The 144,179-nt window shown below is 45.6% G+C and overlaps 1 protein-coding gene across 1 annotated transcript; it reads right to left on the bottom strand.

Moving 5' to 3' along the window:
* Positions 1-66,845: 66,845 nt before the first annotated feature.
* On the bottom strand, positions 66,846-142,558 carry lta4h (leukotriene A4 hydrolase). The gene is made up of 19 exons (XM_068058768.1): positions 142,328-142,558; positions 135,754-135,884; positions 128,019-128,139; positions 114,557-114,625; positions 111,848-111,952; positions 110,283-110,335; positions 107,103-107,175; positions 102,228-102,368; positions 101,928-101,951; positions 95,574-95,644; positions 83,138-83,249; positions 80,366-80,510; positions 80,149-80,252; positions 77,837-77,907; positions 76,174-76,228; positions 73,817-73,912; positions 72,939-73,021; positions 69,058-69,162; positions 66,846-67,199 (listed from the first exon to the last, which is right to left on the bottom strand). The coding sequence occupies exons 1-19, from the start codon at positions 142,481-142,483 to the stop codon at positions 67,082-67,084; spliced, it is 1,833 nt and encodes a 610-aa protein (XP_067914869.1). The 5' UTR covers positions 142,484-142,558; the 3' UTR covers positions 66,846-67,081.
* Positions 142,559-144,179: the final 1,621 nt, after the last annotated feature.

The raw sequence follows: 144,179 nt of genomic DNA, 5'->3' as shown, positions 1-144,179 counted from the left end.
CCACTCACTGAATCTGCCTCCACCACACTCTCAGGTAGTGCATTCCCAATCCGAACCACTCACTGAATCTGCCTCCTCCACACTCTCAGACAGTGCATTCACAATCCGAACCACTCACTGAATCTGCCTCCACCACACTCTCGGGCATTGCATTCCCGATCCGAACCACTCACTGAATCTGCCTCCACCACACTCTCAGGCAGTGCATTCACAATCCGAACCACTCACTAAATCTGCCTCCACCACACTCTCGGGCATTGCATTCCCGATCCGAACCACTCACTGAATCTGCCTCCACCACACTCTCAGGCAGTGCATTCACAATCCGAACCACTCACTAAATCTGCCTCCACCACACTCTCGGGCATTGCATTCCCGATCCGAACCACTCACTAAATCTGCCTCCACCACACTCTCGGGCATTGCATTCCCAATCCGAACCACTCACTGAATCTGCCTCCACCACACTCTCAGGTAGTGCATTCCCAATCCGAACCACTCACTGAATCTGCCTCCTCCACACTCTCAGACAGTGCATTCACAATCCGAACCACTCACTGAATCTGCCTCCACCACACTCTCGGGCATTGCATTCCCGATCCGAACCACTCACTGAATCTGCCTCCACCACACTCTCAGGCAGTGCATTCACAATCCGAACCACTCACTAAATCTGCCTCCACCACACTCTCGGGCATTGCATTCCCGATCCGAACCACTCACTGAATCTGCCTCCACCACACTCTCAGACAGTGCATTCCCGATCCGAACCACTCACTGAATCTGCCTCCACCACACTCTCGGGCATTGCATTCCCGATCCGAACCACTCACTAAATCTGCCTCCACCACACTCTCAGACAGTGTATTCCAAATCCGAACCACTCACTGAATCTGCCTCCACCACACTCTCGGGCATTGCATTCCCGATCCGAACCACTCACTGAACCTGCCTCCACCACACTCTCAGACAGTGTATTCCCGATCCGAAGCACTCACTGAATCTGCCTCCACCACACTCTCAGACAGTGCATTCCCGATCCGAACCACACACTGAACCTGCCTCCACCACACTCTCAGACAGTGCATTCCCGATCCGAACCAATCACTGAACCTGCCTCCACCACACTCTCAGACAGTGCATTCCCGATCCGAACCACACACTGAACCTGCCTCCACCACACTCTCAGGTAGTGCATTCCCAATCCGAACCACTCGCTGAATCTTCCAACCACCACACTCTCAGGCAGTGCATTCCCGATCCGAACCACTCACTGAATCTGCCTCCACCACACTCTCAGGTAGTGCATTCCCAATCCGAACCACTCACTGAATCTGCCTCCTCCACACTCTCAGACAGTGCATTCCCGATCCGAACCACTCACTGAATCTGCCTCCACCACACTCTCAGGCAGTGCATTCACAATCCGAACCACTCACTAAATCTGCCTCCACCACACTCTCGGGCATTGCATTCCCGATCCGAACCACTCACTGAATCTGCCTCCACCACACTCTCAGACAGTGTATTCCCAATCCGAACCACTCACTGAATCTGCCTCCACCACACTCTCAGGCAGTGCATTCCCGATCCGAACCACTCGCTGAATCTTCCAACCACCACACTCTCAGGCAGTGCATTCCCGATCCGAACCACTCACAGAATCTGCCTCCACCACACTCTCAGGCAGTGCATTCCCAATCCGAACCACTCACTGAATCTGCCTCCACCACACTCTCAGGCAGTGCATTCCCGATCCGAACCACTTGCTGCATCTTCCAACACCACACTCTCAGGCAGTGCATTCCCGATCCGAACCACTCACAGAATCTGCCTCCACCACACTCTCAGGCAGTGCATTCCCGATCCGAACCACTCACTGAACCTGCCTCCACCACACTCTCAGACAGTTTATTCCCGATCCGAACCACTCGCTGAATCTTCCAACCACCACACTCTCAGGCAGTGCATTCCCGATCCGAACCACTCACTGAATCTGCCTCCTCCACACTCTCAGGTAGTGCATTCCCAATCCGAACCACTCACTGAATCTGCCTCCTCCACACTCTCAGACAGTGCATTCCCGATCCGAACCACTCACTGAATCTGCCTCCACCACACTCTCAGGCAGTGCATTCACAATCCGAACCACTCACTAAATCTGCCTCCACCACACTCTCGGGCATTGCATTCCCGATCCGAACCACTCACTGAATCTGCCTCCACCACACTCTCAGACAGTGTATTCCCAATCCGAACCACTCACTGAATCTGCCTCCACCACACTCTCAGGCAGTGCATTCCCGATCCGAACCACTCGCTGAATCTTCCAACCACCACACTCTCAGGCAGTGCATTCCCGATCCGAACCACTCACAGAATCTGCCTCCACCACACTCTCAGGCAGTGCATTCCCAATCCGAACCACTCACTGAATCTGCCTCCACCACACTCTCAGGCAGTGCATTCCCGATCCGAACCACTTGCTGCATCTTCCAACACCACACTCTCAGGCAGTGCATTCCCGATCCGAACCACTCACAGAATCTGCCTCCACCACACTCTCAGGCAGTGCATTCCCGATCCGAACCACTCACAGAATCTGCCTCCACCACACTCTCAGGCAGTGCATTCCCGATCCGAACCACTCACTGAATCTGCCTCCACCACACTCTCAGGCAGTGCATTCCCGATCCGAACCACTCACTGAATCTGCCACCACCACATTCTCAGGTCGTGCATTCCCGATCCGAACCACTCACTGAATCTTCCAACACCACACTCTCAGAAAGTGTATTCCCAATCCGAACCGCTCACTGAATCTGCCTCCACCACACTCTCAGACAGTGCATTCCCGATCCGAACCACTCACTGAACCTGCCTCCACCACACTCTCAGACAGTGTATTCCCAATCCGAACCACTCACTGAATCTGCCTCCACCACACTCTCAGACAGTGCATTCCCGATCCGAACCACTCACTGAACCTGCCTCCACCACATTCTCAGGCAGTGCATTCCTGATCCTAAACACTCACTGAATCTGCCTCCACCACACTCTCAGACAGTGCATTCCCGATCCGAACCACTCACTGAATCTGCCTCCACCACATGCTCAGGTCGTGCATTCCCGATCCGAACCACTCACTGAATCTGCCTCCACCACACTCTCAGGCAGAGCATTCCCGATCCGAACCACTCACTGAATCTGCCTCCAACACACTCTCAGGCAGAGCATTCCCGATCCGAACCACTCACTGAATCTGCCTCCACCACACTCTCGGGCAGTGCATTCCCGATCCGAACCACTCAATGAATCTGCCTCCACCACATGCTCAGGTCGTGCATTCCCGATCCGAACCACTCACTGAATCTGCCTCCACCACACTCTCAGGCAGAGCATTCCCGATCCGAACCACTCACTGAATCTGCCTCCACCACACTCTCAGGCAGTGCATTCCCGATCCGAACCACTCAATGAATCTGCCTCCACCACACTCTCAGGCAGAGCATTCCCGATCCGAACCACTCACTGAATCTGCCTCCACCACACTCTCAGGCAGTGCATTCCCGATCCGAACCACTCAATGAATCTGCCTCCACCACACTCTCAGGCAGAGCATTCCCGATCCGAACCACTCAATGAATCTGCCTCCACCACACTCTCAGGCAGAGCATTCCCGATCCGAACCACTCAATGAATCTGCCTCCACCACACTCTCAGGCAGAGCATTCCCGATCCGAACCACTCACTGAATCTGCCTCCACCACACTCTCAGGCAGAGCATTCCCGATCCGAACCACTCACTGAATCTGCCTCCACCACACTCTCAGGCAGTGCATTCCCGATCCGAAACACTCACTGAATCAGCCTCCACCACACTCTCAGGCAGTGCATTCCCGATCCGAACCACTCAATGAATCTGCCTCCACCACACTCTCAGAAAGTGCATTCCCGATCCGAACCACTCACTGAATCTGCCTCCACCACACTCTCAGGCAGTGCATTCCCGATCCGAACCACTGACTGAATCTGCCTCCACCACACTCTCAGGCAGTGCATTCCCGATCCGAACCACTCGCTGAATCTGCCTCCACCACACTCTCAGGCAGTGCTTTCCCGATCCGAACCACTCGCTGAATCTGCCTCCAGCACACTCTCAGGCAGTGCATTCCCGATCCGAACTACTCACAGAATCTGCCTCCACCACACTCTGAGGCAGTGCATTCCCGATCCGAACCACTCGTTGAATCTGCCTCCACCACACTCTCAGACAGCGCATTCCCGATCCGAACCACTCACTGAACCTGCCTCCACCACACTCTCAGACAGTGCATTCCCAATCCGAAGCACTCACTGAATCTGCCTCCACCACACTCTCAGACAGTGCATTCCCGATCCGAACCACTCACTGAACCTGCCTCCACCACACTCTCAGACAGTTCATTCCCGATCCGAACCACTCACTGAACCTGCCTCCACCACACTCTCAGACAGTGTATTCCCAATCCGAACCACTCACTGAATCTGCCTCCACCACACTCTCAGGCAGTGCATTCCTGATCCTAAACACTCACTGAATCTGCCTCCACCACACTCTCAGGCAGTGCATTCCCGATCCGAACCACTCACTGAATCTGCCTCCACCACACTCTCAGGCAGAGCATTCCCGATCCGAACCACTCACTGAATCTGCCTCCACCACACTCTCAGGCAGTGCATTCCCGATCCGAACCACTCACTGAATCTGCCTCCACCACACTCTCAGGCAGAGCATTCCCGATCCGAACCACTCACTGAATCTGCCTCCACCACACTCTCAGACAGTACATTCCCGATCCGAACCACTCACTGAATCTGCCTCCACCACACTCTCAGGTAGTGCATTCCCAATCCGAACCACTCACTGACTCTGCCTCCTCCACACTCTCAGACAGTGTATTCCCGATCCGAACCACTCGCTGAATCTTCCAACCACCACACTCTCAGGCAGTGCATTCCCGATCCGAACCACTCACTGAATCTGCCTCCACGACACTCTCAGGCAGTGCATTCCCAATCCAAACCACTCACTGAATCTACCTCCGCCACACTCACTTGCAGTGCATTCCCGATCCGAACCACTTGCTGCATCTTCCAACACCACACTCTCAGGCAATGCATTCCCGATCCGAACCACTCTGAATCTGCCTCCACCACACTCTCAGACAGTGCATTCCCGATCCGAACCACTCACTGAATCTGCCTCCACCACACTCTCAGACAGTACATTCCCGATCCGAACCACTCACTGAACCTGCCTCCACCACACTCTCAGACAGTGTATTCCCGATCCGAAGCACTCACTGAATCTGCCTCCACCACACTCTCAGACAGTGCATTCCCGATTCGAACCACTCACTGAATCTGCCTCCACCACACTCTCAGGCAGTGTATTCCCATTCCGAACCACTCACTGAATCTGCCTCCACCACACTCTCGGGCATTGCATTCCCGATCCGAACCACTCACTGAATCTGCCTCCACCACACTCTCAGACAGTGCATTCCCGATCCGAACCACTCACTGAATCTGCCTCCACCACACTCTCAGGTAGTGCATTCCCAATCCGAACCACTCGCTGAATCTTCCAACCACCACACTCTCAGGCAGTGCATTCCCGATCCGAACCACTCACTGAATCTGCCTCCACCACACTCTCAGGCAGTGCATTCCCAATCCGAACCACTCACTGAATCTGCCTCCACCACACTCTCAGGCAGTGCATTCCCAATCCGAACCACTCACTGAATCTGCCTCCGCCACACTCACTTGCAGTGCATTCCCGATCCGAACCACTTGCTGCATCTTCCAACACCACACTCTCAGGCAGTGCATTCCCGATCCGAACCACTCTGAATCTGCCTCCACCACACTCTCAGACAGTGCACTCCCGATCCGAACCACTCACTGAATCTGCCTCCACCACACTCTCAGACAGTGCATTCCCGATCCGAACCTCACACGGAATCTGCCTCCACCACACTCTCAGACAGTACATTCCCGATCCGAACCACTCACTGAACCTGCCTCCACCACACTCTCAGACAGTGTATTCCCGATCCGAACCACTCACTGAATCTGCCTCCACCACACTCTCAGACAGTGTATTCCCAATCCGAACCACTCACTGAATCTGCCTCCACCACACTCTCGGGCATTGCATTCCCGATCCGAACCACTCACTGAATCTGCCTCCACCATACTCTCAGACAGTGCATTCCCGATCCGAACCACTCGCTGAATCTTCCAACCACCACACTCTCAGGCAGTGCATTCCCGATCCGAACCACTCACTGAATCTGCCTCCACCACACTCTCAGGTAGTGCATTCCCAATCCGAACCACTCTGAATCTGCCTCCACCACACTCTCAGGCAGTGCATTCCCAATCCGAACCACTCACTGAATCTGCCTCCGCCACACTCACTAGCAGTGCATTCCCGATCCGAACCACTTGCTGCATCGTCCAACACCACACTCTCAGGCAGTGCATTTCCGATCCGAACCACTCTGAATCTGCCTCCACCACACTCTCAGACAGTGCACTCCCGATCCGAATCACTCACTGAATCTGCCTCCACCACACTCTCAGGCAGTGCATTCCCGATCCGAACCACTCACTGAATCTGCCTCCACCACACTCTCAGACAGTGTATTCCCGATCCGAAGCACTCACTGAATCTGCCTCCACCACACTCTCAGACAGTGCATTCCCGATCCGAAACACACACTGAACCTGCCTCCACCACACTCTCAGACAGTGCATTCCCGATCCGAACCACTCACTGAATCTGCCTCCACCACACTCTCGGGCATTGCATTCCCGATCCGAACCACTCACTGAATCTGCCTCCACCACACTCTCAGACAGTGCATTCCCGATCCGAACACTCACTGAATCTGCCTCCACCACACTCTCAGGTAGTGCATTCCCAATCCGAACCACTCGCTGAATCTTCCAACCACCACACTCTCAGACAGTGCATTCCCGATCCGAACCACTCGCTGAATCTTCCAACCACCACACTCTCAGGCAGTGCATTCCCGATCCGAACCACTCACTGAATCTGCCTCCACCACACTCTCAGACAGTGCATTCCCAATCCGAACCACTCACTGAATCTGCCTCCAACACACTCTCAGGCAGTGCATTCCCAATCCGAACCACTCACTGAATCTGCCTCCGCCACACTCACTTGCAGTGCATTCCCGATCCGAACCACTTGCTGCATCTTCCAACACCACACTCTCAGGCAGTGCATTCCCGATCCGAACCACTCTGAATCTGCCTCCACCACACTCTCAGACAGTGCGCTCCCGATCCGAACCACTCACTGAATCTGCCTCCACCACACTCTCAGACAGTGCATTCCCGATCCGAACCACACACTGAATCTGCCTCCACCACACTCTCAGACAGTACATTCCCGATCCGAACCACTCACTGAACCTGCCTCCACCACACTCTCAGACAGTGTATTCCCGATCCGAACCACTCACTGAATCTGCCTCCACCACACTCTCAGACAGTGAATTCCCAATCCGAACCACTCACTGAGTCTGCCTCCACCACACTCTCGGGCATTGCATTCCCGATCCGAACCACTCACTGAATCTGCCTCCACCACACTCTCAGACAGTGCATTCCCGATCCGAACCACTCGCTGAATCTTCCAACCACCACACTCTCAGGCAGTGCATTCCCGATCCGAACCACTCACTGAATCTGCCTCCACCACACTCTCAGGTAGTGCATTCCCAATCCGAACCACTCACTGAATCTGCCTCCTCCACACTCTCAGACAGTGCATTCCCGATCCGAACCACTCGCAGAATCTTCCAACCACCACCCTCTCAGGCAGTGCATTCCCGATCCGAACCACTCACTGAATCTGCCTCCACCACACTCTCAGGCAGTGCATTCCCAATCCGAACCACTCACTGAATCTGCCTCCACCACACTCTCAGGCAGTGCATTCCCAATCCGAACCACTCACTGAATCTGCCTCCGCCACACTCACTTGCAGTGCATTCCCGATCCGAACCACTTGCTACATCTTCCTACACCACACTCTCAGGCAGTGCATTCCCGATCCGAACCACTCACTGAATCTGCCTCCACCACACTCTCAGACAGTGCATTCCCGATCCGAACCACTCACTGAATCTGCCTCCACCACACTCTCAGACAGTGCATTCCCGATCCGAACCACTCACTGAATCTGCCTCCACCACACTCTCAGACAGTGCATTCCCGATCCGAACCACACACTGAATCTGCCTCCACCACACTCTCAGACAGTGCATTCCCGATCCGAACCACACACTGAATCTGCCACTACCACACTCTCAGACAGTGCATTCCCAATCCGAAGCACTCACTGAATCTGCCTCCACCACACTCTCAGACAGTGTATTCCCGATCCGAACCACTCACTGAACCTGCCTCCACCACATTCTCAGGCAGTGCATTCCTGATCCTAAACACTCACTTAATCTGCCTCCACCACACTCTCAGGCAGTGCATTCCCGATCCGAACCACTCACTGAATCTGCCACCACCACACTCTCAGACAGTGCATTCCCAATCCGAAGCACTCACTGAATCTGCCTCCACCACACTCTCAGACAGTGTATTCGCGATCCGAACCACTCACTGAACCTGCCTCCACCACATTCTCAGGCAGTGCATTTCTGATCCTAAACACTCACTTAATCTGCCTCCACCACACTCTCAGGCAGTGCATTCCCGATCCGAACCACTCACTGAATCTTCCAACACCACACTCTCAAGCAGTGCATTCCCGATCCGAACCATTCACTGAATCTGCCTCCACCACACTCTCAGACAGTGCATTCCCGATCCGAACCACTCACTGAATCTGCCTCCAGCACACTCTCAGACAGTTCATTCCCGATCCGAACCACTCTCTGAATCTTCCTCCACCACACTCTCAGACAATGCATTCCCGATCCGAACCACTCACAGAATCTGCCTCCACCACACTCTCAGACAGTACATTCCCGATCCGAACCACTCACTGAATCTGCCTCCACCACATTCTCAGGTAGTGCATTCCCGATCCGACTCACTCGCTGAATCTGCCTCCACCACATTCTCAGGTCGTGCATTCCCGATCCGAACCACTCACAGAATCTGCCTCCACCACACTCTCAGACAGTACATTCCCGATCCGAACCACTCACTGAACCTGCCTCCACCACACTCTCAGACAGTATATTCCCGATCCGAACCACACACTGAACCTGCCTCCACCACACTCTCAGACAGTGTATTCCCGATCCGAACCACTCACTGAACCTGCCTCCACCACACTCTCAGACAGTGTATTCCAGATCCGAACCACTCACTGAACCTGCCTCCACCACACTCTCAGACAGTGTATTCCCGATCCGAAGCACTCACTGAATCTGCCTCCACCACACTCTCAGACAGTGCATTCCCGATCCGAACCACACACTGAACCTGCCTCCACCACACTCTCAGACAGTGCATTCCCGATCCGAACCAATCACTGAACCTGCCTCCACCACACTCTCAGACAGTGCATTCCCGATCCGAACCACACACTGAACCTGCCTCCACCACACTCTCAGGCAGTGTATTCCCAATCCGAACCACTCACTGAATCTGCCTCCTCCACACTCTCAGGTAGTGCATTCCCAATCCGAACCACTCGCTGAATCTTCCAACCACCACACTCTCAGGCAGTGCATTCCCAATCCGAACCACTCACTGAATCTGCCTCCACCACACTCTCAGGTAGTGCATTCCCAATCCGAACCACTCGCTGAATCTTCCAACCACCACACTCTCAGGCAGTGCATTCCCAATCCGAACCACTCACTGAATCTGCCTCCACCACACTCTCAGGTAGTGCATTCCCAATCCGAACCACTCACTGAATCTGCCTCCTCCACACTCTCAGACAGTGCATTCCCGATCCGAACCACTCACTGAATCTGCCTCCACCACACTCTCAGGCAGTGCATTCACAATCCGAACCACTCACTGAATCTGCCTCCACCACACTCTCAGGCAGTGCATTCCCGATCCGAACCACTCACTGAATCTGCCTCCACCACACTCTCAGGCAGTGCATTCACAATCCGAACCACTCACTGAATCTGCCTCCACCACACTCTCAGACAGTGTATTCCCGATCCGAACCACTCACTGAATCTGCCTCCACCACACTCTCAGGCAGTGCATTCACAATCCGAACCACTCACTAAATCTGCCTCCACCACACTCTCGGGCATTGCATTCCCGATCCGAACCACTCACTGAATCTGCCTCCACCACACTCTCAGACAGTGCATTCCCGATCCGAACCACTCACTGAATCTGCCTCCACCACACTCTCGGGCATTGCATTCCCGATCCGAACCACTCACTAAATCTGCCTCCACCACACTCTCAGACAGTGTATTCCCAATCCGAACCACTCACTGAATCTGCCTCCACCACACTCTCAGACAGTGCATTCCCGATCCGAACCACTCACTGAATCTGCCTCCACCACACTCTCAGACAGTGTATTCCCAATCCGAACCACTCACTGAATCTGCCTCCACCACACTCTCAGACAGTGCATTCCCGATCCGAACCACTCACTGAATCTGCCTCCACCACACTCTCAGACAGTGCATTCCCAATCCGAACCACTCATTGAATCTGCCTCCACCACACTCTCAGACAGTGCATTCCCGATCCGAACCACTCACTGAATCTGCCTCCACCACACTCTCAGACAGTGCATTCCCAATCCGAACCACTCACTGAATCTGCCTCCACCACACTCTCAGACAGTGTATTCCCAATCCGAACCACTCACTGAATCTGCCTCCACCACACTCTCAGACAGTGCATTCCCGATCCGAACCACTCACTGAATCTGCCTCCACCACACTCTCAGACAGTGCATTCCCGATCCGAACCACTCACTGAATCTGCCTCCACCACACTCTCAGACAGTGCATTCCCGATCCGAACCACTCGCTGAATCTTCCAACCACCACACTCTCAGACAGTGCATTCCCGATCCGAACCACTCACTGAATCTGCCTCCACCACACTCTCAGACAGTGCATTCCCGATCCGAACCACTCGCTGAATCTGCCTCCACCACACTCTCAGGCAGTGCATTCCCGATCCGAACCACTCACTGAATCTGCCTCCACCACACTCTCAGACAGTGCATTCCCGATCCGAACCTCTCACTGAATCTGCCTCCACCACACTCTCAGACAGTGTATTCCCAATCCGAACCACTCACTGAATCTGCCTCCACCACACTCTCAGACAGTGCATTCCCGATCCGAACCACTCACTGAATCTGCCTCCACCACACTCTCAGGCAGTGCATTCCCGATCCGAACCACTCACAGAATCTGCCTCCACCACACTCTCAGGCAGTGCATTCCCAATCCGAACCACTCACTGAATCTGCCTCCACCACACTCTCAGGCAGTGCATTCCCGATCCGAACCACTCACAGAATCTGCCTCCACCACACTCTCAGGCAGTGCATTCCCAATCCGAACCACTCACTGAATCTGCCTCCACCACACTCTCAGGCAGTGCATTCCCGATCCGAACCACTTGCTGCATCTTCCAACACCACACTCTCAGGCAGTGCATTCCCGATCCGAACCACTCTGAATCTGCCTCCACCACACTCACAGACAGTGCATTCCCGATCCGAACCACTCACTGAATCTGCCTCCACCACACTCTCAGAAAGTGTATTCCCAATCCGAACCACTCACTGAATCTGCCTCCACCACACTCTCAGACAGTGCATTCCCAATCCGAACCACTCACTGAATCTGCCAACCACCACACTCTCAGACAGTGCATTCCAGATCCGAACCACACACTGAACCTGCCTCCACCACACTCTCAGACAGTGCATTCCCGATCCGAACCACTCACTGAATCTGCCTCCACCACACTCTCAGACAGTGCATTCCCGATCCGAACCACACACTGAACCTGCCTCCACCACACTCTCAGACAGTGCATTCCCGATCCGAACCACTCACTGAATCTGCCTCCACCACACTCTCAGACAGTGTATTCCCGATCCGAACCACTCACTGAACCTGCCTCCACCACATTCTCAGGCAGTGCATTCCTGATCCTAAACACTCACTTAATCTGCCTCCACCACACTCTCAGGCAGTGCATTCCCGATCCGAACCACTCACTGAATCTGCCTCCACCACATTCTCAGGTCGTGCATTCCCGATCCGAACCACTCACTGAATCTTCCAACACCACACTCTCAGGCAGTGCATTCCCGATCCGAACCACTCACTGAACCTGCCTCCACCACATTCTCAGGCAGTGCATTCCTGATCCTAAACACTCACTTAATCTGCCTCCACCACACTCTCAGGCAGTGCATTCCCGATCCGAACCACTCACTGAATCTGCCTCCACCACATTCTCAGGTCGTGCATTCCCGATCCGAACCACTCACTGAATCTTCCAACACCACACTCTCAAGCAGTGCATTCCCGATCCGAACCATTCACTGAATCTGCCTCCACCACACTCTCAGACAGTGCATTCCCGATCCGAACCACTCACTGAATCTGCCTCCAGCACACTCTCAGACAGTGCATTCCCGATCCGAACCACACACTGAATCTGCCTCCACCACACTCTCAGACAGTGCATTCCCGATCCGAACCACTCACAGAATCTGCCTCCACCACACTCTCAGACAGTACATTCCCGATCCGAACCACTCACTGAATCTGCCTCCACCACATTCTCAGGTAGTGCATTCCCGATCCGACTCACTCGCTGAATCTGCCTCCACCACATTCTCAGGTCGTGCATTCCCGATCCGAACCACTCACAGAATCTGCCTCCACCACACTCTCAGACAGTACATTCCCGATCCGAACCACTCACTGAACCTGCCTCCACCACACTCTCAGACAGTGTATTCCCGATCCGAAGCACTCACTGAATCTGCCTCCACCACACTCTCAGACAGTGCATTCCCGATCCGAACCACACACTGAACCTGCCTCCACCACACTCTCAGACAGTGCATTCCCGATCCGAACCAATCACTGAATCTGCCTCCACCACACTCTCGGGCATTGCATTCCCGATCCGAACAACTCACTGAATCTGCCTCCACCACACTCTCAGACAGTGCATTCCCGATCCGAACCACTCACTGAATCTGCCTCCACCACACTCTCAGGTAGTGCATTCCCAATCCGAACCACTCGCTGAATCTTCCAACCACCACACTCTCAGGCAGTGCATTCCCGATCCGAACCACTCACTGAATCTGCCTCCACCACACTCTCAGGCAGTGCATTCCCAATCCGAACCACTCACTGAATCTGCCTCCTCCACACTCTCAGACAGTGCATTCCCGATCCGAACCACTCGCTGAATCTTCCAACCACCACACTCTCAGGCAGTGCATTCCCGATCCGAACCCCTCACTGAATCTGCCTCCACCACACTCTCAGGCAGTGCATTCCCGATCCGAACCACTCACTGAATCTGCCTCCGCCACACTCACTTGCAGTGCATTCCCGATCCGAACCACTTGCTGCATCTTCCAACACCACACTCTCAGGCAGCGCATTCCCGATCCGAACCACTCTGAATCTGCCTCCACCACACTCTCAGACAGTGCACTCCCGATCCGAACCACTCACTGAATCTGCCTCCACCACACTCTCAGACAGTGCATTCCCGATCCGAACCACACACTGAATCTGCCTCCACCACACTCTCAGACAGTGTATTCCCAATCCGAACCACTCACTGAATCTGCCTCCACCACACTCTCGGGCATTGCATTCCCGATCCGAACCACTCACTGAATCTGCCTCCACCACACTCTCAGACAGTGCATTCCCGATCCGAATCACTCGCTGAATCTTCAAACCACCACACTCTCAGGCAGTGCATTCCCGATCCGAACCACTCACTGAATCTGCCTCCACCACACTCTCAGGTAGTGCATTCCCAATCCGAACCACTCACTGAATCTGCCTCCTCCACACTCTCAGACAGTGCATTCCCGATCCGAACCACTCGCTGAATCTTCCAACCACCACACTCTCAGGCAGTGCATTCCCGATCCGAACCACTCACAGAATCTGCCTCCACCACACTCTCAGGCAGTGCATTCCCAATCCGAACCACTCACTGAATCTGCCTCCACCACACTCTCAGACAGTTCATTCCCGATCCGAACCACTCACTGAATCTGCCTCCACCACACTCTCAGGCAGTGCATTCCCGATCCGAACCACTTGCTGCATCTTCCAACACCACACTCTCAGGCAGTGCATTCCCGATCCGAACCACTCACTGAATCTGCCTCCACCACACTCTCAGAAAGTGTATTCCCAATCCGAACCACTCACTGAACCTGCCTCCACCACACTCTCAGACAGTGCATTCCCGATCCGAACCACTCACTGAATCTGCCTCCACCACACTCTCAGACAGTGCATTCCCGATCCGAACCACTCACTGAATCTGCCTCCACCACACTCTCAGACAGTGCATTCCCGATCCGAACCACTCACTGAATCTGCCTCCACCACACTCTCAGACAGTGTATTCCCGATCCGAACCACTCACTGAATCTGCCTCCTCCACACTCTCAGACAGTGTATTCCCGATCCGAACCACTCACTGAATCTGCCTCCGCCACACTCACTTGCAGTGCATTCCCGATCCGAACCACTTGCTGCATCTTCCAACACCACACTCTCAGGCAGTGCATTCCCGATCCGAACCACTCTGAATCTGCCTCCACCACACTCACAGACAGTGCATTCCCGATCCGAACCACACACTGAATCTGCCTCCACCACACTCTCAGGCAGTGCATTCCCGATCCGAACCACTCTGAATCTGCCTCCACCACACTCTCGGGCATTGCATTCCCGATCCGAACCACTCACTGAATCTGCCTCCACCACACTCTCAGGCAGTGCATTCCCGATCCGAACCACTCTGAATCTGCCTCCACCACACTCTCAGACAGTGCATTCCCGATCCGAACCACTCGCTGAATCTTCCAACCACCACACTCTCAGGCAGTGCATTCCCGATCCGAACCACTCACTGAATCTGCCTCCACCACACTCTCAGGCAGTGCATTCCCGATCCGAACCACTCACTGAATCTGCCTCCTCCACACTCTCAGACAGTGCATTCCCGATCCGAACCACTCGCTGAATCTTCCAACCACCACACTCTCAGGCAGTGCATTCCCGATCCGAACCACTCACTGAATCTGCCTCCACCACACTCTCAGGCAGTGCATTCACAATCCGAACCACTCACTGAATCTGCCTCCGCCACACTCACTTGCAGTGCATTCCCGATCCGAACCACTTGCTGCATCTTCCAACACCACACTCTCAGGCAGTGCATTCCCGATCCGAACCACTCTGAATCTGCCTCCACCACACTCTCAGACAGTGCACTCCCGATCCGAACCACTCACTGAATCTGCCTCCACCACACTCTCAGACAGTGCATTCCCGATCCGAACCACACACTGAATCTGCCTCCACCACACTCTCAGACAGTACATTCCCGATCCGAAGCACTCACTGAATCTGCCTCCACCACACTCTCAGACAGTGTATTCCCAATCCGAACCACTCACTGAATCTGCCTCCACCACACTCTCAGGCAGTGCATTCCCGATCCGAACCACTCACTGAATCTGCCTCCACCACACTCTCAGGCAGTGCATTCCCGATCCGAACCACTCTGAATCTGCCTCCACCACACTCACAGACAGTGCATTCCCGATCCGAACCACTCACTGAATCTGCCTCCACCACACTCTCAGACAGTGCATTCCCGATCCGAACCACACACTGAATCTGCCTCCACCACACTCTCAGGCAGTGCATTCCCGATCCGACTCACTCGCTGAATCTGCCTCCACCACATTCTCAGGTCGTGCATTCCCGATCCGAACCACTCACTGAATCTGCCTCCACCACACTCTCAGACAGTGCATTCCCGATCCGAACCACTCACTGAATCTTCCAACCACCACACTCTCAGGCAGTGCATTCCCGATCCGAACCACTCACTGAATCTGCCTCCACCACACTCTCAGACAGTGCATTCCCGATCCGAACCACTCGCTGAATCTTCCAACCACCACACTCTCAGGCAGTGCATTCCCGATCCGAACCACTCACTGAATCTGCCTCCACCACACTCTCAGGTAGTGCATTCCCAATCCGAACCACTCACTGAATCTGCCTCCACCACACTCTCAGGCAGTGCATTCCCGATCCGAACCACTCACTGAATCTGCCTCCACCACACTCTCAGGCAGTGCATTCCCAATCCGAACCACTCACTGAATCTGCCTCCACCACACTCTCAGGCAGTGCATTCCCAATCCGAACCACTCACTGAATCTGCCTCCGCCACACTCACTTGCAGTGCATTCCCGATCCGAACCACTTGCTGCATCTTCCAACACCACACTCTCAGGCAGTGCATTCCCGATCCGAACCACTCTGAATCTGCCTCCACCACACTCACAGACAGTGCATTCCCGATCCGAACCACACACTGAATCTGCCTCCACCACACTCTCAGACAGTGCATTCCCGATCCGAACCACTCACTGAATCTGCCTCCACCTCACTCTCAGACAGTGCATTCCCGATCCGAAGCACTCACTGAATCTGCCTCCACCACACTCTCAGGCAGTGCATTCCCGATCCGAACCACTCACTGAATCTGCCTCCACCACACTCTCAGGCAGTGCATTCCCAATCCGAACCACTCACTGAATCTGCCTCCACCACACTCTCAGGCAGTGCATTCCCGATCCGAACCACTTGCTGCATCTTCCAACACCACACTCTCAGGCAGTGCATTCCCGATCCGAACCACTCTGAATCTGCCTCCACCACACTCACAGACAGTGCATTCCCGATCCGAACCACTCACTGAATCTGCCTCCACCACACTCTCAGAAAGTGTATTCCCAATCCGAACCACTCACTGAATCTGCCTCCACCACACTCTCAGACAGTGCATTCCCGATCCGAACCACTCACTGAATCTGCCTCCACCACACTCTCAGACAGTGCATTCCCGATCCGAACCACTCAGTGAATCTGCCTACCCCACACTCTCAGACAGTGCATTCCCGATCCGAACCACTCACTGAATCTGCCTCCACCACACTCTCAGACAGTGCATTCCCGATCCGAACCACTCATTGAACCTGCCTCCACCACATTCTCAGGCAGTGCATTCCTGATCCTAAACACTCACTTAATCTGCCTCCACCACACTCTCAGGCAGTGCATTCCCGATCCGAACCACTCACTGAATCTGCCTCCACCACACTCTCAGACAGTGCATTCCCGATCCGAACCACTCACTGAATCTTCCAACACCACACTCTCAGGCAGTGCATTCCCGATCCGAACCACTCACTGAATCTGCCTCCACCACACTCTCAGACAGTGCATTCCCGATCCGAACCACACACTGAATCTGCCTCCACCACACTCTCAGACAGTGCATTCCCGATCCGAACCACTCACAGAATCTGCCTCCACCACACTCTCAGACAGTGCATTCCCGATCCGAACCACACACTGAATCTGCCTCCACCACATTCTCAGGTAGTGCATTCCCGATCCGACTCACTCGCTGAATCTGCCTCCACCACATTCTCAGGTCGTGCATTCCCGATCCGAACCACTCACTGAATCTGCCTCCACCACACTCTCAGACAGTGCATTCCCGATCCGAACCACTCACTGAATCTTCCAACCACCACACTCTCAGGCAGTGCATTCCCGATCCGAACCACTCACTGAATCTGCCTCCACCACACTCTCAGGTAGTGCATTCCCAATCCGAACCACTCACTGAATCTGCCTCCACCACACTCTCAGGCAGTGCATTCCCGATCCGAACCACTCACTGAATCTGCCTCCACCACACTCTCAGGCAGTGCATTCCCAATCCGAACCACTCACTGAATCTGCCTCCGCCACACTCACTTGCAGTGCATTCCCGATCCGAACCACTTGCTGCATCTTCCAACACCACACTCTCAGGCAGTGCATTCCCGATCCGAACCACTCTGAATCTGCCTCCACCACACTCTCAGACAGTGCATTCCCGATCCGAACCACTCACTGAATCTTCCAACCACCACACTCTCAGGCAGTGCATTCCCGATCCGAACCACTCACTGAATCTGCCTCCACCACACTCTCAGACAGTGTATTCCCGATCCGAACCACTCACTGAATCTGCCTCCACCACACTCTCAGACAGTGTATTCCCCATCCGAACCACTCACTGAATCTGCCTCCACCACACTCTCAGACAGTGCATTCCCGATCCGAACCACTCACTGAATCTGCCTCCACCACACTCTCAGACAGTGCATTCCCGATCCGAACCACTCACTGAATCTGCCTCCACCACACTCTCAGACAGTGCATTCCCGATCCGAACCACTCACTGAATCTGCCTCCACCACACTCTCAGACAGTGCATTCCCGATCCGAACCACTCACTGAATCTGCCTCCACCACATTCTCAGGCAGTGCATTCCTGATCCTAAACACTCACTTAATCTGCCTCCACCACACTCTCAGACAGTGCATTCCCGATCCGAACCACTCACTGAATCTGCCTCCACCACACTCTCAGACAGTGCATTCCCGATCCGAACCACTCACTGAATCTGCCTCCACCACACTCTCAGACAGTGCATTCCCGATCCGAACCACTCACAGAATCTGCCTCCACCACACTCTCAGACAGTACATTCCCGATCCGAACCACTCCCTGAATCTGCCTCCACCACATTCTCAGGTCGTGCATTCCCGATCCGAACCACTCACAGAATCTGCCTCCACCACACTCTCAGACAGAACATTCCCGATCCGAACCACTCACTGAATCTGCCTCCACCACACTCTCAGACAGTGCATTCCCGATCCGAACCACTCGCTGAATCTTCCAACCACCACACTCTCAGGCAGTGCATTCCCGATCCGAACCACTCACTGAATCTGCCTCGACCACACTCTCAGGTAGTGCATTCCCAATCCGAACCACTCACTGAATCTGCCTCCACCACACTCTCAGGCAGTGCATTCCCGATCCGAACCACTCACTGAATCTGCCTCCACCACACTCTCAGGCAGTGCATTCCCAATCCGAACCACTCACTGAATCTGCCTCCACCACACTCTCAGGCAGTGCATTCCCAATCCGAACCACTCACTGAATTTGCCTCCGCCACACTCACTTGCAGTGCATTCCCGATCCGAACCACTTGCTGCATCTTCCAACACCACACTCTCAGGCAGTGCATTCCCGATCCGAACCACTCTGAATCTGCCTCCACCACACTCTCAGGCAGTGCATTCCCGATCCGAACCACTCACTGAATCTGCCTCCACCACACTCTCAGACAGTGCATTCCCGATCCGAACCACTCACTGAATCTGCCTCCACCACACTCTCAGACAGTGTATTCCCGATCCGAACCACTCACTGAATCTGCCTCCACCACACTCTCAGACAGTTCATTCCCAATCCGAACCACTCACTGAATCTGCCTCCACCACACTCTCAGACAGTGCATTCCCGATCCGAACCACTCACTGAATCTGCCTCCACCACACTCTCAGACAGTGCATTCCCGATCCGAACCACTCACTGAATCTGCCTCCACCACACTCTCAGGCAGTGCATTCCCAATCCGAACCACTCACTGAATCTGCCTCCACCACACTCTCAGACAGTGCATTCCCGATCCGAACCACTCACTGAATCTGCCTCCACCACACTCTCAGACAGTGCATTCCCAATCCGAACCACACACTGAATCTGCCTCCAACACACTCTCAGGCAGTGCATTCCAGATCCGAACCACTCACTGAATCTGCCTCCACCTCACTCTCAGACAGTGCATTCCCGATCCGAACCACTCACTGAATCTGCCTCCACCACACTCTCAGACAGTGTATTCCCGATCCGAACCACTCACTGAATCTGCCTCCACCACACTCTCAGACAGTGCATTCCCGATCCGAACCACTCTCTGAATCTGCCTCCACCACACTCTCAGACAGTACATTCCCAATCCGAACCACTCACTGAACCTGCCTCCACCACACTCTCAGACAGTGCATTCCCGATCCGAACCACTCAGTGAATCTGCCTCCACCACACTCTCAGACAGTGTATTCCCGATCCGAACCACTCACTGAATCTGCCTCCACCACACTCTCAGACAGTGCATTCCCGATCCGAACCACTCACTGAATCTGCCACCACCACACTCTCAGACAGTGCATTCCCGATCCGAACCACTCACTGAATCTGCCTCCACCACACTCTCAGACAGTGCATTCCCGATCCGAACCACTCACTGAATCTGCCACCACCACACTCTCAGACAGTGCATTCCCGATCCGAACCACTCACTGAATCTGCCTCCACCACACTCTCAGGCAGTGCATTCCCGATCCGAACCACTCAGTGAATCTGCCTCCACCACACTCTCAGACAGTGTATTCCCAATCCGAACCACTCACTGAACCTGCCTCCACCACACTCTCAGACAGTGCATTCCAGATCCGAACCACTCACTGAATCTGCCTCCACCACACTCTCAGACAGTGTATTCCCAATCCGAACCACTCACTGAACCTGCCTCCACCACACTCTCAGACAGTGTATTCCCAATCCGAACCACTCACTGAACCTGCCTCCACCACACTCTCAGACAGTGCATTCCAGATCCGAACCACTCACTGAACCTGCCTCCACCACACTCTCAGACAGTGCATTCCCGATCCGAACCACTCACTGAATCTGCCTCCACCACACTCTCAGACAGTGTATTCCCGATCCGAACCACTCACTGAATCTGCCACCACCACACTCTCAGACAGTGCATTCCCGATCCGAACCACTCACTGAATCTGCCTCCACCACACTCTGAGGCAGTGCATTCCCGATCCGAACCACTCACTGAATCTGCCTCCACCACACTCTCAGACAGTGCATTCCCGATCCGAACCACTCACTGAATCTGCCTCCACCACACTCTCAGACAGTGCATTCCTGATCCTAAACACTCACTTAATCTGCCTCCACCACACTCTCAGGCAGTACATTCCCGATCCGAACCACTCACTGAATCTGCCTCCACCACATTCTCAGGTCGTGCATTTCCGATCCGAACCACTCACTGAATCTGCCTCCACCACATTCTCAGGCAGTGCATTCCCGATCCGAACCACTCACTGAATCTGCCTCCACCACACTCTCAGACAGTGCATTCCCGATCCGAACCACTCACAGAATCTGCCTCCACCACACTCTCAGACAGTACATTCCCGATCCGAACCACTCCCTGAATCTGCCTCCACCACGTTCTCAGGTAGTGCATTCCCGATCCGACTCACTCGCTGAATCTGCCTCCACCACATTCTCAGGTCGTGCATTCCCGATCCGAACCACTCACTGAATCTGCCTCCACCACACTCTCAGACAGTGCATTCCCGATCCGAACCACTCACTGAATCTTCCAACCACCACACTCTCAGGCAGTGCATTCCCGATCCGAACCACTCACTGAATCTGCCTCCACCACACTCTCAGGCAGTGCATTCCCGATCCGAACCACTCGCTGAATCTGCCTCCACCACACTCTCAGGCAGTGCATTCCCAATCCGAACCACTCACTGAATCTGCCTCCACCACACTCTCAGGCAGTGCATTCCCAATCCGAACCACTCACTGAATCTGCCTCCGCCACACTCACTTGCAGTGCATTCCCGATCCGAACCACTTGCTGCATCTTCCAACACCACACTCTCAGGCAGTGCATTCCCGATCCGAACCACTCTGAATCTGCCTCCACCACACTCTCAGGCAGTGCATTCCCGATCCGAACCACTCACTGAATCTGCCTCCACCACACTCTCAGACAGTGCATTCCCGATCCGAACCACTCACTGAATCTGCCTCCACCTCACTCTCAGACAGTGCATTCCCGATCCGAACCACTCACTGAATCTGCCTCCACCACACTCTCAGGCAGTGCATTCCCGATCCGAACCACTCACTGAATCTGCCTCCACCACACTCTCAGACAGTGCATTCCCGATCCGAACCACTCACTGAATCTGCCTCCACCACACTCTCAGACAGTGCATTCCCGATCCGAACCACTCACTGAATCTGCCTCCACCACACTCTCAGACAGTTCATTCCCAATCCGAACCACTCACTGAATCTGCCTCCACCACACTCTCAGACAGTGTATTCCCGATCCGAACCACTCACTGAATCTGCCTCCACCACACTCTCAGACAGTTCATTCCCAATCCGAACCACTCACTGAATCTGCCTCCACCACACTCTCAGACAGTGTATTCCCGATCCGAACCACTCACTGAATCTGCCTCCACCACACTCTCAGACAGTGCATTCCCGATCCGAACCACTCACTGAATCTGCCTCCACCACACTCTCAGACAATGTATTCCCGATCCGAACCGCTCAGTGAATCTGCCTCCAACACACTCTCAGACAGTGCATTCCCGATCCGAACCACACACTGAATCTGCCTCCACCACACTCTCAGACAATGTATTCCCGATCCGAACCACTCACTGAATCTGCCTCCACCACACTCTCAGACAGTGCATTTCCGATCTGAACCACTCACTGAACCTGCCTCCACCACACTCTCAGACAGTGTATTCCCGATCCGAACCACTCACTGAATCTGCCTCCACCACACTCTCAGACAGTGTATTCCCAATCCGAACCACTCACTGAATCTGCCTCCACCACATTCTCAGGTCGTGCATTCCCGATCCGAACCACTCACTGAATCTTCCAACACCACACTCTCAGGCAGTGCATTCCCGATCCGAACCACTCACTGAATCTGCCTCCACCACACTCTCAGACAGTGCATTCCCGATCCGAACCACTCACTGAATCTGCCTCCACCACACTCTCAGACAGTGCATTCCCGATCCGAACCACACACTGAATCTGCCTCCACCACACTCTCAGACAGTACATTCCCGATCCGAACCACTCCCTGAATCTGCCTCCACAACATTCTCAGGTAGTGCATTCCCGATCCGAACCACTCACTGAATCTGCCTCCACCACACTCTCAGGCAGTGCATTCCCGATCCGAACCACTCACTGAAACTGCCTCCACCACACTCTCAGGTAGTGCATTCCCAATCCGAACCACTCACTGAATCTGTCTCCACCACACTCTCTGGTAGTGCATTCCCAATCCGAACCACTCACTGAATCTGCCTCCGCCACACTCACTTGCAGTGCATTCCCGATCCGAACCACTTGCTGCATCTTCCAACACCACACTCTCAGGCAGTGCATTCCCGATCCGAACCACTCTGAATCTGCCTCCACCACACTCTCAGACAGTGCATTCCCGATCCGAACCACTCACTGAATCTGCCTCCACCACACTCTCAGGCAGTGCATTCCCGATCCGAACCACTCTGAATCTGCCTCCACCACACTCTCAGACAGTGCATTCCCGATCCGAACCACTCACTGAATCTGCCTCCACCACACTCTCAGACAGTGCATTCCCGATCCGAACCACTCACTGAATCTGCCTCCACCACACTCTCAGACAGTGCATTCCCGATCCGAACCACACACTGAATCTGCCTCCACCACACTCTCAGACAGTACATCCCAGATCCGAACCACACACTGAATCTGCCTCCACCACACTCTCAGACAGTACATCCCAGATCTGAACCACTCACTGAATCTGCCTCCGACACATTCTCAGGTCATGCATTCCCAATCCGAACCACTCGCTAAATCTTCCAACCACCACATCTCAGGCAGTGCATTCCTGATCCTAAACACTCACTGAATCTGCCTCCACCACACTCTCAGGCAGTGCATTCCCGATCCGAACCACTCACTGAATCTGCCTCCGCCACACTCACAGGCAGTGCATTCCCGATCCGAACCACTCGCTGAATCTTCCAACACCACACTCTCAGGCAGTGCATTCCCGATCCGAACCACTCACTGAATCTGCCTCCACCACACTCTCTGGCAGTGCATTCCCGATCCGAACCACTCACTGAATCTGCCTCCACCACACTCTCAGACAGTGCATTCCCGATCCGAACCACTCACTGAATCTGCCTCCACCACACTCTCTGGCAGTGCATTCCCGATCCGAACCACTCACTGAATCTGCCTCCACCACACTCTCAGGCAGTGCATTCCCGATCCGAACCACTCACTGATTCCGCCTCCACCACACTCTCAGGTAGTGCATTCCCAATCTGAACCACTCACTGAACCTGCCTCCACCACACTCTCAGACAGTGTATTCCCGATCCGAACCACTCACTGAATCTGCCTCCACCACACTCTCAGACAGTGTATTCCCGATCCGAACCACTCACTGAATCTGCCTCCACCACACTCTCAGACAGTGTATTCCCAATCCGAACCACTCACTGAATCTGCCTCCAACACACTCTCAGGCAGTGCATTCCCGATCCGAACCACTCAATGAATCTGCCTCCACCACACTCTCAGACAATGTATTCCCGATCCGAACCACTCACTGAACCTGCCTCCACCACACTCTCAGACAGTGCATTCCCAATCCGAAACACTCACTGAATCTGCCTCCACCACCCTCTCAGGCAGTGCATTCCCGATCCGAACCACACACTGAATCTGCCTCCACCACACTCTCAGACAGTACATTCCCGATCCGAACCACTCACTGAATCTGCCTCCACCACACTCTCAGGCAGTGCATTCCCAATCCGAACCACTCACTGAATCTGCCTCCACCACACTCTCAGGTAGTGCATTCCCGATCCGAACCACTCACTGAAACTGCCTCCACCACACTCTCAGGTCGTGCATTCCCAATCCGAACCACTCACTGAATCTGCCTCCACCACACTCTCAGGTAGTGCATTCCCAATCCGAACCACTCACTGAATCTGCCTCCGCCACACTCACTTGCAGTGCATTCCCGATCCGAACCACTTGCTGCATCTTCCAACACCACAATCTCAGGCAGTGCATTCCCGATCCGAACCACTCTGAATCTGCCTCCACCACACTCTCAGACAGTGCATTCCCGATCCGAACCACTCACTGAATCTGCCTCCACCACACTCTCAGACAGTGCATTCCCGATCCGAACCGCACACTGATTCTGCCTCCACCACACTCTCAGACAGTACATCCCAGATCCGAACCACACACTGAATCTGCCTCCACCACACTCTCAGACAGTACATCCCAGATCTGAACCACTCACTGAATCTGCCTCCACCACACTCTCAGACAGTGTATTCCCGATCCGAACCACTCACTGAACCTGCCTCCGCCACACTCTCAGACAGTGCATTCCCGATCCGAACCACTCACTGAACCTGCCTCCACCACACTCTCAGACAGTGCATTCCCGATCCGAACCACTCACTGAATCTGCCTCCACCACATTCTCAGACAGTGCATTCCCGATCCGAACCACTCACTGAATCTGCCTCCACCACACTCTCAGACAGTGCATTCCCGATCCGACCCACTCGCTGTGTAAAATAGCTTTTCCTCATGTCACTGTTGCTTCTTTTTCCAATCACCTTAAATTGGTGTCCTCTGGTTCTGGATCCTTCGGCCAATGGGAACATTTTCTCCCTATCTACTCTGTCCAGACCTCTCATGATTTTGGGACTTGTGAAAATGAGGAACTGACAAAAATTAGTATTAACAAAGAGGCAGTACTCAAAAAATTAACTGGATTGAAGGTTGATAAATCCCCTGGACCAGATGATCTACATCCCAGAGTGTTGATGGAAGTGGATATCGAGATATCTATTTACTTGTACTTCTTTCAATGTAGTATACTGTATTCGCTGCTCACAGTGTGGTCTCCTCTACATTCGGGAGACCAAGCGCAGACTGGGTGATCGCTTTGCGGAACATCTCCGCTCAGTCTGCAAGCAGGACCCTGAGCTTCCGGTTGCTTGCCATTTCAACACTCCCCCCTGCTCTCATGCTCACATCTCTGTCCTGGGATTGCTGCAGTGTTCCAGTGAACATCAACGCAAGCTCGAGGAACAGCATCTCATCTACCGATTAGGCACATTGCAGCCTGATGGACTGAACATTGAGTTCAATAATTTCAGAGCATGACAGCCCCCCATTTTTCTTTCATTTTTAGTTATTTTTTCTTCCTTTTTTTTTTTACATTCTTTTTTACAATCCTTTTTTTTGCATTTATTTCATTTCATCTTAGTTTGTTCAGTTTGCTTACCCACTGGTTTTTTTTTTCAGGTTTGCACTTGCTGCTGTTCAATATTCAGTGTATTAACACCTAATCTGAACTAATGCTTTGTCTTTCAACACACCATCAACATATTGTTTGCCTTTGCTCCGTGACCTTTTGGTCAGCTATGTGGCCTGGTCCAATCTAGACCTCCTTTGTTATCTCTTGCCCCACCCCCACCTCACTTGCTTATAACCTGTGACTTTTCTAATATTTGTCAGTTCCGAAGAAGGGTCACTGACCCAAAACGTTAACTCTGCTTCTCTTTTCACAGATGCTGCCAGACCTGCTGAGTGGTTCCAGCATTTCTTGTTTTTATTTCAGATTTTCAGCATCCGCAGTATTTTGCTTTTATTTTAGTGGATATCGAGATAATGGATGCATTGGTGGTTGTCTTTCAAAATTCTACTGATTCTGGAAAGGTTCCTGCAGACTGGAAGGTAGCAAATGTAAACCCACTGTTGAAGAAGGGAGGGAGAGGGAAAATGGAGAACTACAGACCTGTTAGTTTGATGTCAGTAGTCTGGAAAATGTTAGAACAGTTTAAAGGGATGTGATTACTAGACTGTTAGAAAAATAATACGATTGGTCAGAGTCATAGATTTATGAAAGGCAAATCATGTTTGACAAACTGTTCGTTTTTTTTGAGGACGCTACTTGTAGCATAGATAAAGGAGAACCAGTGGATGTGGTGTATCTGGATTTTCAGAAGGCTTTTGATAAGGTCCCACACAGGAAGTTAGTAAACAACATTAGAGCACATGTGATTGGGGGTAATTGAGAATTGGTTAACAGACAGAAAGCAGAGAGCAGGAATAAATGGGTCACTCTCAGTATGGCAGGCTAGTTACTAGTGGGGTACCGCAAGGATCAGTGCTTGGGCCACAGCTGGCCACAATCTACATAAATTATTTGGATGTGGGGACTAAATGTAATATTTACAAATTTACTGATGACACAAAACTAGGAATTTAAATTGTGAGGAAGATGCAAGGACACTTCAAGGGGACTTGGACAGGCTAAGTGAATGGGCAAGAACATGGCAAATGGAATATAATGTGAATAAGAGTGAAGTGATCCACTTTGGTAGAAAAAACAGAAAGACAGAGTATTTCTTAAATGGTAAGAGGTTGGGAAGTGTTGACATCCAAAGGGACCTACCTGGGTGTCCTTGTTCATGAGTCACTCGAAGCTAGCATGCAGGTGCAGCAAGTAGTTCGGAAGGCAAATGGTATGTTGGCCTTCATCGCAAGGGGGATTTGAGTACAGGAGTAATAATGTCTTGCTGCAATTGTACAGAGCCTTGGTGAGACCATACCTGGAGTATTGAGTACAGTTTTGGTCTCCTCCTTATCTAAGGAAGGATATACTTGCCATAGAGGGAGTGCAATGGAGGTTCACCAGACTAATCCCTGGGATGGTGGGATTGTCTTATGAGAAGAGATTGAGGAAACTGGGCCTGTATTCTCTAGTTTCAAAGAATGAAAGATGATCTCATTGAAACTTATAAAATTATTACAGGGTGTGACAGGGTAGATGTAGATAGGATGTTTCCCCTGGCTGGTGAGTCCAGAACCAGGGGACACAGTCTCAGAATAAGGGGTAGGCCATTTACGACTGAAATGAGGAGGAATTCCTCCACTCAGAGGGTGGTGAATCTTTGGAATTCTCTACCTCAGAGGGCTGTGGAAGCTCACTCAATGAGCACATTCAAGACAGAGATCGATAGATTACTGGATACTAATGACATCAAGGGATCTGGGGATAGCACGGGAAAGTGGCGTTGAGGTAGATGATCAGCCATGATCTAATTGAATGGCGGAGCAGGCTCAATGGGCTGAATGGCCTACTCCTGTTCCTATGTTCCTATGTTTCAGACCTGGACACAATACTCCAGTTGAGGCCAAACCAGTGTTTTATACAGGTTTATCATAACGTCCTTGTTTTTGTACTCTTGCCCCTATTTATAAAGTCTAGGATACCATATGCTTTACCAACTATTTTCTCAACCTGCCCTGCAACCCTCAATGATTTGTGCACATATACCCCCACCCCCATCCCCCCGTCCCTCAACTCTTGCACCCCCTTTAGAATTGTACCCTTTAATTTATATTGTTTCTCCTCGTTTTTCCTACCAAATGAATCACTTCACACTTTTCTGCAGTAAATTTCATCTGCCACTTGTCTGCCCATTCCCCCATCCTGTCTATGTCCTCTTGAAGTCCATCACTATCCTCCTCATAGTTTACAATACTTTCAAGTTTTGTGTCATCTGCAAATTTTGAAATTGTGCCCTGTACACCCAAGTCTACGTCATTAACACAGATCAAGAAAAGCAGTGGTTCTAATCCTGACCCCTGGGAATCCACACTACATACCTTCCTCCAGTCCGAAAAACAACTGTTCACAACTACCCTCTGTTTCCAGTCACTCAGCCAATTTCCTATCCATGCTGCTACTTTCCTTTTTATTCCATGGGCTCTAGCTTTACTGACAAGTGTGTTATGTGACACTTTGTCACTGCTTTTTGGAAGTCCATTTACACCACATCAGCCGCATTACCCTCATCAACCTTCTCTGTTACCTCATCAAAAAATTCAAGCACGTTAGTTAAACACAATTTTCCCTTAAATCCGTGCTGGCTTTCTTTAATCAATCCACATTTGTTCAAATGACTTTTAATTTTGTCGTGAATTATCATTTCTAAAATTTTTCCCACCACCGAGGTTAAACTGACTGGCCTGTAGTTTCTAGGCTGGTCCTTCCAACCTTTCTTGAACACAAGGGTAACATTTGTAATTCACCCATCCTCTTGCATCACACATGTATCGAAGGAGGATTGAAAGATTATGGCCAGTGCCTCTGCAATTTCCACCCTTACTTCCCTAAGTATCCTTGAATGCATCTCATCCAGTCCTGGTGACTTATCAACTTTAAGTACAACCAGCCTATCTAATACCGCCTCTTTATCAATTCTTAGCCCATCCAATATCCCAACTACCTTCTCTTTCACCATGATTCTCTTGATCTTTTCATTGAGAACTGCCGGTGTGACATTGGCTGTCGCAATTTCTCTGTCTTCTCACTCACACTAACCAGTCTCCTTTTGAACTTGCTGCACTCCGTTCTTTCAAGTCCAACCCTAACATTGTTATTAAACCTGCTGACAATGGTGATGCTGCTATTGTTTGGCGATCTGACCTCTACCTTGCAGAGGGCGAACGTTATCTCTCCGACACTTTGCTCCTATCTCCCCCTGCACCATGATCTACCATTAACCATCAAGACATCATCCCCAGGTCTGTCACTGACCTCATCTCCTCTTGAGATCTTACCTCCACGGCCTCCAACCTCATAGCTCCCCATTGCTTCCAACTCCTTTCCAAAATCCACAAACAGGACTGCCCTAGTAGACCTATTGTTTCATCCTGTTCTTGCTCCACAGAACTGATTTCTTCCTATCTTGATTCAATTTTTTCTCCTCTTGTCCAGTTGCTTCCCACCTACATCCATGACTCTTCCCACGCCCTCCGTCACTTTAACAGTTTCCAATTTCCTGGCCCTAACCATTTCCTCTTCACCATGGACGTCCAATCTCTCTACACCTTCATCCCCTACCAGGATGGTCTGAAGGCTCTCCGCTTCTTTCTTGAATGGAGGCCCAACCAGTCCCCATCCACCACCACCCTCCTCCGCCTGGCTGAACTTGTTCTCACATTGAACAACTTCTCCTTTAACTCTACTCACTTCCACCAAATAAAAGATGTTGCTACGGATACCTGCAAGGGCCCTTTTTGTAGGATATGTGGAACAATCCTTGTTCCTACTCAGGCCCCCTCCTTTGCCTCTTCCTCCAGTACATTGATAACTGTATCGGTGCTGTTTCCTGCTCTCGCCCTGAACTGGAAAATGTCATCAATTTTGCCTCTGATTTCCTCCCTTCTCTCACCTTCACACGGTCCATCTCTGACTCTTCTTGTCCCTTCCTTGATTTCTCTGTCTCCATTTCTGGGCATAGGATATCAACGAATATTCACTATAAGCCCATGGCCTCCAACAGCTACCTTGACTACACTTCCTCAGACCTCACTACCTTTAAGGGCTCCATTCCATTCTCCCAGTTTCTCAATCTCTGTCACATCTGTTCTGACGATGCAACCTTCCATACCAGCGTTTCCAATATGTCTTCCTTTATCCTCAACCGAGGATTCCCCCCAGCCCCCACCGTGGTTGAACGAGCACTTGACCATGTCTGTTCCATTTCCTGCACTTCACTGCTTCCTGTTCTCATCCCTTCCCCTCCTTCCCAGAGCCATGATCAGGTTCCCCTTGTCCTCACCTTCCACCTCACCAGCCTCCATACTCAACAGAACGTCCTCCTCCATTTCCGTTACCTCCAGCATGCGCCACCATCAAAATCATCTTCTCCCCTCCACTTTCAACATTCTGAAGGGACCATTTCTTCTGCGACACTCTGGTCCACTCCTGTATCACCCCAAACACACCGTCGCCTTCCCATAGCACCTTTCCATACAAGCGCAAGAAATGCAACACCTACCCTTTTACCAACTCTCCCTCCTCACCGTCCAAGGCCTCAAACACTCCTTCCAGGTGAAACAGAAAGTTACTTGTACTTCTTTCAATTTAGTATATGGTGTTTACTGCTCACAATGTGAGCTCCTCTACACTGGGGAGACCAAATGCAGACTGGGTGACCGCTTTGCGGAACGCCTGTGTTCAGTCTGCAAGTGTGATCCCGAGCTTTCAGTCACCTGTCATTTTAATTCTCCACCTTGCTCTCATGCTGACCTCTCTGTCCTTGGCCTCCTGTACTGCATGATCCAATGAAGCTCAACACAAGCTCGAGGAACAGCACCCCATCTTTCCATTCAGCGCTTTACAGCCTTCTGGACTCAACATTGAGTTCAACAATTTCTGCCTCCTTTTTTTGCCTGTTTGTGTTTTATTGTGTTTTTGTTTTGTTTTTGGATAGCAGCTGTTGGTGATGATTCTGTTGTTTCCATTTACACCTTTTCTAGGCCCATTTTTTGTTTCTTTATTGTTCCACTACCATCTCCTTCTGCCTTGCACCATCATCCCTTTTGTCATTTCATCTCTCCTTTCCACACCCTAACTCTTTTGTTCTTTCATTCCCTCCCCACTTTCCCTGGCCTGCACTTTTTAAAACCTGTTGCCTCTGCAACTCTTTGTCAGTGCTGATGGAAGGTCACTGACCTGAAACGTTAACTCTGTTTCTCTCTCTCTACCGATGCTGCCAGACCTGCCGAGTATATCCAGCACTTTGTTTTTATTTCAGATTTCCAGAATTCAGTTTTGCTTTAGTATTGACCTGAATTGAGCCTCAGCAATTTGCAGTAGTCACTGACACTGATCTTAACAATAATTTAATAATCAGTGACTCCATTAATGCTGAAATACGCTGACACCTACTAAATTGTTTTGATGTTTTGTTAAGTGGCCGTCCATTAATTATTTGTTATCCAAACGACCAGATTTAACTCTGCTTCTCTTTTCACAGATGCTGCCAGACCTGCTGAGTGGTTCCAGCATTTCTTGTTTTTATTTCAGATTTCCAGCATCCGCAGTATTTTGCTTTTATACTAGGTTTACTGCTCGGTTTAACATCTACTTATATCTATTGATTATTCATAACTCAATTTTGTAACAGTAAGTTGTGAATTTGTAGGCAATAATTCATTGTTAGTTCATGACGCTATCTGATTTTCTTCTGATTCAGCAAGAAAGGGTTAACTATTCACGCAGTTGCTTGTCGGTATCCCATTCGAAGGCTGGCAAGGAACGCGATTCAGCCTGAACTGGGTGGTGTAGAACAGTCGACTTAGGCATCACTCACTCCTAAACATAAGCTGAACGATAAGTCACAGACAGTTCCTTAGTGAGGGGGTAAGCTGAGAGGCTTGAGGATCCTGCTTCCTGACATGTGTTTGCTGGGACATCTAAAACCCAATGCTCTTACATTTACTGAGGGCTCGTGGCCAGATTTGAATCTCCCGAGATTTTTGGGGAACAGTATTTTTCTGGGATTATCTTTTTTAAGCTACAATTTAATGTCGTGCATTGTAAGCACTTCCTAAACCAACAAAGTATAAATGAGTGATTTGAATCCTTCCTGAAAAATCAAAGGGGCTTGTACAATTTTGGAACAAAAACAGAAAGTGATGGAAATACTCAGCAGATCAGGCAGCATCTATGGAGAGAGAAGCAGAGTTAATGTTTCAGGTCTGTGACCTCTCATCAGAACTGCCTCCGTGGTATTTTGCTTTTATTTTATTGTACAATTTTGGATTGTGTTTGTTGAATAATTGATGTGTTAGCTGAGCAGAAACTGCATATGAGCAAGAAGGAAGACTTTCATTTCGATAGCACCTTTCACAACATCAGGGCGTCCCAATGAAGTACTTTTGAAGTGTAGTCACTGTTGTAATGTTGGAAGCGTGGCAGCGAACATGTGCACAGCAAGATCCCAGACCAGATAATGCATTTTAGTGATGTTGTTTGAGGGATAAATATTGGCCAGGACACTGGTGTGAACTTCCTAGCTCGTCGATCAATGCCGTGGGATCTTTTATGTCTCTGACAGAGTAGACAGGACCTTGGCTTAATGTCTCATCCAAAAGATGGCATCTGACAGTGCAGCACTCTCTCAGTACTGCACTAAAGTGTCAGCCTGGATTATATACGCAAGCTCCCGGAACAGGGCTTGACCCCACCACCTTCTGACTTAGAGGCAAGAATGCTACCCACTGAGCCAATGACAGCACCCAGGCAAAGGGTTAATATTCACGTGCAACCCGAGATTTGTCTGCGCAAAAGGGGAGGAGCTAGCCCCAGTCCCAGAGAAGAAGCCGTTCCAAATGCACATTGAAAGGGGCAGTCCACTGAATTGGCTGAAAGAAATTGCCTTAAATGTGGTTCTCAGTCAGTGTTCCACTGGGATTAATCAGATGTATTATATAGTCACAATACAGTTACAGCACAGAAACAGGCCATTCAGCCCGACCAGTCTATGCTGGTGTTTATGCTCCATGTGAGCCAGTCAGATGTATTCATCTTGCCTGATGCATTGTTGCAGATGGAAATATTACTTTCTGAAATTTTAAACCAATTGCACGGTGCTGTTAAAAATGATATGACTGAAATTGGATAAACAAAACAATCAAAGAAAGCCATCACCTCTCCCTTTGTAGCATCAATGTATTTCCAAAAGTTAATCACCTGAGCCAACAGAGTTTAAGCAGCAGTCAACTCAAAGAGAGCTGGAATATAAGCGGCAGCTTGTCCAAGCAGTTCAGAAACTGCTTTACAAACAGAATTCCAACAGCTCGTAGGCCTGGAACTCAAAGTTCAGAAAACTGTCGCTGCTGAAAGAAAAGTAGAACCTCAGCATCATTTTATTTAGAAAGATCTAGAATTCACCAAGTGGATGAGCCACGCAGGAGTTCCCATTTTAGTGCTGTGACGGAGCAGAAACCTGATTGGAGGAATTCAAATGTGGAGTTGTGGGATAGATGGGAATGGATTTGGGAGTTAACAACATGTTCAAGAGGAACGGGAGGTTGGAGATGGGATAAAGGTGGAGGGATCAAACGTTGGTTTTTTGAGGAAAGGTGTGATTTGAAGCGGGGGATGGGGTGGGGAACAAAACCTGAGGAGAGAGGACTATTAACAATATCAGTAAGCATGGGGACCAGGAAGGGATGTTGGGTAGTCAGCAGTTTAGTGAGAATAGGGTCGAGGGAGCAGGAGGTGGGATTCATTGGCAAGATGAGCTCAGAGAGGGTGTGAGGGGAAGTAGGAGAAAATCTAGAGAAAGGTGCAAGTTCAGGGCTAGGTCGGGGGGAGCCTGCAGGGAAGTTTGACTAGGTGGACAAGGAGAAGGAAGGGATGTGATAGAGGCCAGACTGATGGTTTCAATCTTTGTGACAAAGAGATCCATGAACTCCTTGTGCATTAGGAAGATAGGAAAAGAGCAGGCAATCCAGGCCTTGAGCAGTTCCGTTATTCAATCACCTCAACTGCCACACCCCCACTGCAGTGGTTTTGGCAGGAACAAATAGTGGAAGGTATAGCCAGGTGGAGAGTTTTAGCAAGGGGCAAAGTGAGTCAATTTTCTGTAAAGGCCAAGAGGTCAATGTAACTACCCACAATAAAGTCATGGATGGCTTCTTCACAATGGAGAGGCATTCTGTAGGGAGATGGGGGAGGGGTGGTAATGGCTGATTCACTGAGAGTTCGTGGGGGAGAGGGGAAGGAGGAGTGGGATAGAAAAGTTGGCAAGATTAGCCCCAAATGGGCATGCTGGGCAGGACAGCTGATGAGAGAATAGGATGGGGCAGTTAGCAATTTTGGTCATAAGGAGGCAGCAGTAAGTCGCTCAATGGACTATTTGAAGAATGCCAGGAAAGGGATTGGGAGTGGGGTGATGTACCTTAGAGGGAAGAAATGAAACTTGGCATGACTGTGTGACAGGGAGGAGAAAAGACAGATGAGAAAGGCCCAAGAGGGACTAGAAGATGAGAACAAAATGAGCTCAAAGAATTAGAAACAGGAGTAGGCCATTTGGCCCATCGAGCCTGCTCCACCATTCGATAAGATCATGGCTGATCTGAAGCATAACATCCTTACTTTTATGTTCAATTCCACTCATAATAAAGGATAGCATTCCATTCGCCTTCTTTATTACTTGCTCTACCTGTATACTAACTTTTTGTGACTCATGCACTAGAACACCTAGATCCCTCTGCACCTCGGAATTCTGCAGTCGTCTGTTTAAGTAATACTCTGCTTTTTTATTGTCTCTAAGTTACTCTCTGTTTCTGGTAAGCTCTCACCTGCCTGTCCACCTAATTAATGCTTCAGCTCTGTCAGAGCAACACCTCCTTCATAACTGCACCCAATTCCCACACTTACCAAATTCCCAAGCTCACTCTGTCTCGAGCTGCTACCTTCGTGCCATAGAAGTCATGGAGTTGCAGCCAAAATGGGCACACAGGCAGATTCCGGTTACATAGGCATGGAAAAGATTAGGATAAATATATCCTGGTTGCAAACAGAGGACAGAGAGGAGATAGTAAGAGAGTCTGAATTAAACTCAGGGGTCCCGTGGTGGGTTTAATTTGACTTATAGATAGGGTGGAACCAGCTTGGATCCAGTAACATCAGCAGAGGAATGAATGGAGTTAATGCAGTGGGAAGCAGGTGAAAAGCGACAGAACAAAGGTCATTAGGAGCAGAATCCAGGGCAGGCTGGGAACTGACAAAATCAGATTGGAGTTTGCTTAGCGTAGAGTGAAAGATTCATGAACATATGAACATACGAATTAGGAGCAGAATTAGGCCATTCAGCCCTTCTAGCCTGTTCCATCATTCAATAAGATCATGGCTGATCTGAGTGTCTCGAATTCCACACCCACATTTACCCCAATAACTTTTGATTCGCTTGTCAAACAAGAATCTATCTACCCCTGCCTTAAAAATATACAGTTCCAAAGTCACACAACCCTCTGAGAGAAAAGATTTCTCCTATCTCTGTCCTAAAAGGGTGATCCCTATTTTAAATCAGTGCCTCCTAGTTCTGGTCTCATCCACAAGAGGAAACATCCTCTCCACATGCACCTTGTCAAGACCGTTCAGGATCTTACAAACTTCAATCAAGTCTCCCTGCACTCTTCTAAACTCCAGTGAAAACAAGTCCAGTCTGTCCAACCTTTCCTCATAAGACAACCGGCTCATTCCAGGTATCAATCTAGTAAACCTCCTCTGAACTGCCTCCAAAGCATCTACATCCTTCCTTGAGACCAAAACTGCACACAGTTTTCAAGATGTGGTCTCACCAATGCCCTGTATAACAGTAGAGGAGCAGATAAATGAGAACACAGGAGCAAACCAGGTACTAGAATTGAGCTAAAAACAAGAAATGCTGGAAATACTCAGCAGGTCTGGCAGCATCGGAGAGAGAAGCAGAGTTAATGTTTCAGGTCAGTGACCCTTCATCAGAATTGAGCTGACCAGAAAGGAATATGGATTCTGTAGAAAGCAGAGGCAATGAGGAAGGTCACTCTAAGGTCTGGAAGCTAGGATTGCCAATTTTGGTTGGATACACTTGTGGGGGTCTCACCACATTACATTCAGGCTCTAACCATCCACCCATGGTCAAAGCCATTTTTTCCCACAAACCCAGTATTTTTATAACCAAGAAAGAAGTGTTTAAAGAAAAAAGAAAAAAACACACTCATTTTTGAATGCCCTATTATTTGATTCCACTCATGCTTGCTCAGAGTAGGAGTAGGGTTCCCAAATGGGTGATTGGTCTGAGGAGGACTGTTGCTGATGACTCAGGAGAAATGGTTTTTGCATGCACCATTCATACATGCACAGTACTCCAGCAGTCGTGGCTTGCAACCAAATCCCATTGTTTGGGCCTTGTTCGTACCCTTGCTATTCAGAAACACTGCTTCATTGCTGGCTGTGAGGATGGCTCCACTGAGGCCAAAAGTTGTCTAGTCTGGAGGTCAATTGAAAACTTCAAAACTGACAGTGATAGATTTTTTGTCAGGAAAGGGTATCAGGGATTAAGGAATCAGATGAAGTTAACGCACAGACCAGCCACGATCTAATGGAATGGTGGAGCAGGCTTGAAGGGTCGAATGGCCTACTCCTGCTCCTATTTTCTAGGTTTCTATGTAATAAGCTGAAGGGACTGGATGGCGTCCTCCCGTTCCTATATTCCTAATTTTTCAAAAAAACTAAACACGCAATGAGGCCAGAAATGTTCTGCCATCATATTATGTGGCCAGTTATTATGTGACTGTGTGACAGGGAGGAGAAAAAACATCAGCAGTTTTGCATAGATTTCAGAGCTACTTTGTTGTAATGGGCTGTAACTTGCAAAACTATCACAAACAGGAAAATAAACTCAATTTTGAATGTAAAAACATGAAAGGGACATTTTTATACAGAACTCTGGTAACTTAATCCAAGCAAATGAATCACTCTCAGTTGATTGAGAGGAGCTGTGCCATTCGTAATGATCTCTCCAGCTGGGCAACTCTACGAAGGCAACATTTGTTTGTCTCACAACCTGCTTCTTTCCATTAAATTTTAATATTGAGTAGAGCAGAGAGCACAGATTGCTAAGTGGAGATATAAAACATAGTGCACTTCCCAGGTATGTCTGCTGGACACAGTGACTAATTCGGAGCAGGGGGGTTGTTGACACATATACCAAGAGATCAGATTGCATGAATAAAGGCCCTTTCTCTCACATTTAGTCAGAATACTAACTTTGCTTACTGGTTGCAAACTTGCAGACCGCACCAATTGAAATTTTACAAGTATAGTCCCCCAGTGTTCTGGAGTCCCCCCACAGAAAAGTTTCTGTGTCATGAGAACATAAGAAATAGGAGCAGGAGTAGGCCATTCGGCCCCTCAAGCCTGCCCAACCATTCAATAAGATCATGGTTGATCTGCCCCAGACCTCAACTCCTCTTTCATGCCAGCTCCTTATAGCCCTCAACTTTCCGATATTTCAAAAATCTATCTACCTCCTCTTTAAATACTTTCAGTGATCCAGCCTCCACAACTCTCTGGGGTAGAGAATTCCAAACATTCACTACCCTCTGGGACCCTCCTGGAATCCAGTGAGTTCTGGAATATTTCGACCAATGCCGCCACTATCTCTGCAGCCACTTCCTTTAAAACCCTTGGATGTAGGCCACCAGGTCCTGGTGACTTGTCTGCCTTTAGTCCCATTAGTTTGTCAAATACTTTGTCCCTTGTGATAGAGACTGTTACAAGATCTTTCCTCCCATTAGTTCCTTGCTTATCTGATATCTGAGGGATGTTTATAGTGTCCTCCACTGTGAAGTCCGTTATTGGTTTAAATTATCTGCCATTTCCCTGTTCCCCGTTATCAATTCTCCAGTCTCATCCTCCAAGAGTCCCAGGCTCACTTTAGCTACTCTCTTTTTATATACCCGTGGAAGCTCTTGCTGTTTGCTTTTGTATTTCTTGCCAATTTACTTTCATAATCAATTTTCTCCGTCTTTATTAGCTTTTTAGTCATTCACTGCTGGTTCCTAAAAATAATTCCCAATCCTCTGGCCTACCACTAGTTTTCGCTGCTTTGTTTTTGATTGGATACTCTCCTTGACCGCCTTTGTTAACCACAGGTGGTTCATCCCTCTCATCGAGTCCTTCTTTTAGACTGGGATAAATTTTTGCTGAGTGTTATGAAATATCTGCTTAAATGTCTGCCACTGCTCATCCACTGACCTTCCCCTTAGTCTATTTTCTCAGCCCGCTTTAGGCAACTCTTTCTTCATACCTCTGTAATTGCCCTTGTTTAAGTTGAGGACACTGGTTTGAGACCCAAGTTGCTCACCCTCAAACTGAATTTGAAATTCTACTATGTTGCGATGCTACCCCCTAGAGGATCCTTCACTACGATATCTCTTATTAATCCTACCTCATAACACATTACTAGATCTAAAATAGCCTATTCCCAGGTAGGTTCTGCAATGTATTGTTCTAAGTAACAATCCCTGATGCACTCTACAAATTCGTCTTCCGTGTTACCTCTGCCAATATGATTTGTCCAGTCAATATGCAGATTAAAATCACCCATGACAATTGTAGCACCCTTCTTACACGTCTCCGTTATTTCTCGATTTATACTTTGTCCTACAGTGAGGCAACTTTTCGGGGGCCTATAGATGATTCCCACCCATGACTTGTTCCCCTTGCTATTCCTTATTTCCACCCAAACTGATTCCACATCGCGATCTATTGCATCTATATCACTACTCACCAATGCACTGATAACTTCCTTTATTAACAAAGCTACCCCACCTCCTTTTCCTTTTTGCCTATTTTTCCGGAACATCGAATACCCTTGAATATTGAGTTCCCAGTCTTGGTCACCCTGCAACCACATCTCTGTAATAGCTATCAAGTCATATTCATTAATTTCTATTTGTGTCGTCAACTCATCTATCTTGTTACAAACGCTGCGTGCATTCAGATAAAGAACCTTAAGCTTTGACGTTTTACTATTATTACTCATTCTGGTTCTAATTTCTGCTACTGCTTATATTTTCTGCCCCTTCCTGTCATACTTTGATTATCGTTCGCCTCTTCACTGGCCTGCACCTCTGCTCTCTTGTTTCTTTTTGATTTTTTAACCTTCCCTTCAATTGAACCCTCCCCTCCACTAATTAGTTTAAAGTCCTATCTACAACCTTAGTTATACGATTCACCAGGACATTGGTCCCAGCATGGTTCAAATGAAGCCCGTCCCAACGGAACAGCTCTCTCCTTCCCCAGTACTGGTGCCAGTGTCTCATGAATCTGAACCCATTTCTCCCACACCAATCTTTGAGCCACGAGTTTACCTCTCTAACCTTATTTACCCTACACCAACTAGCACATGGCTCAGGTAGTAATCTGGAGATTATTACCTTTGTGGTTCTGCTTTTTAATTTAGCCCTGAGCTGCTCATAATCCCTCAGCAGAGCCTCTTTCCTAGTCCTACCTATGTCATTGGTACCTACATGGACCACGACAACTGGATCTTTTCCCTCCCACTCCAAGTTCCTCTCCAGCCCAGAAGAGATGTCCTTAACCTTGGCACCAGTTAGGCAACACAGCCTTCGGGACTCTCTATCTTTGCTGCAGAGAACAGTATCTATTCCCCTAACTATGCTATCCCTTATGACGACTACATTTCTATTTTCTCCCCCCACTTGAATGGCACTCTGAACCATGGTGCTGTGGTCAGTTTGCTCATCCTCCCTGCAGTCTGTGCCCTCGTCCACACTGGGAGCAAGAATCTCATACCTATTGGATAAGGGCGCTGGCTGAGGCTCCTCCAAAGCTAAATTCTGGATCCCCATACCTGCCTCACTTACAGTCACACCCTCCTGTCCCTGACCATGGTCCAAATTTAATGTAATTAATCTAAGGGGTGTGACTGCCTCCTGAAACATAGTGTCCAGGTAACTCTTCCCCTCCCTGATGTGTTGCAGTGTCTGCAGCTCGGACTCCAGCTCATCAACTCTGAGCCGAAGCTCCTCGAGCAGCTAACACTTGCTGCAGATGTGGTCACTGTGGATCGCACTGGCGTCCACCAGCTCCCACATACTACAGCTGCAACACATCACCTGCCCCGCCATCTCTATTCTATTTAATTCATTAATTCGGATGTTAAATATTTGGATTTTGGATGCTATGTTTGATTTAAATTAAGTTAAATTAAAAGTAACTGTTTAAACAATCAATTGTAATTAATACTTCTAGTCCTGCTCTGTGTTTATACTCTTATTATAACACTTACTGTTACACCACAACGATTGAAAAAATGTTAATTACCCAGTTTCTAATTTCAACCAATACCCTCCCTGCTGGTCCCTCACTCTCTATGCATATGGTAAATTATAAAAGCCACCTCTTTTTAAATGCTCTCCTCTCCTGCTGCTTCTCTCCAAATCTCCGAGGTTCTGGTACGCTTTTTAAATGCACATCTCTCCCGCTGCTTCTCTCTATTCTATCAAATCCTGTTATCATTTTAAAAAACCTTGATTAGATCAATCCTCAATCTTTGATGCTCATGGGGATACAAGCTTATTTAAGCAACCTGTTCTCATTTTAACACTTTAAGCCCTGGGGCTATTCTAGTGAATCTGCATGGTACCCCTTCCAATACCCCGATATATCTTTTGGGAGGTTTGGTCCCCAAAACTGAACGCAGTACTCCAGATGGGGTCAGTACCTTTTGATGGTAAAGAGCCTGTCAGAGATAAAAAGGTGGGGTGTTTGGCATAGAAATGCAATACTGTACCAATGTGCCTCCTGGCTTGCCGTAGTCATGTGACCTCTACCATGAGGCATTCTGACTGCAGGCAGCCATTACAGTCAGTTTCATCAAAGACAGATTACACACTAGACTAGCCCTGTGAGCTTGTAGCATGGTGTCAGAACTGTCAGAACGTGGTGAAGAGGCACACCTACGGAACTAAAGCCACAGGAATGGTCACAACAGCTAAAAGCTGCTAAAAGCCATAGGAAGCCACAGAAAAGCACAAAGAAACAACTGAAAGTATAGGGTAAGACAATGGCTGCAAATTTTCCTCTGCCATTGCCGGTCAAAATGAAAGGTGATAATCAACAGAACTGGCAGTTTTCCCACTCGCAATGGCAAAATTACGAAATTGTGACAGATTTAATTAACAAACTAGAGCAGCTGTGAGTAGCTACACCTTTATCACTGTTGGGGAGAGACTGTTACAAAGTGTATTCCACCCTAAAAAAAGGACTGCAGAAATTTTGAAAGCCTTGAAGGCACACTTTGAACCCCAAGTGAACGTAACTTATGAATGGTATATGTTCAATATTAGGGCCCAAGGTGAAAAAGAGTCCGTTGATCAATATACAACTGCATTATACAGCTCGCAGAATCCTGTGAATTTGTGCAACTAAAAGATGATCTAATTAAAGTCAGGATTGTATTAGGCATCAGAGATCCCGCAGTGAGTGCACATCTACTTAGAGAGGAAAAACTTACTCCCAGGAAAGTGATTTTCATGTGCAGAAGTGCTGAGGTTGTAAATCAGCAGCTAGAGCATATTCATGGCAGAACAGACCAGGCCTTGCATTCTGCTGATAGACATTCCAGGACGAAAGGACAGAACGATCACGGACAAAGGGCAGGATGCAAATACTGAAGAAGACATCACACAAAGGAAAAGAAGGTACGTCCAGCGTGGGGAAAGCAGTGTTCTCACTGCAAGAAGCTGAATCATTTTTCACACAAGTGTTTGGCTAGAAGGAAGCACAATAAGCAGGTAAAGATGGCCACTGGAGAGACATCAGCCAAAGATTCTGACCAATCACTATACACCATATAACAGGTTGGTTCAGTCAAGTCAATAGGTGATAAATGGTTTGTGACTGTTGGAATGATGACTGCAGAACATCAAGTCAACATAAAGTGTCAGATAGACACTGGTATGTCATGTAACATCATGACCTTCACAGACCTGTGCAAAGTGGCTCAACCTGGCAATCCAAAAATGAAGCCCTCGAAAGTAAGGTTGAGGCTATATGATGGCACCATATTAGTGCTAAGAGGACAAGTTACTCTGAGAGCCCAATGCAATGACAAGAATGAAGATCTGGAGTTCCAGATCATAGATGGCAAGCAAAAGCCACTCATCTCAGCCGGAGCAAGTCTAAAGCTTGGACTTGTAACCCTCAACATACAAAAAGAGATGTGCAACGTGTTGCAGAACACTAAACCATTGACCGTGGAACAGATCCTGGAGAAGTGCAACTATATTTTTACAGGTTTAGGATGTTTTCCTGAAGAATATCATCTCGAAGTAGATGACAGGGTAAGACCAATTCAGCAACTGTTGAGGAAAGTTTCAGCTGCCCTCAAGGCCAGCCTGAAAGACAAGATAGAAGAGTTGTAAAAGAAGGGAGTAATCAAGAAAGTGACAACTCCTACAGAATGGATTAGCAGCAGAAACAACCTGGAAAACTAAGAGTATGCATCAACCCAAGTGATCTAAATAAAGCTCTGAAGAGATCTCACTACCCCATGACAACCCCATCGAAGGAATTTTGCCACAATTTGCAAAGGGAAAAATTCTCATTACCTTAGATGTGAAAGATGGTTACTGGCAAGTGAAGCTGGATGAAAGCAGCAGCTTTCTAACTCCATTCTGGACGCCATTCAGGATATATATATAGATGGTTACGAATGCTGTTTGGCATTTCCAGAGCTCCAGAGGAGAATCAATGCAGACAGCATGAGATAGTTAGTGATCTTTCCGGAGCGGAAGCTACAGCTGATAATCATTGCTGACCACAATCAAAATCTAGTGCGGCTGCTGGACAGAGCTGGCCAGATGAACCTGAAGCTGAACAAGAAAAAATTGTAATTAAAGATGCCCGAAATCAAGTAGATCGGTCATGTACTAACAGCAAAAAGTCTTCACCTGGATCCCAAAAAGGTGAGAGCAGTAGCAGCGATGTGGAGACCAACAGATATAAAAGCAGTGCAACGATTTGTTGGATTTGTCAACTATTTAGCAAAATTCTTGCCCAATTTGTCGCAGAGTGTGAACCATTACGTCAACTCACTGCCAAGGACGTGCAGTGGTATTGGGGCACAGAACAAGAAGCAGTGTTCGTGTCGGCAACGCCAGTGCTGCAATAATATGAGGTAAATGATAAAGTTTCCTTACAGTGTAACACCGGCAAGAAAGGACTTGGAGCAACCCAAATGCAGCAGGAGCAGCCGGGGTGTTAATGCAAACGGAATGACGCTCAGCTTGAGAAAGAGTGCCTGGCCATTGTCTTTGTTTGTGAACATTTTCATCAATACCTACTTGGAAGAGACAAAGTTACAGTCGTGTCTGACCACAAGCCACTTCAAAGCATTTTCCTCAAGCCGCTACTATCTGCTCTAAAGTGTCTGCAAAGGATGTTACTCCGCTACAGAGATATCATCTAGATGTGACAAACAAGCAAGGGAAACAGATGTACATCGCTGACATGCTGTCGAGAGCAGCACTCCCTATGAAGAAAGTAGAGGATGCTACGACTGAGTGTGAAATCCTGCAGCTCGACATGCTTTGGAAGTCATCAACCCAGCATTGAATCTGACAGACACGCACCTTGCTCAAATCAAGTGAACTACCCAACAAGATGTAACTCTCCAAGTGTTACAAGAATTAGTGATGAAACAATGGCCTGACTGCATCAAGGACACTCCTGTGTTCACAAGAGCATATTCAGCAGAGATGAATTGACAGCCCAAGATGGCATCTTGTACAAAGGAAATAGAATCATTATCCCTAAGGAGTTAGGAACATTGGAACATAGGAGCAGGAGTAGGTCATTCAGCCCATCGAGCCTGCTCCACCATTCAATACGATTATGGTTGATCATTCACTTCAATGCCTTTTTCCCAGACATCCTCATATGCTTTATGTCATTTGTGTTTAGAAATTTGTCAATCTCTGCTTCAAACATACTCAGTGACTGAGCTTCCACAGCCCCCTGGGGTAGAGAATTCCAAAGATTCACAACCCTCTGAGTAAAAACATTTCTCCTCATCTTGGTCCTGAGTGGCTCCCCCCCTTATTTTGAAATTGTGTCCCTGGTTCGAGATTCCCCAACAAGGGGAAACATCTTACCTGCATCCACCCTGTCTATCCCTTTAAATATTTTGTAGGTTTCAATGAGATCATCTCTCATTCTTCAAAACTCTAGAGAATACAGGCCCAGTTTCCCCAGTCTGTCTTCATAGGACAGTCCCGCCATCCCGGGAACAAGTCTGGTGAACCTTTGTTGCACTCCCTCTATGGCAATAATATCCTTCCTAAGGTAAGGGGAACAAAACTGTACACAGTACTCCAGGTGCGGTCTAACCAAGGTTCTATACAATTGAAGTAAGATTTCACTACTCCTGAACTCAAATTCTCTTGCGATAAAGGCTAACATAACATTAGCCTTCCTAATTGCTTGCTGCACCTGCATGTTAGCTTTCAGTGACTTCTTGACAAGGACACCCAAGGTCCCTTTGTACATCTACACTTTCTAATTGCTTACCATTTAAGAAATACTCTGCACATCTATTCCTCCTACCAAAGTGGATAACCTCACATTTTTCCATATTATAGTCCATCTGTCACGTTCTTGCCCACTCACTCAGTCTTTCCAAATCCCCTTGAAGCCACTTTGCATCTTCCTCACAACACACATTCCCACCTAGTTTTGTGTCATCCGTGAATTTGGAAATACTATATTTGATCCCGAAATCCAAATCATTGATATATATTGTGACCAACTGATCCTTGCGGTACCTCACTAGCCACAGCCTGCCAACGGGAGAATGACCCATTTATTCCTACTCTCTGCTTTCTGCCTGTTAACCAATCCTTTATTCATACCAGTATATTACCTCCTATCCCATGTGCTTTAATTTTGCTAACCAACCTCCTGTGGGGGACTTTATCAAAGGCCTTTTGAAAATCCAAGTATCCCACGCCCACCAACTCCCCTTTAACAATTCTGTTAGTAACAACCTCGAAAAACTACAACAGGTTCGTCAAACATTTCGCATTCATAAATCCATGTTGATTATGCCCAATCAGATCATTATTATCCAACTGTCCATTTATCACATCCTTTAGAATAGATTCTAGCATTTTCCCAATGACTGATGTAGGGCTAACAGGTCTGTAATTCCCTGTTTTCTCTCTCCCTCCCTTCTTAAATAGTGGGGTGACATTTGCTACCTTCCAATCTGCAGGAACTACTCCACAATCTATAGAATTTTGGAAGATGATCACCAATGCATCCACTATCTCCATATCTATCACTTTCAACACTCTGGGATGTAGAATATCAGGTGCTGGAGACTTATCAACCTTAAACTCCATTAACTTCTCCGTACAGCCTTCTTACTAATACTACTTTCTTCAATTCCTCATTTCCCCTAATCGCTTGGATCTCTAATTCTGGGAGATTTCTTGTATCTTCCTCAGTGAAGACAGACACAAAGTAATTATTTAGCTTCTCTGCCATTTCTCTATTCCCCATTATAAATTCTCCTGAATCTGCCTGTAATGGACCCACATTTGTCTTAGCCAAATGTTTCCTTTTTACATACCTGTAGAAGCTTTTATAGTCCGTTTTTATATTTTTTGATAGCTTATATTCATATTCTATTCTCCATTTCTTTATCAGTTTCTTCGTCCTCCTTTGCTGTATTCTAAAATCCTCCCAATCCTCAGGTTTACTACTATTTCTGGCAACTTTATAGGCCTTTTCTTTTAATCTTATACAATCCTTAACTTCCTTTGTTATCCACGGTTGACTGTCTTTACTTTTGGGGTTTTTGTGCCTTGAAGGAATGTATAGTTGCTGTAAACTATTTAATATTTCTTTAAAGACTATCCGTTGCCTATGTACTGTCATACCTTTTAATGTATTTTCCCAATCCACTTGAGCCAATTTGCCCCTCATACCTTCATAATTTCCTTTGTTCAAATTTAACACCCTGGCTTCAGATTGAACTACTTCACTTTCAAACATAATGTAAAATTCTATCATATTATGGTCACTCATCCCCAAAGGTGCTTTTACAATAAGATTATTAATTAGCCCTTCCTCATTACATAATACTAGATCGAAAATAGCCTTTTCTCCAGTCAGTTCCTCAACATACTGCTCCAGAAAACCATCCCTCACACACTCCAGAAACTCGTCCTCCACAGTATTCGTGCTCTATATGCAAATTGAAGTCATCCATGATTACTGTATTACCCGTGACACATGTTTCTCTAATCTCCTGATTAATGCCATGCCCCACACTACCATTACCATTTGGTGGCCTTTAAACAACTCCTACCAATGTTTGCTGCACCTTGCTGTTTCTTAGCTCCTCCCAAACAAATTCCTCATTTTGTTCTTCCGATCTGAGATCCTCCCTTACTAATGTACTGATCCCATCCCTTATTATCAGTGCAACACAACCTCCTTTTCCTTTTTGCCCGCCCTTCCTAAATGTTGAATATCCTTGCATATTCAGTTCCCAGTCTTGGTCACCCGGTAGCCACGTTTCTGTTACGGCAATTAGATCATACCCATTTACCTCTGTTTGGGCCTTTAAGTCATCTACCTTGTTGTGAATGCTGCGTGCATTCAGGTAGAGTGCCTTTAACCTTGTCTTCTTGACATTCTGCATTCTAAGCCTAGCTGATGCTTTCCTTTGTTTCGCCTGCCTTCTAATGCTACTTTTCTACCTCCTGTTACCAACTTTACTTCCTTCCAATTTGAGCTACCCTTCAGGTTCCCGCCCCCCCCCCACCCCCACCCCGACAACCTAGTTTAAACCCTCCCCAACAGCACCAGCAAATCTCCCTGCGAGGATGTTAGTTCTGGTCCTGTTAAGGTGTAGCCCGTCCATCTTGTACAGGTACCACCTGCCCCAGAACCGGTCCGAATGCCTCAGAAATCTGATGCCCTCCCTCCTACACCAGTTCTCCAGCCCAGTGTTCAATCGCTCAATCCTCCTATTTCTATGCTCACTAGCATGTGGCACTGAGAGTAATCCTGAGATTACTGCTCTTGAGGTCCTGCTTTTTAATTTCCTTCCTAACTCCCTAAAATCTGCTTTCAGGACCTCATCCCTCTTCCTATCTGTGTCATTGGTACCAATGTGGACCATGACCTCTGGCTGTTCACCCACCCCCAGAAGGATGTCCTGCAGCCGCTCTGTGACATTCTTGACTCTGGCACCAGGGAGGCAACACACCATCCTGGAGTCACATTTACTCCTGCAGAAATGCCTGTCTGATCCCCTGACTATTGAATCCCATATCACTATTGCTCTTCCACTCTTCTTCCTCTCCTCCTGTGCAACTGAGCCACCAGTGGTGCCACAGACTTTGCTGTGGCTGCACTCCCCCGAGCAACCATCACCCTCGTCAGTATCCAAAATGGAAAACCGATTAGCAAGAAAGATAGACTGCCTGGTTCTCTTCGACTGCCTGGCAGTCACCTGTTCCCTCTCTGCCTGCATGCTCCTAACCTGCGGTGTGACCACCTCCCTGGACATGCTATTCATTAGAATTAGAACATTATAGCGCAGTACAGGCCCTTCGGCCCTCGATGTTGCACCGACCTGTGAAACCATCTGACCTACACTATTCCATTTTCATCCATATGTCTATCCAATGACCACTTAAATGCCCTTAAAGTTGGCGAGTCTACTACTGTTGCAGGCAGGGCGTTCCATGCCCCTACTACTCTCTGAGTAAAGAAACTACCTCTAACATCTGTCCTATATCTATCACCCCTCAACTTAAAGCTATGTCCCCTCGTGTTTGCCATCACCATCCGAGGAAAAAGACTCTCACTATCCACCCTATCTAACCCTCTGATTATCTTATATGTCTCTATTAAGTCACCTCTCCTCCTCCTTCTCTCCAACGAAAACAACCTCAAGTCCCTCAGCCTTTCCTCGTAAGACCTTCCCTCCATACCAGGCAACATCCTAGTAAATCTCCTCTGCACCCTTTCCAAAGCTTCCACATCCTTCCTATAATGCGGTGACCAGAACTGCACGCAATACTCCAGGTGCGGCCTCACCAGAGTTTTGTACAGCTGCAGCATGACCTCGTAGCTCCGAAACTCGATCCCCCTACTAAGAAAAGCTAACACACCATATGCCTTCTTAACAGCCCTATTAACCTGGGTAGCAACTTTCAGGGATTTATGTACCTGGACACCAAGATCTCTCTGTTCATCTACACTACCAAGAATCTTCCCATTAGCCCAGTACTCTGCATTCCTGTTACTCCTTCCAAATTGAATCACCTCACACTTTTCCGCATTAAACTCCATTTGCCATCTCTCAGCCCAGCTCTGCAGCCTATCTATGTTCCTCTGTACCCTACAACATCCTTCGGCACTATCCACAACTCCACCGACCTTCGTGTCATCCGCAAATTTACTAACCCACCCTTCTACACCCTCATCCAGGTCAATTATAAAAATGACAAACAGCAGTGGCCCCAAAACAGATCCTTGCGGTACACCACTAGTAACTAAACTCCAGGATGAACATTTGCCATCAACCACCACCCTCTGTCTTCTTTCAGCTAGCCAATTTCTGATCCAAAGCTCTAAATCACCTTCAACCCCATACTTCCGTATTTTCTGCAATAGCCTACCGTGGGGAACCTTATCAAACGCCTTACTGAAATCCATATACACCACATCCACTGCTTTACCCTCATCCACCTGTTTGGTCACCTTCTCGAAAAACTCAATAAGGTTTGTGAGGCACGACCTACCCTTCACAAAACCGTGCTGACTATCGCTAATGAACTTATTCTTTTCAAGATGATTATAAATCCTGTCTCTTATAATCTTTTCCAACATTTTACCCACAACCGAAGTAAGGCTCACAGGTCTATAATTACCAGGGCTGTCTCTACTTCCCTTCTTGAACAAGGGGACAACATTTGCTATCCTCCAGTCTTCCGGCACTATTCCTGTCGACAATGACGACATAAAGATCAAGGACAAAGGCTCTGCAATCTCCTCCCTGGCTTCCCAGAGAATCATAGGATAAATCCCATCTGGCCCAGGGGACTTATCTATTTTCACACTTTCCAAAATTGCTAACACCTCCTCCTTGTGAACCTCAATCCCATCTAGCCTAGTAGTCTGAATCTCAGTATTCTCCTCGACAACATTTTCTTTCTCTACTTTAAATACTGACGAAAAATATTCATTTAACACTTCCCCTATCTCCTCTGATTCCACACACAACTTCCCACTACTAACCTTGATTGGCCCTAATCTAACTCTAGTCATTCTTTTATTCCTGATATACCTATAGAAAGCCTTAGGGTTTTCCTTGATCCTATCCGCCAATGACTTCTCGTGTCCTCTCCTTGCTCTTCTTAGCTCTCCCTTTAGATCCTTCCTGGCTAGCTTGTAACTCTCAAGCGCCCTAACTGAGCCTTCACGTCTCATCCTAACATAAGCCTTCTTCTTCCTCTTGACAAGCGCTTCAACTTCTTTAGTAAACCACGGCTCCCTCGCTCGACAACTTCCTCCCTGCCTGACAGGTACATACTTATCAAGGACACACAGTAGCTGCTCCTTGAATAAGCTCCACATTTCGATTGTGCCCATCCCCTGCAGTTTCCTTCCCCATCCTACGCATCCTAAATCTTGCCTAATCGCATCATAATTTCCTTTCCCCCAGCTATATTTCTTGCCCTGCGGTATATACCTGTCCCTGCCCATCGCTAAGGTAAACCTAACCGAATTGTGATCACTATCACCAAAGTGCTCACCTACATCTAAATCTAACACCTGGCCGGGTTCATTACCCAGTACCAAATCCAATGTGGCATCGCCCTGGTTGGCCTGTCTACATACTGTGTCAGAAAACCCTCCTGCACACACTGGACAAAAACTGACCCATCTAAAGTACTCGAACTATAGTATTTCCAGTCAATATTTGGAAAGTTATAGTCCCCCATAACAACTACCCTGTTACTCTCGCCCCTGTCGAGAATCATCTCGCTATCCTTTCCTCTACATCTCTGGAACTATTCGGAGGTCTATAGAAGACTCCCAACAGGGTGACCTCTCCTCTCCTGTTTCTAACCTCGGCCCATACTACCTCAGTAGACGAGTCCTCAAACGTCCTTTCTGCCGCTGTAATACTCTCCTTGATTAACAATGCCACACCTCCCCCCCCTCTTTTACCATCTTCTCTGTTCTTACTGAAACATCTAAATCCCGGAACCTGCAACATCCATTCCTGCCCCTGCTCTACCCATGTCTCCGAAATGGCCACTACATCGATCTCCCATCGAGATCTCATATAGTCCTCCGCATCGCGGATGCACAACAGTGACTCCAGCTGCTGTTTGAGTTCCGAAACCCGGAGCTCAGGCTTCCTGCAGATGTGTTCGTCGAGGACACATGGTGCGTTCATGACTTCCAACATACCGCAGGACGTACATTCCACTTGGCCGAGCTGACCTGCCACAACATAACTTTAAAAACTTTTTATTACAATGAGAAGTAAAATAACTTACCAGTTACTCACCAATCAGCTTCTTCCCCCGTACCGAAAAGAGAGGCAGCTACTGGAGGCTGAAAAAAAGTAGAAGAAAAAAAGAAAGGAGCCCCTCCCTCACGCACCAAACTCCCATTTTACACTCTGTGCACTCAAATTTATTTTCTTTTAAATTTATTTTTCCCCTCCTTACCGAACTCCCTCAATTACCAAACACCCTTCTTCACACTCTGTGCCCTCCAGCAGCACTCAATGCAGACAAACAGCACTGAGAATCCCCTCAATTTATAATCTGAAAACAATGCTGTGTCAGCTCTGCTAGAGCTCAGAAACCAGTTTAAGCTAGCTACCTAATTAACTAGCTACAGCTACTGTCAGTGTTAGTATACCCCCGTTTAAAACTGCAAGAAACCTAACTACTCTTAACTGAAACAGGAATTGTGATTAATTGCTCGATGCAAACAAAACAAAAACTAGTCTTGATGGATTAACCTATAAAATTCACCTACTTACCAAACTCATTTCTTCACGCTCAGTGAGTTGAGAGGAGAGACGCTAAAGCGCATCCATGCAAGCCACCAAGGAATTGAGTCGAGTCTGAGGAAGGCAAGAGAAGTGCTCTACTGGTCAAACTTGAGCAATGAAATCAAGGGCCACATCAGCCAGTGCAGTGCGTGTAACGAGTACCAAGCTAAGCAAGATAAAGAGCTGCTGATGACACATGACTTCCCCGACAGACCATGGATGAAGCTGGGAGTATACCTCTTCACTCTCGCAGGAACTAATTATCTTGTCACTGTGGACTGACAAGATAATTCTGACTACTGGGAGGTAGACCAGCTGACCTCAATGACTACCAGTGAGATTGTAGAAAGCCTGAAAGCACACTGTGGTCGTTACGACATTCCAGACACTGTGATGAGCGACAATAGCCCTCAGTTCATGAGCAAAGAATTCAGCCACTTCATAAAGGATTGGGAAATTCAACACCATCCATCATCTCCACACTATCCCCAGTCCAATGGAAAGGCTGAGGGGGCAGTGAAAATCATCAAAGGAATCAAAAGGAAATCGAGCAAATCCAGCACAGATGTATACAAGGCAATCCTCGAGTGGAGAAACACACCTATTGAAGGCATGGAAAGTAGTCCAGTACAAAGACTAATGTCACACCGCACCCAAACTACTCTTCCAGTAGCAAAAAAGCTACTGAAGCCAGAAGTAGTAACAGGTGTGTGTGACAAAATCAAGGTGAAATGGCAGAAAGTCAAATTTCACTGTGATACGTATAGCGTATGGCATGCTTGCCTTCATCGGCCAAGGCATTGAGTACAGGAGTTGGGACGTCATGTTACAGTTGTACATAACGCTGGTTAGGCCGCATTTGGAGTACTGTGTGCAGTTCTGGTCGCCGCACTACAGGAAAGATGTGATTAAGCTAGAGAGGGTGCAGAAAAGATTCACAAGGATGTTGCCTGGTTTGGAGGGCTTGAGTTATAAAGAGAGATTGGATAGGTTGGGTCTGTTTTCCCTGGAGCGAAGGAGGCTGAGAGGGGACATGATAGAGGTATATAAAATTATGTGAGGCATAGATAGGGTAGATAGCCAGAGTCTGTTTCCCATGGTAGGGGTGACTAAAACTAGAGGGCACAGATTTAATGTGAGAGGGCGGAGGTTTAAAGGGGATCAAAGGGGTAAATTTTTCACGCAAAGAATAGTGGGTATCTGGAATGAGCTGCCTGAGGAGGTGGTGGAGGCAGGAACAGTAGCAACATTTAAGAGGCATCTGGACAGGTGCAGGAATGAGCAAGGCATAGAGGGATATGGAATTAATGCAGGCAGGTGGGATTAGTATAGATAGGCATTATGGTCGGCATGGATGCGGTGGGCCGAAGGGCCTGTTTTTATGCTGTACAACTCTATGACTCTATGATTCTATAAAACTGCCAAACCATTGCCAGAATTGAGCATTGGAGAGCCAGTCAGGGTATAAACCTTCAACGCTCTCAACAAGTGTCAGCCCAAGTGGCATCTCAGGATCTGCGTAGAGCAGTTGTCACCTCGATCGTACGTGGTGGAAGTGAATGACCAGATATACCGTCGCACCCACAAGCACATACGCACAACTGGAGAAGCTGTTCCTTCACTGAAAGTGGCCAATCAGGAAGATGAAAACTCACCAACTGCACAGTCCACAGAACAATCATCAGCCACAGAGCTCCACAGCACCCCAATGGAAATGGAACAACAACAGTTACCATGGCAACAAGTGACAAGGGAACGACACTCCCTGGAGAAGGAAAATCAACCAGATGAACAAACAACGACAACGCACACCATTAAGAGGCCAGCACAATTTAATGACTGCCTGAGAACAGTTGTGTGCACAGTGGGTAACTTGAGCAACTCTCAGTGTAAATGATAATGCATGCAATTTTTTTTGTATGAAAAGGGGGATGTTTGGGATAGAAATGCAATACTGTACTAATGTGCCTCCTGGCTTGCCGTAGTCCTGTGACTTCTACCATGAGGCACTCTGCAGGCAGCCATTACAGTTAGTTTAATTAAAGAGAGAGTACAAACCAGACTGGTATCCAGTGAGCTTGTAACATGGGGAGTTCTAGGGACATAGGGAACAGGAGAAGGCCATTTAGCTCCTCTAGCCTGTTCCACCATTCAATGAGATCATGGCTGATCTGTGGCCTAACTCTATCTACCTGCCTTTGCCCCATATCCCTTAATACCTTTGGTTAACAAATTTATCAATTTCAGTTTCAAAATTAACAACTGAACTGGCATAAATTGCCATTTGCAGAAGTGACTTTCAAACTTCTACCCCCCTTTGTGTGTAGAAGTGTTTCCTAATTTCACTCCTGAAAGGTCTGGCTCTAACATTTTGATCATGTTCCCTAATCTTGGACTTCCCAACTCGTGGAAATAGTTTCTCCCAATCAGCACTATCTGTTCCTTTTAATCACATGAAAACTTCAATAAAATTACCCCTTTTTAAATTCCAGGGAATATAAACCACGTTTGTGTAATCTCTCCTCGTAACTTAACCCTTGAAGTTCAGGTATCATTCTAGTAAATCTGCACTGCACTCTCTCCGAAGCCAATATATCTTCCTCAGGTGTGACGCCAGAACTGCTCACAGTAACTCCAGGTGTGGTTTAACCAGGGTTTTGTGATAGATGAAGCACAACTTCCACCCCCTTGTATTCTGATCCTCCAGATATAAAGGCCAGCATTCCAATAGCCTTTTTGATTATTTTCTGCACCTGTTCATGTCATTTTAATGATTTGTGTACCTAGATACCTCAAATCATTTTGAACCTTCACTGTTTCTAGCTTTTCACCATTTAGAAAATGCCCTGTTCTATATTTTTTCAGTCCAAAGTGGATGACCTCACATTTGCCACAGTCTCTCCCACTCACTTAATCTATCAATATCTCTTTGTAATTTTTTACACTTGCAGCTACCCTGCTTACAATACTGCCTGTCTTTGTGCCATTGCTAGTTTTGGAAGTGGTGAGGGGATTTCTCAAACTGTCTCCCACAAAATCTGAAAATGTGGACAAATACTGTATCTGTGAACAGAAATACGCAGGGACTGCCAGTGAGACAGACACTGTTGGTATGTGCAGATCTGACCGCACTTCTATGTTTCCAGTACTGTACAGACAGGTGAAGAGAAACATCCAGTCACTCAGTAACAATGCTACAACTTGTACTTATAAAGTGCTTTAACATAATAAAAATCCCAAAATGCTTCACAGGAGCATTATGAAGCAAAATCTGTCAGAGTCGCATGAGGGTGTGTTACAGAAGATGACCAAAAGCTTGGTCAAAGAGGTAGGTTTTAAGAAGTGTCTTAAAGGAGGAGAGGTAGAGAGGCGAAGAGGTTTAGGGAGGGAATCACAGATCTTAGGGCCTAGGTGGCTGAAGGCATGGCCACCAAGGGTGGACCAAATGAAAACCGGGGATGCTGAAGAGACCAGAATTAGAGGAGCACAGACATAGACATCTCGAAGGTTAGTGGGGCTGGAGAAGATTACAGTGATAGAGACAGACAAGGCCATGCAGGGATTTGAAAACAAGGATGAAGTTTATGGAGAGCAGAACAAGGGAGCCTGGACAGGAATACATTATCTGAGTATGGGGTTTATTGAATAACTCTCTGTCTCCAATTGGGTAGTAGATTGATAGGACACTACTTACTGTCCCTCTATGAGTGAGACTGACAATCCATCAAAATATCTTCTAAATGATCAGGATCATTCCCATTCCTCCTCATCTGTGAAACTTCATATCACTTCTGGATAGGTGCTAAAACTGAAAGTCTCTGTCATTCAGTGTTGATATTCTACTGAAAATGCACTTGTCTTTTGATAGACAGGCTAATTTGAATTGAATCAAATATATTCATCTGCATCAACACTAATATAGCTTAAATCCAGCCACAGCTGCGACAAGTTCCTCTTCCTCAATCAGGTTAACAGACACTATGAGGAATGCTGGCCCTAGAGAGTTCAACAGATACTGAGCCTGGAAACTACAACTAAACCCCAAAATCTGCAGCATAAGAAATCCTCGCTTCGGAGATGTAAATCTGCCAAAGTGTTTGTGCTGTAAATGTACAGATGTGTTGTGGCAGGGAGTGTTAAAGGGAGGGGAGAGTTTGACAAATGTAAATATGTCTGAACATCCAGTATCATTATAGGATTTCCAAGTCCCTCTTGCATAAAAAAAAAATCCCCAACAGAGGATCATCCTACTCCGTGACTGAATCTTGCTGTGGGGATTTACAGCAGAGATTATGTCAGTGTCTGTTGAGGGAGTGCAATCAGTGCAACAATTAAACACGTTTAAATCAAAATTAGAACTTTTAATTCAGGCAAAAGTTTATTTTAAACAGCAAAATTGGGAGAGCTGTCCCACAGACTAGTCAAGCAACAGCCTGACATAGTCATATTCACGGAATCATACTTGACAGATAATGTCCCAGACACTACCATCATCATCCCCGAGTATGTCCCGTCCCACTGGCAGGACAGACCCACCAGAGGTGGTGGCACAGTGGTATACAGTAGGGAGGGAGTTGCCCTGGGAGTCCTCAACATCGACTCCAGACCCCGTGAAGTCTCATGGCATCAGGTCAAACATGGGCAAGCAAACCTTCTGCTGATTACCACCTGCTGCCCTCCCTCAGCTGATGACTCAGTACTCCTCCATGTTGAACAGCACTTGGAGTAAGCACTGAGGGTGGCAAGGGCCCAGAATGTACTCTGGGTGGGGGCCCTCAATGTCCATCACCAAAAGTGGCTCAGTAGCACCACTACTGACCGATTTGGCTGAGTCCTAAAGGACATAGCTGCTAGACTGGGTCTGCAGCAGGTAGTGAGGGAGCCAACAAGAGGAAAAAATATATTTGACCTCGTCCTCACCAATCTGCCTGCCGCAGATGCAACTGTCCATGACAGTATTGTTAGAACTGACCATCGCACAGTCTTTGTGGAGACGAAGTCCCGTCTTCACATTGAAGATACCCTTCATCGTGTTGTGTGGCACTACTACTGTGCTAAACGGGATAGATTTCGAACAGATCTAGCAATGCAAAACTGGGCATCCATGAGGTGCGGTGGGCCATCAGCAGCAGCAGAACTGTATTCAACCACAATCTGTAACATCATGGCCTGGCATATCCCCAACTCTACCATTACCATCAAACTGGGAGACCAACCCTGGTTCAATGAAGAGTGCAGGAGGGCATGCCAGGAGCAGCACCAGGCATACCTCAAAATGAAGTGTCAACCTGGTGAAGCTACAACCCAGGATTGGCCAAACTATGTAAGCAGCATGCGATAGACAGAGCTAAGCGATCCCATAACCAATGAATTAAATCTAAGCGCTGCAGTCCTGCCACCTCCAGTTGTGAACAGTGGTGGACAATTAAACAACTAACTGGAGGAGGTGGCTCCACAAATATCCCCATCCTCAATGATGGGGGAGCCAAGCACATCAGTGCGAAAGACAAGGCAGAAGCATTTGCCACAATCTTCAGCCAGAAGTGCCAAGTTGATGATCCATCTCGGCCTCCTCCTGAAGTCCCCAGCATCACAGATGTCAGACTTCAGCCAATTTGATTCACTCCACGTGATATCAAGAAACACCTGAAGGCACTGGATACTGCAAAAGCTATGGGTCCTGACAACATTCCAGCAAAAGTACTGAAAACCTGTACTCCAGAACTTGCTGTGCCCATGGCCAAAGCTGTTCCAGTATAGCTATAACACTGGTATCTACCTGACAATGAGGAAAATTGCCCAGGTATGTCCTGTACACAAAAAGCAGGACAAGTCCATCCCAGCCAATTACCGCCCCATCAGTCTAATCTCAATCATCAGTAATGTAATGGAAGGTGTCGTTGACAGTGCCATCAAGCGGCACTTGCTTAGTAATAACCTGCTCAGTGACGCTCAGTTTGGGTTCCGCCAGGGCCACTCAGCTCCTGACCTCATTACAGCCTTGGTTCAAACATGGACAAAAGAGCTGAACTCAAGAGGTGAGGTGAGAGTGACTGCCCTTGACATCAAGCAGCCCTAGTAAAGCTGGAGTCAATGGGAATCAGGGGGAAAACTCTCTGCTGGTTGGAGTCGTGCCTAGCGCAAAGGAAGATTGTTGTGGTTGTTGGAGGTCAATAATCTCAGCTCCAGGGCATCACTGCAGGAGTTCCTCAGGGTAGTGTCCAAGGTCCAACCATCTTCAGCTGCTTCATCAATGACCTTCCCTCCATCATTAGGTCAGAAGTGGGGATGTTCACTGATGGTTGCACAATGTTCAGCACCATTAGCGACTCCTCAGATATTGAAGCAGTCTGCGTAGAAATGCAGCAAGGCCTGGACAATATCCAGGCTTGGGCTGATAAGTGGCAAGTAACATTCGCACCACACAAGTGCCAGGCAATGACCATCTCCAATAAGAGAGAATCTAACCATCTTCCCTTGGCATTCAATGGCATTATGATTGCTGAATCCCCCACTATCAACATTCTGCAGGCTACCATTGACCAAAAACTGAACTGGAATAGCCATATAAATACCGTGGCGACAAGAGCAGGTCAGAGATTAGGAATCCTGTGGCGAGTAACTCACCTCCTGACTCACCAAAGCCTGTCCACCATCTACAAGGCACAAGTCAGGAGTGTGACGGAATACCCTCCACTTGCCTAGACAGGTGCAGCTCCAAAAATACTCAAGAAGTTTAATACCATCCAAGACAAAGTAGCCCGCTTGATTGGCACCCCATCTACAAACATTCACTCCCTTCACCACCGACGCAGTGGCAGCAGTGTGTACCATCTACAAGATGCACTGCAGCAATGCACCAAAGCTCCTTAGACAGCACCTTCCAAACCCGCGACCACTACCACCTCGAAGGACAAGGGCAGCAAATGCATGGGAACACCACCACCTGCAAGTTCCCCTCCAAGTCACACACCATCCTGACTTGGAACTATATTGCCGTTCCTTCACTGTCGCTGGGTCAAAATCCTGGAACTCCCTTCCTAACAACACTGTGGGTGTACCTACAGCACATGGACTGCAGCGGTTCAAGAAGGCAGCTCACCACCACCTTCTCATGGGCAATTAGGGATGGGCAATAAATGCTGGCCTAGCCAGCAACACCCACATCCCAGGAATGAATAATAAAAAAAAATTCCAGTCTTGGAGACTGGAAGTGGCATGCCTTGGACAAGGGGGTCCCCAAATATTAATGGAATCCAGGAATTTGGAAAGAAAGAGAACCAGTAGATACTGCAAAAAGTACGTAAGCGCATGAGGGTGAACCACAGAAACAGAAAGATTTACAGCACAGAAGGAGGCCATTTGGCCAATCGTGTCCGTGCCAGCCGAAAGAGTTATCCAAAGAACAACCAAGAACAAAGAATAGGACAGCACAGGAACAGGCCATTCGGCCCTCCAAGCCTGCACCGATCTTGATGCCTGCCTAAACTAAAACCTTCTGCACTTCCGGGGACCATACCCCTCTATTCCCATCCTATTCATGTATTTGTCAAGATGTCTCTTAAACGTCGCTATCGTACCTGCTTCCACCACCTCCCCCGGCAGCAAGTTCCAGGCACTCACCACCCTCTGTGTAAAGAACTTGCCTCACACATCCCCTCTAAACTTTGCCCCTCGCACCTTAAACCCATGTCCCCTAGTAACTGACTCTTCCACCCTGGGAAAAAGCTTCTGACTATCCATAGATGAAATAGATATTGAGGTGGATTGGACACATCGTACTCATGAACATAAGTCACTCGTGGCCAAAATTGGGCATAAAGGATCCGTACATTAATAAGGGGGTGGTGATAAATGGGGGTTAAATTTGTCCTCTGTCCACAGACGGCATGGAGAGGCTGGAGTCATGCTCAGGCGCAAGCCATTCTTGAATGCTGTCATTGAGCTACGGGCTCTCCAATGTTGGGAAGGTCGAACTTGACAACTTTCATGCTGAGCCAGCCAGTAGGTCGGGCCTGTGGAGTGGAAGAGCTGATCTGTACGACTGCTACTCCTGGCACCCTCTGTGTAAAGAACTTGCCTCGCACATCCCCTCTAAACTTTGCACTCTGTCCATGCCGCTTATAACTTTGTAAACCTCTATCATGTCGCCCCTCCACCTCCGTCGTTCCAATGAAAACAATCCGAAATTATCCAACCTCTCCTCATAGCTAATGCCCTCCAGACCAGGCAACATCCTGGTAAACCTCTTCTGTACCCTCTCCAAAGCCTCCACGTCCTTCTGGTAGTGTGGCGACCAGAATTGCACGCAATATTCTAAGTATGGCCTAACTAAAGTTCTGTACAGCTGCAACATGACTTGCCAATTTTTATACTCTATGCCCCGACCGATGAAGGCAAGCATGCCGTATGCCTTCTTGACTACCTTATCCACCTGCGTTGCCACTTTCAGTGATCTGTGGACCTGTACGCCCAGATCTCTCTGCCTGTCAATACTCCTAAGGGTTCTGCCATTTACTGTATACTTCCCACCTGCATTGGACCTTCCAAAATGCATTACCTCACATTTGTCCGGATTAAACTCCATCTGCCATTTCTCCGCCCAAGTCTCCAACCGATCTATATCCTGCTGTATCCTCTGACAATCCTCATCACTGTCCGCAACTCCACCAACCTTTGTGTCATCCGCAAACTTACTAATCAGACCAGCTACATTTTCCTCCAAATCATTTATATATACTACAAACAGCAAAGGTCCCAGCACTGATCCCTGAGGAACACAACTAGTCACATCCCTCCATTCAGAAAAGCACCCTTCCACTGCTACCCTCTGTCTTCTATGACTGAGCCAGTTCTGTATCCATCTTGCCAGCTCCCCTCTGATCCCATGTGACTTCACCTTTTGTATCAGTCTGCCATGAGGGACCTTGTCAAAGGCTTTGCTGAAGTCCATATTGATAACATCCACTGCCCTTCCTTCATCGATCATCTTTGTCACTTCCTCAAAAAAGTCAATCAAATTAGTGAGACACGACCTCCCCTTCACAAAATCATGCTGCCTCTCGCTAATAAGTCCATTTGTTTCCAAATGGGAGTAAATCCTGTCCCGAAGAATCCTCTCTAATAATTTCCCTACCACTGACGTAAGGCTCACTGGCCTATAATTTCCTGGATTATCCTTGCTACTTTCTTAAACAAAGGAACAACATTGGCTATTCTCCAGTCCTCTGGGACTTCACCTGTAGCCAATGAGGATGCAAAGATTTCTGTCAAGGCCCCAGCAATTTCTTCCCTTGCCTCCCTCAGTATTCTGGGGTAGATCCCATCAGGCCCTGGGGACTTATCTACCTTAATGCTTTGCAGGACACCCAACACGTCCTCCTTTTTGATAATGAGATGACTGAGACTATCTACACTCCCTTCCCTAGGCTCCAGTCTAATCACACCTTCCAGCTCTTGCTGTATAGATTACAGCACCTCGTTTTTAAATGCGATGAGGTTTTCTGCCTCTACTACCCTCTCAGGCCATGATGGGAAGTAGTCCCCCCATTCACCCGCACTCCCCCCCCCCCCCACCAGTAGTCCCCCCACCAGCCCCACAATGTGGCTGTCAGCAGAGTCACAACAGCTTAGTCCTGATGGCGGAGGTATTGAAGAATTGGGAAGTGAAATTTGAGCAGATTTTTAGCTGCTGTAAAGAGAAGTGAAAACTAAGAACAAACAATGGGCTCTGCACAAGTCGCTTTAACTTGTGGCTTGGGCTAAAATGCACCCACAATTAGAGCCAGGAAACCTCAAAGCAGTGTAAGAAAGGAAACTGGGAGAAAAATAGAAAAATAGGAGCAGGAGTAGGCCATTCGGCCCTGCTCCGCCATTCAAAAAAGATCATGGCTGATGGTCTAATTCAGTACCCTGTTCCCGCTTTCTCCCCATATCCCTTGATCCCTTTGGCATTAAGAAATATATCTATCTCCTTCTTGAATATATTTAATGACTTGGCCTCCACTGCCTTCTGCAGTATAGAATTCCACAGATTCACCACCCTCTGAGTGAAGACATTTCTTCTCATCTCGGTTCTAATTACCCCATATCCTGAGACTGTGACCCCTGGTTCTGGACTCCCCAGCCATTGGGAACATCCTCCCTGTATCTAGCCTGGCTAGTCCTATCAGAAATTTATAGGTTTCTATGAGATCCCCTCTCATTCTTCTAAACTCTGGTGAATATAGGCCTAGTCGACCCAATCTCTCCTCATACGTCAATCCTGCCATCCCAGGAATCAGCCGAGTAAATCTTCTTTGCACTCCCTCCATGGCAAGAACATCCTTCCTCAGATAAGGAGACCAAAGCTGCACACAATACTCCAGATGTGGTCTCACCAAGGCCCTGTATAACTGCAGTAAGACATCCTTGCTCCTGTACTCCAATCCTCTTGCAATGAAGGCCAACATACCATTCACCTTCCTAACTGCTTGCTGCGCCTGAACGCTTGCTTTCAACGACTGGTGTACAAGGACACTCAGGTCTCGTTGCACCTCCCTCTTTCCCAATCTATCACCATTCAGATAATAATCTGCCTTTCTGTTTTTACAACCAAAGTGGATAACCTCACGTTTATCCACGTTATACAGCATTTACCATGCATTTGCCCACTCACCCAACTTGTCCAAATCACATTGGAGCTTCTTTGCATCCTCCTCACAGCTCACTTTCCCCCCCAGATTTGTGTCATCTGCAAACTTGGAAATGTTACATTTAGTTCCCTCACCCAAGTCATTAATATATATTGTGATTAGCTGGGGCCCAAGCACTGATCCCTGCGATACCCCACTAGTCACGGCCTGCCACCCAGAAAAAGATCTGTTTATTCCTACTCTCTGTTTCCTGTCTGTCAACCAATTCTCAATGCATGACAGTATATTACCCCCATTCCCATGTGCTTTAATTTTGCACACTAACCTATGTGGGACCTTATCAAAAGCCTTCTGAAAATCCAAATACACCACATCCACCGGTTCTCCCTTATCTATTCTACTCGTTTCATCCTCAAAAAACTCCAGTAGATTTGTTAAGCATGATTTCCCTTTCGTAAACCTATGACTTTGCCCAATCCTGTTTATGCTTTCCAGGTGCTCTGCTATCACATCCTTTATAATACTCTAGCATTTTCCTCACTACTGGTGTAAGGCTAACTGGTCTGTAATTCCCTGTTTTTTCTCTCCCACCTTTTTTAAATAGTGGGGCTACATTTGCAACCCTCCAATCCGTAGGAACTGCTCCAGTCTGTAGAATTTTGGAAGATGACCGCCAGTGCATCCACTATTTCCAGGGCCACTTTCTTTAGTACTCTGGGATGTAGAAAAGAAAATGTAGAAGAGAATGGCCGAGGATAGAACAACAAAGGAAAGGCGCTCAATTAAGGAACTGATAATCTTGGAGCTATCTTTAATCAAGCTATTTATATGTAAGGGTTGTTGTAGTGTCTCTGGGAATGAAAAATTAATCTTCTAGTTGTGAGCAATCAGAGAGAAATATTATAGACATTAAAGTGGTGTATTTTTTTTTCATTTTCTTTGAACACTTATTAGTAATAACATGTTGGAGATAAAAAATAAGCTGTTTGGGAGAAGTGGTTCTGATGAAACCTCCAGGAAATGCATTCAGAGATGGCAACCCTACGTATTAGGAAAACAGTTTGTACGAGATTTCCTCCTGCATAGCACAGTAAGTGCTTTTGATTAGTTCTTGATAAATAAACAGCACTACCCACTGCAGAAAGATATATAAATATGTTAATAAGAAACCTATTTAAGTATGTACATGAAATATGCAGGAGCAGAGGTTGATCCAAGGGTTCAGCAGAGGCTTGATTAGGTGTATATATACTGGGGACCAGAGGATGTTGGGATCTGGGAATGTCTCGCATTGGGTGAGGTTTTGGATGGTGGCAGCATTGGGAGTACAGGAGCAGGATTTAGGAATAATGCAGAAGGGGTTCTAATGTCTGGGTAAATTGTCAGCAGTGAGGTGGAGAGGGCCCTGGTGTTTGGAAGCATTGGAAAAGAGAGGTACCATGGTAGGCTGGTAGGAGTTTTATCTAAGTCTCAGAGCACAGGTGTTTGGTGGCATGGGGAGGGCACATGGTGAAATCAAGGGTGATTGTGGGGTCTGGAGCTCTGAGGGGGGTTAATCTATGGATCTGGGGAAACAAGGGAAGGCTCTGGCATTTGGGCAATTTAGTACTGTTCCTGAGATGTTTTGAGCAGCGTGGGGATGATCCTGAGATGATTGTGGAATGCAAGTGTGTGGCAATGGGGAAGCTGTCTGTGTTGAGGGTGAGGAAAATTGATGATGTGGTCAAAATTCTCCCATATCTTTCGACCTTTGGACAGATCAGAGTGGCAGCCTAGCCTCTTGCAGCCATCAAGAAAAACAGCTGTCAGCAATTGTGCTTATGCAAGCTGCTTTAGTAATGTTAAAGGGTATAATGTTCTTTTGCACAATCTGCTGACTACATAGCTTCAAGCGGTTTCCTTCAGCTCCCTGGGTCTAAATGCAATCTACGATATCCAATCAGACAACATCTCCATAATCCCAATGCTGCTCGAGTATTGGGCAGAGAGCAAGGATAGCAAACTTTAAATTGTATCTGCATGGATTAAACACTGATGAATAATGTGATTTAGGGATAGACTCGTGGCTGAGTGGTGAAAGACCACAATTTAGAGGCATCTGCTCTCAAAAATTCTATGGTTTAGGTTTGCTGCCTCAAGTAACACTCCTAACCTTAGATGATCTGGCCAACAAATCTTAATCAACAATATTAAATACACTGGCGTGTTTGGAGAGCTGTATATGTTGAGGCTTTCATAAATGTTGCTATTCAGGAAAGACTGAATCAGCCTAGAAACAGTTTAAGCAGCCTTTGCACCATAGACGTGAATCAGGATCTTAAATTGCTAGATTTTCCAAATTATCTTACTACCACAGGGCTTCTTATGACAGCTAAATGAATTTATGTTAGCTTTGGAACTAGCAGGTATCAGGGAAAGAAGCAAAGCCTCACAGGAACCAGTTCAGTATTGAGTACAGTATGCTCTAGCATTAGATTTGGACCCAGGGAGCTGAAGGAAAATGGGCAGGGATCACAGAGACAGTAAAGCCCTTAAAACCAAAGGAAACAACTTGTATTTATATAACGCCTTTAATGTTATAAAACATCAAGACATTTCACAGGGGCATTATCAAACAAGATATGACACTGAACCACATAAGGAGATATTGGGGCAGATGACCAAAAGCTTGGTCAAAAGGAAGGTTTTAAGGAGTATCTTAGAGGAAAGAGAGGCAGAGATGCAGAAAGCTTTAGGGAGGGAATTCCAGAAATTAGGGCCTTGGCAACTGAAAGCAGGCCACCAATGGCTGAGCGACTAAAATCGGGAAAGCTTGAGACACCAGAATTAGAGCACAGATATCCTGGAGGGTTGTGAAGCTGGAGGACATTAGAGATAGGAAGGGACAAGGCCATGGAGGGATTTGAAAACAAGGATACAAGGATGAGAATTTTAAAAATTGAGGTGTTGCTTAACCAGGAGCCAACGTAGGTCAGTCAGGACAGATGAATGAATGGCATTTGGTGCGAGTTAAGATACTAGCAGTTTACATAGAGTAGAATGTAGAAGGCTGGCCAGGAAGACTCAAGTCTAGAGGTAAAATTGCATGATGAGTTTCAGCAATAGATGAACTGAGGCAGGGGCAGTCACGCAATGTTATGGAGGTAGAAATAAACAGTCTTAGTGATGGCGCAGAAATGTGGTCAGCAGTTCATCTCGGGGTCAAATATGACACCAAGGTTGTGAAGAGTTTGGTTCGGCCTCAGGCAGTTGACAGGGAGAGGGAAGAGTCAGTGGTTAGGGAGCACAGTTTGTGGCAGGGACGAAGTCAATGGCTTCAGTTTTTCCAACTTTCAATTGGAGTATATTTCTGCTCATCCAGTACTGAATGTCAGACAAGCAGTCTGACAATTTAGAGATAGTGGAGTAGTCAAGAGAGCTGGTGGTGAGACAGACTTGGCTGGCATCAGTATACATGTGGAAAATGACATTTTGTTTTTAAGATGATGTCACCGAGGGGCAGCAGGTCAATGAGAAATAGGAGGGGTCCAAGGATAGATCCTTTGGGGATGCCACAGGAAACTGTGTAGGAGCAGGAAGAGAAGCTATTGCAGGTGATTCTCTGACTACAATTACATAGATAAGAATGGAACCAAGCAGGTGCAGTCCCTCCCAGCTGGATGACAGTGGAAAGGCATTCGAGGAGGATGGTGTGATCAACCATGTCAAAAGCTGCAGACTGGCCAAGAAGAACAAGTGGGGAAGGTTTACCTTGGTTAGAGTCACATATGATGCAATCTGTGACTCTGATAAGAGCAGTTTCAGTACTGTGGAATGGGTAGAAACCTGATCAAATAGATTCAAATCTGGAATTCTTGGAAAGATGGCACAAATTTGAGAAGCAACATGTTCAAGGACTTGAGAGGAAAGGAAGGTTTGAGATGGGGCAGCAGTTTGCATGGATGGATAGGTCAAGGGTTTTTTTTTTAAAGGAAAGAGGTGTTGAAGGCAGATTTGAAGGAGAGAGGGACAGTACTTGAGAGAAAACCATTAATAATATAGCTAACATGGGAGCCAAGGAGGGAAGTTGGGTGGCCAGCAGTTTAGTGGGTACAGGGTTGAGAGAACAGTACAAGATGAGCTTGGAGAGGGCATTACAGGAGATGAGAGAGAACCTGGAGAAAGATAAAGCAGGGAAGAGCCTTAGAGGAAGCTTGGCTCGGGGAAGGGAGGGAAGTGGCAGAAGCAGCTGATCAGATGGCCTCATTCTTAGTTTCAAAGTTGTCTACAAGCTCTTCGCACTTGTTGGAGGTAAGGATGGGGGAGATATTGGGGAAGGGGGTTAAGAAGACAGCTTGCAGTGGAGAAAATAAGTCAAAAGTAATCTTTGCATTCCAGGCTGATCCTGGAAGTCAGCAGTTTTTGCAGACAAAAGCAGAACCCAATACTGCTTTATACAGTCCATTCAGATCTGGCGATGAATGGCTAAACCAACTGTCTGCCATATCGATTCAAACCTGTGTCCTATGGACTCATCCCTTAAGACACGAGGAAAGACAAAAGCAAAGGAGAAACAACAGAAGATCAACAGTTTTATTTCAAACAATGCACTTAATTATTCCACAGAACAATGCAATTCATTCTAAATTTAAGGTCTCCAATAGAACAATTATATTTTACTTTAAATTGCTGAAAACTGATTAGAATCAACTACTAGTTTGATCATAATCTGTTGGGAAGGTGCCACTGTAACCAAAGTGCTTTATTTTTCATTGTAATCTGAAAAGTGACTGCTCCTGCAGTAATGGTCCATTATTAGACAAGGTGGAGGTCCTTGGCTACCAGTGTAGCTGTGATTGGGTGCATGCAGGGCTTGTTCTTCATAAAGGTTTCAATTGCTTGCGGGCGAGCCTTTTCAAAGTTGTACAGATCCCTGTAGCATTCATTTAAAAACAAACACATGAAGTCAGTAGACATACACACTATTAATGCACCATCTAAACACAGGAAAATTGTCTTTACAGACACATTACTGCCTTTGCATACAGTCTTGGATTCAGGCATCTGAGTTTCCATATTAATATTTGCAAACGTTACAAATACTTGCAATGTAAAGAGGGAAACAAGTGATCCACACTCTCCTACAAATGTTCTGTTGCACTTTTCCTGGTACTTTTAATAAGATTGAGAGCTAGTGGCCATGAGCAACACTCAAGGAGCAGTAAGCATGGATTAAAATATCTCAGTATTTTGAAGCTGGTATATTTTTCATGGTGTATTCATATGTCAGAGTCAGAGAGATACAGCACTGAAACAGGCCCTTCGGCGCACCGAGTCTGTGCCGACCATCAACTACCCATTTATACTAATCCTACATTAATCCCATATACCCTACCACATCCCCACCTTCCCTGAATTCTCCTACCACCTACCTACACTAGGGGCAATTTACAATGGCCAATTTACCTATCAACCTGCAAGTCTTTGACTGTGGGAGGAAACTGGAGCACCCGGCGAAAACCCACACAGTCACAGGGAGAATTTGCAAACTCCGCACAGGCAGTACCCGGAACTGAACCCGGGTTGCTGGAGCTGCGGTGCTAACCACTGCACCGCCCCGTACACAGGATACGTACACAGGAAAGTTGGCCAAATAAACAGGGTGACAAAGTTCACAGTATACAGGGATTGTCTGATCACAATGCAAGGTATGATATCACCCAGCAACTTTTGGAAAAAACAGCTTAGGGTGCTGTACTTGCTTGTTTGTACTGATCATCTGCCCTTTGGCTCCCCAGAAAATAATTGGAACATTTGGCAGCTAAACAGTTCGCTCAGCACCAATCCAAATTATCAATGACACATCCAGATGCATGTTTATACAATGCTGCAAGCTGTCTTTTAATGGCTTACATCCACTTAAAAACAATAACTTCCTTCCTCTTGTCTAAGTTATTGCTTAATTTCTCGGTCACTCAGTTTGTTCATTAAATTGTAGAAAATCAGACAATAAAACTTCAGAAGTTAAATACTTTTCGATACTACACACAAGTAATCATGGTCATTCTTGCCTCCAGATTTGACTATTCCAGTGCATCTTCTGATCAACCTCCCACACTCTACCCTCCCTAAATTTGAGGTCATCCAAAACTGCTGTCTGTGTCCCAACTTGTACCCAGTCCCACCCACTCATCACCCCTGTGCTCAGTGACTTACAATGGCTCCTGTTTAAGCAATACCTTAACTTTAAAATTCTCATCCTTGTTTCCAAATCCCTCCAAGGCGTCGCTCCTGCCTATCGCTCATCTCCTCCAGCCTTACAATCATCTGAGCTCCACTAATGCTGGCCTCAAGCATCACCAATTTTAATCTCTCCACTGTTGATGGCCATGCCTTCAGCTGCCAAGGCCTAAGCTCTGAAATTCCCTCCCTCTACTGTTCTTTCCTCCTTAAGGCGCTCCATAAAACCGACCTCTTTGACCGAACTTTTGGACATCTGCCCTAATATCACCTTACGTGGCTTGGTGTCAACTTTTGATTTATAATGCTCCTGTGAAATGCCCTGGGACATTTTACTTTCCCAAAGAAGTACAAGTCGGTGGTTTAAAATATTGCTAAACTTCGACATCCAAAAGTAGCTATGATTTTAATATTTAAAATCTCTTAAGCAGTCTTCTATTTTATTTGTATTTCCAACCTGTATCTTACACATTAACTGAAAGTCCAGTGCTGTCCAATATAATAAAATGAAGATTACACAGCAATTATTTAATTTCAAATGGAAATGATACCTGTAAAGAGGACGAGTGAACTTCATTCTGCCCTGTACAGTAACCATGTCCAAAGCAAGAGGAATAGCTTTTTCCCAGTGAGCTCGGAGGCACAATCGCAACCATCTTGAGAGGAAGGGAAAAAAACTTGAGTTTTTCAAGCAAAGAAATTAAATAAAATTGCTTCCGTTTTCTACCGCTAAATTCAAAAATATTAAATAACATGAAGGGATATAGTTTACAGGGCTATGGGAGTAGTTTTACAGTGCTCAGCAGATACGATGGAGCAAATGGCTTCTGTGTGCTGTACACTTTTATGGTTCTACTGCTCTTGGTGGACTCAATTCAATAGCTCTAAATTCCTATCTTGCTGTGTTATTTACATTGCTTAATTTAAATTAACCAAATAATTCGTATTTTAAGCACAAAACTTCAAAATATACAATGAGATTGCATACACCTCTTGTGTGATGCCCTCAAAATGACGGACCCATAATCAATATATTTTGCAGCATTCTGCCATTCATTTGTAATTTCTGACATTTCTCGTGAAATAATTTAACAAAATATGGTGTACCTTACAAGATTGTACTTCTTTAGAATTCTTCCCTATTTTCCTCTCCCCCACTATCTCTTCCGAAAGCACTGACTCATGTTGGGATGCCTATTCCACAGGCAGTGATTAACCCTTGATATGCAGGCCCCCACCTGCCAAGAATGAGGCACATTAATTTCTCCACGTGGACATTTAATTTCAAATTGTTGCTGGGAAGCGGAAAAGGCTTGTGTCAAGGGTTGCCAGGCCCCTGACTGGAAAGACATTTTTGCATATTAACAGACAGTGCTTGGGAACAAAGGAGCTATCCCCTGCTCCAAGACAATCCACAAAGCCAGAAGTGGTTATACTCGTCAGTCACGTAACTACCTTGCTGGCCAACTTGGGGAGTTTTAAATTGTAGAGTGTTTGAACTGGAAGAAGGCAGAACGTTCCTGGACTGAAGCAGACCTCCTCTCCTGTCCTGTCTGCTCCCATCTCTTTCTCATGGAACTCCAAAAACCGACTGAAGTCACATGAACCACAAGAGAGAAAAGTCTCCTACAGTGAACAAGGTTTAAGAAGAATACTGGGCTCCAGCGAAAAGCAAGATCTACCAACAAAAGGACTCTACAGTGAGCTCGAAGAACCGGAACAACAACTCTTCAGAAACTGCCTCAAACCTTTCCACTTTAATTTTTCTTCTGCTCTTTTCCGTCTCTATTTGCATGTGTGTATCACGTATCCATGCTAGTGTGGGCACGTCGGGTATTAGAATTTTTTTTTTAGAATTAGAACATTACAGCGCAGTACAGGCCCTTCAGCCCTCGATGTTGCGCCGACCATCTGACCTACATTATTCCATTTTCATCCATATGTCTATCTTATGACCACTTAAATGCCCTTAAAGTTGGCGAGTCTACTACTGTTGCAGGCAGGGCTTTCCACGCCCCTACTACTCTCTGCGTAAAGAAACTACCTCTGACATCTGTCCTATATCTTTCACCCCTCAACTTAAAGCTATGTCCCCTCGTGTTTGCCATCATCATCCGAGGAAAAAGACTCTCACTATCCACCCTATCTAACCCTCTGATTATCTTGTATGTCTCTATTAAGTCACCTCTCCTCCTCCTTCTCTCCAACGAAAACAACCCCAAGTCCCTCAGCCTTTCCTCGCAAGACCTTCCCTCCATACCAGTCAACATCCTAGTAAATCTCCTCTGCACCCTTTCCAAAGCTTCCACATCCTTCCTATAATGCGGTGACCAGAACTGCACGCAATACTCAAGGTGCGGCCTCACCAGAGTTTTGTACAGCTGCATCATGACCTCGTGGCTCCGAAACTCGATCCCCCTACTAATAAAAGCTAACACACCATATGCCCTCTTAACAGCCCTATTAACCTGGGTAGCAACTTTCAGGGATTTATGTACCTGGACACCAAGATCTCTCTGTTCATCTACACTACCAAGAATCTTCCCATTAGCCCAGTACTCTGCATTGCTGTTACTCCTTCCAAAGTGAATCACCTCACACTTCTCCGCATTAAACTCCACTTGCCATCTCTCAGCCCAGCTCTGCAGCCTATCTATGTCCCTCTGTACCCTACAACACCCTTCGACACTATCCACAACTCCACCGACCTTCGTGTCATCCGCAAATTTACTAACCCACCCTTCTACACCCTCATCCAGGTCATTTATAAAAATGACAAACAGCAGTGGCCCCAAAACAGAACCTTGCGGTACACCACTAGTAACTAAACTCCAGGATGAACATTTACCATCAACCACCACCCTCTGTCTTCTTTCAGCTAGCCAATTTCTGATCCAAAGCTCTAAATCACCTTCAACCCCATACTTCCGTATTTTCTGCAATAGCCTACCGTGGGGAACCTTATCAAACGCCTTACTGAAATCCATATACACCACATCCACGGCTTTACCCTCATCCACCTGTTTGGTCACCTTCTCAAAAAACTCAATAAGGTTTGTGAAGCACGACCTACCTTTCACAAAACCGTGCTGACTATCGCAAACGAACTTATTCTTTTCAAGATGATTATAAATCCTATCTCTTATAACCTTTTCCAACATTTTACCCACAACCGAAGTAAGGCTCACAGGTCTATAATTACCAGGGCTGTCTCTACTCCCCTTCTTGAACAAGGGGACAACATTTGCTATCCTCCAGTCTTCCGGCACTACTCCTGTCGACAATGACGACATAAAGATCAACAACAACGGCTCTGCAATCTCCTCCCTGGCTTCCCAGAGAATCCTAGGATAAATCCCATCTGGCCCAGGGGACTTATCTATTTTCACTCTTTCCAAAATTGCTAACACCTCCTCCTTGTGAACCTCAATCCCATCTAGCCTAGTAGGCTGTATCTCAGTCATCTCCTCGACAACATTTTCTTTCTCTACTGTAAATACTGACGAAAAATATTCATTTAACGCTTCCCCTATCTCCTCTGATTCCGCACACAACTTCCCACTACTATCCTTGATTGGCCCTGTTCTAACTCTTATCATTCTTTTATTCCTGATATACCTATAGAAAGCCTTAGGGCATGAACCGAACTAGAGTTTAATTTTTATTTATTTATTTAGAGATATAGCACTGTAACAGGCCCTTCGGCCCACCGAGTCTGTGGCGACCAACAACCACCCACTTATACTAATTCTACATTAACCACATATTCCCTACCACATCCCCACCATTCTCCTACCACCTACCTACACTGGGGGCAATTTACAGTGGCCAATTTACCTATCAACCTGCAAGTCTTCGGCTGTGGGAGGAAACCGGAGCACCCAGCGGAAGCCCACACGGTCACAGGGAGAACTTGTAAACTCCGCACAGGCAGTACCCAGAACTGAACCCGGGTCGCTGGAGCTGAGAGGCTGCAGTGCTAACCATAAAATTTCACCTTTCTTCTTTAAACCTAAGAAGGCCTGTTTGCGCTGGTTTCTTTGCCTTCTAATTGGAAAGCGGTGAACATGACTGAAAGCGAACCCTAGAACTCTTTCTCACCTGGTCATAACACCCTCCAGTACCTCACTCAAGTGATCATTCATCATGTGCAAGCCTCTGCAGCCAGGGTGGACAGGTTGCTTGAACACGGCAAGATGGGGCTACCACAGATGGGCAAATTCTCATTTTCCCAGAATTTCCTCCTCCTCCCCGCCCCCCCCTTCCCCAAACAAACATGCACAAACACACACACTTTTTCAACAGAGAACAGAGATTCAACTGAATTGTGATGAGAGCCAGTAGCCCTGGTTCATTTTCCTATCCCTAGCCCATGTACACTAAAGCCAACAGCAGCACCCAACCAAGTTTCATGGTTTTCACAAAATTATACCTGAATTTTATCTCTGCATTTTTGATGTTGTTTAATTTGTAAGCCTCTTGCATTCGTTTCACATTGTTGAGACGCAGTGGAGGCTAAAGAGCAAAAGAGAAGTGGTTATTGCGACAAAGAACAGCATTGCCTATTTATTTAATATTAACTCATGCACTGTTCCTGTTCAACATCATTTTCTTACTCTTTGCATAGCCACTCCCCTTCACTGTGGGGAAAAATTAAAAATTCTTAAAATCGGCTACTTTAAGAGAACTGTTTACATCATCTTTTCTAACCTGCTCCTAAATATTAGTTATGCAATAGAAATAGTGTTAATGATGTGCTTAAAGATTCCTATTCACTGCATTCATCAAGCACTGCATGCATCAATTTCTTGCAAGTGAAATCAATTTGTTAACTTTTTTTTGTAATCAAAGACACTAGAAATGCTATGCTAATTTAAACTGCTTTTTGGGGGAGGGGCACATCAGGTAAATTAAGATAATCTTTTATATTGATCCAATTTAAACCCCAAATCCGACAAACTAGATTGCAGATCTCAGTAGAAACTTTCCTCTTTTTAACATGGGTAATTTTTAAAATGAATACCTAATCAGAAAAGTGAGGAATTTAGAGAACCATATATTACTAAGTAATTTTCTAAGATCACATTTTCATACTGTATTTTTGTGAAGTCCATAAAAGTTAAGGGGCAGTCAATGCTATTTAAATTATACAATTTAATTTAAATCCATGCTTATCCTTAAAAAGATTACACTCTTCTAATTCTTCACAAGATACATGTCAGTAAACAATTACCTCCACTTCAGTAAGTCAATCTATGTAGTCATTTTTCTGACATTCTACACTTCAATCTCTTAAAACCAATATCCTACCTCCAATAGCAAAAGAGCAAGAAATTCAATTATTTGCTGTGAAGACATTTCCTTTAGATCCGCTTCACGAAAACAGTCCAATTCAGCATCTGTGGCCTGCAAACAATGATTCTGTTCAATATATATTCATATTTTAAGAATGAACTTCACATTTACAAATGAGCCTTGACATTGACATCAATACCCATTTTAATTTACATATATAAATTAATGGTATAGAGATAGTTATCAACAAAATATCAGTTTACAAATTTAAAAATAGTAAGTAAAATCAATGAAAATCCATGTAACCAGATTCAGGACACTATGGACCTTTTAAGCAACTGCGCCATTAGGTAGCAGACTCAGATCAGTCACACATGTAAATTAAAGAAGCAAACTGAAAAGATACAGTTCCTAATTAATTTTAAAAACTCAAATGCTTGGAAAATACAACCATAGTGCATTAATTCCCACTTGGTTGCATTATGCTACTTAACTCAAATATTGGATAATTTATTTTTTTAAAACACGAAACAGCTTTAGATTCTCAGGAGCATACTATCTGCTAAATGAATCAGTACTACAGTGTGCTGTTCAGGAAAGAGATTGAAGGTTTCGGATATAATTATCAACCCACCAGCCCAATACTTGCCTGCAGTGAAAACAAAGCAAATAAGGTATTGGGCTGCATAATTAGAAGCATGATGTACACATCAAAAGTGGATAGGAGGTCAGACACCATCATAAATAGTGTGTGCAGTGTAGGCTGACCAATCAAAGAAAATATACTATTTCTCAAAGAAAGATGTCTCAGTGGGCAGTGGATTATGAATGCAATACAAATTTTCAATTTGTATCTTTTTTTAAATTGCATTTTAGTTACTTGTGATAAGGAAGAATGACAATTTCCAGGAAGATATGCAGCAGCAATCGTACAGTGGTGCAATACAAGATCAGAAATATATAGGCAGAAGTCAGACATTGAAATAGGTCTAGAAACATGGTACATAGTCATTTTAATGCCAGAAATGATGGAAATATACAGCTCAGCCAGCACCTGGAAAGACAAAAGACACTGACGTTTTAGGCATTTACTCATTATCAGAATCAAATACCTCAAGGTGACAAGGTATCACATCAAAGGTTACTAAACAAAATAAGAGCCCATGGTGTAGTGGGTAACATATTAGCATGGGTAGAGGATTGAATAGCTAACAGGAAACAGAGAGTAGGCATAAATGGGGCATTTTCAGGTTGGCCAGTTGTAACTAGTAACTAGTAGTTGTAACTGCCACGGGGATCAGCGCTGGGGCCTCAATTATTTAAAATCTATATCAATGACTTGGATGAAGAATGTATGATTGCTAAATTTGCCAATGACACAAATATAGGTAGGAGAGTAAGTTCTGAAGAGGACATAAGGAGTTTGCAAAGGGATATAGATAGGTTATTTGAGTGGGCAAAGATTGGGCAGATGGAGTATAATGTGGGAAAGTATGAACTTGTCCACTTTGGCTGGAAGAATAGAAAAGCAACATATTATTTAAATGGAGAGAGATTGCAGAACTCTGAGATGCAGAGGGATCTGGGTGTCCGAGTGCACGAAACAAAACAAGCTAGTGTGCAGATACAGCAAATGATTAAGGTGGCAAATGCAATATTGTCATTTATTGCAAGGGAAATGGAATATATAAGTAGAGATGTTTTGCCTCAGTTGTACAGGGCATTGGTGAAGACCACATCTAGAGTACTGTGTACAGTTTTGGTCTCCTTATTTAAGAAAGGATACAATTGCATTGGAAACAGTTCAGAGAAGGTTCACTGCACTAATTCCTGGGATGAGATCTGGTGAGGAAAGGTTGGACAGGTTGGGTCTGTATTCGTTGGAGTTTAGAAGGATAAGGGGTGATCTTATTGAAACATACAAGATCCTGAGGCGATTTGACAGGGTGCATGTTGAAAGGATGCTTCCCCTTGTGGGAGAGACTAAAATTAGGGGGCACAGTTTTAAAAATAAGGGGTCTCCCATTTAAGATGAGGAAACTTTTTTTCTCTCAGGAGGGTCGTGAGTCTGTGGAGGGCGCTATCCTGGAGAGCGGTGAGGCAGGGTCGCTGAATGTTTTTAAGGCAGAGGTAGGAAGATTCTTGGCAAACAAGGGAGTCAAAGACTATTGGGGATAGGCAGGAAAGTGGAGTTGAATCCACAAATAGAATGGCCATGATCTTTTGGCATAACGGAGCAGGCTTGATGGGCTGAATAGCCTATTGCTGTTCCTAGTTTGTATGTTCGTAAAACATTAATAACTGGAAGCTGACTGATGTGTATTTCCAGCATTCGTAGTTTTTTTTTACTTAAATAGAACAATTTTACTCACTATGCTCCATCGTTTACAAAGAGTCATGCAAGCGTCAGCCATAGAGATGTCGTAACTGCAAAACAAATGCCATGATAACCATTAGCTTTGTCCTGAATTGACCCTAAAAGATCAAAGCAAATAAATTCAACAATGACCTGTGTGATGCCAAAAGCGTTTTTCAGAAAGTAAATTTCCAATTAGGTGAATCTTCCACCTGCCAGCATTGGGTGTGTGTTTGGGAGTGCTCCCAGACCCTCCTGGGAATTCCACCGATCACATCAACCTTAAAGCTAACAGAAGGCTCGACTGGTCAGAGCAAGAATGGGTTCAACTGTGGGCCTAATAAAGGCCCTTAAAAAGTTAAGTGCCAGAGATAATCAAGTACCTTTTGCATGCTCCACCTTCAAACTCCCTTCCAGTGTATAACTTTGAAAAAAAAATCTCTTTTGCCTGTTGAAGAAGTCTGGCTACCTCTCCTTTCCAGACTCTAATTTTCTGGTCCTTCCTAGGGGTGGCTGCCTCTGTTGCATATTTACAGGAGTAGACTGCCTGCTCCGAATATTGAAATGACTCTATCCCCAGGGTTTGGGGTCTTTCCAAAGATGTAGCTGAAGTCCCATCCCATCGCACCTCTGGTTGTGGAGTGGAATCCAGCAATTTTAAGCCCAAGGTATTTACTGCTCCAGTTTATGAAAGTGAAGAGTCTTATTTCCAAAAGTCATTTAAGTCCTTTTAAAATCAAAATATGTTTGGTTGAGTTAAGTAACATATTTACACTTGTGGCAGAAGCACTTGTAGATATGGTTTCCAGTTTGCCTGATATTGTGGGAAAGGAATCAACTGTGTGAAGGCAGACCAGCACTTCAACTATTCCATACAATCTGATAAAGTTCAAATAAACGATTGACAAGTTAATGTTCAAAAGGAATATTTAGATGTATGAACCAAAACATAAATAGTTCATAGGGTTATTTCCAAAAAATTACTGGAGAAATTACTTGTGAAATTTAGTGAAAAATCTCCCTTAGTGCAGTATGAAGTTATTGAGGTGACATGCTGCCAATTACATGTGTATACACAATACACAGCTTCAAAAGAAACAGTGGGGATTAAAGCTAGATCAAATGATTTTGCAAGTTTACTTCTCCAGAACAGAACACCAAACTACTACTTCTAATCGAGACAGCAATGATTAAAAATGATATGCACCATGGTCTTCAAGTGAAACTGACAAATTAACATGTGAATTGAATAAATTATGAAGATAAACTGCGATCCACCCTTCTCCACAGGTAGAGAAGACCCATCAGCCTGCATCATTTTACAAATATACATTTTTACATTTAAGAGGTTATATTGTATGAATTAGCTCACTTGGGTTCAAAAATGATTTCTTTTAAATTCATGTGATCAAAGGTTTTCAGCCCAATGTAGGAAATTTTAAAAGCTACCAAATTATTGGAATCCAAATTTTTTTTTGTGTGAATCATCTGTCCACTTGGTAGAGAAAGTGCTAGTCTTTCTCCTTGTTTGCTGACGTAATTCAGCCCTGAAATATTAGGTGAACATATTAAGCAATCATATGCTGAAATTCCACTCAATTTTAGCAGAAGTGTTAACCTATTTATGCGCCGTGGTTTAATTTTAGAAACCGTATTGAAGTAAGGGAGAGGAGACTCACTGTGGCGTGAATGGTGGTATTCCAGGAGAATGGAACCAGGCATTCCAGTCAACCTGATTCAAAATCTCAGTCTAGTGAAAAGTAAAAATATTAATAAAATAGTGCTGTATAACACATATACTGATCAATGTCCCAACTTCTCATACAAAGAAAATAGGTTTGTGTTTCTCTTATGTAATGAAACAGAATAAATTTAAGCTCACAGTTTCATGTTGGGCCCCCTCAACATGTATAGGCTCACATTACAAATTTGGGTTTGCCAAAGGTACCTCGTTGGGTGCAGTAGTATCAGTCACTCCTGGAAACATATCACATGCCCCACACATTCTGAATGCCCAATATCTATAATATTACCAAACCTAAAGGATATTACAATCCATCTGTCTTGATATTCAAATGGGATATTATGGCCCCCGATATTTACTGGGACAGGGTTTTCAAGCTTCCCTAGCTGCATGGCAACAGGCTTGGCTGTCTGTCAGGGAACCCTCCAGAAAAGGCCTCTGCCCAGGATAAGGTGATGGTGATGGTGGATGCTGCACGGGGGCAGCTGAGGGAGCAGTCCTGCCAGAAAGGGGAGTGTGCAGTCAGTATGTTGTTGGGGATTCAGGAGTTTGGGGATGTTTATCTTGCTAGGCCTGGAGGAAGCACTAATGGTCCACAAGCTGTGCTGTAAAGGCACTTAACTGAGGGATCCAGTCCTTCTCATCTCTTTTAACCTGCCAGATCTCCTGAGGCCCAGGAAACCCAGGCAACATGTGTTAAAAATAGAAACCCCACAAAAATGGAAGCACTCAGCCAGCTTAAAGGCTTTCAATGACCAAACCACCTCCTGGGAGCCTGCCCTTGTCCTGCCTCCATAATGCCACAAGTCAGCAGGTTAGGTTCCTGTTCCAGATTTTTAACATTTTAATCTTGCACCTGACCCAAACTCAAGTTTTTGGAGGTTAAAATTATCCTGTATTTTTCATTCACCCCTATTGAGCTTCAATCTTACAGTAGTCCGACTGTTTACACTTTAGTGAATTGTGGCCGGAACAAAACATTAAGCAGTTTTATTTCCAAAGGAGCAAGAGAACATGCAGAGCAACAGGTATGATCAGACTCACTCAATTTAGTAATTACAACCTTATTCATATAATAATTTAATGCAATGAATGCTCTAACCTTGCCCAATCAATGTGTTGTCTTTGCATAGCAACCTCCTACATTCTAACCTTGAGTCTAATGAAGGCACACTCAAGCAGCTTTCTGTTCAAAACCCCAATTTTCTCTGTGTTTCTCTCTATTTTAGCTCCATGTCCACAATCAGAGCATAGGGCCCATGTCAGACATGGCCTAGCAAGAGCCCAGGACAAGGAACCTCAAAACACAATGAATGAAAGATGTCCATCGATTGCCTAGACCAGCTAACAAATTGTTTATTGCTTTTGTTCTTTGGGTAAACAATTTCAATGCCAAACTCATGAACATTTTAGTTACCTTTTGCCTAAGTGTAAGCAGCTTGCCGTTTTAATATGGAGCCAAAAGGAGCACACTTTAAAACTTAACTTTTTGGTGGTGGCCTGCAGAACCCCCTTTAATGACTGCTGGTTAGGCCACACGTAGACCTGGTTTTCCTGAATGTCTTTTTTTTTGCCTATATTATGGCAGATGGCGCACATCTAGCTCGTAATGTTCGCTGTACACTCCCTGCCATATTGGAGGCGTGCTGCTTATTTTGCACTTAGAAATTCAATAACACCATGCCAATTTTTCAAGACCTGATGTCAAACATCATTAAAGCTCCAGTAGACAGATATATATATTATTCTACTATGCTGATTTAAAAATATATATATGTAACAAACTTATTAACATCTAGCATCTTAAGAAACTGGTTTTTGGTGACAGTGGAAGGCTTACCAATGTTAGCGAGTGCATCTGTGAGGATAGAGATGCTGCATTTAACATAATCGGATAGTAATAATACAACCAGTGTTATAAAAACCATATTAAACTTGGGCAACTTATTCTTGCAGTGTTACGTGGCTGATAGGTGTGGTGGCTGGCTCATTCCATGATTCCAAGGCTACTTTTGAGCCAGCCAGTGGAAAATGGAGACAGACCTGGATTCCAAATGTTCCCTCGCTGAGGTACCATTGCTTTTTACATGCATATAGTGTTAACAGGGAAAAGTGCAAAACAAAAACTTTTAGACATATATCTTTCAGATTTCTATTTTTCTGGAATTATTGACGTTGAGACACAAAGTTCGAATTAAAATGATGACAAAATCATTTTATTCCATACACTGATCTAAAGGCATTCACCTTGTTATTAAAATAGGAATACAGGCACTTCTTCCAGTCTTCTGTGGTTACGCTGCTATAGGCAAATATCTGAGTATAGGCCTTTAGGAACCCCATGAAGATATCTAGTAATAAGCGATAGAAAAATACAGATTTCTTCAGTTTAATAAATCTAAGAATTCAAATCAAAATGTTCATTTATAAAGCTGAATATCAATTCCTAATATGTAACATTTACCTGGTCCTCCAAGCAACTCCTCCAAATGATAAAGTAAAGCAAATCCCTTTTCATATGGAACTGATGAAAATGCATCATCAGGGTCAGTGTCACAGAGCCTGGGGACCAGACTGGTCAGAGGATTAGTAGGACCAAATGTTTCAATCTAACAAAGTATGAATTCCAATTAGCTATCAATTTCTGACAAGATACCACCTATTAAAGAGATTACATGGACCCAATAACAGTTTAAAGTTTACATTTCATTCTTATGTACAGATAATCAATCTAAAATTGGTACAAAAGCAACATACTGAGGATGCTGGAGACCTGAAATAAAACAGAAAATGCTGGAAATAGTCAACAGATCAAGCAGCATCTGCGGAGGGAAACAAAATTAAAATTAGTTTTTTTTAAAAACCAACTCAGAAGTCAGGGGTCAAGGTCTTCTTCACTGAAGTTCTGTCCAAACGCCACTCAAAACAATGGTTTCCGTCCATCATTTCCGTTAGGTACAGCAGACATCGTCCCACGATACATCTATTTCAGGCTTCCGGCCAAAAGATTTGCCTTGTATTCAAGACAACAGGATGGTTTTAATTAACAGATGGAGTCGATGAGCCAAACCTATGTCCTTCTATGTACTGTGAATGGAATAGCTTGCCCACAGTTAACAATTAACTCCTAATTGCAGCAATGCTGGAGACCACATGGGATACCAATTAAACTCTCCTGTTATTTCTGAATGCCTGGGAATTAGAAACCAGCGGACTAAAACTAAGTTTATTTTTTAATAATTAGTGCTGATCAGTATATAGGTTGATTGCATAGAAGCCACATAGAGTAATTTACTTAAAAATTAGTCTATATTGGGCTAAGAAACACATTGTTGGATGTATTTCTTATAGCTTCATTAGTGGCAGAATTTCTGGATGGAATAGTCTTTTGTAGATCTACATGACCTATCACTGAAGTTTGCATCACTCATATTCAATGTGTCATCAGAGTTCAGATCTCTACCAGAACTAAAGACCAATAATTTCCTGGTATTTAATCAGTGAAAGGCAGAATTATCCATACCTAATTAAAGACACAATGTTGCAAACTGGTGCATATAATGTTGAACAGTGCTCACATATAGTCTGATTTCTGAGGGCCTGTTAATTTCGTTGCCATGTACAAATTCATTCGCAAGTGAAAGAGAGTCTCCATATTCTTGACTAATTTCTAGATCAATCATCTGGCTGACTCTTGAAGACCAGGCATTCCCAACCTTCATTGTGACCTTAGGAAGATATCTTTTTTAACTCTAGCTTTTCAGAAAACTACAAGATAGAATTTCTCATTGGATCTGACCTTTGTATATGTGTGTACTTGAGACCTTGCCAAAAATGATCTTCCTTGTCTTTTATTTTTAAAGCAAGAAAAATTACCAGTGTATTCAACTGGGAAGAGAAGATAAATATCAAGATTTAAATGTTTTTTTAAAAATCCAATCTTAAAAATAGCCAAGGACAAGTTACATGCTTCAATATATGGGAGTTACAAATGCATAATTTAGGGCACTGGAACCTACTTAATTAAAGGATCAGTGACTTGCTTTTAAAAAAAAATGCAGAAACAATTGTGTCCATTAGACGTTTTCAGTTATACTGTACATATAATTACAAACTTGTACACAGTTTAGAAAGTGGAAATTAAACAATCCTCCCAACTCAAGGAAAGGAATAAAAAGACTTCACTTCTGTTTAAAACTAGGTTTAGTCCAAGAATTCCCCATAAAACTTGTGATAAAAGTCCATCAACTTTAAATAAGGCAACACTGGAAGAAAGATGCTACATGAACAAACTAAAGACAGACAAGTTTTAATAGTTACCACATACACACATACATCCTTGTAACCTCCTTTGGTAACAAGTATTCATTCGTCTCTTGTGCATCCCCCAAAATTGTCATCAGCTCTCTAGGCCCCAAGGAATTCCCTCCCTAAATGTCTCCACCCCTCTCTCCTTCTTTAAGATGCTTCTTAAAACCGAACTCTAACAAAGTTTTTGGCCACCTATCCTAATGTGTTTTTTTTTTGGCTCCGGGTCAATTTTTGTCTGATTACATTCTTGTGAAGCACCTTGGGACACTGTACTACATTAAAAGTGCTATATAAATGCAAGTTGTTTTTGTGGTCAGTGCCACTGCTGTTCATGTCATCAGGAATGTGTGATATTACTCTCATCAGCCATTTCCAATGTCAGGCCAATTCCTTGTCCAGTCTCCCTGCCACTCAGCCTCAGCCCTGGCTCACACTTCTGTTTAGATTTAGATTTAGAGATACTGAAACAGGCCCTTCGGCCCACCGAGTCTGTGCCGACCATTAACCACCCATTTATACTAATCCTACACTAATCCCATATTCCTACCACATCCTCACCTGTCCCTCTATTCCCCTACCACATCAAATCAGTGAAGTAGGAAAAAGACTATAATCACAGGCACAAAGGAGAGCTCAAAATAGTCGTCATAGACTTGCAGAAAGAGGGAGCTAACTGAGGTGCTATGGTCAGCCTTCATCTCACACATCAACTTACCATTAATTGTGGGAAACATTATTCCAATTTCTCTCCAATTACCTGTAGAGGGGTGCAATATTATACTCAGCATCTAAATGGTCTAATTACATGATTTTTTTTTTTAAAGTACAACACACACTATAATTAGAAAGAGCATTAAGCCATAATGCGTACACAATTCAGCCGTTATTTCATGGGTTACCTTACTATAACAATTAATGAACTCACCGCTTCGACCAGATCCTTCCAGCCTCCTATGGCTGCAAATTGCCTGAATTTCTCATCAAACATGGAACGGCCTATCATGCGCTCCAGGTACACTGTATGGCCCTCATTTAACCTAGTGTCATTAAAAAAAATACATCACTACTTCATTCCAAGTGTGATCAAAAATTGTCCCATTTTTAAGACAATGTATGGGGCCAACAGATTATTTTATGAATGGAAAAGGTATTGCACATGCATGCCTGGCTGCAAGAGCAGACAACCACTCTTCTCAACATAAGGGAGCACACAATTGATGCAGCAAGCTTTCTGTGACATTTGAATATGCTGACATTGTCACTGACAAAAATTATAGCAGAATTAGAAAACCAACTTAAAACTGGCAAAATGATTTTAAATTGCCTGCCACAATAACGTTAAATACAAAAATATATAGAATAAAGCAAGTTTCCTAACTACATCTAAATAATAATTGGCACATAGTCCTCCCCTTCAGAGAAAATATCTTCTCCAAAACAGAAGCAGCTAAGTCAGGTCTTGATAGTGATGACTGCATCTTGTTCTTCTTTCCCCAACTAAGGTGAATGCAAATGGGTACAGATAATGTGGAGCAGTTAAGCTGTTGGGTCAACCAAGAAGCAGCATTCACTACATCTTTGGACAATACATATAACAAGACAATTCCAAATTAAGGAAAGCCATTCAGCCAGAAAGACCTAATTACTATCACTGCAGCATCTAAAATTGTCTTTAATGATTGTGTTTGGGGGGCACTTGTGACTATTATGAGGCAGTCACTGTACAATGGTCAGATACCATAAGAACAGGATTAGGCCATTCAGCTCCCGAGTCTGTTCCACCATTCACTGAGATGATGGCTGATCTGTGGCCTAACTCCATATACCCACCTTTGGTCCATATCCCTTAATATCTTTGGTTAACAAAAATCTAACAATCTCAGATTTAAAATGAACAAATGACTTAGCATCAATTGCAGAATAGAGTTCCAAACTCTGACCACCTTTGTGTGTAAAGCAGTTCCTAATTTCACTCTTGAAAGGCCTGGCTCTAAGTTTTACTTTGGATCCCATAGGTCCCCTAATCCTAGCTTCCCCAACTAGCAGAAGTAGTTTCGCTCTATCCTATCTATTGTCCTAAATATCTTGAAAACTTTAATCAAATCACCCCTTAACCTAAATTCCAGGGAAAACCTAGTTTGTTTATTCTTTCTTCGTAATTTAATCCTTGGAGTCCAAGTATCATTCTGGCAAATCTACATTGGACTCTCTCCAAGAGCAGTTTATCCTTCCTAAAGTGTGGTGCCCAAAAATGCTCACAGCGCTCCAAGTGTAGGCTAGCCAGGACTTTGTACAGCTGAAGCATAACTTCTACCCCCTTTGTATTCTTGCCCTCTAGAAGCATTCCATTAGTCTTTTAAACTATTTTTCTGTACTTTCCATTGCATTTTAATGATGCAATGATGGACCCCCCTCTTCCATGCATCTCTTTGGACCTCCACTGTTTCCAGCTATTCAAAATTTAGGAAGTACTCAGTTCTTTCTTTTTTGGGTCCAAAGTGGATGACCTCACATTCGACACAGTTTTGCCCTTTTGCTTAATCTATTAATACCTCTTTGTAATTTCATGCTTTTATCTACAATTGCTTACAATGCCACCTATCGTTGTACCATTGGCAAATTCGGACATGTGGCTTTCTATCCCATCATCTAGACTGTTAATAAATATAAATAGTTGAAGCACCAACAAAGATCCTCGCAGCCTCTAATCACATCCTTCCATTTAGAATACCTGTCCGTTAGCCCTACTTTGTCTCCTTCCGCTCAGCTAATTTCCTAAACAAGACAATAATTTTGCTTCAGTCCATGAGTTTCAACTTTAACCAACAGTCTCTTATGAGGAACTTTATCAAATGCCTTCTGGAAGTCCATATAAATAAGGTCCCATTGGCACAACCCTGTCCACTACTATAGTCACCTCTTCAAAAAAAAAATTCAATCTGATTCATCAGACAGGATCTACCTTGTACAAATCTATGCTGGGTAGAAATAAGAAATAGCAAGGGAAAGAGGTCCCCAAATAGTAGTTCCGCAGTGGGGCACAGTATAAACCAGGAAATACTGGATGCTTGTAAGAAAGGTACGGCAATAATCATGGGTGATTTTAATATGCATATAGACTGGATTAGTCAAATTGGCAAGGGTAGCCTCGAGGGAGAGTTCATTGAATGTATTACAGATTGTTTTTTGGAGCAATATGTTATGGAACCAACGAGGAAGCAGGCTATTCTAGATTTGGTGTTGTGTAATGAGGTGTGATTAATAAATGATCTCATTGTTAAGGATCCTCTAGGGAAAAGTGATCATAACATGCTAGAATTTCAAATTCAGTTTGAGGGCGAGAAGCTGGAGTCCCACACGAGCGTTCTGGTTAAACAAAGGTAATTACATAGGCATGAGGACAGATTTGGCTCTAGTGGACTGGGCAGGAAGACTACAAGGTAGGACAGTGAACGAACTGTGGCAGATGTTTATGGAGATATTCAATTTATCCCAACTAAAATATATTCCAGAGAGGAAGAAAGATTCTAGGGGGGGAAAAAACATCCATGGCCAAGCAAGGAAGTTAAGGATAACATGAAGACAAAAACGAAGGCATACCATATTGCAAAGGCCAGTGGCAGGCTGGAAGATTGGGAAACTTTTAAAGATGAACAAAGGGTTACTAAAAAAGTAATAAAAAGAGAAAAGTTAAATTATGAAAGAAAACTAGTGCAAAATATAAAAACGGATAGCAAAAGCTCCATCGGAGGATGAGACTGGGGAGTTAATAGAAGGGAACACAGAAATGGCAGACACTAAATCAGTATTTTGCTTCAGTTTTCACAGTGGAGGACATGAGTACCATCCAATAGTATCAGGTAATGCAGAGGTTATAGAAAGGGAGGAACTTAGAACAATCATCACCACTAGGGAAAAGGTACTGAGCAAACTATTGGGATTGAAGGCAGATAAGTCCCCAGGGCCTGATGGCCTACATCCTAGGGTCTTAAAGGAAGTGGCAGTGGAGATAGTGGATCCATTGGTTACAATATTCCAAAATTCCCTGGATACGGGAAAGGTTCCAGTGGATTGGAAAAAAGCTAATGTAACGCCCTTATTCAAAAAGGGAGAGAGGCAGAAAGTAGGAAACTATAGACCAGTTAGCTTAACATCTGTCGTTGGGAAATTGTTAGAATCCATTATTAAGGAAGTAATAACAGGACACTTAGAAAGTCAAAACGCAATCCATCGGAGTCAGCATGGTTTTATGAAGGGTAAATCGTGTTTGACTAATTTGCTAGAGTTCTTCGAAGCTGTAATAAGCAAAGTGGATAATGGGGATCCTGTAGATGTAGTTTATCTGGACTTCCAGAAGGCATTTGATAAGATGCCGCACAAAAGGTTAATACACAAGGTAAGTTCACATGGAGTTAGGGGCAATTTATTACTTGGATACAGGATTGACTAACCAACAGAAAACGGAGAGTCAGGATAAATGGGTCTTTTTCTGGTTGGCAAGATGTAACTAGTGGGGTGCCACAGGTTTCGGTCCTCGGGCCCCAACTATTTACAATCTATATAAATGACTTAGATGCAGGGATAGTAGGTTATAGCCAAATTTGCAGATGACACTAAAATAGGTGGGACAGTAAGTTGCAATAAAGAAATAAGAAATCTACAAATGGATATGGTTAAATTAGATAAATGGGCCAAAATCTGGCAGATGGATTTTAACGTGGATAAGTGTGAAGTTATCCATTTTGGTCGGAAGAATAGAAAGGCAAATTATCTAAATGGGGAGAAACTTCAGAGTGCTTCGGTGCAGAGGGATCTGGGTGTCCTTGTGCATGAATCGCAGAAAACTAGTTTGCAGGTACAGCAGGATTTGCAAGGAAGGCAAATGGATTTTGGCATTTATTGCTAAAGGAATAGAGTGTAAAAGTAGGGAAGTGTTGCTGCAACTGTACAAGGCATTGGTGAGACCGCACCTGGAGTATTGCGTACAGTTTTGGTCCCCTTACTTGAGAAAGGATGTAGTTGCATTGGAGGCAGTTCAGAGGAGGTTCACCAGATTGATTCCAGAGATGGGGGGCTTGTCTTATGAAGAGAGATTGAGCAGTTTAGGCCTTTACTCCAATTGAGATATACAAGATGATTAAGGGGATTGACAAAGTAGACATAGAGAGGATGTTTCCTCTTGTGGGGCAATCTAGAACCAGAGGTCATAGTTTTAGGATATGGAGTAGCAGATTTAAAACAGAGATGAGGAGAAATTACTTCTCTCAAAGGGTCGTGAATCTGTGGAATTCACTACCCCAGAGTGCAGTGGATGCCAGGACATTGGGTAAATTTGAGGCGGCAGATTTTTAATTAGAAATGGGTTGAAGGGTCATGGAGAACGGGCAGGAAAGTGGAGTTGAGGCCAAGATGAGATCAGCCATGATCATATTGAATGGCGGAGCAGGCTCGAGGGGCTGAATTGCCTACTCCTGCGCCTAGTTCTTATGTTCTTATGCTGGCTCTCTCTGATAAGCTAAAAATTTTGAAGGTGTTCAGTCATTCTACCCTCATAGAGTCTAGTAACTACCCAACAACAGATATTAGGCTAACTGGTTTGTACTTCTCTGGTTTCCCCCTCTCACCTTTCCTTAATAGCAGAGTGATATACGTAATTTTCCAATCTATAGGGACGGTTCCTGAATCAAGAGAACGTTTGAAGATTATAGTTAGGGCATCTACAATGTTCTCACCTACTTCCTAAAACACTGCGATGGAAAACCAATTATCCTGGGATTTGTCACTCTTCATTACAGTATTTTGTTTACATGAATTTTGGTGAATCCCTGTCCCTGATTCAATATTAGTTTCCTTGGGATTGCCAGCATGCTTCTTCTCTACTTCCTCTACTGTAAATACTGAAAAAGTAATTATTCAACATTTCTGCTATTTCCTTATTTCCATCTGCAATATCACATCAGTTTTCAAGGGGCCCACATTTTACCTGACCACTCTCTTTTTCCTAAATGTAAAAATTTACTGTATTGATTTTGATATCCCTTAGAAGTGTTTTCATACTCCCTTTATGTAGCTCTTACTATCTGTTGTGTCACTTTTTGTTGTTCTTTGCACCTCCCTCAGTTTCAAGGCCCTGTGCTAGTTTTTGCATTTTTGTATGCTTTTTCTTTTAGTTTTATGTTATCCCTTACATATTTAGTCAGACATGGCTTTTTTTTGGCAAGTAGACCTCTTGACCCTTACGGATATAAACTAGTTCTGTTATCACATTAAGCTCTTTTTAAACATCTTCTGTTGTTTCACCCCTTAACAGATTTGCTCAGCTTGCTATCTCATTGCACTGAAGTCAGCCTTACTTAAATCTAGCCTCTCAGTAGCTGTTTCGTGTTTCTGCAGAACCTTTTTCTCTATCTCACCTGGATTTCCCTTACTCTGTATGCTATTGGTCACACTAACCCCATTCTGATCCTGCACCTCTCCATGAGGTGTGGCCGAGGTCTGGACTAAGCTGTCCAGATATTCCTCCCCTCTCGTGTCAGTGTCTCCAACTCAATGATTCTGAGCTGGAGAGTTATGCAACAGATATCTACTGCATACACATTCGTACAGGCCAGTCTCTCTGTCCACAAACTCCCACTTACTGCAGTCCAGACACACAACCTGCTCTGCCATATTTTAGTCTACATTATTTATATCTACCTTTTAGTTTTATGTTAAATTTTTTTAAATGCATTAATTTGCACTAAACACAAACACTGGATAAAATTTTAAATACTTATTGTCTCACGCTTACGTGAGCCACTCCAAATATTGGAGGCAAAAAGCAACACCTCTTACTCTCACTGCACGGAATTCCCAAACTCACCAAATTCCGAACTTTACACTGTTTATGATGCACTCAATTGATTCAATTTCAATTCATCCAGTAGTTCGAAAAAGTCTAAAGCGTAGCCCATATTCAAATGGAGTACAAAACAGTTTCAGATCTGCAAGTCTTGCATCTATTCCATGTACAAAATTGAATCAAATCAGGAGTAAACTTGAGCATTATTTGTACTTTATCACTTAAGTTATCACTTAACAGCAGTGAACACTGCCTTAAAAGGGAAAATCCTGCCTAATTAACTTTTGACTTCTTTGAGGAAGTAAAAAGCAATTAGGCTGTTTGAAGGCCTGTAATGTGAGGTATCTAGACTTACAAAGGATTCTGACAAAGTTCCACACAAAAGGTCATTAGGTAAACTCAAAGAGTTAGATGTTCAGGAGTGAAGAAAGCAGGCAAATGGACGTACATATGAACAGAACTAGGCTATTCAGCCCCACAAGGATGTTTTGCCAGATATATCAAGGCTGATCTGAACCTCAACTTCATTTATCCATATCCCTTGTAACAGTAACAAAAATCTATCGATCTTGTTCTTGAAAATTTAAATTCACATCGCACCCCACTGCACGCATCCAAAGCCTTCTGTCTTAGAGTGGTCCAGTACTCCACTATGTTTTGTGTAGAAAAACTGTTTCCTGATTTCTAGCTAAAACGCTAGCCTCAATTTCAAGATTGTGTTCTCTTGTTCTGGATTCCCTGACCAGAGGAAATTGTACATACCCAATAAAATCCCTTCAACACATCTATTAGATCACCCCTTAACCTTCTAAACACAAGGGAATACAAAGCAAATTTATGTAACCTGTCCTGATTTTTAAACCCTTTTAATTCAGTATCATTCTAGTGATTCTGTGCAAACCCTCTCCAAGGCCAATATAACTTTTCTAAGGTTCAGTATCCAAAACTGAACGCTGTACTCCAGATGGTGTCTGACCAAAACTCTCTATAACTGAAGCATCACTTCCTTGCTTTTGAATTTCAGTCACCTTGAGATAAAGGCCAACAATGCATTAGCCTTTTTGATTACTTTGTGTACTTGTGCAATAGCTTTTAGTGATTTGTGTACATGGACCCCTAAATCTCTTTGCTCCGCCACAGCTCCTAGTCTCTTTCCCATTAAGGAAACTTGATGTAGTATCTTTCACAAACTCAGGACTTAACAGTCAACGAAGAACTTTTGAAGTGCAGTTACTGTTGTAATGTAGACAATGTGAGAGCCAATTAGTACACAGCAAGGCCCCACAAATAACCAGATTACCTGTTTTGGTGATGCTGGTTGAAGAATAAGTATTGGCCAGGACACTGGGAGAACTCCATTGTTCTTTGAAAAGTGTCATGGGATCTTTTACATCCAGCTAAGACAGCAGACTCAGCTGAATATTGATTCAAAAGGCAGTACCTAGGACAATGTGATCCTCCATCAGTACTGCACTGAGACATCTGCTTAGACTAAGTGCTCAAGTTGATGGAGTGCTACTACTGAGTCCCAGATGACATGTCACTACTGAGCCAACTAGTAAGCTGCTTGTGATTCAGAAGGCCACCAACTTATATCTGCAAATCTTGTGTTTGCACTAATGCCTTTTACTGTAATTCTGTAGCTTCCTAAAGCTGTGCCTGCGGCCAAGCTCGATACTGAAACCCTGGGAGTAATAAAGAAATTTGCTGAAGTGCAGAAGAGTCAAGGTATGGCCCGGGGTGGGGGTGGGGGGGTGGGGGGGGGGTGAAGGAAACAGAATTATTGAGTAGCTATGCTAATATTGCCCAATATTGGCATCAATGCTGCTTCCAATTTACATCAATGACCAGAGCTCAGAAATTCAATCCAAATATGTCAGATTTGCAGATTATACCAAATTAGGAGAGGCAGTGCAATCTGAGCAGGCAACACACACAAAAAAAAGGAGTTGGATAAAATATGCAAGTTGACAGAAAATTGGCAGATGACATTAATGCAGATATGAAGTACAATAGAATAGGAGTGAAAAGTAAGGACTTCATGAATGGTGTTGAAATAACTTGGGATGAAGCCTGAAGAGACCCAGGAGTCTGAGCAGATTTTACATTCAACATGTTCTGCCAAAGCAGAGCAGCAATCAAAAAAGCGACAACTTCCTCTGGTTTGTAGTCTACTGTTTTGGCTGTGTGCTTCAAAATGCTATTGGTTTTGTTGAATGCTGCTCTTCATTGGTTGGGCATGCTGAGTATGGAGTCTACAAAGCCTCCTAGGTCTTATCAACTTCAACAACAACTTGCATTCATATACTGCCTCTAACATAGCAAAACATCCCAAGATGCTCCACAGGAGTATTATCAAACAAATATGGCACCAAGCCACAGAAGAGAATATCAGGACCAATAGATCAGAGAATGGTTTTAAGGAGTGTCTTAAATGAGAAAAGACAGGAAGAGAGACAGAGGGGTTTAGGGAGGGAATTCCAGAGCTTAGAGTCAAGGCAACTGAAAGCACAATGTCAATGGTGCAGCAATTAAAATTGGGGATGTGGAAAAGGCCAGAATTGGAGTGCAGAGATCTTGGAGCTGTTTAGTGCTGTAGAAGTTACAAAGAGAGGGAAAGATGAAGCCACAGAGAGATTTAAAAACAAGGATGATATTTATAATCGAGGCATTGCCAGACTGGGAGCAGGTCAGCATGCACTGGGAATGATGGGTGAATGGGACCTTGTGTAATTTCAGATACGGGCAGCAGAGTTTTGGATAAGCTCAAGTTTATGTAGGGTGGTAGGGTGGAGGATAGGAAGCCAGCCAGGACAGCATTGGAATAATCACGTTCAGAGAAAACAAAGGCATGGATGAGGGTCTCATCAGCAGGTGAGCTGAAGGGAGCCAGAGTGAGACACTGTGACAGAGGTGGAAGTAGCTGTCTTGATGATGGAGCTGATGTGTGATTGGAAGCTCATCTTGGGGTCAAATATGACACACCAAGGTTAAAATAGCAAGTTGGTTCACCCTCAGACAGTTGCCAGGGGAGTGGGATGCAGTCTACTGCTAAGGAACAGATTCTGCAGCAGGGACCAAAGGCAATTGGCTTTGGTCTTCCCAATATTTAGCTGGGGGAAATTTCTGCTCATTCAGTACTGGATGTCAGACAAGCAGTGTGACAAATCAGACAGTGAAGTGGTCAAGAGAGTTGATGGTGACTTGCAGCAGAGAATTGCGGCGTTAATGCGGAACCTCACATTTTAATTTCAGGTGATGTCGCCGAGTGCTGGAATGTAAATGAGAAATAGAAGGGGCCGAGTTTTGATCCTTGGGGGACTTGAGGGAATGGTATAGGAGTGGAAAGAGAAACCTTTTTATTTATTCATTCATGGGATGTGGGCGTCGCTGGCTAGGCCAGCATTTATTGCCCATCCCTAATTGCCCTTGAGAAGGTGGTGGTGAGCTGCCTTCTTGAACCGCTACAGTCCATGTAGGGTAGGTACACCCACAGTGCTGTTAGGAAGCGAGTTCCAGGATTTTGACCCAGCAACAGAAGGAGCGGCAATATAGTTCCCAAGTCAGGTTGGTGTGTGGCTTGGAGTGGTGTTGTCATGCATTTGCTGCCCTTGACCTGCTAGGTGGTAAAGGTTGCGAGTTTGGAAGGTGCTGTCTAAGGGGCCTTGGTGCGTTGCTGCAGTGCATCCTGTAGATGGTACATACTGCTGCCACTGTGCGTCGGTGGTGGTGGAAGTTAATGTTTATGGATCTTATTCCCTGGTTACCACTGGATATTCAAGAATGGAATCAGGCGAATACAGTCCCACCCTACTGGGCGATGGAGCAGAGGCACTGGAGGAGGATGGCATGATCACGCATGCACAGAGACACACAAGCAAAGAAACAGATAGAGGGGGGATAAAGGAAGGTGGCTTTCAATGGGGGGAAAGTTGAATAAACCAGTTGAATTCGGAGAATCAGGTTTTAGATGGATGCAGGACTGAGATGAGTGTAGATTTCTCTCTTGATTGAAGGTCCTGTTGAAGATGATGGGTTACTTCTAGCTCTCACTGCTGTATAATGTAGATGTCGGATTTTTCAGCAGGGCACATACTCCCAGGCTGGACTGGAACATTAGCTGTTAGAATGTTGCTCTATCCTGGATGAATCTCTCTCTCTCTGGTTGTCTCTTTTTTTAAAAAAGGGACAAGCTGTTATCTCTCACCTCCTGTTATGAGACACTGGTTTCTTCCCCATGGTGATCGCACAATGGCTTAGGATGAGGCTACTTCATACCTCTTTTGTTTCAGAAGATGACATTCAATTCTGAAATGTTTTAGGATAGGTGTAGGATGGGTTCCATTGACACCTTCTGGCTTTGAAGATTTGTCCTTTGTTTTTGTCGGACAGTTTAAATACACAAAAGGCCAATCCCTTTATCTTCGGTGGCTATTTTGGACCATTGTTCACTTTTTAAACAAAGTGATTCCTGACAACACAGTGGCCTGCTGACGTCATCCGAGTGTGCCAAGCTGTGCACATACGCAGCTACATCTTGCCAGGACTAAGTGGCGCATGCGCGGATTGACGTCATTGTGCAGCACCAATGTCATCGCGTATCCGCGTCTGGTCCATCTTCGCGCATGGGCACTAAAGTGTCATCGGCTATTTAGCCCCCCTCTCGACTGGAGGAAGCAGATGAATGGGAGACTCTGAAGCTGGAGCTCTCCCCCCTCAGCAACTCGCTCCAGGCCTCGACGTTTCCTCTCTTCAACTGTTTGCTCCAGACCTCGCTGCTTTCCCAACCACCCCACCCCCGCCAACCTTGGCTGATTGTTCGTCGCATCGTGCAACCCTGCTCTCCTGCCGCTCACTCTCTGCTCCCCCCTCCAGCCACTAGCTCTTGGCCGCGCCGTTTCCTTCCTCTCGGCCACTTGCTCCTGCATCACCCCTTGCGGCCCGCCTTGCTTCGTCAGGCAGCGCTTGGTGAATGATCAAATGTGGCAGCGAGTGGCCGAAAGGAGGGAAGCAATGCGGCGTAGAGCTAGCGGCTGGAGTGTGGTGAGTGGGTGGGCTGGGGGAGGAGTGAGCAGCCGACCGGAGAACGGGGTGGCGCCAATGGGAAACAATCGGCCAGGGGACTGGGGGGAGCAGAGAGGTCTGGAGTGAGCGGCTGAGGGGGTGAAGCGGAGGTGGGGGAGAAAGCAAGTTGCCGGGGGGGGTGGGGGGAGCAGCCAGTAGGCCGGGAGCTAGTAGCTGCGTTTGGGTGTTACATTCTGCCCGATTTTCGATCGGGGTGCCAATTCACTATCTTCCAATGGAAATTCAATCATAAAATTCCTTTTGTATTTAATAGGATTACTGGAATATTAAATGGATCTGAGGATTACAGTTAGTATCCTATAACTACATAGCACATTATAGGGCTTCCATACAACTGAATGTAAGGTAGTTTGCTAGAACAATCTAGCCATGAGCATTTCCTGCGATAAATTGAGCAGTGCCATGACAACATACATATCTTACCCAAACCCTTTTGTAATTTCTAAACTCCCTCCTTAGATTGCATTATCCTACTAGTTTGGTGGTATTTACAAGACTGATTAGTTTGCATTCTTTTCTGAATTTAAGCCATTGATACAAATTTTCCCTCTTTGCCAGTCAAGGAAGTAGGAAAGCAGAGTGGATAGCCTGGCCTTGGTTGAAAATACCTAAATTTCATTCCTTTGATTTCAATGAAACAGATATCAGGCAGGTAATCTGCCCTACCAGGTTACAGCACAGGCAGGGAATTTGGTAATTACTTACATAGAAACATACATAGAAAATAGGAGCAGGAGTAGGCCATTCAGCCCTTCGAGCCAGCTCCGCCATTCATTATGATCATGGCTGATCATCCAACTCAGTAGCCTGTTCCCGCTTTCACCCCATATCCTTTGATCCCTTTAGACCCAAGAGCTATATCTAACTTCTTCTGGAAAACATACAATGTTTTGGCCTCAACTGCTTTCTGTGGTAGTGAATTCTACAGGTTCACCACTCTCTGGGTGAAGAAATTTCTCCTCATCTCAGTCCTGAAAGGTTTATCCCATATCCTTAGACTATGACCCCTGGTTCTAGACTCCCCCACCATCGGGAACATCCTTCTTGCATCTACCCTGTCAAGTCCTGTTAGAATTTTCTAGGTTTCTATGAGATCCCCCCTCACTCTTCTGAACTCCAGCGAATACAATCCTAAACCGACTCAATCTCTCCTCATACGTCAGACCCACCATCCCAGGAATCCGTCTGGTAAACCTTCGCTGCACTCCCTCTATAGCAAGAACATCCTTCCACAGATAAGGAGACCAAAACTGCACACAATATTCCAGGTGTGGCCTCACCAAGACCCTGTATAACTGACCCCCATATTGAGTTGGTGAACACTGAAAATTTAAGAAACTGCACAATTTCTGCTGAATGTTTAATTTTCAAGTGATTAATAAGATAAAACAAGAAAAAAGTAGTTAGAGATTCCAGTCATTATTCATGTACATACCAGAAATGCTCCCAGGTTTTGTTGGTGACCAGATTTCCTGTCCAACTGTGGGAAATCTCATGTGCAATTACCTACAAATACAAATGTTTTCCTGTTCAATCACTTTACCCATTTGACATTCAATCATTAATATTTGTGCATTAGAATAAAAGTAGCAGAACTGGAGGGGGTTCTTCATTCATGGCACTTTGAACAGCCTGTAATTAATGGCAGCTGGACAAGAATTACTGCTTTCGTTTTATTTCCTCCCACCCTTCTTTTCTCAAAAAGAGGAAACATCATTAAAGCCTAACCTTAAGAACAAAAATCAATTTCAACATGACTAAATCTCAAAATGGTACACACTGAAGATCAAAAGTAGAGTTCATGGCAACCAGGACAAAAGCAATTAAGGACACAAGAAGTAGGAAAATAGGCCATACGTCCTCTCAAGCCTGCTCAGCCACTCAATTAAGATTACTGAACTTTACATTAACTCCACTGTTACGACCAAGTGAGGCAGGGGTCTAGGGCTCCCCTCACAGCCTTTTCCTGGATAGGCCATAACAGTGCAATTTTTAAAATTTTTAGCTTCCTCTCAGTGAGTCCTTGCTCACTGCTCTCTAATTGTAATGGCAAAGAAATCAACCAGACAGGTTTTATCATTTAAACAAGAAAGGTATAATTTTGACCTTAAAACTCTAACTCAGTTAAAGCTACTAAAAGTACAAGATGCAACTACGCTAGCATGCATACGCGATAAATACACACAAATAGATACAGATGAGGAGAAAGAATTAAAGGGGGGGGGGGGTGAAGATTTAAAGTAGTAGATGGAATTTAGTTACTAGTTTTGGATTGGATGGAAAGTCTTTGATTGAAGTTAAGTCTTGCAGTTCTTCTTGGGGCCCCGTGCACGTTTTCAGACGTGTTTCGCCGATCTTCTGTCTTGAGGCTCGAGTTACTTCCGTGGGTCCCTGGAACTTTGCATGTGTGAGAGAGGTGCTCTCTTCTTGAAGTTCACTTGCAGTCTCTTCCCAAACGGTTCATATGTGGGCTTGGGTTTTTTGTTCTGTGTCAGGCACAATTCAAAAAACTGCCAAGTTGGCCAGTTTAGTCATGTGACTAGCTCCTTGTGTGGTGCAGCCTCACCTGCTGGATTTGTGGATTCCACCATGCTTATCAGACACACTCAGTGGGCTAGGGCAGTGGGGGAGTTTAAACAAGTTATCTGAAGTCCAGGAACAGTTTAAAAATAATGTTCCATATGACGAAATTAATATGTCTCATTTTGGCAGGTATGGTTTTGCTCCACCTCCACATCCAGCAGTATGAAATGCGATAGTAGGGGAGCATTTCATTACAAAAATAGAAAGAAGAGAAAGTACAGGAAAACAGACATGCATTTCTCTCATTCATTCAGAAATCTTAGAATTGCTACAGCCTGTCTTTCCTTTGTAGCAGTGCTGCTTTAAATTGACCCTTTTCCCTTGAGGTGGGTATGAGATAGTTTTGTGTTGCTCAAAGGGGTTTGAAGTTCCTTCACCATCAGCCTGCAATACGTTAGGAATGGGCATCCCAATTAGCATGTGAATTTTGGGGAGGTATGCAGTTTGCACATTTCCATAACTGCCTAGGGTGCCTTCGTTCCTGTTGAGGTCTGCAAGGGGAGGGTTAGGTTTAATTAGCCCTAGTTGGAGTTCTGCTCATGAGAGCTGGCAGCCAGGGGATCCACTCTGATCTCTCCTTCAGTGTTCATGCTAGGGCTTTTCACTTTCGGGTATGGTTGGTTCCCTTTTCTCATGACTGTGGGGGGGGGGGGGGGCGGAAATTCCTTGCTAATCTTCCCTTTGTCCTCTGGGACACTCCTGCTGGCAGGTAATTGCCCAGATTCTACTGCACACCCTTGCAGCACTTCAGCTAGATGAGGCATCACTCACGGTTTCTCTGCCCTCTGGAGGACTTTCTTTGTCCCTGCAGGTTTCTGTAAATGCTGAGCGCAACTCTGGTGGGGTGCTTCTAGTGTCTGCATTTACATAGGAGGATGTGGGGTCTAATTTTTCAAACAGTTCGGGGTTGGCTGAATGGAAAGTAGGGGGTTTCCATTTGGGAATCCTCTCGGATCTCCTTTATTCTGTCCTCTTTGTCCCTTTATCCCCTTTCCTTTCTAACTTCTTGACAGCCCTGTGCCTGTCTGTCGCCTTTTGCTCTCGGCAATGGTCCCTTACAATTCACTAGCCCTCTGCTGGAGGATCCTCCAAATGCTAGTACAGGACTTAGGGGTGCAGATTTCACTGTAGGTTGGGGTTTCCCCTCAACCTGGCACATGTGGCAACTCCTACAATACTCCACCACATCTTTGTGGAGTTTTGGACAATCAAACTGCTGTCTTATGTGGGCTTGGGTTTTTCGTATACCAATATGTACAGCCACTGTAATCTCATGGGCCATTCTTAATATTTCTCTCCAGTACCTCTGCGGCACCAATAACTGGTGAATCACTGTCCATTCTTTGTCCTCAGGTCTGTGAGGAGAACTCCACTTCCTCATCAGTACTTCATTCTTTAAATAATAGCAATCAGGGACTCCCACTGCTTCAATTTCAGTCTGGGCAGCCTGTGCTGTCTCAGTACTGGGTTGGCTCGCTGAGCCTCAGCTAGGGAAGATCCATTTAATTCGTTCCCTAGGTCCTCTAACTTTCCAAAGAAATTCTCAGACAGACAGATCGCATGGTCATCTGCCTGCAATGCCAATTCAGTCTCCTCTGGGGGAGCTCATTTGGTCATGGTCTGATTCACTACACATTCAGGGGAACTGGAGGGGACACTGCCCTGTCTCTCTCACCTCCTGCGGTCTCTCTATCACTATTGGGGAAGCTACCACCTTCGCCCTCGCCAGATCATTACCTAGGAGCAGGTCAACTCTGTCCACAGGCAAACTAGGAACAATCCCTACGATCACCGGTCCCAAAACTAGGTTGCACTCCAAGTGCAAGGGCGTACACGGCCCTCCAATACCATTCATCACCATTCTGGTATTTACTGCACTCTCTAGGGGAAAGGTCAGACCTTTTCCCCATAAAAGGGATCTGGTGGCCCCTGTGTCCCTGAGGATTACTATGGGCTTGCTTGCCCCACTCAAGGGGTACGGGGTTACTCTCCTTTCAGACACAAAATCCTGATAACCTTCAGGAATCCTATTACATTTTCCTGCACCTACGGCAGTATGTTTTCTGGACCTTACTACTGCTGCAGTTAAAGCCACAGCTTGTTCAGCTGTGCTTTCCATCGGGCTCCTTTCTCTTTTACTAAGCAGGTGTGCTCTGATTAACCCTACAGTCTTTTCCCGTAGTTTCCAGCAATCAGCTCTAAAATGACCTGCTTGATTACAATGGAAGCACACAGGCCTCCGGGTCTCATTCCTATTTACAGCACCTTTCATTTTGGCTGGAGGAGGATCCAGTGTCTCTTGCTTTTCTTTCTCTCCCGGGACTGCTTGGGCTCCTATCACCTTCCCACCCTTTTCTCTTTGCGGGTTTGTAGGGGTGACAGGGAAAGGTTTTCCCCCTGGGGAACCGACTCGTATATTAGAGCAAACTCATCAGCCAGAACTGCGGCTTGCCTTGCTCTATGAACTTTTTGTTCCTTCACATGAATCTTTATGGAGAGTGGGAGAGAGTTTTTAAATTCCTCAAGCAAAATTACCTCTAAGGTTTTCATAGCTGGGCTGCACTTTAAGAGCCTTCAACCACTGGTCAAAAGCCAGCTGCTTACTTCTCTCAAACTCCAAGTAAGTTTGATCAGCTTGCTTCCTGAGGGTTCAAAACTTCTGGTGGTAGGCTTCCAATACTAGCTCATAAGCCCCAAGGATTGCATTTTTTGTCAGTTCATAATTTGATGAACTCTCATCTGGCAACAGGGAATAAACCTCATGGGCTTTTCCTGTTAGCTTGCTTTTCACCAAAAGAGTCGAGCTCTCAGCCCACCAATTTAACTGCCTTGCCAGTTTCTCAAAAGATACAAAAAATGCTTCCACGTCTCCCTCATTGAATTTTGGAATCAATTGGGAAAATTTTAACAATTCCATACACAGCCCCGCACTTGTATATTCCATGCCTTCTCTGGGGTTACCCTATCGCCCCATAGCTAACTCAAGCCACCTCAGCTCTCTTTCCTCCCATTCCTTCTGGAAGTTTCTTTCTCTCTCTCTCTCTCTCTCTTCTAGCTCACGTTTCCTCTGTTACAACTGTATATTTGCTAGCCATACCCTGTCGCAGTCTATTTCTAACCCGGTTTCTGATTCTTCAGATTTGAGGGAAAAGTGGTTGGCCACTAGTCTTAGGGGTTCGGATTTCCTAGCCTTGGCACAAAAAATGATCCCACACTGCTCAGCTATATTCCTCAACCCCTCTATAGACAGTGCTTTTAACTTATGCCAAGTTACTTCCCCCTGGCTTGGGGAATTACGGACTTCAATCGCAGACATCTTAGTATTCTAGCACACACAACCACAAGAAAACCTGTATTGAAATCTTTTCTCTTTTTGATTTGGATCAATTTGATTTCCCACTTCCAATTTCTCGTTTGTCCGTGAGTCCAATCTGGAATGCTAGCCCCCAAATTTCTGTTACGACCAGGTGAGGCAGGGGTCTAGGGCTCCCCTCACAGCCTTTTCCTGGATTGGCCATAATAGGTTTATTTTTAAAACAGTGTTTTTAGCTTCCCCTCAGTGAGTCCTTGCTCACTGCTCTCTAATTGTAATGGCAAAGAAATCAACCAGACAGGTTTTCTCAGATTTAAACAAGGTATGAGTTTATTAACCTTAAAACTGTAACTCAGTTAAAACTACTAAAAATACGCGACACAACCACGCTAGCATGCATATGCAATAAATACACACAAATCGATACAGATGAGAAAGAATTAAAGGGACGGGGGAAGGTTTAACGTAGCAGATGGAATTTAGTTACTGGTTTGGATTGGATGTAAAGTCTTTGATTGAAGTCCAGTCTTGCAATTCTCCTTGGGGCCCAGTGCACACTCTCAGACGTGTTTCGCTGGTCTTCTATCCTGAGGCTTGAGTTACTACCGTGGGTCCCTGGAACTTTGCATGAAAGGGGGAGGGGGAGAGGGAGAGGGAGATGCTCCCTTCTTGAAGGTCACTTGCAGTCTCTTGCCAAACTGTTTTGTGTCAGGCACAATTCAAAAAAACTCCAGGTTGGTCATGCGACTAGCTCCTTGCATGGAGCAGCCTTGCCTGCGAGATTTGTGCATTCCACCAAGTGTACCAGGCACTCTCAGGGGGCTGGGGGGTGGGAAAGAGGGTGTGGATTGCTGGCTCAATGTCTCTGATTGTCTCTTGATCATCACTATTGACAAAACCCATCTGGCTATCTGAGTCAGGGAGTACTCCCATTGTCTTCTTCAAGCAACTGTCTTTTAGAATGCAAATGTGCAGCCACGTTTCAGCCACTGTTGTGATCTTTTAAACAAGTTATTTCAAGTCCAGTAACAGTTCAAAAATAATGTTCCATATGACAAAATTAATATGTCTCATTTTGGCAGGTGTGGTTTCCATCATACCACTTCCTCGCCCTATCTCCACATCCTTGGTGCTCAAAAGCATCCACAGCCCTCGGGGGAAGATAATTCCAAAGATGTACAATCCTCCGAGTGAAGAAATCTTCCATCTCAGTACCAAATGGATAGCCCCTTATCCTGAGACTATGACCCCTAGTTCTAGACTCTAGTCAGGGGAAACTGTCTCTCAGCATCTACCCTGGCCAGCGCTCTAAGAATTTCAGTCATTTCTAAGAGATCACCTCTCATTCTTCTATGCTCGAGAGAGTATTTACCCATACTACTTACTCGTACCTCATAGGATAATCCCCTCATCCCAGGAATTGGTCTAGAGAACCTTCATTGCATCCCCTCTAAAGCAAGTATATCCTTCCTTTGGTAAGGAGACCAAAACTATACATAGTACTTCAGGTGTGGTCTCACTAAAGCCCTATATAAATGCAGCAAAAATTCTACATTCTTAGACTCCAACCCTCCTGCAATAAAGGACAACATATCTGCTGCTTTAGGGTAAAGTAAAACAAAAACAACTTAGTAAACCATAAAAAGGCTACTGCCACAACTGTTCTATGCCCTCCTGCAACAAAACACTTGAAATTAAAGGAACAATAAATGTTAACCTAAATCTGCTGGGAGACATGATTTACTACGTTTGATCTTTTCTTTCTTCAAATTGTTGACAAAGACCAATGGCAGTAGCTGAAGAGACAGTCCTCTCAGTCCTATTAGTAAAACTCATTTAGAAGTTACGAACAGAATTATTCAGTAACCTTCATTTTAATAATATTGTACTTACATTAGAAAGACTTCTATCACCAGCCTGAAACAAGATAAAAATATATTACACATTTTGCAACCTTTAACCAGGCGAACTGGAAATAAAATGAAAAATTACATGTTATCACGATGAAGCTAATTGCCCAAATAATATTCAACAGAATTCATGAGTCTCAAAGATCATACTTTGGCAGAAACACTTACAAAATCATTTATGACTCAATATTAGATTCAGTTGTGTTTGTCAGTTCACAGAATGTATGCATTGTGAAACAGAATTAAAGAGTTGCCAGAAAACCAAAGTGCATCTCCATCTTACCAGCAAAGTTGGTGTTACAAAGGTCAGGCAAGGGTTCTCCATCCCGCCATAGGGAAACGAGGGAGGAAGGATAAGGAGATCATACTGTCCCCACACATACGGGCCCATAAGATCTTCAGCAGTTTTCAGCATCTTTTCAGTCTGTCACCACAAATAATTTATCAGCGCATATGAATATAAAACAGAGAAGTGTTTCAGGAAGGCATTCCGTTTTCTCAGTTACAAATACTGTGAGCTTCCCTTCAATAATTTAAGCCTATGTGCAGCTCCTAACTCTTTTCCCTTTGTTACTTTGTCAGGAGAGAAAGCATACTTTGTCTTTAAACTGGTAGCAAATTCCTTCTTTCTCTCTTGCCCATGTCTCAGCTGCCGCCAGCTTGTTCCTAGGCCCCCTCTCCACCAATGCTGCTCGAAAATCAATGCTAGGATTTTCATGAATGTGCTTCAAAAACTGTCCTAATTTTCTTTGCTTTTCTACAGTGGAAGGACCAGGCCTAGGAGGCTGAGCAAAAGCTTGGTCAGAGGAGAGTTTCAAAAAGGATCTTAAAGAAGGAATGGAGATGGAATGACACTGTTTAGGGAGGGAATTCCACAGTATGGGGCCTATGTGGGTAAAAGCATTGGTTGCCAATGGCAGGGTGTTTGAGGAGGGAGTGGCAAGATCCATGAGGAAAATAGAGACATGGAGAGTTTGGGGGCAGTTGGAGATGGTTACAAAGTAAGAAAGGGAGAGGTCATAAACACATTTAAACACGAGGAATAATTTTAAATCTGAAATGTTGGGGGACAGAGTCAGCTAGGTCGAGGGTGATGCAGAACTGCTGCAGAGTAGGTGAAACAGCAGAGATTTGGATGTGCTGAAGTTACAAAGGGTGGAGGATGGATTTCAGCCAAGACAGCATTGGAATAGTTGAGTCTGGAGGTGACAAAAGACATAGATGAAAGTTTCAGCACCTCAGGCAAGGGCAGAGGCAGATGATGTTAAAGAGGTGCAAATTTTTGTGAGGGAGTGTATAGGGTTGGAAGCCATCTCTGGATCAAATAGGTCACAAAGAGTGTGATTCAGCCCAAGACAATGGCTGAGAAGGGGGATGGAATTGGTTTTGAAGTTACAAAGTTTGTAGCAAGGACTAAAGATGATGAAATATAGAAAGATTTTTGGCACAGGAGACTATTTGGCTCATCGTGTCCATGTGGGCTAAAGAAGAGCTATCCAGCCTAATCCCACCTTCCAGCTCTTGGTCCATGGTCCTGTAGGTTACAGCACCTGAAGTGCATATCCAAGTTTTTTTTTAAAGCAATGAGGGTTTCAGCCTCTACCACCTTTTCAGGCAGTGAGTTCTAGATGCCCACCACACTTTGGATGGAAAAAATTCTGCAACTCCCCTCTAAATCCTTCTACCATTACTTTAAACCTACACCCCCTGCTTGTTGACCTCTCTGCTAATAGAAATAGGTCCTGCCTACCCACTCTATCTAGGCCCATCAATTTTATACATCTCAATTAATTCACCCCTCACCCTCCTCTGTTCCAAGGAAAACAATCCCAGCATAACCAATCCTTTCTCATTAATATAATTCTATATTCTTGACAACATCCTCTGTACCCGCTTTAGTGCGATCTCATTGTTCCTGTAATGCAGTGACTAGAACTGTACACAGTACTCTAGCTATGGTCTAACTGGTGTTTTATACAGTTCTAGCATAACCTCCCTGCTCTTACATACTAGGCCTCAGACAATAAAGCAAAGCATCTCGTTTGCCTTCTTGACCACCTCATCTACCTGTCCTGCCACCTTCAGGGATCTGTGGACATGCACACCAAGGTCCTTCTGTTCCTCTATGCTTCTCAGGATCCGACCATTTATACTGTATTCTCCTGCCTTGTTTGTCCTCCCTCACACTTCTATGGATTGAATTTCATTTGATATTTTTCTGCCCACCTAACCAGTCTATTGATATCTTCCTGCAGTCTACAGCTTTCTCCTTCACTATCAAACACACAGCCAATTTTTGTACCATCTGCAAACCTTTTAATCGTGTCCCCTATAGTCATGTCTAAATTATATATGCACATACCACAAACAGCAAGATACCAAGTACAGAGCCCTGCGGAAACCCTCTGGAAACAGTCTTCTAGTCACAAAAACAGCTGTCGACCAATAACCATTTGCTTTCTGCCACTGAGGCAATTGTGGACCCAACTTGCCACTTTCCACTGAATCCCGGGAGATTTTAATGTTCTGACCAGTCTGCCACATGGGAATTTGTCAAAAGTCTTGCTAAAGTCCATGTACACTATACTCTCCTGGTTACCCTCGCAAGAAATTCAATCAGGCTCGTCAGACACGATCTTCCCTTAACAAATCCATGCTGACTGTCCTTGATTAATCTGTGCCTTTCTAAATGGTGATTTATACTGTCAAAATATTTTCCAATAATTTGCCCACCACTGAGGTTAAGTTGACTGGCCTGTAATTACTCGGTCTAGCCCTCCCTCCTTTTTCAAACAATCGTACAACTTCAGCAGTCCTCTGGCACCACGCATGTAGCCAGGGAGCATTGGAAAATATGGTCAGAGCTTTCGCTAACTTGATTTAGCAGCTTGGGATTCATTTCATCCTGGCCTGATTTATCCACTTTCAAGGATTAATATTTCCTCCCTCACAATATATATCTCATCCAATATTTTACACTCAACAACAATGTCTGCTTTGCCCCTCTTCTGTGAAAACAGACACAAGGTATTGATTAAGAAACATGCCCACTTCTTCTGCCTCCACACACAACTTACCTCTTTGTCTCTATTTGGCTCTACTCTTCCCTTAATTATTCGCTTCCTCTGTGTATTTATGAAACATCTTTGATTTTCCTTGCCAATATCTTTTTCATGCCCTCTTTGCTTTCCTTTTAAACTTCACACCTGCATTTTCTATATTCCTCTAGGCATTCTGCAGTATTGAGCTTTGGCATCTGGCATAAGCTTTCTTTTTTTGCCTTATCCTACTCCGTATGCTGTCATGCAGGCCCCCACCTGCCAAGACTGAGGCACACATTATTTCGCCACATGAACATGAAAACTTAAAATTGTAGCTGGGAAGAAAAGAGGGACTATCACAAGGAATTGCCAAGCCCCTGACTGGAAAGACATTTGTATGCTGGCAGGCAGTGTTGGAACAAAGGACCCAGTCCCTGCTTCTCCAATACACAGACGACCTGGTCAGGCCAGTTCAGTCACATGACTAACTGGCTGTTTGAATTTGAACTTGCTGAGAGAGAGTAAGTCAGAAAGCGGTTTGCTCCTGGACTGAGAACATCTTTCTTCTGTCTGCTCCCATCTCTTTCTCACGGAAAGAAAGACCCATTGAAGAGACGTGAACTCAAAGAGAGAAAAGTCTCCGATGTGAACAAGGTTTAAGAAGAATATTGAGCCCCAACGAAAAGTAAGAGTGTCTACAATCAAAGACTCTACGGCGAGCTGGAAACACAGAAACAGTAACAAGAAACCCCCTTCAGACACTGCCTCAAATCTCTCTATTTTTCTTCTGCTCTTTCTGGTCCCTATTTGCATGTGTGTATCGCGTGTACATGCTAACGTGGGCACGTCGTATATCTGTAGGCATTAACCGAATTAGAATTTAAGTTTAATAAATTTCACTTTTCTTCTTTAAACCCAAGAAAACCTGATGCGCTCATTTCTTTGTCTTATAATTGGAAAGTGGTGAACAAGGATTCACCGGGGTGGGGTGGGGGAGCTCAAATCACAGTGTGTTTAAAAATCAAACCCTGTTACAATAAGACCAGGTGAAGATAGTAAAAGACCCCCAAACACCTTTTTCACCTGGTCGTAACAATGCTCTTTTGACATACATCAGGGGGGCGAGGGTGTGGTCTGGATTTGGGACTCCCACCCTTTTCCTTAGTGGGAACATATTTGTTTTGAAACCTCTTTAACTCCTCCTTGAATGTCTCCCACTGTTCTGACACTGATTTATCTTCAAGTAGTTTCTTCTAGTCCACTTTTGCCAAACCATATCTCAGCTCAGTAAAATTGGCATTTCCCCAATTTAAAACTTTTACTTTTGGTCTATTTTTACCCTTTTCCATAACTACTCTAAATCTAACTGAATTATGATCACACCACTAAAATTCTCTCCCACTGATATCCCTTCTACCTGCCCAGATTCATTCCCTAAAACTGTAAAGGACTGTCCTTTCTCTTGTTGAACTTGCTATGTATCGGCTAAAACAGCTCTTCTGAATGCATTTTTAAGAATTCTGTGCCCTCCATACCTTTTACACTGAAATTTTCCAGTTAATATCAGGGTAGTTGAAATCCCCTATTACTGCCCTTTCACTTCAGCAATTTGCCTAAATATTTGATCTTCCATCTCTCTTTCTTTGGGGTGGGGGGAAGGGGTGTGTAGTATATGGTGTGATTGTCCCTTTTTTGCTCTTCAGTTCAAACCCGTATGGCCTCATTTGATACTCCAAGCATATCATCTGCAGTTCATCCAACACTAAATATTTTCAAGCAGTCCGACTAAAAAAGAGCATTGGAGGGGTCGAAGCTGACCTCATGTCTTTGGATGATGTGATGAATGGGCTGCATGCATATTAGGATGGGGGTCTGGGGAATGGAGGATGCTGAAGATAAGGAATGGGGGCTGGAACTAAAGCCATTAGTGGAAACGCTCTGGCTACAGTCAAATAGGTAAGAGTGGGCAAGGACGGTTCCAACAAGCTGGACAGCAGAAGAAATGTGTTGGAAGAGGATGGTGCAGTTAAGCATGTCAAAGGCTGCAGGAATGTACAGAAGGAATACTACAAGAACTGCACTCAAGGTACAAACTACTAATACAAATTGAAACAAACCTCTTCAAATTCATACGCAGCAGCGTCCACCACCTCTTTCTCTGACCAGACTCTAGACCTTGGGCCAATTGCTCTGCAAAGTAAATTCACTTTTATATAAATAAGTAACAGGTAGATTTAAAAATAAACGTGGGACAAATATATATCGTTTCTGATTGTGGAAGGGAGCATTTAAGGGTAAAGTTTACAGTTTAGCAATTGCACATTCTTTTAATCTTCTATGTTTCAGACTGTGAATTGGTAATGAGAAAATCTAAAAGTGTGAAGTTCCTTCCAGGTCCTCCAAATGGTATTATTTGGCCTTGATATTGCAGGAGTCAGTTGTATTTTATGCCCTCTACCAAATTTTCCCTGCCTTTTGGGGTTTCTATTCTCAAAAGTGCGCACTTACATTGGGTACAGCTTCACAGACTCTGCAAGTTCTCTCGTACCTCACCAAAGTGATCATAAAGAACAAACTAGATTCTGAAGAAGGGTCACTGTCCTGAAATGTTAACTCTGCTTCTCTCTCCACAGATGCTGCCAGACCTGCTGAGTATTTCCAGCATTTCTTGTTTTTATTTCAGATTTCCAGCATCTGCAGTATTTTGCTTTAAAACTAGATTACTGCTTTTTTTGGTGGTGATGAGGGATAGACATTGGCCAAGACACCAGTAGGGCTCCCTACTCCTCTTTGAATCGTGCCATGAAATCTTTTACGTCCACCCAAGACAGAAGACGGGGCCTCAGTTTAACATCTCATCTGCAAGATGCCTCTTCACAGTGCCCCACTGAAGTGTCAGCCTAGATTACATGCTGAAGACTCTAGCGTGGAGCTTGAACCCACAGACTCAACTCACTCGAGCCCCACCACTGAACTAGGACAGACACCTATATACTTCATATATAAGCAAAGACAGTATATGTTGTCAGGGGATTCATCCATGGGATATAATCACCTTGAAGCCAGTTCTCACTGGTATCCACATGTGCACTTTCCAACAGGTGTCACTGTATACTAATCATGAACAGGAACTCTGATTTATCTTCATTCTAACCATGGAGTGCTCAACCAATTGTAGCTTTTCCACTGCAATCACAGCCAAGATAAGTTAAATCTGCAATTAATGAACTATTCACTGCTACAATAGGCAGTACTTTCTGCCTCCCTGTCTGCACCACCCTCCCCCCGCCCCCTCAATTGCCAAACCATAGTGAAGTCGCCATTGTTGCATTAAATACTTGGAAAACTGGAATCAAAAACAAGCATTCCTGCATGTGAACACACACATGCTCATCACTACCAACAAGATAATGTATAACTCAGCAATGGCACAACCCAACCCTTCACCTACAGACATGTGGGCAATATATTGTGGAAGAACAAATGTAATGAGTATATAACACACTGATTGCTAACTTTCCAGCTCAAGGCATAATGTGGATCTCTTCCGGTGCAACACAATTTTTCCATCCCACCAGCCCCTTTGTACCAGTGACAGAGATCCACTTATTCTCCATTATGCTCTCAAGCAACTGATGCAAAGCTAACTTTGTAAATTTTAAAAACCTCAGACACTGTGCTGAACTGTTTTCAGGAAGTTCTTCTGCACACAAAGACAGCTCAAAAAATTGAATGGACTCCAAAGAGAGCAGTGGAGGTAAAAAGCCCAGAATGAAGGAGCTATAGGCCTTTTCTGGATGGATGAATCAAGATAGATTGAATGACTCTCCTTGGCCATAATTGTCTCATTTTGTGTTCCATGTTTCTAATGTTAGGGCATTGGTGAGACCACATCTGGAGTACTGCGCTCAGTACTGGTCTCCTTATTTAAGGAAGGATGTAAATACTTTGGAAGCAGCTCAGAGAAGGTTTACTGGACTAATACCTGGAATGGGCAGTTTGTCTTAGGAGGAAAGGTTGGACAGGCTAGGCTTGTATCCGCTGGAGTTTAGAAGAGTAAGAGGCAACTTGACCGAAACATATAAGGTCCTGAGGGGTCTTGACAGGGTGGATGCGGAAAGGATGTTTCCCCTTGTGGGAGAATCTAGAACTAGGGGTCACTGTTTAAAAATAAGGGGTTGCCCATTTAAGACAAAGATGAGGAGAATTTTTTTTCTCTGAGGGTCATGAGTCTTAGTTTAGTTTAGAGATACAGCACTGAAACAGGCCCTTCAGCCCACCGAATCTGTGCCGACCATCAACCACCCATTTATACTAATCCTACACTAATTCCATATTCCTACCACATCCCCACCTGTCCCTATATTTCCCTACCACCTACCTATACTAGGGGCAATTGCTAATGGCCAATTTACCCATCAACCTGCAAGTCTTTGGCATGTGGGAGGAAACCCACGCAGACACAGGGAGAACTTGCAAACTCCACACAGGCAGTACCCAGATCGCTGGAGCTGTGAGGCTGCGGTGCTAACCACTGCGCCACTGTGCCTCCTATAACTCTTAATAACTCTTTTCCTCCAAAGGCAGTGGAAGCAGAGTCTTTAAATATTTTTAAGGCAGAGGTAGGCAGATTTTTGATAAGCAAGGGGATGAAAAGTTATTGGGGGTAGGTAGGAATGTGGAGTCGAGGTTACAATCAGATCAGCCATGATTTTATTGAATGGCAGAGCAGGTTTGGAGGGGCCAAGTGGCTTGCTCCTGCTCCTAATTCGTATGTTGATTGCACCGTTAAGTCACTGTCACCTGCACCAAGGAATATATCTGCAACACATCAGTAGGAATCAGGCTCTCTCATTGGGCAGTGTTTAGAATACTCTTCCACTCTGTTGAGTGATAATGCAATTTCCTTTAGTATCTCTGCCCTTTACTGTACCATTAGACACGCTATGTAGAATGATCATCCTTCCAAGTGATTTCCTTATAATGCAACAGATTTGTAATTAATTTATGAACTCAAAAGATTCAATCTTCCCTTTAGTTCAGCTAATGCATTGTGAAAGATCTCCTGCTTCAAGGTCCAAGGTCAAGTACAGAAACAGAGGAGGATTTTTCCCCTCCTGAAGCTGATATAGGGCTACAAAAGTTTACTGAAAAAAAAATAACTACTTTAATACCCATCTTGGAGCTAATTTAGAAAACTAATGCCGTTGCTAAACAGTACAGAGTACCGATTCAAGAAATTACCAAGAAAACCATTTAAATCTCCTCCTTTAAGTACTATCATTTTAACAACCTACCTGCTCTCCAAAGATCCAACAACCAGTGCAATTAAGTAGCTCGGCATTGGAACCTAGAGGGGGGAAAAAAAGTTCAATTTTGGAGACAATACCTTTTGCATTTGTCGCATAAATTGATAGCCCGTGGCCAAAACTAGTTATAACAAATAGTGACGGTTAGAATAAGATATAAAATCGAATACATAATCTTAACTTTACACTTTTATTTCTTAAATAAGCTGCAGATCTGTGGCAATGTTACTGGGAATGTGATTTCTACTTTAATTTTAAAACTTTATTTCAATAATTGGTAATGGACAAATTCATATAAATATGTGACAAGAGCACAAAATGCTGTTCTGATTTAAGTGGCTGACTAATATAAAGAGAAGCCAGCCAGGAGTAAAGATCATTTGTTCCATCAACCATAACTCTTGTATCACAGTATGTAATTATATTTTGAACAATCCCAGAGCTTTTGCCTCTCCAGTCGTCTGACAAATTATTGCAAATATTTATCATACTGAGTAATTTTCTTCAGATTGCCTTTCTTTAAAGTTTCTTTCCTCTTCAATAATTTCCCCCTGTCCTACTGTCCTGGAAGTATGGGCCTAGAAATTATCTGGGTCCCAGACATGGCGCTCTGCTAACAGCAGATGCCCTAACCAAGAGGATTAAGATCAATTCATCCTTGGGCCTTATCGACATACTTAACACAGTACTTGAATGCAATCTGACCAGTGCATTGTAAAACTTTACCATAACTTCTATAGTTCTCCAAGGTTCTTGTTATGTATCCTTAATATTCTGTTATTTTAATTGTTTCACCATATTACCTGGATATTCAAACTTTGTGGGACTACTTTACATTTTTAAGTGTTAAATTTAATTTGCTATTTGCATTCCCAACTCCATTAAATATCTAAATCTTTATACAAATCTAGCTGTGTCTTCAGTTTTTATTCTTCACGCTACTTTAAGACGTTTGTCCAGCTCATGGAGGAGATCATGGTGGGGTGGTGGCTCAACACTTTATAGATTTCTACACTGTCCATTTTCTTTACATAACCATGACATACCTTGAGAGTCAAATTGAAAGAAAGAAAAGGTATCAAGATAGCAAAGCAACAAAACCTAGGAACTTTTTTGCTTTCACAATGTCATAAGTGCCACTGCAGCCCTTCCTCCCACCCAAAACAAAATTTTAGATTGTAACTAAGAAAGCTGAAATGCTCAGTTAGATTCCTTGCTCCCTACTGTACAAGGTTTTCACTGCATTGACCAACCGCATTCAATGGAAGAAACAGAGAAACTAGAAGTTTTTTTTAGCCACGCTGATCCCCAAACATTATCTTCAAAAATGTTACTAACAGTTATTTACTTCAACCCACACACCACATACTTGATACACACAGAATGATTTACCTTGAATGTGGTGAACATTCAAAGCTTTACAGATGGAAACTTTTGGTGCAAAACTCCAAACAAACGGAACCATTGAGGTAAAATAATGTAACTATTTTATCCATCAGCCTGTAGTAAGGTTCTACTTTATACACTTCCAGTGTCACATATCCCATGCTTACCATTTGCCGAAAGCAGAAAATCTTTCTGCTCTCATCTTGGTCATCAGCCAACTCCCCGTCTCGGTTAGCACTCATAAGAGCAACAAGTTCTTTTGGAACAGATACCTAATTGGGGGGAAAAAAACTGCCCACATCTCAGTAGCTTTAGTGGTAGAAAAGTAAAAGCACATGAACACCTCACATACTGGATAAAGATACAATAGCTTTAATGCAATTCTGAAACAAAGTTAACAGTTTTCCACCAGACAAAGACGATCATAGAAGCTTACAACACAGGAGGCCATTCAGCCTATCGTGCTTGTGGGGGCTCTTTGAAAGAGTTATCCAATAAGTTGCATTGCCCTGCTCACAGCCCGGCAAACTTTTCTTTTTCAAGTAAATATCCAATTCATCTTTGAAAGTTACTACTGAATCTGATTCCACCACCCTTTCAGGCACTGCATTCCAGATCATAACTCATCTCCGCTCTGGTTCTGTTGTCAACCATCTTAAATCTGCGTCCTCTGGTTACAACCCTTCTGTCACCAGAAATAGTTTTTCTTTATTGACTCCATCAAAACCTCTCATAATTTTGAACATCTTCATTAAGTTTCTCCGAAACCTTCCCAGCTCTCAAGCCAACAACTCCAGCTTCTTTGGTCTCTCATGCTTGGTATCATTCTGGTAAATCTCCTCTACACCTTCTCCAAGATCTTGACGTCCTTCTAAAGTTAGATGCCCACAACTCAACGATACTGCAGCTTAAAGGCCTGCTACCTGACCCGAAGGGACCCGACATGTGTCGGGTTCGAGTCAGGTCGGGTCGCACTTCCTGGTCTGGCATTCAGGCTGGGGCCGGATGGGACACGCTCCATCACCCCCTCAGGTAAGTGACTTTAATGTTAATTTACATTTTGGACTTTAAGGGTGGTTTTGCTACTGTTATTTTAGGCTTGTGCAGGTAAGGAACAAAGTGAAAAATGGAAGGTAGGTTAACTGATGATCGGGTTGGGCGCTGGAAGAAAATGGAAGGACTCGGGCCAGGTCGGATGGGGTTCTGTCGGACTCGGGTTGGGTCTCATTTGCATACCCGAGCAGGCCTTTACTGCAGCTGAGGTTTAAACCATTGCTTTAAAAAGGTTTTGCATAATTTTTTTACTTTTATACTCTATGTCTCTATTTATATACACATGAGGATCCCATATATTGTCTTTTATCAAAAGAAGAAGCTTCATCAACTTGCTGTACCAGACATCTATTCTTGCATCCCCTTTAAAATTGTATCATTTAGTTTATATTCTCTCCTCATTCTTCCTCCCAAAATGCAACACTTCATGCTTCCTTGCATTAAATTTCATCTGCCATGTGTCTGCCCATGACACCACATATCCTTAAATTTGCTACTATCCTCCTCACTGCTTTCTACATTTCCAAGTTTTCTGTTATTTGTAAACTTAGAAATTGTAGCCCTATACCCTATATATTAAGTGAACTTAATTATTGACCCCTGGAGAATATCAAACTATACACCCCTCCAGTCTGAGAAACAATTATTCACCACTACATTTTGTCTATTTGCCAATTTTGTATCCATGCTGCCACTGCCTCTTTCATCCCATGGGCTTCAATTTATTTAATGTAGACAGATCTACCCAAAGGGTTGGAAATGGGCTCCCATCCCAGACTGCCACAAGTGTCCCAGGTACAGAAGGAATGACCAAGGAGGAAAGTTACCAACAGGCAAGTCATCACAGATTATTCTAATATCTACTAGCGCTCAATTATAGTGCTCCAAAGCCGCTAGCTAGGAACAGATTGCTTCCTCTATATATTTGAGTCAGGGATGTTAAAGAACTGCCACTAAAAAGAGGAAAGAGAATAAATTAGATTGTACTGGAAGCAAGAGAAGCCTCTCTATCCAATAGTATTGGTCCATTAGAAAATATTCCTAACACTATGAATTACACGGAAATAAAAAGTTAAATAATTTAGTAAAGTTATAAAGGCTCATTTGGGTGGTAAAGCAGTTTTTAAACTTAAAAAAAATATCCGTAGATAGTGGTGAAATTCACATTTAATAAAAAGTATGGTTCAGAGGGAATAACAGCATATAAATAATTAAATTAAATCCAGTATCCTCAATTCGTTTCTTTACTTTTTTTTGAACAAGTAATGTTCATTTTTACTTTTTGTTTCAAAAAGCAACTGAAAGGATATATAAAAGGAAACAAAAACTGTGCCGAGACAAGCACAGTCAAGCTTCAATAAATGTCGGCTTTTGTCTCTAAAGCATCGGAATGTTTGAAAATATTTTGGGAGGGAGGGATGTGAACAGGTGGATAATGCAAGTTAAGAGATAGATAAACATCAAAGATTGATCACACCCAAGAGACTGCCTTTCGTTGTCCAATAAAAAAAGTTTGGAGCAGTTTACAGCCCAGATTCTGTGACTTGACAGCCAAGAGGAGACAGTATCACAAGAACTAAGTTGCAAAGATGATCAGTTTTACAAACTGTCTGACTGGTCACTTTTCAAGTTTCAATCAAAAGAAATCAAATGTAGGTGAAGTCTGCTTTTCCCACATAAACTGAGCACTGCTTAAGGTAGTAAATACTGAGCAACAAGCTGTGGCACTCCAATGCTAGCAACAATACAATCATGTTAGCACCACAGTTTGATTTGAACCATAAATCACCATTCATTTCACTGGCCTACATGTGGTTACATACCCGAGCAGAGTACGTGCTTTTCACAGAGGGTGTGTCCTGGCAAGGGACCATGCTTCTGCAATGTATTGCCTATAAGTATATAAAAACACAATAATAATTACACAGTCCAGTCACCAACATTCAGTGTTAAGCGATATAAATATCCTAATACCTGATCAGTTTTTTGAAGTGAAAAAAGTCACTCATTTTGTAGATTAGGAACACTCAATTATCTGTTGTTCTAAAGCAATGATCCCAAACAATAACTTGCTGAAAGGCATCTCTGAGAGAGCCAACATAAGTCATTAATATTAACATAAGTGACATTCAGACAGGAAATGAGAGAGTGTACAAATCTAAGAGAAAATCAACAGACAAGAGATGCAGTGGCAGACATTGTAGGGAATATTTCAGAATACACAGAATAGATACATTTCAACGCGGAAAAAAAATTCCAAGGGTGGGACCACCATCCATGGTCAACTAAAACTTAAAGAAAAAGCCTATAATTGCGCAAAGATGCAAGGCAGGTCAGAAGATTGGACAGAATATAAAAAACAGCAAAGAATGACTAAAAGATTGATAAGCAAAGTAAAATTAGAGTACGAGAGAAAGCTAGCTAGAAATATAAAGACAGTAAGAGTTTCTATAGATATTTTAAAAAGAAAAGTGTTAACAAAGTGAGCGTTGGTCCTACAGAAAGTGAGTCTGGGGAATTAATAATGGATAATAAGGAGATGGCAGATGAATTGAACAGATATTTTGCATCGCTCTACACTATATGTTACACAAGTAACATCCCAGTATTAACTGTAAGTCAGGAAATGGAAGGGAGGGCGGAAATCAAGAAAATTACCATCACCAGGGAAGTGGTGCCAAACAAATTGTTGGAGCTGTGGGCTGACAAGTCCCCGGGTCCTGATGGACGTCACGATCGGGTGTTAAAAGTGGCTAGTGAGATAGTTGATGTGTTAGTTTTAATTTTCAAGAATTCCCTAGATTCGGGGAAGGTTCCGTTAGACTGGAAAATAGCAATTTATGAATTTTATTCAAAAAGGGAGAGACAGAAAGAATGCAGGAAACTACAGGCCAATTAGCTTAACATCTGTCTTCGGCAAAATGTTAGAAGCTATTATTGAAGACATTATAGCAGGGCACTTAGGAAAAATCAAGGTAATCAGGCAGGGTCAACATGATTTTGTGAAAGGGAAATCATGTTTAACCAACTGATTAGGGTTCTTTGAGGGAGTTACATGTGCTGTGGATAAAGGGGAACCGGTGGATGTATTGTACTTAGATTTCCAGAAGGCATTTGATAAGGTGCCACATCAAAGGTTATTGCAGAAAATAAAAGTTCATGGTGTAGGGGGTAACATATTGGCATGGATAGACGAATCGCTAGCTAACAGGAAACAGAGAGTAGGCATAAATGTGTCATTTTCTGGTTGGCAAGATGTAACGAGTGGTGTGCCACAGGAATCTGTGCTGGGGCTTCAACTTTTTACAATTTATATAAATTGCTTAGTTGAAGGGACCGAAGTTATGGTTGCTAAATTTGCTGATGACACAAAGATAGGTAGGAAAGTAACTTGTGAAGAGGACATAACCTATCTATATCCCTTTGTAGCGCCCTTAAGTGAGTGGGCAAAGACCTGGCAAATGGAGTATAATGTGGGAAAGTGTAAAATTGTCCACTTTGGCAGGAAGTATAAAAAAGAAGCATATCATCTAAATGGTGAGAGATTGCAGAGCTCTGAGATGCAGAGTGTGTGTCCTAGTGTATGAATCGCAGGTACAGCGCGTAATTAGGAAAGCTAAAAGAATGTTATCGTTTATCACAGTGGCGGGCACAGTGGTCAGCTCCGCAGCCTCACAGCTCCAGTGACCCGGGTTCGATTCTGGGTACTGCCTGTGCAGAGTTTGCAAGTTCTCCCTGTGACCGCGTGGGTTGCCGCCGGGTGCTCCGGTTTCCTCCCACATCCAAAGACTTGCAGGTTGATAGTTAAATTGGCCGTTGTAAATTGCCCCTAGTGTAGGTAGGTGGTAGGGGAATTGAGGGGATGTGGTAGGAATATGGGATTAATATAGGATTAGCATAAATGGGTGGTTGATGGTCGACACATACTCATTTTTTTTTTTAAGTTCAGCAGCAGGTCACCATAAAAGTAGAGATCTGCATGTGCGCTCATGTGTGAAAGTCTTTGACTGACTCTGGCTTAATCATCCACCGCCAGACCTGATGGATCACAAAGCATTATCGATTCCTGCTTTCCATCACTAAAACTACCCACTATTCAAAGATTATCCTGGAATGCAAAGACAACGCACAGCTTCCTTTCTCTATATTAAACCTTGTACTAAAGTCTTCTTAAACTACCCTTCCCTGCCTCCTCCACCGTCACCTCCAATACGTGCAATGAGTTCACAGACTTTTATGATTGGGATCATCCACTCAGCGACCTCTGCTGCTTTGCTCTCAGCCCCGAGCCCACCAGGCCTACCCTCCTCAGAAACTCACCTGCCCCAACCCAAAATTCACATCTTTCTCCAGTTTCTCTCCTATCTTTCCTCATGCCCTCTCCAAAATGATCAGGCTGTACCAGCCCTCCGACATGAGGGTCATGGCAGGGGGGCCCGGAAAATTCTGCCAGAGAGACCCGCCTCGACCCCCGCGCCAAGGTCCTGCCGTATATAACCGGCATCGGCAAGGCCTCTGTGCAGGTGGCAGGGTCTTCATTTGCGTTGCAAAACGTATTTAAATAAACGTAAAGAAACCTACCTGGTCAGGTGGCCGCCCCACACCGATATTTTGGCTGGTGGCCGGAAATTTTCGGATCCCCGTTTGAGGAACCAAGGTGAGATGCTGGTGGAGAGGGGGGGGGAGGAGTGGGGAGAACTACTGTAATTGATTGCGTGGACGATGGGAAGGGGTTGAGGGTCAAAAGTTCTGAAGTTAGGGGGGAAAGTTCAGGAAATCAAAAGGTGCTTTTTTTTTGGGGGCGGGGGGGGACATGTCACTGTAATAAATGAAGACTCAGTAGTGGGGGGGAAAGGGGGAGGGGACGCAAGGTTGGAATAACATTTTTTGGCAGGTTGTAGTGAAGCTAATGAGAGAGGAAGTACTAGAGGGTCTGACATCCTTGAAAGTGGATGTATCGCTTGGGCCGGATGGATTGCATCCCAGGATGTTAAAGGAAGCCAGGGAGGAAATAGCAAATGCGCTGAGGAACACCTTCAAATACCAAACGCCACTACCAAACGCATCTTCCCCTCCCTTCCCCTGTCAGCATTCCAAAGGGATCGTTCCCTCCGCGACACTCTGGTCCACTCCTCCATTACCCCCACCACCTCGTCCCCGTTCCATGGCACCTTCCCCTGCAATCGCAGGAGGTGTAATACCTGCCCATTTACCTCCTCTCTCCTCACTATCCCAGGCCCCAAACACTCTTTTCAGGTGAAGCAGCGATTTACTTGTACTTCTTTCAATGTAGTATACTGTATTCGCTGCTCTCAATGTGGTCTCCTCTACATTTGGAAGACCAAGTGCAGACTGGGTGACCGCTTTGCAGAACATCTCCGCTCAGTCCGCAAGCAGGACCCTGAGCTTCTGGTTGCTTGCCATTTCAACACTCTCCCCTGCTCTCAACTCTGTCCTGGGATTGCTGCAGTGTTCCAGTGAACATCAACGCAAGCTTGAGGAACAGCATCTCATCTACCGATTAGGCACACTACAGCCTGCCGGACTGAACATTGAGTTCATAGTTTCAGAGCATGACAGCCCCCCATTTTACTTTCATTTTTAGTTATTTTTTCTTTTTTACATTTTTTACAATCTTTTTTTGCATTTATTTCATTTCATCTTAGTTTGTTCAGTTTGCTTACCCACTGATTTTTTTCAGGTTTGCACTTGCTGCTGTTCAATATTCAGCCCGTTAACACCTAATCTGCACTAATGCTTTGTCGTTCAACACACCATTAACATATTGTTTGCCTTTGCTCCATGACCTTTTGGTCAGCTATGTGGTCTTGTCCAATCTACACCTTCTCCTTTGTTATCTCTTGCCCCACTCCCACCTCACTTGCTGATAACCTGTGACTTTTCTAATATTTGTCAGTTCCGAAGAAGGGTCACTGACCCGAAACGTTAACTCTGCTTCTCTTTTCACAGATGCTGCCAGACCTGCTGAGTGGTTCCAGCATTTCTTGTTTTTATTTCAGATTTCCAGTATCCGCAGTATTTTGCTTTTATTACCTTCAAATACTCACTGGATACGGGCGAGATGCCAGAGGATTGGGAGGTCTGTGAATGTTATACCATTGTTTAAAAAGGGTGCAAGGGATAGGCCAAATAATTATAAGCCTATCAGTCTGACCTTGGTGGTAGGTAAATTATTAGAATCAATTCTGAGGGACAGGATAAACTGCCACTTAGAAAGGCACAGATTAATCAGGAATAGTCAGCATGGATTTGTTAAGGGAAGCTCATGTCTTACTAACTTGAATGAGTTTTTTGAGGAAGGAACAAGGAGAATTGATGAGGGTAGTGCAGTGGATGTAGTCTACATGGATTTTAGTAAGGCACTTAACAAGGTCCTGCATGGCAGACTTGTCAGTAAAATGAAAGCCCATGGGATACAGGGGATTGTGGCAGGATGGATCCAAAATTGATTCAGTGACAGGAAGCAAAGGGTAGTAGTCGACGGATGTTTGGGACACTTGTTGTTTGTGGTATATATTAATGAATTGGACTTAAATGTGGGAAGTATGATTCGGAAATTTGCTCATGACACAAAAATTAGTTGTGCAGTTGATAGTAAGAGGACAGCTGCAGACTCCAGAATGATATCAATGGTTTGGTTGAGTGGGCAGAAAAGTGGCAAATGGAATTCAATCCCCAGAAGTGTGAGATAGGCGGTGGCGTAGTGGTATTATCACTGGACTAGTAACCCAGAGTATTTTTTATTTATTTATTTAGAGATACAGCACTGAAACAGGCCCTTCGGCCCACCGGGTCTGTGCCAACCAACCACCCATTTATACTAATTCTACATTAATCTCATATTCCCTAACACATCCCCACCATTCTCCGACCATCTACCTACACGAGGGGCAATTTGCAAAGGCCAATTTACCTATCAACCTGCAAGTCTTTGGCTGTGGGTGGAAACCGGAGCACCCGGCGGAAACCCATGCAGTCACAGGGAGAACTTGCAAACTCCTCACAGGCAGTACCCAGAACTGAACCAGAGTCGCTGGAGCCGTGAGGCTGCGGTGCCAACCACTGCGCCACTGTGCTGCCCGATTTCTCTGGGGACATGGATTCGAATCCCACCACAGCAGAAGGTGGAATTTGAATTTAATTAATAAATCTGGAATTTAAAAAGCTGGCCATGGATGACGGCCATGGCCATGAAACCATTGTCGATTATTGTAAAAACCCATCTGGTTCACCAATGTCCTTAAGGGAAGGAAATCTGCTGTCCTTACCTGGTCTGGCCTACATGTGACTCCAGACCCACAGCAATGTGGTTAACTCTTACATGCCCTCTGAAATGGCCTAGCAAGCCACTCAGTTGAACCTAACCACTACGAAGTCAGTAAAAAGGAATGAAACCGGACGGACCACCCGGCATTGACCTAGGCACCGGAAACGACAACGGCAAACCCAGCCCTGTCGACCCTGCAAAGTCCTCCTTACTAACATCTGGGGGCTTGTGCCAAAGTTAGGAGAGCTGTCCCACACAGTAGTCAAGCAACAGCCTGACAGTCATACTCACAGAATCATACCTTACAGACAATGTCCTAGACACTGCCATCACCATCCCCAGGTATGTCCTGTCCCACCGGCAAGACAGACCCACCAGAGGTGGTGGCACAGTGGTATACAGTAGGGAGCGGGTTGCCCTGGGAGCCCTCAACATCGACTCCGGACCTCATGAGGTTTCATGGCATCAGGTCAAACATGGCCAAGGTAACCTGCTACTGATTACCATCGACCGCCCTCCCTCAGCTGATGACTTAGTACTCCTCCATGTTGAACAGCACTTGGAGGAAGCACTGAGGGTGGCAAGGGCACAAAATGTACTCTGGGTGGGGGACTTCAATGTCCATCACCAAGAATGGCTCGGTAGCAGCACTACTGACCGAGCTGGCCGAGTCCTAAAGGACATAGCTGCAAGACTGGGTCTGCGGCAGGTGGTGGGGGAACCAACACGAGGGAAAAACATACTTGACCTTGTCCTCACCAATCTGCCTTCCGCATATGCTTCTGTCCATGACAGTATTGGTAGGAGTGACCACCGCACAGTCCTTGTGGAGACCAAGTTTCGCCTTCACATTGAGGATACCGTCCATCGTGATGTGTGGCACTATCATCGTACTAAATGAGATAGATTTCGAACAGATCTAGCAATGCAAAACTGGGCATCCATGAGGCGCTGTGGGCCATCAGCAACAGCAGAATTGTACTCAACCACAATCTGTAACATCATGGCCCGGCATATCCCCCACTCTACCATTACCATCAAGCCGGGAGATCAACCCTGGTTTAATGAAGAGTGCAGGAGGGCATGCCAGGAGCAGCACCAGGCATACCTCAAAATGAGGTGTCAACCTGGTGAAGCTACAACACAGGACGACTTGCATGCCAAACAGCGTAAGCAGCATGCGATAGACAGAGCTAAGCGATCCCATAACCAACGGATCAGATCTAAGCTCTGCAGTCCTGCCACATCCAGCCGTGAATGGTGGTGGACAATTAAACAACTAACTGGAGGAGGTGGGTCCACAAATATCCCCATCCTCAATGATGGGGGAGCCCAGCACATCAGTGCGAAACATAAGGCTGAAGCATTTGCAACAATCTTCAGCCAGAAATGCCGAGTTGATGATCCATCTCGGCCTCCTCCTGAAGTCCCCAGCATCACAGATACCAGACTTCAGCCAATTCGATTCACTCTGCATGATATCAAGAAATGACTGAAGGCACTGGATACTGCAAAAGCTATGGGCCCTAACAATATTCCGGCAATAGTACTGAAGACCTGTGCTCCAGAACTTGCTGCGCCCCTAGCCAAGCTGTTCCAGTACAGCTACAACACTGGCATTTACCCTGCAATGTGGAAAATTGCCCAGGTAAAAAGCAGGACAAGTCCAACCCGGCCAATTACCGCCCCATTAGCCTACTCTCAATCATCAGTAAAGTGATGGAAGGTGTCATCAACAGTGCTATCAAGCAGCACTTGCTGAGCAATAACCTGCTCAGTGAAGCTCAGTTTGGGTTCCGCCAGGGCCACTCAGCTCCTGACCTCATTACAGCCTTGGTTCAAAAATGGACAAAAGAGCTGAATTCAAGAGGTGAGGCGAGAGTGACTGCCCTTGACATCAAGGCAGCATTTGACTGAGTATGGCATCAAGGAGCCCTAGCAAAACTGAGGTCAATGGGAATCAGGGGGAAAACTCTCCGCTGGCTGGAGTCATACCTAGCACAAAGGAAGATGGTTGTGGTTGTTGGAGGTCAATCATCTGAGCTCCAGGACATCACTGCAGAAGTTCCTCAGGGTTGTGTCCTCGGGCCAACCATCTTCAGCTGCTTCATCAATGACCTTCCTTCAATCAGAAGGTCAGAAGTGAGGATGTTCGCTGATGATTGCACAATGTTCAGCACCATTCGTGACTCCTCAGATACTGAAGCAGTCCGTGTAGAAATGCAGCAAGACCTGGACAGTATCTCGGCTTGGGCTGATAAGTGGCAAGTAACATTCACGCCACACAAGTGCCAGGCAATGACCATCTCCAACAAGAGAGAATCTAACCATCTCCTCTTGACATTCAACAGCATTACCATCACTGAATCCTCCACTATCAACATCCTAGGGGCTACCATTGACCAGAAACTGAACTGGAGTCGCCATATAAATACTGTGGCTACAAGAGCAGGTCAGAGGCTCGGAATGCTGAGGCGAGTAACTCACCTCCTGACTCCCCAAAGCCTGTCCACCATCTACAAGGCACAAGTCAGGAGTGTGATGGAATACTCTCCACTTGCCTAGACAGGTGCAGCTCCAACAACACTCAAGAAGCTCGACACCATCCAGGACAAAGCAGCCCACTTGATTGGCACCCGATCTACAAACATTAACTCCCTCCACCACCGACGCACAGTGTACCATCTGACGCAAGATGCACTGCAGCAATGCACCAAGACTCCTTGGACAGCACCTTCCAAACCCGCGACCTCTACCAACTAGAAGGACAAGGGCAGCAAATGCATGGGAACACCACCACCTGCAAGGTCCCCTCCAAGTCACACACCATTCTGACTTGGAACTATATCGCCGTTCCTTCACTATCGCTGGGTCAAAATCCTGGAAATCCCTTCCTAACAGCACTGTGTGTACCTATCCCAAATGGACTGCAGCGGTTCAAGAAGGCAGCTCACCACCACCTTCTCAAGGACAATTAGGGATGGGCAATAAATGCTGGCCTGGCCAGTGACGCCTACATCCCATGAATGAATAAAAAAAAAAGGTAATGCATTTGGGGAGGGCAAACAAAGTGAGGGAATACACAATAAACGGGAGGATATTGAGAGGGGTAGAAGAAGTGAGAAACCTTGGAGTGCATGTCCACAGGTCCCTGAAGGTGGCAGAACAGGTATATAGAATGAGGAAGGCATATAGAATGCTTTCCTTTATTGGCTGAGGTATAGAATACAAAATAATGCTGGAACTGTATAAAACGCTGGTTAGGCCGCAGCTGCAGTATTGTGTACAGTTCTAGTCACATTACAGGAAGGACATAATTGCTCTGGAGAGTGCAGAGGAGATTTACAAGAATGTTGCCAGGGCTTAAAAGTTGCAGTTATGAAGAAAGATTGGATCAGCTCGGGTTGTTTTCCTTAGAGCAGAGGAGGCTAAGGGTGACTTAATTGAGGTGTACAAAATTATAAAGGGGCCTAGAGAGAGTAGACAGGAAGGACCGGTTTCCCCTAGCAGAGAGGTCAATTACCAGGGGACACAGATTTAAGGTGACTGGCAGAGGATTAGAGGAGAGACATGTGGAAAAACGTTTTCACCAAGAGGTGGTGGGGGTCTCGAACTCACTGCCAGGAACGGTGGTGGAGGCAGAAACCCTCAACTCATTTAACAGGTACCTGGACATGCACCTGAAGTGCTGTAACCCGCAAGGCTATGGACATGGTGCTGGAAGGTAGGATTAGATTGGGCGGCTAGATTTTTTAGCCGCGCAGACACGAAGGGCTGAATGGCCTCCTTCTGTGCCGTAATCTTTCTATGGTTCTATGAAGCAAGACCTTTAAAAATTTAAATGAGAATGAAGGGCCAGAAGCCCTTTAAAAATGGTGTCTGTGCAGTGCCGCCGGACGCCATTGCCGGGGACGGAGGGGCCGCCCCCTCTACGTCAACATGGGTGGCCATTCAGCTCCTCCATTTAAATGAGACCCTGCACGAAATATCACGGGGGCTCAGCAGCACAGAAATCACGCATGCGCCATGCCTTCTTTCAAGCTTGCCACTGAGAACAGCGGTGAGCTTATAAAATCCACCTCGCTCGACATTATTCTCATGAAGCATCTTGCCACCGAACGTCCCTTTCTGGTCCCCATGTTAGCTGATAATGTTTCACTCTCCTCAGGTTCTGTCCCCCTCTCCTTCGAATCTGTCATCACCCCCTCCTCAAAAAAAACCAACCCTACACTCATCCATCCATCCTTGCAAAGTACCACCCCATCTCCAACTTCCTTTCCCTCTCCAAAGTCCAGAAACGTGCTGTTGCCTCCTATATCTGCACTCATATTTCTCAGGACTTCATGTTTTGAATGCCCCCAAATCAGGTTTCCGCTCCCGCCACAGTACTATAATGGTTCTTACAAAAAGTAAGAAAGGACATCATAATTGGCTGTGACAAAGGTAAACTATCCCTTCTCTCCTTCTCGACCTGTCTGCAGCCTTTGACACGGTTAACATACGAATTAGGAGCAGGAGGAGGCCACTTGGTCCTACAAGCCTGCTCCGCCATTCAATAAGATCATGGCTAATCTGATTTTCAGCTCAACTCCACATTCCCGCCTACTCCCAATAACTTTTCACCCCCTTGCTCATCAAGAATCTATCTACCTCTGCCGTAAAAATATTCAAAGGCTCTGTTTCCACTACCTTTTCGGGAAGAAAGTGCCAAAGACTCATGACCCTCAGAGAGAAAAAGTGCGCTACCGCTTATTTTTAAACAGTGACCCCTAGTTCTAGATTCTCCCACAAGGGGAAACATCCTTTCCACATCCAACCTGTCAAGACCCGTCAGGATCTCATGTTTTAATCAAATCGCCTCTTACTCTGCTAAATTCCAGCGGATACAAGCCGAGCCTGTCCAACCTTTCCTCACAAGACAACCCGCCCATTCCAGGTATTAGTTTAGTTAACCTTCTCTGAACTGCTTCCAACGCATTTATATCCCGCCTTAAATAAGGAGACCAATACTGTACACTGTACTCTAGTGGTGGTCTCACCAATGCCCTGTATAAGTGAAGCATAACCTCCCTACTTTTGTATTCAATTCCCCTCACAATAAACGATAACATTCTATTAGCTTTCCTAATTACTTGCTGAACCTGCATACTAGCAACATAGGACCTTCATTATGAGATCATCAATTAATCCCATCTCATTGCACAATACTAGGTGTGGAATAGCCTAGAACATGCTATTCTAAGAAGCTAGCTTGAAAACATTCTATGAATTCCTCATCTAGGCTACCGTTGCCAATCTGATTTTTCCAGTCTACATGTCGATTAATATCCCCATGATTATCGAAATACCTTTCTGACAAGCTCCCACTATTTCCTTGATACCCCGTCACTGTTGGGGGCCTGTACACCATTCCCATAAGTGACTTCTTGCCTTTATCATTTCTCATCTCAACCCAAACTGCTTCTACATCCTGGTTTCCTGAATTCAGGTCATCCCTCTCTATTGTGCTAATACCATCATTAACAGTCACCCCTCCAACTTTTCCTAGCTTCCTGTCCATCCTAAATGTCATGTACCCTTCAATCTGCAGGTCCCAATCTATGTACTCTTGTAGCCACGTCTCTGTAATGGCTTTCAGATCGTACTTATTCATTTCTATTTGCGCTTTCAGTTTATCTGTTTTGTTTTGAATGCTACGTGCATTCAGATACAGAGCCTTTAGTTTTGACTTATTTTTGTAACCTCTAGCCTTGTCTGCTGATTTTCTCTTATGCAATTAGGCAACTATGCAATTATGCTCCAGTGCCTCTCCACCATGGTCTACCCGCGTGGGACTGCACTCATCTGGTTCCATTCTTATTGATCCTATTCTCATCACTCCTGCCATAGCCAGGAATCACCTGCAATGCCTCTCTTCCTGCTCCCGCATCATTACCTCAGGTGTCTCTCAAGGGTCTATCCCTAGCCCCCTATTTCTTATCGACATGCTGCCCCTCAGCAACATCATCCGAAAACTGTTAGTTTCCAAATGAACACTGACAATACTCGACTCTACATCACCTCCACTATCTCTAAACAGTCAGACTGCTTGTCCGACATCCATTACAAGCAGAAATTTCCAACTAAATATTGGGAAGAAAGAAGCCATTATCTTCCGTCCCAGTCACAAACTCTGTTCCCTCGCCATCAACTCCATTCTTCTCCCCGGCAATTGTCTGAGAGTGAACCAGATTGTTTGCAACTTCGTGTTATATTTGACCCCAAGATGAGCTACCTACCACATATCCATGCTAAGACCACCTATTTCCACCTCCAACATCGTTCAACTCTCCGTTCCTTAGCTTATCGGCTGCTGAAACTCTCATCCATGCTTTGTTACCTCTAGAATTGACTATTCCCATTCACTTCTGGCCAGCCTCCCAAACTCTACCCTCCACAACTACAGATCATCCAAAACCCAGCTGCCAGTGTTCTAACTTGCACCAAGTCCTGCTCACCCATCATTCTTGCGTTCCCTAACATTTGCTTCCAAAGAAGCAATGCCTCAATTTAAAAATTCTCATCCTTGCTTCACCCTTCCTTATCTCTGTAATATCCTCCAGTGACCCAAACACCTCTCTGCACCCTGAGATTGCTGCACTCTGCCAATTCTGGCCTCCTGAGCATTCCTGATGTTCATCACTCCACCTTCATCTATCATGGCCCTAAGTTTTGGAATTCTTTCCCTACCTCTCTTTCTTCCTTTAAGATGTTTCTTAAAACCTACCTCTTCGACCAAGCTTTTGGCCATCTGCTCTAAAATCTCCTTAAATGAATTGGTGTCAAATTTTGTTTGATAACACTCCTGAAATGTGCCTTGGGACCTTTTATTACTTTAAAGGCTACACTATATAAATGCAAGTTGTTGTTGTGCATGCTTGCAGAGCATGAAGATTTGCCAATCAGGTAATTCCAACTAGTTTGTAAACCATAATGTAAATACTGAAAGATAGGCCCAAGGCTGAGTCAGCATGTTGGAATTGGTTATTTCACAATGTAATTGCTGTAATGGTACTAATACATATTACTGGCCAGATTTCATGCATGTCCAGCAATAAAATCTTATCAACAGAGCCTCCTAGCCAATCCATAAAACAAATTTTAATCAGGAAATGCAGATATATCATTGTAAATTTTAAATCAAATATCAGTATTTGAAATTTAAAGTGCAGACATAAAAGAAACAAGTGCCTTACCTATCAGCACTGGAATAAGAAACTCTAGATCACAAGATGGTATAATGAACTCTGAAGACAGTCACTAACAACATAAAACTGAATTCATTTATTCATATTTTATTCACTTTTTAAATGTTGATCATGGGTAAGACATTGGCATGCTTCTACATATAGTGGCGCAGTGGTTAGCACCGCAGCCTCACAACTCCAGCGACCCAGGTTCGATTCTGGGTACTGCCTGTGTGCAGTTTGCAAGTTCTCCCAGTTACCGTGCGGGTTTTCGCCAGGTGCTCCGGTTTCCTCCCACAGCCAAAGACTTGCAGGTTGATAGGTAAATTGGCCATTATAAATTGCCCCTCGTATAGGTAGGTGGTAGGGGAATTGAGGGAAGGTGGGGATGTGGTAGGAATATGGGATTAATGTAGGATTCATGTAAATGGGTGGTTGATGGTCAGCACAGACTCGGTGGGCCGAAGGGCCTGCTTCAGTGCTGTATCACTAACTAAACTAAATAACAAAGCATTTTGTACTGTTCTCAATAATATGCCTTATTCCAAACTCAACACCAATGTGCTTCTAAATTTCCCCAGATCAGCTAATGTTCCAAGTTCTGAGTAAAATTTTCAATTTAATACTAGTTATGAGCAGTTTAGGTTGCGAACTAACACCCATCAGTAAATTGGTCAAGCTTGTTCAAACTAATAAAGCAAACTTCATCTGCATTCAAATGCAGAAATATCTACCACACAGTATAATTTAGCGAAGAGTCGGATATTGTACCTGACATTGACTAAACAGGTATGGGTGCTTCTTCCCAGCTGTTTGCTCAGCAGTGAGCCACTGCAGAGCTGAAGCTTCTGGTGATGTCTCATACGAAACTTCTACCACTGCCTGCTGGCCCCTGTAGGATTAGAAATTTTATAAATCAGTACCATGTAGCACTAGTCTCACATCACTCCTGTATGCAGTATAAGGCATAAAGAGCAAAAGATCCCAGGTTTGATACCCTTTTCATGCAGTTATCTCTCAATAAAGATAGCAACAAAGGTACTTGAATTGCTTTCAGTACCCTAAATGGGATTGTTCCAGTGAACATCAACGCAAGCTCGAAGAACAACACCTAATTTTCCGATTAAGCACGCTACAGCCCGCCGATCTGAACACTTGAGTTCAATAATTTCAGAGCATGACAGACCCCCTTTTTATTTTTAGTTATTTTTTCTTTTTTATGTGTTTATTTTAGTTTGTTTCTACTGTGCCTACCCACTGTTTTTCATGTTTGAGCTTCGGGACAGGCTACTCAGTTTTCTATCCATTCACACCCTCTCTGGACTAATGCTTTGTCTTTCAGCACACCATTAACATACCATTTGTCTTTGCTCCATGACCTTCTGGTCAGTATTTCCCTGTGACCTTGTCCTATCAACACCTTCTCTTTGGTTATCTCTTGCCCCACCCGCGCTTTATTTGCTTAAAACCTGTTACATTTCTAATATCTGCCAGTTCTGATGAAGGGTCACTGACCTCAAACGTTAACTCTGCTTCTCTCTCTGCCAGACCTGCTGAGTATTTCCAGCATTTCTTGTTTGTGTTTCAGACTTCCAGCATCTGAGTATTTTGCTTTGAATTAAGAAATGACATTGGCTGTGCACATGCAAATGTTTGCTAATAGGAATGTTCCCCTTGATGCATAAATGGGAAAAAAGAGGATTGTTTGTCATGTGGTGGCAAAAAAAATTACCATTGGTCTTACAATTATAAGTCTGATTGTAACTGGCTTATGTGAATCATTCCTTAGCAGTCCAATATTGCAAAACGGATGTGGTGAGGCCATTAGTCAGTTATTTAGCATGGCACAAACCCACAAGGACACTAACAGCAACTAGCATTTATATAGCACCTTAAAATGTCTCAAGCTGCTTAAAGTTAAAACAATTTGTATTTACATAATATCGAACAGAGAAAACTTCCCCAGGTGCTTCATGTTTATGGGGAGTAGAAAGTGGGGGGCCAGGCAGCAGCACATTGGAATAGTCAAGTCTAGAGGCAACAAAGGCATGGATGAGAGCAGCTGATGAACTGAGGCAGGGCAGAGTCGGGTGATGTTATGGAGGTGGAAATAAGTGACCATAGTGCTGGTGCAGATATGTAGTCGGAAGCTCATTTCGGATCAAATATGACACCAAGGTTGCAAACAGTCTGGTTCAGGCTTAGATAGTCACCAGGGAGAGGGATGGAGTCAGCGTCTGGGGAATGAAGTTTGTGGCAGGGAGAGAAAACAATGGCTCGGTCTTCCCAATATTTAATTGGAAGAAATTTCTGCTTACCCAGTATGGATGTTGGACAAGCAGACGGGCAATTTAGAGACAATGGAGGGGTTGAGGTAGAGCTAGATGTTGTCAGTGTAAGCCAAAGGAGATATTAGGAGGGTCGACCAAAGCTTGATGGAAAGAGTGGGTTTTAAGGAGATGCCATGAGTGACTGGTGGGTACCCAAGGATATAAACTACGTAACTGAAGACACCTGTGAGATCTTCATTTAGTTTTTCGTTAAACCTCTTTCAGTTTGACTGGCCTGCAGGTTTCATCATTTTATTAGTGATGCCCTCGTCAAATTGAGGAATGCCCTGTCCAAATGAGGTTGGAGTATCCAGTGCACCCTTATGGTCTTCTTCTTTGGCCTCCTTATCTCGAGAGACAATGGGTAAGCGCCTGGAGGTGGTCAGTGATTTGTGAAGCAGCGCCTGGAGTGGCTATAAAGGCCAATTCTAGAGTGACAGACTCTTCCACAGGCGCTGCAAATAAAATTGGTTGTCAGGGCTGTTACACAGTTGGCTCTCTCCTTGCACTTCTGTCTTTTTTCCTGCCAACTGCTAAGTCTCTTCGACTCGCCACTCTTTAGCCTTTATGGCTGTCCACCAGCTCTGGCGATCACTGGCAACTGACTCCCACGACTTGTGGTCAATGTCACAGGATTTCATGTCGCGTTTGCAGACGTCTTTAAAGCGGAGACATGGACGGCCGGTGAATCTGATACCAGTGACGAGCTCGCTGTACAATGTGTCCTTGGGGATCCTGCCATCTTCCATGCGGCTCACATGGCCAAGCCATCTCAGTCGGGTATATATGCTGGGGATGTTGGCCGCCTCGAGGACTTGTCTGTTGGAGATACGGTCCTGCCACCTGATGCCAAGGATTCTCCGGAGGCAGCGAAGATGGAATGAATTGAGACGTCGCTCTTGGCTGACGTACGTTGTCCAGGCCTCGCTGCCGTAGAGCAAGGTACTGAGGACACAGGCTTGATACACTAGGACTTTTGTGTTCTGTGTCAGTGCGCCATTATCCCACACTCTCTTGGCCAGTCTGGACATAGCAGTGAAAGCCTTTCCCACGCGCTTGTTGATTTCTGCATCGAGAGACAGGTTACTGGTGATAGTTGAACCGAGGTAGGTGAACTCTTGAACCACTTCCAGAGCGTGGTCGCCGATATTGATGGATGAAGCATTTCTGACATCCTGTCCCATGGTGTTAGTTTTCTTGAGGCTAATAGTAAGGCCAAATTCGTTGCAGGCAGCCACAATCCTGTCGATGAGTCTCTGCAGACACTCTTCTGTGTGGGATGTTAACGCAGCATCGTCAGCAAAGAAGAGTTCCCTGATGAGGACTTTCCGTACTTTGGTCTTCGCTCGTAGACGGGCAAGGTTGAACAACCTGCCACCTGATCTTGTGCGGAGGAAAATTCCTTCTTCTGAAGACTTGAACGCATGTGAGAGCAGCAGGAAGATGATCCTAAATAGCGTAGGTGCGAGAACACAGCCCTGTTTCACGCCACTCAGGATAGGAAAGGGGTCTGATGAGGCGCCGCTATGCTGAATTCTGCCTTTCATATCATTATGGAATGAAGTGATGATACTTAATAGCTTTGGTGGACATCCAATCTTTTCTAGTAGTCTGATGAGACCATGTCTGCTGAAGAGGTCAAAGGCTTTGGTGAGATCAATGAAAGCAACGTAGAGGGGCATCTGTTGTTCACGCCATTTCTCCTGTAGCTGCCAAAGGGAGAACAGCATGTCAATGGTGGATCTCTCTGCTCGAAAGCCACACTGTGCCTCAGGGCAGACACGCTCAGCCAGCTTCTGGAGCCTGTTTAAAGTGACTCGAGCGAAGACTTTCCCCACTATGCAGAGCAGGCAGATTCCACGGTAGTTGTTGTAGTCACCGTGGTCACCCTTGTCCTTAGAGGGTGAAGATATTGGCATCATGCATGTCCTGTGGTACTGCTCCCTCGTCCCTGCACAGGCAAAGCAGTTCGTAGAGTGCTGAAAAAATAGCAGGCTTGGCACTCTTGATTATTTCAGGGGCAATGCAGTCCTTCCCAGGGGCTTTTCCGCTGGCTAGAGAATCAATGGCATCACTGAGTTCAGATTTTGTTGGCTGTACGTCCAGCTCATCCGTGACTGGCAGAGAGTGGGCTGCATTGAGGGTGGTCTCATTGACAACATTTTCCCTGGAGTACAGTTCGAGGTGGTGCTCCACCCAGAGGTCCATTTGCTTGCGTTGGTCAGTGATTGTGTCCCCTGATTTAGATTGGAGGGTGGTGATCTTCTTGATGGTTGGCCCAAAAGCTCTCTTAATGCCATCATACATTCCTCTGATGTTCCGGTGTCTGAGGCCAGCTGAATATGACAGCATAGGTGTTGCCAGTAGTCATTTGTGCAGTGCCTGGCTGTTCTTTGTGCAACGCTTCTGGCTGCTTTAAGTGCTACGGATGTTAACTCGCTGGGGGCTTTCTTGTAGTTCAGCAGTGCAATGCGCTTAGCGGCTATAACAGGTTCCAGTTCTTCAAAGTGAGATTGAAACCAGTCTGCATTCTGCTTCACACATTTGCCATAGGTGGTCATTGCTGAGTCATAGATGGCGTCTCTGATGTGGGCCCACTTGGTCCCTGCATCCCCTGCAGAAATGTTTTGAAGGGCTTTTTCAAGTGAATTTAGAAACTTATGTAACAGCTGTGAATGAGAAATTCTGCTAGTGTTGATGCGCGGGCGGCCCTTCTGCTTGGAGTGATGCAGCTTCTTTGTTTTGAGTCTAACCTTGCTGCACACCAGGGAGTGGTCGGTGTCGCAGTCCACACTGTGGAAGCTCCGTGTGATCTGAACGCTGTTTAAAGAGGCTCGCCTTGTGACGATGAGGTCCAGCTGGTGCCAACGACACCTCCAACGGTGCCTCCAAGAAACCTGGTGACAGGGTTTAGTATGAAAGAACGAGTTGGTGATGCAGAAGTTATGATAGGTACACAACTCAAGCAGTCTCTGTTCATTCTCATTCATCTTTCCACTGCCATAGCGCCCAAGGCAGGAGGGCCATGAGTCACGGTCGGCCCCAACCCTGACATTAAAGTCCTCCAGCAGGAACAGATGTTCAGTATTGGGGATGCTACTAATGATATGATGGAGTTCCTCGTAGAACTGGTCATTAGCTTCAGGTGGGCAGCAGAGTGTTGGAGCATAGATGCTGAGTAGGTGTACTGGGCCAGAGGCAGGTGAGCAGTCGGATGGACAGTATGCGTTCCGAGCCTTTGAGGGTGGCTGTATCATGCTGAGCAAAGAGTTTCTGATGGCGAAGCCCACTCCATGCTGTCTTGGCTCTTCAGGATCCCTACCCTGCCAGAAGAAGGTGTAGTCTTGCTCTCTTAGAGATCCGCTCGCAGGGAGGCGTGTCTCCTGAAATGCTGCAATGTCCACATTGAGTCTACTAAGCTCATTGTTAATGACAGCGGTCTTCCGAGAATCGCTGATTTGTGTCAGGTCATCTGACAGACGCATAGTTCTGATGTTCCAGCTTGCAAAACGAAGGGCTGGTACCTTCTTTTGTCATGCTGTTTGGTGCGGTGTTGCAGTCCACGTTTTGGGCAATGACCCTGAGCTCCAAGCACCCATTGAAGCAGGTGGACTGTGGCGGGATAGAACCTTACTGACCGGGGGCTGCCCAGTTTGAGGCAGGCGATAGCTGTCCAGTGAGATGCGATGACCTCTCCCACCGACAAAGGCAACCCGTGGCGCCCAATCTCTATGCCAATTGAGCTGGACTTATAACCCATAACTGCTGCCTTCTGTGTTGTTTTGGTTGCTGTGAGGCGACTATGGAGTCACCTCTCCATGGCGCATGCCTGGGCGGATGGATGGAGGTTGTGAGTTGCCCAAGCATCAAAACCCCCCTCTCGGCCTTCCTGGTGGGGTCCAAAGGAGTGCAGAGCACGACGTTTGGCACCGGTATGGCTGCAGGAACTGCTGGAAACATGCCAAAGGTGACACATTACCGCCTTAGGGGTTCCACTCCAGATTTTCTGTTGGGGTTTACTCCCTTAGCCTCGGTCTCTCCCGAGATGCCCACAAGGCAGTGGGGTTGTTAGGGCCCCTGCTCAGGGATAGGTGGATGCCGGTGGGAGGTGGTGGGAGGGGTGCGGTGGGAAAGGGTGGAGGGAAGGGGGTGCGAGGGGGAGCTGGAAAGGGGGCTGCAGGGGGTAGGAGAGGGGGTGCAGGGGAAGGGGGCGCGAGGGGAAGATGGTAGATGGTGCGAGGCGGGTGAGCTGGGAAGGGGAGGGGATGGAGGAAGGGGGTGCAGGTAATAAAACATTTCATCAGCTTCCACCATTGTCCTCTCGTGATCTGAATGCTGGTGGGGTACCTTCATTAATTGGTTAGTAGTAATGCACTTAAGAAAGGACCTCATCAGGTAAACCCTTACGGTACAACTAAAATAAGTGTATCCTGTTTGAGAAATATTTTCTTCCTTTCTCACATCAAGTTGCAATTATTTCTACCAAAAGCCCTTTCCCCTTTTTCTGACTTCTCTCAACCCCCCATTAAAAGAGTGGAGTAATCCATGTCCCAGACATTTTTATGGCAACAGTCAAAGCTGGTAATTGGTTGGCCTAACACAGTTGAAGTTAGTGTGAAGATCCTAGTGCACAGCATTGCAACAGGAGACCATTCATCTGCTCCAGCCTGTTCTGCCATGCAATTAGATCATGGCTGATCTGTCCCTCCATTTACATGCTTTTGATCCATATCCACTCAACAAAATTCTATCGACCAGTCTAATAAATTTCAATTAATCCCAACCTTTGGAGCAAAGAGAGTTCCAGACTTTCTTACTGTGGGTGTAAAATTACTTCCTAATCTCACTCTAGCTCTAATTGTAAGATTGTTCCCTTTGTTCTGGATTGCCCCAACTGAAGAAATAGTTTTGTTGTATCTACTCTGTTTCAATACCATCACCCTTCTAAACACAAAGGAATGCAAATACAACTTAACCCTTGAAACACTGGCATAATTTTGGTGAATCTGCACTGTACCCTTATACGGTCAATATATCCTTTAGCTCCAAGACTAACTACATCTAACAAATAGGAGGCCTTGATGCCGAAATTGGCACTAATCTAGCAGCTCATAGCATACACTGGTTTCTGGCCCACTATGACTGTGACCCAGTCTACACATTAGAGAAAATCTAATTCCCCAGAATTTGTAGATTCACACAAGCAAGTATAATTAAGTGCATGTCAGAGGATTAAACAGGCAGCTTTCAGTTTCAGCCTGAGCTGCAATTTGGGGGGGGGGGGGGGGGGGGCAGTGGGGAGGTAGTGTGTGTTTAAGTATCCATGGTTCCACAGTTAAATAGTTCACCAAAATTTGTCATTCAGGTTCCAACATGAAAAATAGGGACTTGGAGAAGTACCAGATGATAGTCACCAACCGTGGAATCATATACCTACACAAAAGGAAAATTCTAGACTATTTTTTTCCCCGGGGGGGTGGGAAGTGTCTAGTGTGGGGCTGACTTGATGGACCAGCTGGTCTTTTCATACCTGCGCAAGATACTGCCTACAGCAGCTGCAGGGAAAGAAGGGCAAAAACTGGGCTCTTCAGAATCATAGAATACGAATGTGAAAGAAATTGGAAACAAATGCCTTTAAAAATATCTTTGGTTCTGTGTAAATATGCCACTTGTTGGTTTATGAATTCCAGATCTGGGTGAGAATGCAATTATAAATGGAATCGTAACAAGCAAATTTTAAAACAAAGTGGAGTGATAGAGCCATTATAAATGCCCTCCCCCTTCTTGTGTCCAGACTTATGCTGGAAATGGCTGATGTAATACTTGACAGGTTATAATTAGAAACTTTGCCCCATGAAGACACTGCAGCAGCTAGCAGGAGAGGGTAATTAAAGTACAAGGTTAAAAGAGGTAATTTCCATTATGTATGTGGACATAGGAGTCTATATGAAATATATAAACATAAGAATATAATATGCCTTTAAAATGGAGACTAAACTGATTCATCCTGGTCCAATTATTCCCCATCCTCTAACCTCGCTTCACCTGAAAACTACACGGTCTTGACTTCCACCTGCAATTCCACAGGAAATCGACGAGCATTAAATGACAAGATTTGACACCAATATTAAATGAGCAAAGAATATGAGAACATTTCCTAGATTTTAACATCATACCGTAGCAATTTAAATGGAAGGGTAATTGTCAAGGGTGTTCCTTTAAAGGAGTGCTTATCTCCAAGTGAAAACTTGACGTCCTGGCCATTGGCAGTAGCCTGGAGTATTTTAAGATCTCTTGTATCCAAGATCTGTAAATAAAATGCAAATATTAAAACTATACAAAATAATCACAACCAAGTACCACTCAATTTTACAAAACCAAAATACAGCGAATGCTTTTCTGATGAAAGGTTTTGGACCTGAAACGTTAACTCCACGCTCTCTCTCTCTCTCCACAGAAGCTGCTTGATCTGCTGAATTTTTCTAGCATTTTCTGTATTTATTTCAGTTTTACAAAGTTTTGTTTAAATCTGCTACATGGACGTTTTAGCAAGAACAATGAAGCAGGGATCTTAAACCCCATTTAAAGACTGAAAAGCATGGTTTTACTTGCCTTTAACAAAGCAACTGAAAACCCCAAAAGGTTACAGCTGCTAGTCAAGCACATAGATCAGTATTTTTTTTATATAAAAACCACACATTTAATTAAAAAGCCAGTGTGGCATGACTAGCAAAGTATCCTGTTTTGAAATGACCTACGTTTATTCAGCTTTTGGTTTAAATTAGGATAGCAGCATTCCATTACGATTTACAAATATTTAGCTACATTTTTAATCAGACCAATGCATGGACCAACTCTTAGCATGAACAGACTGATGAATGCACGACTACGATCAAAGGCAGATTATAAAGCAGGCAATAATTAACAAGTAGTAGAAAGTAAAGGCTATGCAGTGATAAAAGAAATATGCTACGGAAGGAAGTCATTTTCCAACTCTCTGTAGATTAAGGAATTGTGCCTTTGGATTAAAACATCGCAAATGCCATTCATTTGTTTGAGCAGGGATGGCGGGAGAAAACAGAAAATAGCAGGCCTAACAGTTTAATATCAGTTTTGGGAAAGCTGGGGATAGGGAGTAGGGATAAAGGGAATGTACTCTGATTGGCATGCTGAAATAACAACTGGTATTCCCTAGGGATCTAAACTGGGACTTTAGATTTTCACTTTGTCAGTGACTTGGATGAAAGAATAGAGGATCTATAAAAGTTTGCAATATCAAATTAGGAGGTTAATAAACTGCATAGCTGGGAGCAGTTTCTATATACTACAAAATCTGTTTTATCTGTACATTTCTGCAAATAGTGCCGATAGAAATAGCACAACTGCAGGAAACCTTTGCAGTGCAAATGACCCTCATCAGTGATAATTTTAGTTTAGTTTTAGTTTTTTTTAGTTTTAGAGATACAGCACTGAAGCAGGCCCTTCGGCCCACCGGGTCTGTGCCGACCATCAACCACCCATTTATAATAATCCTACACTAATTCCATATTTCTAGCACAACCCCACCTGTCCCTGTATTTCCCTACCACCTACCTATACTAGGGGCAATTTATAATGGCCAATTAACCTATCAACCTGCAAGTCTTTTGGCATGTGGGAGGAAACCCACGCAGACACAGGGAGAGCTTGCAAACTCCACACAGGCAGTACCCAGAATTGAACCCGGGTCGCTGGAGCTGTGAGGCTGCGGTGCTAACCACTGCGCGGCCCCCAAATCTTATCTATCAAAACGTTATGAGCATATAAAAATGCTCAATACCAAGCTGGCAAAGATTTCCTGTTTGCTAGGGGTAACAAAATTATAAACCCATTTAGACAGAACTTGTTTAAAATTGTTGAGTACAAAAATCCCAACCTAAGCTATATAAAAGAAATGGACACTCAGGAAAGGTTCCAAAGGGCTGTCAATACCCATAGATCGGTGCTGCAGCAATGGTAGTAACAATACATGCTCATTTGCAGAAATCAATTATGCAAAGTCATCAGTGTCAATGTTCGAACAGCAAGAATAGCTTATAGGGGAGGCAAGGGATAATAAATTGTAGAGACTTTTTTTACAACTGTATATTATACTAGATTACACTTTGGCAAAATTCAGAGAACTGATTACCACATCCTGTCACAAAGTCCATGTACAAAGGTTTTATGTGGCTGGTTAAGTTTCAGATCAATGGTGACAGCCAGGATGTTGATGATGTGGGACACAATGATAGTAATGTTGTTGATTGTCAAGGGGAAATGGTTAGACTCTCTCTTGCTGAAGATGGTCATTGCCTGGCACTTGTGTGGTGCGAATGTTACTTGCCACTTATTAGCTCAAGCCCAAATGTTGTCCAGGTCTTGCTGCATGCGGCATTATCTGAGGTGTTGCGAATGGAATTGAACACTGTGTAATCATCAATGAATGACCCTACGTTGGTCCTTATGATGGAGGGAAGTTCACTGATGAAGCAGCTGAAGATGGTTGGGCCTAGGACATTACCCTGAGGAACTCCTGCAGTGATGTCGTGGGGCTGAGATGATTGGCCTCCAACAACCACAAATATCTTCCTTTGAGCTAGGTATGACAAGCCACTGGAGAGTTTGCCCTTCCATTCAAATTGACTTCAATTTTGCTAGGACTTTTTGACGCCACACTTGGTATAATGCAACCTTGATGCCAAGGATAGTCATTCGCAACTCACCTCTGGAATTCAGCTCTTCTGTCCGTATTGAAACCAATTCTGTAATAAGGTCTGGAGCCAAGTGGGCCTGGCAGAACGCAAACTGAGCATCAGTCAGCAGGTTATTGATAAGTGCCTCTTGACAGCAATGTTGACAACACCTTCTCTCACTTTGCAGAAGATTAAGAGTAGACTGATGGGCTGTAATTGGCCAGATTGGATTTCTCCTGCTTTTTGTGGACAGGACATATCTGGGCAATTTCCCACTTTGGCAAGTAGATGCCACTCTTGTAGCTGCACTGAAACAGCTTGGATAAAGGCACAGCTAATTCTTGAGCACAGGTCTTCAGCACAATAGCTGGGATACTGTCAGGGACCATTATTCAGTGCGCTCAACCATTTCTTGATGTTACGTGGAGTGAACTGAATTGGCTGAAGACCATCTTCTGTAATTGTGAAGACCAAGGAGGAGGCCACGATGGACCAGCTACTCAGCACTTCTGGCAAGTGACTGCAAATGCTTTAGCCTTGCTTTCTGCACTCGTGGTGGGTTCCGCCATCAGAGGATACGGATATCCCTGGAGCAGCCTTCTCCCGTTAGTTGCTTAACTGCCCATCACCATTCACAGCTGCAGGTGGGAGGACTGCAGAGCTTTGATGTCATCCATTGGTTGTGGGCTCGCTTAGCATGCGTGTAGCATGCATGCAGTCCTGTGTTGTTGCTTCACCAGGTTGGCAACTCATTTTTAGGTACACCTGGTGCAGTTCCTCGCATGTTCTTCTATACTCATTTAACCAGGTTCAGTCATCCAGCTTGATGGCAACAATAAAGTGAGGGATTCACCAGACCCTGAAGTAAGATTGTGGCGGATTACAATACTGCTGCTGCTGATGGCCTGCAGTGCCTCATGGGTGCCCAGTTTTGGGTTGCTAGATTTGTTCTGAATCTACCCCATTTAATACGGAGGTAGTACCACACAACACAATAGAGGTGTCCTCAGTGTGAAGACATGACTTCATCTCCACTAGGACTGTACTGTGGTCACTCCTATCAATACTGCCATGGGCAGATGCCTCTGTGATAGAAAGATTGGTGAGGACGAGGTCAAGTAGATTTTTCCCTTGTTTTGGTTCTCTCACCACGTGTGCAAGCCCCATATGGCAGCTACGTCCTTCGGCACAACCAGCTCAGATCAGCAGTGGTCCTACTAAGTCACTCTTGGTGATACATATTGAAGTCCCCCACCAAGAGTGTGTTCTACGCCCTCACTGGTGGACTGATTCATCAGCTGAAGGAGGACAGTAGCTATAAGCAGGAAATTCCCTCGCCCATGTTTGACCTGATGCATGGGGTCTGAGTCAACACTGAGGACACGCGTTGCCACTCCATTATTAGAGATGCCACCACCTCTGGTGGGTCTTTCCTGCCAGTGGGACAGGACATACCCAGGACTGATGATGGAGGAGTGTAAGACGTTAGCTGAAAGGTATGAATCTATGAGTCTGACTATGTCAGACTATTGCTTGAGTAGTCTTTGGGACAGCTCTCCCAATTTTGGCACAAGTCCCCAAATGTTAATGAGGAGCAGGGTTGACTGGGCTGAGTATGCCTTTGTTATATCTGATGCTTGTGGGATAATGCAAAGAAGTGAGCTAGATGGACAGAAGCTCTTCTCTTGCCTGAAACTACTTTGACAGGCAATCAACTGACTTTCAATTCTAATGTCAGCAGGTTACTTCCTATTGTAAAAAAAGTGGGCAAAAATCATACCATCACATCAAGCATCAGTACCAATGGAGACTACTCCTTGCACTGGGCGCACACCACACCACAACCCCCCAATCCCCAGAGACACCCCTCCCTATGCCCCCAGGTGCACACACCCATTCCACCCCAAGTACAACACCCCACCATCCCAAATCTGTCACCCCATCGCCCAGGCACAACATCCCCATCCGCCGACTGATACCTCCGACACACCCCTCCCCCAATCTCGGGCACACATCCCCGAACTGTTCATTGCCCCCCCCCCCACCTCCATGGGTACACACCCCACTCCGTCCATGGCCCACCAGGCCAACACACCTGATCAGTCTGTCCCCCAACCTGGGCACAACCCCTCCGATCCATTCCATGACGGTGCTTCTGATATGACCTCCTTTTTCCTCAACCGAGGATTTCCCCCCACTGTGGTTGACAGGGCCCACAACCGTGTCCGACCCATTCCCCGCACCTCTACCCTCACCCCTTCCCCTCCCTCGCAGAACCGTGACAGGGTTCCTCTTGTCCTCACTTTTCATCCCACCAGCCTCCATATCCAAAGGATCATCCTCCGCCATTTTCACCACCTCCAGCGTGATGCCACTACCAGTCGCATCTCCCCCTCCCTTCCCGTCAGCATTCCGAAGGGATCGTTCCCTCCGCGACACCCTGGTCCACTCCTCCATTACCCCCACCACCTCGTCCCCGTCCCATGGCACCTTCCCCTGCAATCGCAGGAGGTGTAATACCTGCCCATTTACCTCCTCTCTCATTATCCCAGGCCCCAAACACTCCTTTCAGGTGAAGCAGCGATTTACTTGTACTTCTTTCAATGTAGTATACTGTATTCGCTGCTCACAGTGTGGTCTCCTCTACATTCGGGAGACCAAGCGCAGACTGGGTGACCGCTTTGCGGAACATCTCCGCTCAGTCCGCAAGCAGGACCCTGAGCTTCCGGTTGCTTGCCATTTCAACACTCCCCCCTGCTCTCATGCTCACATCTCTGTCCTGGGATTGCTGCAGTGTTCCAGTGAACATCAACGCAAGCTCGAGGAACAGCATCTCATCTACCGATTAGGCACACTACAGCCTGCCGGACTGAACATTGAGTTCAATAATTTCAGAGCATGACAGCCCCCCATTTTACTTTCATTTTTAGTTATTTTTTCTTCCTTGTTTTTACATTCTTTTTTACATTTTTTACAAATTTTTTTGCATTTATTTCATTTCATCTTAGTTTGTTCAGTTTGCTTATCCACTGTTTTTTTTTCAGGTTTGCACTTGCTGCTGTTCAATATTCAGTGTATTTAGACCTAATCTGTACTAATGCTTTGTCTTTCAACACACTATTAACATATTGTTTGCCTTTGCTCCGTGACCTTTTGGTCAGCTATGTGGCCTGGTCCAATCTAGACCTCCTTTGTTATCTCTTGCCCCACCCCCACCTCACTTGACTTTTCTAATATTTGTCAGTTCCGAAGAAGGGTCACTGACCCGAAACGTTAACTCTGCTTCTCTTTCCACAGATGCCGCCAGACCTGCTGAGTGATTCCAGCATTTCTTGTTTTTATTCCCTCCGATCCATTGTTCCCCACCCCCCCAAAGCCACCCCACCTTCCCCCACAATCCCAGGCACACACCCTTGGGCTCGATCTCCCCCAACCCTGGGCACAACCCCTCCCACCCCCCATTATCCGCGATCTGCACCACCACCCTCCCCGGCAATCCCGAGATCTATTCTCTCACACCCCACACTCCGAGCACACACCACCTCGATCCGTTCCCCCCGGGCCTGCACCCTCAGTTTGTCCCCCACCCCCCACCCCGACCTAGGCACATACCCTCGATCCATTCATTACCTGCTACCCGGACATAACCCCAATCCTTTCCCTCCCACCCCAGTCTCACCTCCCCCCCTCCGGCACACAGCCTGGCCCTGGAGTAACGGTTTGAAGATGAGAAGTGATGCCGATACCCGAGGCGGCTCCCCCGGACAGGAACAGGGGGTAGCGGATAGACAGGAACTGGAGTGACCCCAGGAGGGTAACCGGCGGCGCCAGCCCGAGATACCCCGTGCCAGGCCGACAGGTGCACTATAAACACCGGCCGGGGGTGAAGGAGCGGGGAAGTACCAGCCTCCCTGCACTCAGTAACCTGAGAAACACCGTCCCCGTCCACCACCACCATCACCACCCCCGCCGTCGCCGGGCTCGGAAGATGCCCCGGCCCCGCAGTGCCGGTGTCCCCCCGGCCGGTGGTGCTTACCAAATCGGACGATCCGTCCCGGAGCGCTTCAATAGTCAGCGCTGCGCGAGCGGTGATCTGGCAGGCCTGGAAATCCACCCGCAGGCTCAGCGCCAGGTGCCGGGTGGTGAACTCGGCGACTGTTGTGAAAGAGCTGCTATCCCGCCAATCCGCCATCCTTCCAGCAACTGCCGACTGCCCAACTCAACCAACTGCGCAGGCGCCGCGCCACGCGGCCTCTGGGCTTTCTGACCCTTCCGCCTTCCGATTGGCCAGCGCGCTGTCACATCCCAGCAGGTACTGCGTCAATCTCCCACTCAAAACAGGGACAGCGCAGCACGAGGCCCGGACAGTTAACCGCTCCAAATGGAACGAGAATAATCAATTGGCGTGGCACTGGGACTGACCAATGTCGTGGCACTAGGGCAGACCAATTGGCTTAGCACTCTGACTGACCAATGGCGTGGCACTGGGACTGACCAATGGCATGGCAGTGGGACTGACCAATGGCGTGGCACTCTGACTGACCAAAGGCATGGCACTGGGGCAGACCAATTGGCCTGGCACTCTGACCAATTGGGGTGGCACTGGGGTAGACCAATTAACATGGCACTCTGACTGACCAATGGTGTGGCACTGGGGTGGACCAATGGCATGGCACTCTGACTGACCAAAGGCATGACACTGGGGCAGACTAATTGGACTGGCACTCTGACCAATTGGGGTGGCACTGGGGTGAACCAATTAACATGGCACTCTGACTGACCAATGGTGTGGCACTGGGGTGGACCAATGGCGTGGCACTGGGGCAGACCAATTGGCTTAGTACTCTGACTGACAAATGGCATGGCACTGGGGCAGACCAGTTGGCACGGCACTCTGACTGACCAATGGCATGGCACTGGGGTGAACCAATTGGCACGGCACTCTGACTGACCAATGGCATGGCACTGGAGCAGACCAATTGGCACGGCACTCTGACTGACCAATGGGTTTGGCACTGGGGTTGACCAATTGGCATGGCACTGGGGCTGACCAATTGGCATGGCACTCTGACCAATTGGGGTGGCACTGGGGCAGATCAATCGGCATGGCACTCTGACTGACCAATGGGTGTGGCACTGGGGTTGACCAATTGGCATGGCACTCTGAACAGTGGCATGGCACTGCAGCAGACCAATTGGCGTGGCATTGGGACTGACCAATTAGTGTGGCACTGGGGCAGATCAATTGGCATGGCACTCTAACCAAAGGCATGGCACTGGGGCAGACCAATTGGCTTGGCACTGTGACTGACCAATGGCATGGCACTGGGGCTGACCAATTGGCTTGGCACTGTGACTGACCAATGGCTTGGCACTGTGACTGACCAATGGCATGGCACTGGGGCTGACCAATTGGCATGGCACTGGGGCTGACCAATTGGCTTGGCACTGTGACTGACCAATGGCATGGCACTGGGGCAGACCAATGGCATGGCACTGGGGCTGACCAATTGGCTTGGCACTGTGACTGACCAATGGCATGGCACTGGGGCAGACCAATGGCATGGCACTGGGGCTGACCAATTGGCATGGCACTGGGGTAGACCAATGGCGTGGCGCTGGGGCAGACCAATTGGCTTGGCACTGTGACTGACCAATGGCATGGCACTGGGGCAGACCAATGGCATGGCACTGGGGCAGACCAATTGGCTTGGCACTGCTACTGACCAATGGCATGGCACTGGGGTTGACAAATTAATGTGGTACTGGGACTGATCAATGCTGTGGTGCTTGGCTGACCAATGGTGTGGCACTGCGAACATATTATACAAATTAGGAGCAGGAGTAGGCCAGTCAGCCTTTCGAGTCTGCTCTGCCATTCAATAAGT

Source organism: Heterodontus francisci, chromosome 27 (assembly GCF_036365525.1).
Source record: "Heterodontus francisci isolate sHetFra1 chromosome 27, sHetFra1.hap1, whole genome shotgun sequence".
Taxonomy (NCBI): domain Eukaryota; kingdom Metazoa; phylum Chordata; class Chondrichthyes; order Heterodontiformes; family Heterodontidae; genus Heterodontus; species Heterodontus francisci.
Note: the sequence above shows the minus strand (reverse complement) of the source record. Positions and strands in the feature narration are given on the sequence as shown.

Excerpts from the sequence above, each read along its gene's own strand:
- lta4h (XM_068058768.1), bottom strand. The coding sequence starts at position 142,483 with ATGGCGGATTGGCGGGATAGCAGCTCTTTCACAACAGTCGCCGAGTTC. Across the intron at positions 135,885-142,327 it reads GGGACGGATCGTCCGATTTG|ATCTTGGATACAAGAGATCT; the intron begins GTAAGCACCACC and ends TTTTATTTACAG. Across the intron at positions 69,163-72,938 it reads AATGCAGAGATAAAATTCAG|ATGGTTGCGATTGTGCCTCC; the intron begins GTATAATTTTGT and ends CTTCCTCTCAAG.